At 41.8% G+C, this 114,091-nt stretch overlaps 9 protein-coding genes, 1 non-coding gene and 1 pseudogene across 30 annotated transcripts; 4 read left to right on the forward strand and 7 right to left on the reverse strand.

The window, feature by feature from the left end:
• Positions 1 to 19,104: 19,104 nt before the first annotated feature.
• On the reverse strand, positions 19,105 to 29,868 carry LOC103719325 (cell division cycle 5-like protein). 4 transcript variants are annotated; one of them, XR_015972986.2, is made up of 6 exons: positions 29,154 to 29,751; positions 28,932 to 29,068; positions 27,009 to 28,733; positions 21,687 to 21,968; positions 19,557 to 21,308; positions 19,105 to 19,453 (listed from the first exon to the last, which is right to left on the reverse strand). XR_015972986.2 is itself a non-coding variant. In XM_039132535.3 (5 exons), the coding sequence occupies exons 3-5, from the start codon at positions 28,680 to 28,682 to the stop codon at positions 20,085 to 20,087; spliced, it is 3,180 nt and encodes a 1,059-aa protein (XP_038988463.3). In that variant the 5' UTR covers positions 28,683 to 28,733; positions 28,932 to 29,068; positions 29,154 to 29,751; the 3' UTR covers positions 19,105 to 20,084. The 4 variants fall into 4 exon arrangements, 2 of the variants coding, with proteins under 2 accessions (XP_038988463.3, XP_038988462.3); XR_005514413.3 differs by lacking the exon at positions 28,932 to 29,068 and having other exon boundaries at positions 29,154 to 29,868; XM_039132535.3 differs by having other exon boundaries at positions 19,105 to 21,308.
• A 5,027-nt stretch (positions 29,869 to 34,895) lies between these two features.
• On the forward strand, positions 34,896 to 39,263 carry LOC103719306 (putative pre-mRNA-splicing factor ATP-dependent RNA helicase DEAH2). 4 transcript variants are annotated; one of them, XR_015972988.2, is made up of 7 exons: positions 34,896 to 35,213; positions 35,791 to 35,978; positions 36,083 to 37,170; positions 37,552 to 37,677; positions 37,753 to 37,991; positions 38,111 to 38,414; positions 38,916 to 39,263. XR_015972988.2 is itself a non-coding variant. In XM_008808489.6 (7 exons), the coding sequence occupies exons 1-7, from the start codon at positions 35,040 to 35,042 to the stop codon at positions 38,959 to 38,961; spliced, it is 1,980 nt and encodes a 659-aa protein (XP_008806711.4). In that variant the 5' UTR covers positions 34,899 to 35,039; the 3' UTR covers positions 38,962 to 39,263. The 4 variants fall into 4 exon arrangements, 2 of the variants coding, with proteins under 2 accessions (XP_008806711.4, XP_088566541.2); XM_008808489.6 differs by having other exon boundaries at positions 34,899 to 35,213; positions 38,111 to 38,229; XR_015972987.2 differs by having other exon boundaries at positions 34,937 to 35,213; positions 38,099 to 38,414.
• A 2,122-nt stretch (positions 39,264 to 41,385) lies between these two features.
• On the reverse strand, positions 41,386 to 41,457 carry TRNAG-UCC (transfer RNA glycine (anticodon UCC)). Its single transcript has one exon. It is a non-coding gene; the product is annotated as a tRNA-Gly (tRNA).
• Positions 41,458 to 47,277: 5,820 nt separating this feature from the next.
• Positions 47,278 to 54,221, reverse strand: LOC103719307 (protein REDUCED WALL ACETYLATION 1-like). Of its 7 annotated transcripts, none has more exons than XM_008808492.6 (16): positions 53,657 to 54,221; positions 53,269 to 53,360; positions 52,602 to 52,733; positions 52,444 to 52,500; positions 52,285 to 52,357; positions 50,859 to 51,017; positions 49,487 to 49,636; positions 49,140 to 49,395; positions 48,923 to 49,044; positions 48,632 to 48,718; positions 48,454 to 48,542; positions 48,299 to 48,361; positions 48,137 to 48,193; positions 47,962 to 48,058; positions 47,713 to 47,871; positions 47,278 to 47,494 (listed from the first exon to the last, which is right to left on the reverse strand). In XM_008808492.6, the coding sequence occupies exons 1-16, from the start codon at positions 53,687 to 53,689 to the stop codon at positions 47,486 to 47,488; spliced, it is 1,635 nt and encodes a 544-aa protein (XP_008806714.3). In that variant the 5' UTR covers positions 53,690 to 54,221; the 3' UTR covers positions 47,278 to 47,485. The 7 variants fall into 7 exon arrangements, 6 of the variants coding, with proteins under 6 accessions (XP_008806714.3, XP_008806715.3, XP_088566543.1 ...); XM_008808493.6 differs by having other exon boundaries at positions 47,278 to 47,584; positions 53,657 to 54,202; XR_003387936.4 differs by lacking the exon at positions 47,962 to 48,058 and having other exon boundaries at positions 53,657 to 54,202.
• A 3,351-nt stretch (positions 54,222 to 57,572) lies between these two features.
• LOC103719308 (importin subunit alpha) lies at positions 57,573 to 75,608 on the forward strand. Of its 2 annotated transcripts, XR_015972962.2 has the most exons (12): positions 57,697 to 58,152; positions 68,335 to 68,431; positions 68,523 to 68,614; positions 68,714 to 68,845; positions 68,970 to 69,155; positions 69,259 to 69,422; positions 69,510 to 69,588; positions 71,076 to 71,204; positions 71,372 to 71,499; positions 72,642 to 73,026; positions 73,633 to 73,751; positions 73,830 to 75,608. XR_015972962.2 is itself a non-coding variant. In XM_039132538.3 (10 exons), exons 1-10 carry the CDS (start codon positions 57,928 to 57,930, stop codon positions 73,015 to 73,017), a joined length of 1,608 nt encoding a protein of 535 aa, XP_038988466.3. In that variant the 5' UTR covers positions 57,573 to 57,927; the 3' UTR covers positions 73,018 to 73,293. The 2 variants fall into 2 exon arrangements, 1 of the variants encoding a protein (XP_038988466.3); XM_039132538.3 differs by lacking the exons at positions 73,633 to 73,751; positions 73,830 to 75,608 and having other exon boundaries at positions 57,573 to 58,152; positions 72,642 to 73,293.
• LOC149751394 (uncharacterized) lies at positions 63,059 to 64,367 on the reverse strand. Its single transcript, XM_089927100.1, has 3 exons — positions 63,531 to 64,367; positions 63,313 to 63,446; positions 63,059 to 63,224 (listed from the first exon to the last, which is right to left on the reverse strand). The coding sequence occupies exons 1-3, from the start codon at positions 64,336 to 64,338 to the stop codon at positions 63,141 to 63,143; spliced, it is 1,026 nt and encodes a 341-aa protein (XP_089783226.1). The 5' UTR covers positions 64,339 to 64,367; the 3' UTR covers positions 63,059 to 63,140.
• On the reverse strand, positions 73,560 to 75,383 carry LOC103719328 (pentatricopeptide repeat-containing protein At2g13600-like). The gene has a single exon (XM_039132541.3). The coding sequence runs from the start codon at positions 75,381 to 75,383 to the stop codon at positions 73,818 to 73,820; it is 1,566 nt and encodes a 521-aa protein (XP_038988469.3). The 3' UTR covers positions 73,560 to 73,817.
• A 4,468-nt stretch (positions 75,609 to 80,076) lies between the features above and the next one.
• LOC103719309 (F-box family protein) lies at positions 80,077 to 81,588 on the reverse strand. Its single transcript, XM_088710368.2, has one exon. It carries the CDS (start codon positions 81,393 to 81,395, stop codon positions 80,301 to 80,303), a length of 1,095 nt encoding a protein of 364 aa, XP_088566494.1. The 5' UTR covers positions 81,396 to 81,588; the 3' UTR covers positions 80,077 to 80,300.
• Positions 81,589 to 89,563: 7,975 nt separating this feature from the next.
• LOC103719312 (uncharacterized) lies at positions 89,564 to 90,268 on the forward strand. Its single transcript, XM_008808500.6, has one exon. The coding sequence runs from the start codon at positions 89,639 to 89,641 to the stop codon at positions 90,062 to 90,064; it is 426 nt and encodes a 141-aa protein (XP_008806722.1). The 5' UTR covers positions 89,564 to 89,638; the 3' UTR covers positions 90,065 to 90,268.
• A 2,169-nt stretch (positions 90,269 to 92,437) lies between these two features.
• On the reverse strand, positions 92,438 to 97,258 carry LOC103719313 (serine carboxypeptidase-like 26). 4 transcript variants are annotated; one of them, XM_039132544.3, is made up of 10 exons: positions 96,846 to 97,258; positions 96,577 to 96,684; positions 96,250 to 96,345; positions 96,046 to 96,138; positions 95,535 to 95,623; positions 94,525 to 94,785; positions 94,228 to 94,376; positions 94,043 to 94,138; positions 92,870 to 92,964; positions 92,438 to 92,738 (listed from the first exon to the last, which is right to left on the reverse strand). In XM_039132544.3, the coding sequence occupies exons 1-10, from the start codon at positions 97,120 to 97,122 to the stop codon at positions 92,524 to 92,526; spliced, it is 1,479 nt and encodes a 492-aa protein (XP_038988472.3). In that variant the 5' UTR covers positions 97,123 to 97,258; the 3' UTR covers positions 92,438 to 92,523. The 4 variants fall into 4 exon arrangements, with proteins under 4 accessions (XP_038988472.3, XP_038988473.3, XP_038988471.3 ...); XM_039132545.3 differs by having other exon boundaries at positions 92,870 to 92,975; positions 96,846 to 97,252; XM_039132543.3 differs by having other exon boundaries at positions 94,228 to 94,382; positions 96,846 to 97,252.
• A 4,295-nt stretch (positions 97,259 to 101,553) lies between these two features.
• LOC103717520 (pentatricopeptide repeat-containing protein At4g21065 pseudogene) lies at positions 101,554 to 106,546 on the forward strand (annotated as a pseudogene). Of its 4 annotated transcripts, none has more exons than XR_016398349.1 (4): positions 101,554 to 103,379; positions 105,035 to 105,153; positions 105,246 to 105,411; positions 105,511 to 106,546. The product of XR_016398349.1 is annotated as a pentatricopeptide repeat-containing protein At4g21065 pseudogene, transcript variant X2 (transcript). The 4 variants fall into 4 exon arrangements; XR_016398348.1 differs by having other exon boundaries at positions 105,252 to 105,411; XR_015973131.2 differs by lacking the exon at positions 105,246 to 105,411 and having other exon boundaries at positions 106,011 to 106,546.
• Positions 106,547 to 114,091: the final 7,545 nt, after the last annotated feature.

Raw genomic sequence — 114,091 nt, forward strand, 5'->3', positions numbered from 1 at the left:
ACTTGATCTGCACCTCCTCTTATTTGATATGGCCCTTAGATGATGTCTTTTCATGAAAGGATGTGTGGATGGGATGCATCCCTTGGAGATGCATCCCTACACCTATTATAAATAGGCTAGCACTCCATGGGTTTCATCATTCCAATTCCACCCCACTCCTCTCTTCTTTCTTTCTTACATTAGTTTCTTTCTTTCTAGCATTGCTTCTAGTGTGTCCTAAGCCAAGACAAGATGGTCTTCTTTAGGACAAAAGGATTAGAAGTGATTTTAGAAGGCTAAAGGAAAATAGAAAGGAAGGAAAGCAAGCCATTAGAGTTCTTTAGAAGAATTCTGCATTAAGGATCAAAAGTCTTTGGAGCTAAAGTCTTGATCAAGTTTTCGTGTGGATCACCATTGGAGGGCGGACACTTGGACGCCTCGTGGAGATTGTACACTTTGGATTAGCGTTTGAGGTATTCTACTAATTCTGCATTTATTTTATATCATTTGATTGTAATCATTAAGGTGATCTAGGCTTAAAAGGGTTTCATGCATAGGGACTTTATTAAGAAATTTTTAAACATCCCTAGCTTCCGCTGCGCATTATAACATGCTAAAACCCTACATATTTGCCGTGGAGAGCTGGGAGTCCGTAGATGACAGGAGTCACGTGCATTAATTGTTGAGTGAGCCGGAGATCCACATTTATTGTGGAGTAAGCCGGAGATCCGCATTTATTGTGGAGTAAGCCGGAGATCCGCATTCATTGTGGAGTAAGCCGGAGATCCATATTTATTGTGGAGTAAGCTGGAGATCCATATTTATTGTGGAGTGTGCCGGAGGATCACAGCGGTCATGCGCAATAAATGCCGGAGGGGCGTCATAGTACGGTCTCTGGCCGGACCTCGGAGACGTATAGCCGTAATAGGTGGCTGACAAAAGTAGGCCTCGGGCATTGGGGTTTCTCTTAGGTCGGAGGTTCCGAGTTCGGGTGCCGACTTCGGCCTTCCAGGGTCGACGATTGTGCGGCTTCTTTGGGGCATTCGTGTCATTTGGGGGAAAAACCTTATTCCCCCAACACTACCCCCCGACTTCCGAGTTCGAGCGGCTTGTGGGCTCGGACGTAGGAAGTAAAGTCCATCGTTAAAGTTGGGGGGCGAACTTCGTCCGCACCCTCATGTTTCTTGGAATTTTCGTGGTAGGACCTGCGCCCTTGGGCGTTTCGAGGTTACTTTGTTCGGCGAATTAATGATGGGGTCCATATCCCTACGTCTTTCGAGGCGACTATAGCGGGGGCGGTGTCTCTTGGATTACCGAGGTTGGTTTGTGAGGCGGACCCAGGATGAGGGTCCTCGGGTTCGACGGGGTGGCGCCTCGGCCCCACAATCGAGAATTCCCGCTCATCAATGAGCGTGCCATTTTGGGTTTCAAAACGGACACGCGGCATGACCAGGGGTCGGACGCTTCCGATTTCGTGTTACCGGGTCATAATTTCGGAGGAGTGGAGGCCACACCGGGGCTCCACGTGTCCCAGATTTTATTAAACGAGGGGAGCGGGGGTGCCGTCCGCTCATTCTTCGAGGCGATGGGGTTCTGTGGACCCATAATGAGGTCCCGAGATCCGATGGGACAACACTTTGATTTCGTATTCGATTTATTGATCCGGAGTGGATGCAGTGCCTCGGCCTCAGAGGTCGCCACGTGGCGCAGCCCGATCGGGGGATGGGAACCGACCCCATCGATCTGGGCCGTCAGGGGGGTCTATATAAACCCCACGAGTCTGCCCTAAAGGTCTTGTTTGGCTTCCCCTCATTTTCGTCGTCTTTTTTCCCTTGTTTTCTCCCTCAACCGAATTTTGCCGGCGGTGCTCGGAGCAATTTCTGGCAATGTCCAGTAGGTTTTCTTCCTGTTTTCTCTAGAGTTTCCTCTTTTCTTCTCCTTGCCAACTTCCATTTTCTGCTCTTAATTTTTACTCCATTCTTCTGTGAGAATGAGTCTCGGTCCCGAAGAAGTTGGGTCGAATATGTCAGAGGAGGAACTGGAGACAATCCGCTCCCGTTTCTTCTTCCAGCCCGGGTTTCGTCTTGAAACCGCAGGGCCGGGGGACAGGGTGACGCAGCCGCCCCCAGGTCGGATCGCGGTTTACCGCGAGACACTCTGGGCGGGCCTGCGTTTTCCCACCCATGAGTTCGTGAGCAGCTTGCTGGCCGAGTACCAGCTCGTCCCGGCGCAGTTGGCTCCGAACTCATGGAGGACCATAATCGGGTTTTTGTCCCTGTGCCTCGGGCACGGGATCCCGATCACGGTAGGCCTTTTCCGCCGGTGTTTTCTGTTAAAGAAGAACCCGGCGGACGCAGGGTGGCTATATTTCGCCTTTCGGGGCGGTATGTCACTCTTCCGGGGCGCCCCTTCCTCGATCCACGAGTGGAAGGTGAAGTTTTTCTTCCTGGCGTCCGCGGCGCCTTGGGGGTTTGAGCCGAGGTGGGGACACCCACGGCTGAAGGCCCTCAACAGACTCTCCGAGCCCACGGGGAGGGAGCTGAGGATCCTAGACTCTGTGCGAGCCCTCGGGAGGGGCAACGACCTGACCGAGCTCCTGCGGGAGGGCGCCCTGGCGAGCGTGGGTCTGAGCTCGGCGCGCCCCGAGGGTAAGGGCGGCTACGTTATTTTCATTCTTTGTCTTTCGCTTTTACTGCCACTGGCCTGACACTTAACAAAATTTTTGATTTCAGATATTCCCCGCATGCCGACCAGCAACACGTCGCTTTTTTCCCGCCTGAGGAGGCGGGAGGCCGAGGCCGGGGGGGCTAATCCCCAGCCTCGGAGGAGGGCGAGGACGGACGGCGCTTCCTCGTCGGCCGGGATGAGTGGCCCCGAGGCGGGGGCCCCTGCGGCCGACCCGAGGCGGGAGCGGGTGGTCAGTGGTGCGAGCCCATCGGCCCCTCCTTGCCCTGCCCCCCTTGCCCAGCGGGGGGAATCATTCGTGGCCCGGCCGCAGCAGCCAGGACCCGGGCCTGCCCGAGGCCCCGAGGCGAGCGGCTCCGGGACCTCGGGTCCGATCGTGCCGAGCTCTTCCCGAGCTTTCCGAGAAGAGTCGGTTGAGCCAGACTCTTCCGTTCCTGAGGGGAGCTCGGCCCTTCAGGACGCCGAGGTCGCACGCTCCATGTTGCGGCGTGCAGTGCTCCCAGCGGACCGGGCCGCGTTCCGGGGGATTTCGCTGGAGGAGGTCGCCGGCAGTGCTTACTGCAGCACCGCCCGGGTAAGTTCCCTTCTTAATTTTCCTGAGTTATTAGCGTGCATACGTGCCTTTCAACTCACAATACCCTCGCTTCTTCTTTTTTTTTTTTTTTTCAGCATATTCTCGAGCTCGACACCATGGCGTTCCTCGCCCACGGGTATCGAGAAGAAGTTCGGCAGCTCGGCCAGCAGCTGGAGCCGGCCAAGAAAAGAATCGCCGAGCTAGAAGCGGTGTCGGCCGCGGCCGAGGCTCGGTGGGCGGCCACCGAGGCCGAGCGCCTTGCCGTGGTGGGGGCGCTTGAGGAGGAGAAGGCGGCTCACGCCATGACCAAGGCAACCATGCGCGGCACGGAGGCGCGCTTGGGGGAGGTCCAGGCCAGGGTCGCGGCCCTCGAGTATGAGGAGAGGGCCCTTCGCCTCCGAATCGAGCAACTTGAGGCCCGGGAGAGGAGGGCTCTCGAACGAGCCGAGCACGCCGTGGAGCTCTTCAAAGAGTCGCAAGAGTTCCGCGACATGTTGGAGGAGGAGACGGTCGACGGTTTCCTTCGAGGCTTCGAGAACTTCCGAAAGCAGGTGCGCCTGTACTGCCCTCAGTATGACTTCTCGACGGTCCGTCCGAGGGAGGACCGGGGCTGGGGGTCCGAAGTGCGAGCCCTTCCCACCATCCTGACATCCGAGGCGGGAATATATGAGCAAGACCCCGCCGAGCCTTCGACGAGGGTAGCCGAGGCGGACGGTGTCATGGAGGTGGCTCTGGCGGCCGAGACGGACGCTGTCCCGGAGGTGGTGCCCGAAGCTCCTGCTCCCGACCCCGAGCCTGTTCCGGAGGAAGGTCTTGAGGTCATCAATGTGCCGGACGACCCCCCGGATGTGGCTCCCGCCGCTTAGGACTTAGCGTATTTTTCTTTCTTTTTCATTGTATCCGAGGTCGGCCCTTGAGCGGCCGACTTCCAATTTTGTAATTGGCCTTCCGGCCCTTTGTTAATGAAAAAGTATTTTTGCCATTCCGTGTTCATCTTTCCCTCTGTTGTCGTGACCGAGGCCAGGGCCTTAGCGAACAGCCTCGATGGCCTAGCTTTGCATTTTAATTTCCGGGCTGCTTAACGAAGTTGCCCTTCTTCCCGGGCTACGTCTTAGCCTTCTCGGGTTCCAGTCATCCCGACGAAGAGGAGCTCCGAGTCTTGAGTTTTTTAGAAAATTTCCCTAAGTCCTATAGCTCGGATTTGGGAGACGTGGAGGTCATCGTGTTTAGCCTTTAGGGAAGTCCCAAGGTGTCGAGGTCGGGCCTTAGCCCTTTAACTAAGACCGGACTAGGTCTGTATGTGCCGCTAATCGGGGAGTTTAGTCGGGTCTCCGAACTTAACTCCAAACTCCTCAGAGGGAGCGCGGGCCAATAGGCAGGTTATTACCGAAGGTTTTCGTAGTTATTGTTCTCGGACTCTGCCGAGGCTTCGGTGAGCAAGGCTGGGGTTTCCAGAGATTGCCTTGGTACCCGTGTTTGGCTGGCGCATTCGTGGCCGGGACCACTTTTTAGCCGGACGTAGGAGTTTACGTCGAAGAGCCAAGTCGGGCACTAATTTATGAAATCCTCTGTACCAGTTTCGGAGACTTGACGAACGGTGCATGCATAATGTAATTAGGAGGTCGATCCTAAGCCGACCCGTTAGAGAGGCCCGACTTTGGGGCGAGATAAGGCTTCAACATTAAGATTCCGTTCAGCAATATGTAAATAAAATTTGACAAGGAGGGCGTCCAGTTGAATGTACCTCTTTCATTCTCAGAGTTATGCTTCGCATGGTGGAGTAGGCTGCTTCCCTTCCTCGTCGACCTGCGGAGTCATTTTTGACTTTAAGGGGGCTCGGGCTTCTCACGGACCCGACAGCACCCGCCGAGGTTGAGAGGGCTTGGGGAGGCTTTATTGATTTGTAGCTCTTTGCGAGGTCGAGGGAGTTTGAGACCCTGTGGTCGGACCTCGGGGCACCTCAACTTTGGCCGAGGGGTCTTGTGTCAGGTCGGCGGGTCCGCGGACGCTTTGCTGACCTGTGGTACCTCCCGAAGTCGAGGGAGTCTGATTCTCTACGGTCGACCCTCGGGGCATCCCGACCTCAGTCGAGGGATCATACGTCAGGTCGGCGGGTCTGGGCACGCTCTACCGACCTGCGATGCTTCCCGAGGTCGAGGGAGTCTGGTTCTCTACGGTCGATCCTCGGGGTATCCCGACCTTAGTCGAGGGGGCGCTACGGGGGACCGCGAAGGTACTACCCCGTTGTTGGTGATGAGCGCCATGGGGGGCCGCGAAGGTACTACCCCGTCTTCCCGAAGTGTCGAGGGGTCTGGGCACGCACTGTCGACACTCGGGGCATCTCGACCTTAGTCGAGGGATCGCTCGCTTCGGGGATCGGGGATCGTCGACCGCTCCTGGGGGTCCACTTCGTGGCGCCCCAGGTGGAGCCACCCTTTCCACCCCTCACGGCGCCTTCCCGAGGTCAAGGGAGTCTGGTTCTCTACGGTCGACCCTCGGAGCATCCCGACCTTGGTCGAGGAATCGTTCGTCAGGTCGAGGGGTCTGGGTACGCACTGTCGACCTGCGACGCTTCCCGAGGTCGAGGGAGTCTGGTTCTCTACGGTCGACCTTCGGGGCATCCCGACCTTAGTCGAGGAGGCGCTACGGGGGGCCGCGAAGGTACTACCCCGTTGTTGGTGATGAGCGCCACGGGGGGCCGCGAAGGTACTTCCCCGTCTTCCCGAAGTGTCGAGGGGTCTGGGTACGCGCTGTCGACACTCGGGGCATCTCGACCTTAGTCGAGGGATCGCTCGCTTCGGGGATCGGGGATCGTCGACCGCTCCTGGGGGTCCACTTCGTGGCGCCCCAGGTGGAGCCACCCTTTACACCCCTCACGGCGCCTTCCCGAGGTCAAGGGAGTCTGGTTCTCAGCGGTCGACCCTCGGGGCATCCCGACCTTAGTTGAGGAGGCGCTACGGGGGGCCGCGAAGGTACTACCCCGTTGTTGGTGATGAGCGCCACGGGGGGCCGCGAAGGTACTACCCCGTCTTCCCGAAGTGTCGAGGGGTCTGGGCACGCACTGTCGACACTCGGGGCATCTCGGCCTTAGTCGAGGAATCCTGCTCCATTCCACGTTTCGTCGTCTTGCGATTCTTCCCGAGGTCGAGGGAGTTTGGGACTCTACGGTCGAGCCTCGAGGCATCCCGATTTTGGCCGGGGAATCTGAGGATCACAGACGACCCAATATTAAAAGAGGATTACAGTTATCAAGGTGAGAGAAATTTTTGCAGAAAAAGGAGCTGAGTCCATTGTCCTGATTGTTTTGAACCCCTTAGGGTTTCATTGGTAATACATCCGTAGATTCTCGGAGTTCCAGCTTCGTGGGATCAGAGTCCCCTCCAGGGACTTCAATTTGTACGCCCCTGGTCGTTGTACCCGGGCGATTTGATACGGCCCTTCCCAATTTGGGGCGAGCTTTCCTTGCTCGGTCGGTTGAGAAGCCTCGACTCTCCTGAGGACGAGGTCCCCTACTTTGAAGAGCTTGGGCTTGACTCTGGAGTTGTAGTATTGGGCCGTTCGCTGTTGGTATCTCGCCATGCGAACCCGGGCGACCTCTCTCGTTTCTTCGACAAGGTCCAAGTTGCTCCTTAGCTGGGAAGAATTGGTGTCGGGGTCGTAATGCTCCATTCTGGGAGAAGGCAGGCCGATCTCCAGCGGGATGACGGCCTCAGTGCCGTATGCTAGGTTGAAGGGGGTCTCTCCCGTGGGTAGTCGGAACGTGGTCCGGTACGCCCAAAGGACATTGTACAAGTCCTCGACCCACTGTCCTTTGGACCGATCAAGCCTAGCTTTAAGTCCCTGCAAAATAGTTCGGTTAGTTACCTCGGTTTCCCCGTTTGTCTGGGGATGGGCAACCGAGGTGAAGCGATGATCAATGCCGAGTCCAGAGCAAAACTCCCTGAAATGAATATTGTCAAATTGTCGACCATTATCAGATATAAGGATACGGGGTAGTCCGAATCGGCAGATTATAGACTTCCATACGAAATCCCGCATCCTTTGCTCGGTGATCCGGGCGACAGGTTCGGCCTCGACCCATTTGGTGAAATAGTCGATGGAGACGACCAGGAACTTTCTCTGTCCGGTGGCGAGGGGAAAGGGCCCCAGGATGTCGATCCCCCATTGGGCAAACGGCCAGGGGGCGATGATGGAGGTCAGCAGAGCTGAAGGTCGGCGCTGGATATTGGCGTTTCACTGGCACCGATCGCACTTGCGGACGAAATCTGTTGCGTCTTTTTGGAGTGTGGGCCAGTAATATCCCTGCCGCAGGATCTTATGGGCCAAGGCCCGGCCCCCCAGGTGATTTCCGCAGATCCCTTCATGGACCTCTCGGAGAGCATAGTCCGCCTCGGAGGGGCGGAGGCATCTGAGAAGGGGGGAAGTAAATGATCGTCGATAGAGCCTGTTCTCGTATAGGACATATCGGGGGGCCTGGCGCTTGATTCGGCGAGCCTCCATCTCGTCATGAGGTAGGGTTCCGTCCTGAAGGTAGCAGACGAGCCCGTCGATCCAGCTTGGCTCGGAGCCGATGCACATGGTAGGCTCGGGTTCCTCCGTGCTGGGGGTCTGAAGATACTCGAGCGCGGTTCCCTTAGGAAGCTCGCTCATGCGGGAGCTTGCCAGCTTGGATAGCTGGTCTGCCCTGAGGTTTTCCGTTCTGGGAATGTACTGAATGTTGAAAGAATTCAGGGCAGATATGAGTTCCCGCACCTTTTGGAGATACTTTTGCATGGATGGCTCTTTAGCTTCAAAATCTCCTTGGACCTGGTTCACCACCAGCTGGGAGTCGCTGAATGCCGTCAAGTCTCCCACGTTTAGTTCTTTCGCCAGTTTGAGCCCGGCGATCAGGGCCTCATACTCGGCCTCATTGTTCGAGGCCGGGAACTCGAGGCGCAGGGCTTGCTCAGCCACCACTCCGTCTGGACTAGTGAGGATAAGTCCGGCCCCGTTACCCCCCGAGGTCGAAGACCCGTCCGAGTGCAGGACCCATGGCTGCCTCGGGGCCTCCTCCGCGGGTCCAGATGGCAGGTCGGGGTCGTCCGGAAGGGTGCACTCCACGATGAAGTCGGCGAGTATCTGAGCTTTGATAGCCGGCCTGGGCCGATATTCGAGGTCGAATTCCCCGAGCTCGACCGCCCATTTGGCGATCCTCCCCGCACGATCCGACCTCTGCAATATTTGCTTCATGGGCTGGTCAGTCAATATAACTATCGTGTGGGCTTGGAAGTAAGGCCTGAGTCTCCGAGCCGAGATGATGAGAGCGAAGATGGTCTTCTCAAGTTTAGAATATCGGGTCTCGGCATCCCTGAGAACCCGGCTGGTGTAATAGACCGGCTTTTGGAGCTTGTCCTCTTCCCGGACGAGAACTGAGCTCACTGCGGCTGGGGAGACGGCCAGATATAGTAAAGGACCTCGCCTTTCCGGGGCTTGGTGAGCAGCGGGGGAGAAGCCAGAAGGCTCCGAAGATCTTCAAAGGCCTGCTGGCATTCTTCTGTCCACCGGAAGTCTTTCGGCCGTTTGAGGCTCTTGAAGAAGGGGAGGCAACGCTCGGCTGACCGAGAGACGAACCTTCCCAGGGCGGCTACCCGCCCCGCGAGCCGCTGCACCTCCTTAACTGTCTTTGGAGGCGACATCTCTTGCAGTGCCCGGATTTTCTCCGGGTTGGCCTCAATTCCGCGCTGGGTCACTATGAAACCCAGGAACTTGCCCGAGGTGACCCCGAACGCGCACTTCGCCGGATTGAGTTTCATTTGATATTTTCTGAGCTTGGCGAACGTCTCGTCGAGATCGGCTATGTGGTGTTCCGCCGCTCGGCTCTTCACCAACATGTCGTCCACGTAGACTTCCATGTTTCGGCCGATCTGGTCTTTAAAAATCTGGCTGACCAGCCTCTGATAGGTGGCCCCAGCGTTTTTCAGGCCAAAGGGCATCACCTTATAGCAGTAGGTGCCCTTGTCGGTGATGAAGGCCGTCTTCTCCTCGTCTTCTGGCGCCATTCGGATTTGATTGTATCCTGAAAAGGCGTCCATAAAAGTTAGCAGTTGGTGTCCCGAGGTGGAGTCGACGAGCTGGTCGATGCTCGGGAGGGGGAAACTGTCTTTTGGGCAGGCCTTGTTCAGGTCGGTGTAGTCCACACACATACGCCATTTTCCGTTGGCCTTCTTTACGAGGACTATGTTGGCGAGCCAGTCCGGGTAGGAGACCTCCCGGATGAAGCCGGCTCCGAGGAGTTTGTCCACCTCCTCGGCCGCAGCTCGTTGTCGCTCGGGGGCGGAGCCTCTTTTCTTCTGCTTTATAGGCCTGCTGGTTGGTTTCACCTGAAGTCGGTGGACCATGACCTCAGGGTCAATTCCTGGCACGTCCGCGGGCGACCAGGCGAAGACGTCGGCATTATCCCGCAGGAAGCTGACGAGGCGATCCCTCTCATGGGCGCCGAGGCCGGAGCCGACCTGCACGGTTAGCTTGGGAAAATTTTCTCATAGTGGGATTTGAATAAGGAGCTCACCGGGCTCTACTTGCTTCTTCCAGGGGGTGTCCCTTGCATCGAGGGTTTCTATGGGGAGTGAGGGGCGCGTCGGGCGGTCTGGCGCCTCAGCTGGTTGTTTCACTGTGTGGGCCGCCATGTAGCATTGCTTGGCGACCAGTTGGTCTCCGCGGACCTCGCCTACTCCTTGGCCGGTGGGGAACCGCATGAGTAAATGGCGGGTTGAAACCACGGCTCGAAGGGTGTTTAACCCTGGGCGCCCAAGGATGGCGTTGTAGACCGAGGGCAGACGGACCACCAAGAAGTCCATCCTCACAGTGCTCTCCCGGGGGGCGAGGCCAACTGTGACAAGGAAGCTAGCCTCACCTTCAACCGAGACCGCATCTCCGGTAAACCCGACTAGCGGGGCATTGATTCTCCGGAGATGTCTTCCTGTCAACCCCATTTTTTGGTAGGCATGGTAGTACAAAATGTTGGCTGAACTTCCATTGTCAACTAGGACACGCTTTACATCAAACCTATTTACAATCATGGAGATGACCACAGCGTCATCGTGAGGGGTCTCGACCCCTTCTAAGTCCTCGTCCGAGAACGAGATGACTTCATCAGTACGTGGGCGCTTCGGGGGTGTTCCCTGGGCGGCCGTTCCTGCCGAGGCCCGCCCGATCATGTTGATGGTGCCGGCGATGGGCCTGTTGTCGCCTGGATTTTCGGTTGGTGCGACATTCTCCGCCGGCCTTCTTTCCTCAGGTCGATTCCCCACGAACCGGTTGAGTACTCCCCGTCGGATGAGCGCTTCTATCTCGTCCCGGAGTTGGAAGCAGTCCTCCGTGTCGTGCCCACGGTCTCGGTGGAAGCGGCAATACTTCCTGGTATTTCGGGGAAATCCCGTGTCTCGCATAGGAGGCGGGGGTCGGAAGAAGTCCCGACCCTCAATTTCCATCAGGATCTCGGCCCGGGGAGCATTGACGGGTGTATAGTTCTCGTACCTCGCCTGGTACGTCCGGGGCCGTGGTTGAGACCTCGGACGAGGAGGTGTCCTCTGCTGAGGTCGCCCCTGCTGACGGGGCGGACTCCTCAGTCTGGGGAGATTTTTCTCTCTGCGGGGAGACCGGCTCCTTTGTCGGCCGCGCTCCTCGCGGCGCTTCTTCTGCTTCTTAGAGGCGGGCTCGATTGCTCCCCGCCTGGAGGCGACTGCCTCCTCGGCCTTGGCATACTTCCGGGCTCGGGCCAGCATTTCGGTGAAGTCGGCCGGGAAGCTCTTCTCGATGGAGAAGAGGAATCGGTAGGAGCGAACCCCAGTTTTCAGAGCCGACATGGCTATCGACTGGTCTAGCTCGCGGACCTCCCATGTGGCGGCGGTAAAGCGGTCCAGGTACTCTTTGAGGGACTCCCCCTCCTTCTGCTTGATGTCCAGGAGGGAGTCTGATGTCCGTCGCTGGCGCCGGCTGGCAGCAAAGTTGGTGGCGAACTGCCTGCCGAGCTGCTCAAAGGAGGACACCGTGTTCGGCTTCAGTCCAGAAAACCAAAGCCGAGCGGTCCCTCGGAGGGTCGCTGGAAAGGCTTTGCAGAGTATGGCCTCCGAGGACCCTTGTAGGGCCATGAGGGCCCGATAACTCTCCAAGTGGTCGAGGGGGTCGGTGATTCCGCTGTAGGGCTCCACCTGAGGCATTTTGAATCTCACGGGAACCGGCTCGTCCTCGATCTGGCGGGAGAAGGGGGACTTGGCAGTGAACTCAAAGTCCCCTTCCTGTCTTGCCTTCTTGCCGTGGAGTGCCGCAATCTGGCGCTCCAGATGCTCAACTTTTCGGTCGAGCTCCCCCACCCGTGGGATTGTCGTTGTGGTTTGCGCCGGCCCTTGGCGGTCCGGGGCTGACTCCGCCTCGGAAAGTTGGGGTCTCCGATCGAAACCTTCTCTCGGTAACTCCCTACGGGGAGTAGCCCGTTCTCCGTTGTTGGCTCTGGAGGAGCCATGCAGATTTTGACTGGGGAGAACCGGGCCGTTGGGGAGACACTCTGGCGGGGCCTGGGCCTGCGGGGGAAGCGCCGATGAAGCTTCCACGCGCCGTAGGCCCTGCACGGCGGCGGCCAGGGCCTGGACTTGCTGTACCAGGGCATTGAACTGTTCCAGCTGGACCTGAGGACCTGGGTCAGCTGGAGTTGGGAAATTCTGGACGGAGTGTCCAGGACTTTGCGGGGGACGCCGGGAGACGTTAGAGGCTCCCTTACTTCTCAACTTCATGACTGCTACTCAGTCCCTTCCTCTAGCGCCAACTGTTGCTGGAAATTGGACCCGGGGGCAATCTTCGGTCGAGGAGAGGGAGCGGGAGGTGGTTACTCACGGCGGGGCGGTGGTTCGTCGACGGGCGGCGTCCTCCGTCTGGGGCGATCGGCGAGAAGGAGCGGCTGATTCCCGCGGCTGGGCGACGATCCGACAGTGGGCGGCGTCCTCCGTCTGGGTGCCTGCACACGAGCCGGTGGCCGGGTCTCCCGGCGCCGGCCCTCCGACGCTCAAGTCAGGGAGGGGGCAAATCGTGTAGAGTAGAGGTAAACGGTGCGTCTCCTCAGTATCGATTTTCCAACCCCCTTTTATAGACCGGGGGTCGGTTTACCTGCGATGTAACGGGGCGAAGCCGTAGTACGGCTCGGCATGTCGTTCAGGTCGGCGCTTGGTCAGGCGAATAATTGCACTGATGTCGGCGATGAGGGCGTTGTACAACCCGAACTAGCACGCTACCAGGCGAATTTATTGCATCAGTGTCGGAGGTATGGCCGAGATCAGAGACTTATCACAGTTGACTAGACTCTGCTGGGCTTATTTGCCGTGGAGAGCTGGGAGTCCGTAGATGACAGGAGTCACGTGCATTAATTGTTGAGTGAGCCGGAGATCCACATTTATTGTGGAGTAAGCTGGAGATCCATATTTATTGTGGAGTGTGCCGGAGGATCACAGCGGTCATGCGCAATAAATGCCGGAGGGGCGTCATAGTACGGTCTCTGGCCGGACCTCGGAGACGTATAGCCGTAATAGGTGGCTGACAAAAGTAGGCCTCGGGCATTGGGGTTTCTCTTAGGTCGGAGGTTCCGAGTTCGGGTGCCGACTTCGGCCTTCCAGGGTCGACGATTGTGCGGCTTCTTTGGGGCATTCGTGTCATTTGGGGGAAAAACCTTATTCCCCCAACAGTTATAAAGGGGGAAATTGCAGGCAAAAATTGTAGTATAATAGAGAGACAATATGGCTTCATGTAAAATAAGTTAATGCAGGAGAAATCGATTATATATTTTATTTTACCAACTGATCAATTTAGGAAAAATCATCAAATGAATGCTGGAGGTCTAATTATTGTGGTGCAAGCATGTATTGACTCGTGATATTATAGAGCATTGTTCGTATTTAATAGTGGTCCAGCTAGGAATTAACATCCAACAGTGCAGATCCAGCTTTAGACTACCAGTGGCCCCAGCATTTCATATATATTGCAAGGAATTAGAGTGAGAAGTTCAGCAAAATAGTCTATTTAATGACTTTGTACTTGATGTCATACATAAGGCCAATTCTATGTATCTTATGGATGTAAAAATATCTTATTGTCTTGGAGGCCAAAACTTTTATGTTGAAAACTTATGATCAAAATGTACCTTTTGTTCTATTAGAAAAAAAAAAGAGAGAGAGATCAAAAGGCTTAACATAATTAGCTATCTATTTTCATATAAACTGATCTAGATCAAAAGGTGGTACAATATATGGCATCTGATTTGTTTGACTTTGGACAATCTTTGCAGCACGTAACGATATTATTGCATCAACAAACATCATAAGGCTTATGCATGGCAAGATTTGCTAGTCATGTTGTTGGAGTTTTAATTAAAAAAAGGTTTAAACTTTTTTTATTTCTTAAACTTTAGTTGTTTTAAATATCTTTTTGTGAGACGGCTCTTTTAGAAGAGTTGTGACTCTTCGAAAGAGAATGTTTGTTTTTTAAAGGATATGGTATTTCTGAAATGTTACGTATTTTCGAAATTATCGCATCTCTAGCTTGGGTATTCCGAATAGAGTCTATAAATAAACTTCTCTAGGATTAACTCAAAAACAATCCAATATCTCTCTTTCTCACTAGTACTCTATCGACCGAGGGGTTATTCTACAGGTAGAGTTTTTGCACCCTTCAACTCTGCTTTCTATCTTTTTTATTTTTTAGACATCTAAATGAGTCGGTTGGGTCAAGTCTCAACATTGATCATGCTTGCTAGAGAAGGATCGGGTTGAGTCGGGTTGTTGTACCTTGAGAACGAGATCGCTGCAAAGCTGCATGTAGGAGACGAATCACGTTCTTAGGGCAGTGTGTATCTTATGCCCTGATTCAGGCAAGCTCTTTTCAATGTTCTAATTTTATTCTAATAGATTATTTTTTATATACAATTATAAAATTACGATATAGTAATTTTTAAGCAATATATTTCCAACAGTGTAAGAACCTGATCTTGATTACACTAAAAATTGCTATTTGATCATCTATCGAATTTTATTCAATTGCATAAGGCTAAATTTGGTTTTAATTGTATAGAATTAGAAAGCTATAAAAGTTTTTTATTATCAAAAATCAGTCCTTTTAGAAAGTCATATTGCTTTGAAAATTGTGCAAATATATTTTTTGCAACTTTAAAACCATACAAAAATTTTCTGCAGATTTAAAATATTTGCAGAATTTTTCTACAACTTTAAAATCTGTGTAGAAATTTTTTGAGATTAAAAATATATGTAGAATATTACTGCAACTTTAAAATTCATGCAAATTTCTACAGCTTTAAATCTATGTAATCTATTTTCTGCAATCTTTGATTTTTGTGCAGAATTTTTTGTATCTTTAAAATTTGTGCAGAAAACTCCATATTTAAAAGCTATGCAGAAATTACTGTTGCTTTAAGAACTATGCATATTATTAGCTTTTCTCAAAATATATACTATTGCTTTGAAATGTGCTTAAATTACAAAATTACATTACTTGTTATATTTCTTAGTGTGGTTATTTAATTTTAATGATATTATTGCTCTTTATTGTATTTATTTTAAAACCTAGAATCTAACTTAAAATCTGACGAATCAAAAGAGTACTAACAAAAAGATGAACCGGCATATCTATATTTGTCATAAATTTGTTAAACAACTCAAAAAGAGTAATGTCACTTTTTTTGAAATTTGTCAAATTTGAGAAAAATTTGGCAGATTGTTTAACTAAGGGTTTGTCTAGAAATGAAGTTCTAGAATCATCGAGGGGATGGGGCTTAAGCCCACTATTCGGTCACCTACAGTGGATACCCAACTCTATGATTGGAGATGCCATAAAGAAGATTCAATATGGTAGAAATAAAATTGATTGAGTTATCATGTGAGAGCATTTTTTTTAGTATATTTTTCTTCCATCTCTATGATGAGTAGTCTTATCAGTGGCAAAAGTATATATTGGAAATATTGAGTTATACTCTTAATGAGTCGAAGATAGAAAATCTGCAGCATATTAGGTTACAAATATCCTTGGAGAACTTACCTATGTGAGAAGTATTGTATAGGCCGCGACCAGGGATTTGGGCTAACTCTAATAAAATTCTCATAAAAAATCAAGGAACTAAGCACAAGGCCTTTAAATGATATTGACCGCATAAAGACCTAATTGATCTATACTGTGTGTGTGATAAATAAAAGTCTGAATCAAATGGTCTAGTTCGAGATCTAATCCACTATAGTTCCTTTTTTTTTGGTAAAAGCGGCTGCTCATTTCATATAACTCTAACGTGAGTACAATCTGCTAAATCGCGGGAAAGTAAAAGATGCAAATAAGGATGAACGTCATAGTCAGACATCCAAGTAAAATCTCCGGAATGCCGGGCAACATAAGAAGCAATCCAGTCTGCAGCCCTGTTCGCCTCTCTAAATACATGTCCTATCTGAACATCACCCATCAACCGCACCATCGTACGGACCTTCCGAATGAGGGGATGACCATCCCCAAACCGATCCGCCCCTCGGAGCCAGTTGATAACCACAGATGAATCTCCCTCAAGGCAGACCTGCTCCACAACACTATAGTTCCTTCAAAAAATATTATCAACACTAAGTGAGGTTCATGTCTATGGGTTACCTCACCCATTGCACTGTATAAGTTGTCCAGATATTCTACCTTATAATTTTTAAAAAATTAAATCTTTTGTGGAGGATTGTTGGAGTTTTAATTAAAAAAAGATTTAAATTTTCTTATCTCTTAAATTTTAGTTATTTAAAATGCTTTAAAATATTTTTTGTGATTCATCTCTTTCAAAAGAGTTGGGACTCTTCAAACGAGAATATTAGTTTTCTAAAAAATGCAGTGTTTCTAAAACATTACGTATCTTTGAAACCATCGTATCTCTTCGGTATTCAAACTTAGGACCTCTGCTCTGATACAATGTTGAAATTACCACTTGTCTCAAAAGCTTAAGCTAAGAGGATAAGGTAGATTTATTTATATATTTTATATTTTCTTATAGAGTCTATAAATAGATTCCTTCATGATTAATTCAAAAACAATCTGATCACTCTCTTTCTCACTTGCACTCTATTTTTTGAGAGTTTCTTCTATAAACAGAGAGCTTTTCCACTTTCATTTTTTTTGCTTTCTATCTTTTTAATTTTTTGAGCATTTGAAGGAGTTGCTCGGGCCAAGCCCCACAGCAATGTACTCGTTAGAAGGAGATCGGGTTGAGCTGCGTTGTACTTTGGAGACGAAATCGCCGCAAACCTGCACGTAGAAGGTGAATTACGTTTTTAGGGTAGTGCATATCACACGTCTCAATTCAGATAAGCTCTTTTCAATTTTTTAATTTTATTTTAGTAGATTATTCTTTTATAATACTATTATAAAATAACAATATAGCAATTTATAGATAATACATTTCTAACACATGTATCCATGTTCTTTAGGTGAACTCCTTTGCCTCTCCAAAGGGATATATCAATCAAACCATTTGAAGAAACGGATCCATGGGTTAGCTGTTGGGACATCAACTTTTCGGTTTTCAATAGCTTATATATAGCACATACTAAGTTCACAATATTTTCAGAAAAATCATGATGCAAAATGGCAAAGAATATTTTTAAACTTTACCTCCAACATGAAGATGATGGTTCTAAAGAGGGACACACTTGAGGATAATGAAGAGGATGTCTCGTGGAGCAGAACATGCGCAACCTCATTTTCATTAGTTGAAGCATTTATGGAGAAGATGACACGTACTTGCTTTGGATGTAGATTTCTTTGTAGTTCGCTCTCAACGCGGTAATCCTATATTGCTCCATTTTTTTATTTGGGGTTTATCCTCGTGATGTTAACCTGTACTTGATGATGTTGACCTGTAGATGTTCGATGGGATCGACTATTTCGAAGAAATCTAACTAAATTAGATAGAAAGAAGTAAGATAGAATAAAATATAGAGTTTTTTTTTTTTATACAAAACCCTCCTAAACATTAAAATTTATATAAATATCCTTCTAAAATTAATATTTATATATATATATATATATCCTTATAAAATATTTGTTTTGCATGTGTACCTTTTATTTTTTTTTATATATGCGCCCATACCATCTAATACAGTCAAAAAATTAGTGGTTTAAAATTAAAATAACTGAAATATACTTAGTGAGTAGATATGCAAAAGGAAACATTTATAAAGGTATATATGTAAATAATACTTTATGAAGATATTCAGCCTATTTTAACATTCGGATTTGTCTAGGATAGCCTTCTGCCATATGGTCGTAGAGATTGTTAATAAATCTGAAGAGATCAAAATCCTTCAATAATTTTGTTTGAGGATGATTGATATTGTTCTTCCACCCATGAGCATAACAGTAGCAAGAAAACTTGATCATTACAACCTATGATGCGTCTTTAAGAGATTATAATCCTTTTCTATATTCTAACGTATGCCCTCGTATATACATATATAACAATAAATATTATAAGCTATGTTTTGACGAAATAAGACATACAAGTTGTTATAAATAAAGAGGAATAAGATAGAATAATCTAGAAAGAACTTCCATAACTCTTTTGTTATCTAATTGTCTAATCAATTTTTTAAAAAAAATATTTTTATAGAAAATATCAAGGAACAAGCACTAAACAAATCCGAGTGTTAAAACAAGCAGAAATAAAAAAAATTAAAATTTTTTGCATGTAAACCCTCTTAAATATATAAAATTACATAAATATCCTCGCAAAGTATTATTTGCATATATACCTTTATAATATTTTTTTTTTGCATATCTATCCATTAAGGATATTTCAGTCATTTTTAATTTTAAATCGCTAATTTTTTGACAACATTAGATGGCATGGGCACATATGCAAAAAATAAAAAATAAAAACTAAATACGCAAAATAAATATTTTATAAAAGTATAAATATAAATATCAATTTTAGGAGGATATTCATACAAATTTTAATATTTAAAAAGATATCCACGCAAAAAAATCCTAAAATATAAATATGCTACAATAAAATAGTTAATTATTAATAAAATAATTTACTACAATATATGATTGATCATAAATAAGCATCATAAAGCAACCAAGAAAAACAAGTTAACACAGGACATTGTTGGAGTAGTAATTTTGTCGGCAAAATACTATCTCATTGCTATTTGATGCTCTCGATTTCATCTTTTTTTTTTTATCACTATAGTACGATCTTTTGGTAATTTTATTAACAATTTAAGATATTTTTCAGTAAAATATTATTATCCATTAATTTTAATAAGCACATACTTATCATGGATTAGTTACTAAATATATATATATATATATATATATATATATATATATATATATACACAAGGAATTAAAAGAATATCAGCAATGTTTTACCAATGAATTAATTTCGTCATGAGTGATTTTTTAATGAAATGGTGGTGACACCATCAATGCAATAGTACACACATAAATGCTGAGCCTGTTAATGACAGGCATTATTCGATGCGTATGCAGCTTTCCTGGGGTAGAGCAACCTGACACGGACAGGAGATGACTGTCTGCTACAGTTGTGAAGATGGCCTGATGATGGATGGATGTTCCACTGTTCATTCAGCCCACCGGGCAATGCATCTAGGTCATCCAATTTTGAAAATAAGCAGCAATCTCTTTTTCTCGCTCATCACAGAGCATCACTAGTAATGTTCTTCACCAAAGAAGATCCGCACAGGAAGAAACTTACAATCTAAATATTGAGAACCTTAGCTACATAAATCTAAACGGACAAAACTCAGAATCCTCAATCCCTCACAAGAATGAGAATGAAACAAGTGTTGAAGAGAATAGCTCACAATATGTTCATAATACCTGAACACAGTCACAACAAAATAAACTGGAAAAAGTATAGTCAAGACCCATATGCTCCGACTGAAGCATTGGACCAGCATCAAATTAGATTGTTCATCCAGGATTCAAACAATACACGACTGCTGACAGTTGTTGCACAAACACCGAGGCAATAAGATTACTGGTCTAAACAACTGTAACAAAGATCACCATATTGGTCAATATTTGGATGGAGATGAAGCTTGAGTTTAAATCACGGCATCCGGTAAAAGACATGGTTGCATCGCTCAGCCCAGAGAAGGATCAATTGTAGCTTGCAGTGACAGTGGATTGACCCTCAATAGCATTATTCAAAAATGAGTGAAACAATATGCAATTGAGGATATGATCATAAGAGAATGCAAAGCAAAATAAGAACTGTCAAAAGTTTGAATCTCACCATTGTCCTTGCAGAATGTCAGATTACAAACATTAGCCTGACAAAAACACGTTAGGACCATGAGATCAAAGCCACGATCGCAGAAGACTTGACATGTGGCCGCCAGCCACCAAAAAATGGAGCTCATCAGCATTTGAGAGCATTGGCATTGTCGCCTCCAGGCTCCAGCATTGGTATGACCACATGTCTGCAACAAGCCAACAATAAATCCTCAATTTTCTGTAGAAACAAATAGCTGTTTTTTCCAACTCAAGCTCAGAATACCCAACCGGGACAGAATCTCCAAAACTAAAATATCCAACAATCCTCTTGACTGCTTTAAACAATTAAGTTGCCAGTTCCAACATTGCAAAGTTCACCATCAAGGTGAAAAAGTCAGAATGATCCCTATTTTTCACATCAAAAGCATTCAGGATTTAAACCTCATATCCGTCCTTACAGAATCTACAACTGGAATGCTTGCATATAAACTAAACAGTTTGACTGGAACTGTCACTTGTCATTCCCCTTTCTGCCTTATCGTCTGATTTAACCATTGAATTCTCTGCTATCTGGAACCGAGACATTGGTCTGGCTAATGATTCCACCATCTGTATTGGCAACCATGCAGTCTGCTGAACTAACTGTTGTCTGATTAGAAAAATCATGAAGTATCTTTTCTTCAGAGCACAGTGCACTAGAAGCAACCACTTGATTGCTTGAATCACCACCAAGCTGCTCAGCAGACCTAGGATCAGCATTTCCAGACTCAACAGGAAGAACAGCTTGTCTTGAAATATTGGAACATCCAACCAGGCCACAATCCATCACTTGATCAGCTGAATCCACCACCATATTATCCAAGCCATCTGAATATGAAACGGTCATCCCATTGCCAAAACCACCGGTTATCTGAACAGCCGAGTCAGAGGATGCAGATGGATCCACGGTTTGTTGAGATATATTAGATTGTATAACTGGTGCAGAAGCAACCTGACTATCTGAATAGACAACTGTTGTTTCCTGCATGCCACCTATTTGATCTTGAACTGGAGCAGGTGCATTAATCATATTGCCAACCATCTTTTTTTCTTCATTAAGAAGTCCAGCAACACCACCCGATAATTCCACATTCTTGTCAACAACAGAAATCTGCTCTTCACCAACATTGAGACCCTCTTCAATAACAATTGCACTTTGGGCAGCTTGACCTTCAAAAGCATCTTCTTTCTCAGATAAAACTTCTGCATATAACTGGCTACTTGGTATTGGAGGTATAGGTGCTTCACACGAAGAGCTGGTTTCAGTATGATCTGCATTTGGCACATCAATCTGATTCAATCCTGAAGCTGGCCTATAAACATCAACCAACTGAACTATATCCACATGATGGTTCTTTTCTGCCAAGTCTTCACCCAGGGTATTATTTTTTGCTGCAGCTTCTTCCTCAAGGGCACGATTCCTTGCTGCAATTTCTTCCTCAAGTGCACGATTCTTTGCAGCAATTTCTTCCTGCAACCGTAATTGTACTTTGTGCTCTTCCACTAGCCTTTGAATTCCATCCTGCTCAGCTAAGAGATCCCCATAACGTTGTTGGAGGCTCTGCTCAAATGCTTTCTGTTTGTTGACTTCTTCAAATATGCTACTAACTCTGTATGAAGCTGCTAAGTGTTCTTGCTTTTGTAAAACTTGGAAGCATTCAAGTTCTGTAGCAGCGGTCTCCATTTGCTTATATGTGGCCTCTATCTGTGACCATAATTTTCCAGCCCTTGTCTGATCATTCAGATAAGAACCAAGTTAAAGGTCCATAAGATAAAGATAACAAAAATGCGAAAGAAAAAGCTTAAGCATGAACATGGCGGAAAAGGGCAACTAATCGGCAACAGGGTAATTTGACGACCACGAATCTGGTTCAAGAGCTATCTGTTCTTCGAACTTCAATATTCATAAACTTTCATTATCTGAGTGATATTTGTTGTAAAATTCAGATGGATTTTAACTTGAAAATTAAAGATGGCCAATACAGAAAACCAGGCAAAAGATACCCACAACAACTTGTACCTCAGAGGGGGGGGGGGGGGGGGGGGGGGGGGGGGGGGACAGGGAGAAAATGAAATAAGACATGAAACAACAAGTACAATCTTAACATACCTGATATCCCTGTGTGAGAAGCTTAACCTTCTGTTCAAGTCGTGTTGCCTTTTTTGCTTCATCATCCATTCTCTTCTTCATGATCTCAAACTCATGTTGTAAAGAAGTAAGTTTTTCACTGTTGCCAGCAACGCTAGCAAGACCATAACTATTACGAGCAGGGAAGTACATAAGATCTTCCTCACATGCATCACGTGCTTTGACAAAGTTATCAAGAGACTCATTGTCATGCCCCATTGCCACGCGAAGAAACTCAACCTCTTCCTTGATCAAAGAATCAGCCTGAAAAAGGAAATTAAGCTACATTAACATTTTTCCATGACAACAAGACTACCAAAATATATAATGTATGCACTGTAGTCAAAAAGTACGGGTAAGTGGTAACAAGACTATGAGCTATAATTTATTTTCCATTTATGTTTTGATGTGAGTACTAAACAAAAGGCAAATGAAAAGAACATGTGGAGATAGCATACGATACAAGGAAGGCAGAACTGTCCCAAAACGCCAAGTTCAAGGCATACCAAACCATACTACTAGAGGACCGGGACAGTTTCAGCAACGAAATAGAGAAACAGGTAAGGGAGGGGGAGAAGGAAAGAGGGAAAGAGAGAGAGAGAGGGCAGCGATGATCAACGGCCGTTGAAACATGGGGGAGGGAGTGGGGAGAGAGGACTTACGAAGCCCTCTCTCGTCCGTGCACCGGGACAAGGGCAAAACCCCTATTTTGAAAGGAAACAAGGGCTTCAGCCGTTTGTCTTTTTTTCTTGATTTTTTTAAGTGAAGTCGGCAACCACTGTTGACTTCACTTAATATTTTCCTTTTTTGAAATTTTTTAAGTGAAATCGGCCAACTTCACCTAAAAAAAAAAGAAAATAGAAAAAAGGGCTGAAGCCTTTGTTTCGAAAGGAAAGAGGTGCTCTGCCCTGTTGCCCCTATTCCGACGGACAAAGGTCCTCTCTCACCCCTCCCCTGGCCCTGTTACGGCATCCGTCGATCACCGCCGCCCTCTCCCTCTCTCCCTTCTTCCCTCTCTCCCTCTCTCTCTTCCTCTCTTTCCTTCTCCCTCTCCCCCTCCCACCATCTCTCTCTCTCTCTCTCTCTCTCTCTCTCTCTCTCTCTCAGCCACGGTCTCCTGCTCTCTCTCTCTCTCTCTCTCTCTCTTTCCTCTCTCTCTCCTTCCTCTCCCCTTGTTTGTGCTGGTTTCCCTGTCAGTTGGTGCTGAAACAGTACGGCGTATGGGCGTACCATACCGCTTGCCTACCGACACAAGTGCCAAGTCCGATATTGCGCACCCTGGTACGATATATTCAAAATGGACTGATTAAGGTGACGCAACCAAAAATAACAGGAAAGAAAAAAGATATTGCCAAACTACAACCAATGATTCTCGTAAATTTTGCTGCAATTGAAATTCTCAAATGAAAATTACAAATTCTTGAGCACACTCTTCAATTTGTAACATGCAATACTAGCTACCGCTATTGTAATGCCGAACACGTCATTTCAACTAAACAAATAAGAAGTTTACAAAACCAAATGATAATTTTAGTTGTTACGAATCCCGTGCTTTCAAACAGAAAACCAAATGCAATTGAACAGAAAAAACAAACATAAACAGTGAACATAACCATTTATACAAAACAAAAAAAGGAACATCCATTAGATATAATTATTTATGAGCATAACAAACGAACATTCTGCATTAGGTCGAGTCTTCCAGGCCATTAACTTTTCAGTCTCCAATGGCAGCCCAAGTAAATATGTTCTATGCAAGCTTTAAAGTTTCAGGTGAAGTTCTGGCCAAAACCAATCTAGAAACTTATTTCGAAATTTGCAGTTTCAGCCAGTTTCGGTGGTTTTGGCCAGTTTCGGGTGGGGTTTCAGCCAGTTTTAATAATTTAGCCAAAATTGACCAAAACTCTATTTTTTTTTATCCTTTTTTTGGTTTAATGTTTTCCAAAATTCATCATATAATTGAATCATACATTTATTCAAGGTTCTAATAGTTTGATCAAGGTTTAATTTCATAAAAACTTTGTTACTGGCGAGTAAGATGCAATCTTAATATATGCCTTTAATTCTGAACTAGTAAGCAACATTGTAAGGTGTAGTAAAATTAGATACAGTAGTGAAGTATGAGCTATCTCATTACTATCCTCATCTGCATCCATACTCCCATCCATGCCGTAATGATAATGATTTGCATGGGGCACCTTGTGATAGTCTATTATACTAAATAGGTTTATGTACTCAATTCCATACTCTTATATACTTGTCTTGTTAATATATTCGATTAAGTGATATTTGGTATTTTACTCATCAGATAAGTATGCCTATTAGATATATTTAATGCATTAAGCTTCAACACAGTTTAACTTCAGCTCAAAACTACTGATATTACATAAGTTATGTTCCAAGATAACCTCAATCACAATAAAATGATATTAAGTGGCCTGATTTTTTTTTCGATTTTTCAGACTTTTTGGACCAAAACTCTGAAACTCAGAGCAAAATTGCCAAAGCTGCCCAAACCAAAATTCTACCCAGGGAGCAAAAAAATGAAACCAAGTTTTAAAACTTTGGCCCTATGTCACTCAAATCCAACAGAAATCCAAATTCCTTACTCAATCGTTAGAAGAAATCAAGCATAACAACTTGAGGGAGCACCATGATTATACAATTTCTAGGTTCTGTTGAGTGCCGGTAAAAGCACAAATTGGTGGGAATTCAAATCCACAAGAACATGGATCAATTGGAGGATTAAACCATCCCAAATTGGAGCATGACTTAAAATAATAATGAGCCAGTTGTCATCAACGCAAATGACTAGATATGCGTAGATATAAGAAGTAACTGTGCAGGGATCAGACCCATATAAAAATCTCATTGAGTGCACACATATTTACATCAACGAGGCTCAGAACATCTCTGTTGACATAGACCTATTAAAAATAGATGTGAAGATCAAAGCCACAAAAATGTTGAATGGACAATAAATTCAGTTCTTTGAATCAATCTGGAAAATTCTTCCATCAAAAAAATTCTTACAGATAAGTGATCATAATCCTGTTCTAAGACAGAAAAAAGATGTGAAAAATAGATGAGCAGTTAGAACATCGAGAATGTAGATAACAGATCAATATCATATATTAATAAGGTAATGCTTCAAAGATGACATATTTTCATCAACGAGTTTACTGAAGATACCATCTGTGCTTTGTTGTAGATAGTAACATTGCTAGCATATAGTTGTATAATATCATTGGTTAATAACTTAATATAGCTGTGTTTTATATGAACAAACAATCAATTCTCACATGTTATGTGTGACTGTACTGGTCTATACTAGTAAATATTTGCATTTAAGGAGTTCTGACACAAGTTTCAGTATATCACAGGAATTGTTAATTAACCCACTTTCTACCGCTAATTGCAAGGTCTGCAAGACTTGGTTCATATATAACTGACCGCAATGTTGTAATGAATCATCATGAACTCCTTTTCAAGCATGTTTTATTGGCCCCACTCATCTAAGCACAATAACGACAACCAACTTCAAAAGATTTGTGAGAAATAAATGATCTAAGACCTTTCATATGTTCAGATACCATACGGAGTTGATTCTTTAAATTAACAAAGAATGTCCTAAAAAGACTCTTCAGGTGGCTAACTCAATGTCAAATGCCCTAAAACTCTTCCATTTATAATGGTTGTACGTTAAGACACCAACATGGTTAAATCAACAAGAAATGATCAAGGATAGGATTTTGTTGTGCCATAGCTTCTGCAAGCTTCCAGGCAGGTCAGATAATTCATTTCTACCCCTCAAATTAAAGGGCTTCTAAATTTTCTCATTAATTTCATCCTAAAATTACTTTTATTTGTAGAACACATAAATGCAAAATAGCTCAATCTGTGGTTATCTAAATTTCCAAAATTCTCATCAGAACTGAATTCTACAACCAACAAAATAATGAGAATAACGAGAAAAGGAGGATTTCAAACTCCTGAAGCCTTGAACTAGAGCTCAATTCTAACCACGTTTGGTGCGCATGAGAAATGGAATCTCAACAATGCCTGCAACTCAGACATTGCAAAAGAAACTTAAGGATTGTTTGACATTATTCCATTAAAAATTGTAGCACAAAATCTGCAAGACAAATGGCTCCTTCATGCAATAACCAGGATAGGCTACAGATGCTAGCAAAGAAACACGACTAGGATTAGGAGTTCTTGACTTGTGATCAAAAGCAGAGGCTCCTTGGGCAATGCTGGATTCAACGATTGAATGCATGCCTCATCCCTTAATTCATATATATATATATATATATATATATATATATATATATATATATATATATATATATATATATATATATATATATATATAATATTAATTTGTCTTGAAAGGCTTCAAGCTAACCCGAAACCAAGGTCTAGTTCAATAGGAAGCAGCAGTCACGTTGAAGCCAAGAGACCAAGAGTAGTGATCTAAAAAGGAAAGAGCATTTTCTCTTCTTTTCTTTTCTTCTTGTTCGTTTAACTTCATATAATCGTTCTATTTTCTTTATTACTTCGATCTTCATTTTCTAACATCTTAGGATGACCCAGAAATACATCCAAGGACAGCCTTCAAGCTACGCATAACAAATTTCTTTGTATTTTTGTGTCTCATCAGTTAGACATAATAAGTTTCTTAATATACTCATTCACGTTTCTATTTTAACCATACCTATCGTGTCATATGCCTCAACATAACAATGGAAGGAGGAAAGATATCTAAGGATCTGAACACACTACCTTACTGTTATAATTTCAAACGCTTAATTCCTTGATAACTCAAATAACTTCTAAAATCTAAACAAAGTCAAATAATACAAAGATAGATAGATACTATCTTCTGAAAAGTTTTCATAACTCTCTCAAAGAACAAATGCTAGAATAACTTGTGTACTACCTCATGATTTAGATTAGCTTTTCATAGATAAGATTCAGAAACATCAATTCCCTCCAAGAAATACAGTAGACTGACTTATGTGCAGCATATTATCCATAATCCTCTGTTTCTTTCCAGAAAATAAATCAAAAAAAAGAAAAAAACTTCACACAATTTAAATTGAAAAACAGAATATCTAGCCAGAAAACTGAATTATGACTTGTTGATGAGGAAATGCAAAATCAGAGAATAAATATCAGTGGAAGATGCATGCAGAATGAAGATACCCAAAAACAAATTACACATAAAGACAACAGAGAGTAAATAGAATGAAGAAATCCAGAAAAGAAAATTATGCATCAAGATAATAGAACGAAGCAAACCTCTTTCAGTTCAGCCTCATCAGAATTTTCTATTTCAGGCACAGGCTTAGCTTTCCCATTTGCCGCTCGCTTGGCCCCCTTCTTTTTTTCCTTCTCCTGTTTTTCGTCAAGTGGATATTTAGCATTATCATGTTCTAGTAATGCAAGAAGCTCCTTATTTATCATTTCATCCGCCTGCTCAAACAAAGTAGGCGGAACAAAAGAGCTCTTATCTTCATCACTGCTCATCAAAGAATTCCTAATAAGTTCCATTGAAGCAGCAGGAGGCCTAGGGAGCTCCCTCTGAAGCACTTTAGATCTCTTCCTCAGTAAGGCTTCCTGCCTTGCTTGTTCCTGTGCCTTCTCTCTAGCTATTCTATCTGACATATCCTCTTCAATCTTTTCCTCAGTTTCCTCAGTTTCCTCTGAAATCGGTTGAATAACTATCTGATACTCATTCCTAGGCTGTGGAAGATTAGTTAAACCAGAACGCAAGGTTTTTCTCAACTCAGCCTGCCTGCGGAGTTCAAGCTTAGCACTATCCTGCATTTCCATGTCTTCGTTTATGTGAAGCTCATCACGGAAAGGAGTCCCTTTAGGTGTTGCACCAAGAGAATATGTATCTCTTGAAGGAGTCATGCCGATTATAGGGGTAAGACCTGCTGCACCAGGAGTTGCCAGAGGAGTTGCCATTGGATTTGGAGTCTGTATCTCCCTTTTCCTTGGAGTAACACCTGAAAAATCTGATGGGTGCAACTCAGGATTCTCCCCACCCAAAAGAGGTGTCTGCGACTCTCTTAATCGTGCCAGATTTTCAGCTTCCATCATAATAGCATCACCTTTCCCGGCTGGAGTTCTCTGTGGGGTTCGCAAGGGTGTCATTCCTTGTCTTGGAGTCTGAGAGTAATGTGCTAGAAGAGCACGCGTAGCACCACTTCCTTCAGCGAGTTCCTCGTTTGCTAAGACAAGGTCACTTGCATAACCCATCTTTGCTATCTCTTCCAATTCTTGATCCGAAATCTGAGGAGCTGGAAGCATCAGTTTTGACCTCTTCCTAACTGCTTCCGGGTCATTGAGTTTGTTTGCTTGCAGAATTGCAGCAGGAGCATCTTGCCTTTGTGCAATTTTGTTCCTTGCAATGTCCTGCTTTCTTAATTGGGCCTCCATATCAACCCTCCTCTTTCCTTCCAGTTCCTCAATGGTTGTCGGAAACTTAGGCTGTTCCACAGGCCTCTCCTCACCTAAAACATCAAAAAACCCTGGTGGAGGTCTTTTTTCAAAAGGTATTTCTGCATTATAATCGATCCCTTTCCTCTTCCTCTTCCTGTGCCTCGTATCAATGCCAGCTGCCTTCAATTCTCTCCTCTTCTGCAAGGATGCAAGCCTCCTTGCTTCCTCAAGCTGTTTCTCCCTCGCCTTCCTCTTTGCCTTCTTGCCCCTGGTGTTGGCCAATCGAGCCCGTGCTTCTGAAAGCATTTCCTTTTCATCTTCATCCATGTCAACAGGATCAGGACGCGCAGGTTTAGACTCAGGATTGGGATCGATCTCTCCCGGACGCAACTTTCGTGGGTCATCACTTGGTTCATAGTTCTCATCCTTGGCACAGGCTGCATCAAGAAGCTTCTCATAGCGCTCGAGGCATTGAGATGGCGTCCGGCCGACGATCGGTGCAATCGTTCTCCATTGAGTAGGCATAAGTTTAGCAAGATGGAGCAACTTCTCATCTTCTTCCCTGGTCCACTCAGTCTGCAACCAACCACATTCGAATCAAAATATCTAAATTCTGAACAGACAAGGCCAGCAGCACTGTAGATTACATACTTTTACAACATTTAAGATCCCGTTATAATATAATTAAAACAATGAGACTTAGATAAACTGGGGAAAAAAATAAATAAATCTGCAGCTCATCAGTGCATCAATGTAAAAAAACCAAGAAATCACCTCTCTTTCTCTAAAACAATTTCTAGAATTCCATTCAGAACGCCATGAAATATTTAGATAAACAACTCATTAGGGCATCAATGAAAAGTAACAAAGACATCGCCTTTCTTTCTCCAAATGATTTCTAGGGCGCCATCCTAGTCAAAGAAAAATGTTTTTTAAGGGAGAAAAAAAAAAGGAAAGGGACGCAAGAGATCGAATGACAGGAAGCCACTTTGGTACCTTCTTGATGGATGGATCGAGCCACTCGTACCACCGGGCCTTGCACTGCTTCGCTGACTTGCGAACGAGGAGCGAGGAGATTCGTGCCCACTGGTTCTTCCCATATTTCATCACCGCGGCCTTAAGGATCTCATCCTCCGTGTTCTTCCAGACGCCTCCCTTGATCATAATCCTCATCTTGCCCGCCTTTTTCCTTCTCCCCCTCCGCCTCCTCCAAGGTTTCAGGCAATCTCTAGGGATCTTCTTCAAGCCCTCTAGGGCTTCGAATCAGCAAGAAAGAGAGAGAGAGATAGATCTCAGCTTCTAGGATTCGAGGTCGCTCTCGCCGGTCTTCTTCGGAATTCTTCTAGGTTTTGGAAGGCGATACACTGAGGTGGAGATGTTTAAGTATAACGCGTATAGATCCAACGGCGGTTCCGTCGAGCAATCCGCCGGGATAAGGGGGGCGTCACAGAGAGTGAAGCCGCCGGAGAGTAGACCGGGAAAGAGGATGGATGTGGAATCGAAGGGGAAGTGGCCGGAGAATTAGGGTTCTCAAGGCCGATTCCCCTCCATCTATTTTTCTCAGGCTATTGCCCATTTATATATTATATATTGTGTAGGCTATATTATAATTAGTTACATATAATACCTGCAAATTGGATGTTTGCATGTCTTTATCTACCCTCACAAGATCACTTTTAAGTTATAAAATGAATATTTGCAGTTTTCTTCTACCACTTTACAAAGGAGCTACAAAAAATATAGCTGCAATTCTTTGACATCATAGTTGCCATCATGTTTGCTGGGGTCATAAATTTTTAAAAACACTCATTTGAACTTGCAATAATTCTTCGACGTTATCATTCTTTTACAACCTGAATAGTAAAATGATATTATATTTCATTATTAGTACGGTAAATTTACTATCCTCAGCTATCAACTTTGTATATCATTATAGGCTTCTTTATTTATTTATTTATTTATTTATTTATTTATATATATATATATATATATATATATTTACAACAGCAGCTCAAACAACACGTGTGTAAATACAGCCACTAGAATAAGGAAGAGAAAATGTTGTAGACGTGAAGGAGTAGTTACATCACTAGTCCACAGAACTATTCCAGAATGTCGAGCAACAAACGAGGCGACCCAGTCTGTCGCCCTATTCGCCTCCCCGAATACATGAACTGTCTAGAATGAGTCTAATCTCTCATTAGTCGGCGGATGTCATACAGCAACATGTGCCCACTTCCATATCGGTTTTCTTCTCATATCTAGTCAATCACTGTGGTTAAGTCCCCCTCAAGATACACGCTGCCAGCACCAAGCATATGCTTCACGAAAGTGATGCCCTCTCAAGCTGTCCGAAGCTCAACCCCAATGGCAGCCATGCTAGGAGAGCGCTGTCCTCCACTGCAATCAGCTTAGAGTCATGGTCTTTAATCATAAAGCCGACTCCACCGTTGACACCATCGGCGGACGCACTAATGTTGCAGTTTACTTTAAGATGACTAGAGAATGGGGGCATCTAAGTGAAAAGGACAAACATGGACGCAGCCACAGCAAAGCGGGTGAACTTGCTAGTTCATAGTTTAGAAACACGTAAACTCCATTATTCAATATATATTTCATATTTTCTGTACTCGAGTGTCATATCTTTGTCTTCTAATAAGTTCAACCAATTACTTGCTATAAGACCTAGCTCTCAAGAGAATGTCGGTAATCGGATGTTGAATGCCAAAACTAAACCAGCTTTATATCCCATTCATGAATGTGATTAAGCTGAAAAATCGATGGCTAAGTTCTTGGAGGCTTATTTCAAATGGAGCCACAAAGAAAGGGTTGTACATACCATTTAATGGAGAAAGAGGATTGGACCACTATACTTGGGACCACTAGATTTACTGAAGGCAGTGATTGCTTGAAATTTACGAAGTTAAAAATGAGCTATTGTCAATTTCTTTTTCCACATCAGCTACTATTCATCAAGGTCACTACTTATGATACTGACCAAGTCTACATTTTTCTTTAATCACTTGGATTGCTAATACCCAGACCTTAGTTATACCTCCATTGATTAAGCTATGCATAGGTGCACTCAAACTAAGAATTCTTTTGTTTTATTATATTTTTTGTTCTTTTAGTTAAAAGGATGGGGTTGCCACCATATATTTCATTCATCAATGAAATGAGTAATCAGGTCTAAGACATAACAAATGGAGAGGTTAGGGCAAAACCCTTTCCCTAACAATAGGAAAAAAGAGAAAAAAAACTCTATATATCAAACTTAAATCAATCCTATGGAACCCCCCAGTGATAAGAAACAATTATCTAGAAAGTATAATACTCAATTATAATCTTAAAAGTTTGTATAACAAACCCAGGACCTCACCCAAAATAGCTAGCCGGAAGGTATTATTTGGGTTCCTTGATCTTGTATAAGTACCCAAGATCTATCAAGCGAATAACCGATGTGAGACTAAACACACGCCCGCACGGATCCTCACATACTCCCCCCGTTCAAGCCCTGACGTCCTCGTCAGGCTAAGGGTTCAAATCCATTCAAATCTAATCACAAACACTATGATCGGTCCGTGGTCAATCCCAATGGATCCGTGCTGCAGTGTCCCCTAGTCCACATAAGTTATGGGCCGGGTCCGCTTTGATACCATTTGTAACAACCCAGGATCTCACCCAAAATAGCTAGCCGGAAGGTATTATTTGGGTTCCTTGATCCTGTATAAGTACCCTAGATCTACCCAGCGAATAACCGATGTGGGACTAAACACACGCCGCACGGGTCCTCACAGTTTGCAATCAGCCATTACAAAAGAAATTAACCAATATAACAATAGCAATCAAACCCTCAGGCCAGTGGCCTTCCTAACTTCCAATTGGTCTCTTCTGAAGCTGGATAACTGGTAAGAGGCATCAATGAGGATTGTGGAGATTGGGGCTCTGCTTGTGTGGTATTCTATGTCTATCACCTGTGAGGAGTCTCCTATCCAAGTAGAGATGTATTTTGGCTGCTGCACCTACAAAGTTGTGTTCGCTATGTGTTTGAAAATCCAAATATGTCACTTGAGCCACATTGCCCAACATAAACTTGAAATGGAATAATGTTATTAGAAAAAGACTGCTAATCAACAAAGTCATGTGAGAAGACATGCTTATTCTCTAGAGAGTCCCTGGGCTTAGAACAAAAGTGAAACTTTTCATTAATCACTTTTTTTGAAAGTAGTAACTGATGATTTCATTAAGTTATAACAATGATTACAATGTCTTCCAATAATTGATTCAAGATGGAAGAAGGGGCATCCTTCTACCAAATAGAATCATTGGTAACTAAATTAGCAAAAAGTTTTCCAGCAATATTTCGTTCTCATTTTATATGGGAAATGTCATACCTGCTAAAGATGGTTCTGATATCATCTATCGTTGCTCCCAATCGACGAAAGATCAATCTTCTGCAGTTGCATTCATAATTTTCCTGGCATTCCCTTCTTGTGCAACATCACAAAGTCCCAAATCATGTGGAAATAGAAGACCCTCTCTAGCAGCTAATGTTTGAACATGCTCCAATTCCTGGACATTCCTGCAATCAATGTTCCTTTTCAATCTTTGAACAGTTCCCACAACTACACATGACTTCTCCTCAAATATGGCTCCATCTACATTTGCTTTATTAATACTCCTGTAGGGAGTTTCCAACAAATAATCGAATTGTTTTGTTAGGTCAATTCATATTATTGAAGCCTTTGCAAGGTCATTCAAGGGATTGTCTGCCATAGTAGCCACCTCCCAAGGGTCCATCAACTTTGTCACTGGATATTGAGACAGTCCTACTTTTCCAAATTGCCTAAGATGTTATTCCAAAAGATTCAACCTTTTTTTCTTTATCTTATATATATGCTCTTCCAGCTCAGGAAACCATTCCTTGAAAGAAGAGGCTTTGCTTACAGAAGATCTAAAACCCAGAGGGCAAATAAACCAAACTTGGGATACTAAGTGGCACTCCTTTAAGCAACATGCAAAGCAATCTCTAGTTGATAGCCACATGGTCATGATGTTCTCCTATGTTCAGTTTTCTCTTCACCAAATTTGCTTTTGATGATAATATATCAGCACAAGCTTTAAGCTTTCAAAGGAAGAATCTTTTACTTTGTTTAGGATCTTTACCAAATTAATATTATGGATTCATTTGGTTTGTAGGAAGATGAGGAAGAAAGTATGGTCAATAAAAAGACAGAAAAAGGCCTCATATTTAGTTGTAGTTTTCAAAGGAGAGATGATGAGAAAGTAGCTTTTATAGAGATTGAGAATTGAAATTTTTTTTCTAAATATGTTCTTTTATTAAAAGCATAACAAGCATTTTACACAACTTTTTTAGTAAAGTAGATGCTCAACCAAACATAAGTCATTTTGGAATATGCCACCTTTCTATGATCAACCAAATATACAAAAATCACTTGTCCATGTATCATATACTCAAGCATTAACTTTTTAGAAAAAAAATATTCAGTGATAAAAAATTATTTCTATGAATCAAATGAGTCCTAAAGGGCTTTGACACCTTCATCGGCTTTGCAAGAGCCAAACTCTATATTCTAAGTTAAGTGATAAATTGTCATGTATGAGTGAAATGCCACAATAGCTGGATGCTCAAAGAAATTTAGTATAAAATATATTCTAGCATTTGGTGAAGATATAATGTTCTCCACAACTTCATTCTTATCTCCAAGCACAAAAACTTACCTATTTTTTGAGACCCACATAGACCGCCTTTTGATAGTCAAATTACATCTCGTGATGTTGATATATGCATGCATGCACATAAAAATGCCTTAATATTTTGAATTGGACTGCATGCTTTTAGCTTTTGTTTTATTTTTTTTTCAACATATGGCTTATATTTATCGAAAACACGAGCCTATCTTTTTTTTTTTTTGAAGACCCTAATCTTGCACATGACTTAATGAGAAATATTATCACTTTTTGCCTATTTAGCTACTAGCAATAAGCCCATATCAATGGTGTGTTTGGCTGCATGGATAATTAGGTCTGTATTCATAACGCAGAATTTCAAGGATGTTAAAGATGGTAAGGTAGATGCTTCTCCAAAATGCTAAAATAGGTTTTTTTTCCTCAAAAGTTTTTAATTTAGTTATCCAGTGAAATTATCTATTTATTTGTTTATCCACTTGAGCCAAAAACACTGCTATATTATATTATATTGCTTCAAAGATCAAATATTTTCCAACATTTGACATCGATTATCTATTCCTTGAGCAATAAAGTTACCAATTAATTGGCTACCCTGTTCATTCCTAATAAATGTTTCATTATTTTTTCTAAAATAGGTATATATAAAATCTAATTTACGTAAAATGTATTTTATGAAAAATAGAGAGGAATTTGTTTTTCATAAAACTTATTTTTCAGATTATATAACCAACCAATTTTAGCAAGACAGAGTTTGTGGGTAACAATTAAATAACCATTCTGTAAAACTTAATTGTTTTATATTTATAAAAATTTATTTTAATAAAATCAGTCAATCAAATAGTCTCTTGGATAAATTAGCAAGAGTTTGCAATCTTGGTAAGAAGCTTTCATAAAAAATTTCCAATATTTGACCTAGGGGAGGATAACTAACTGCAATTATTGAAGGATCAAGGAGCTTGAAGTTTTTGCATTAAGACCCTTCTATTATTTAATTTCAAGCGCCAGCACACTGCACACAGTACCACCCCACCAAACGAAGGGACGGGAGGGCTGAAAATATTGCCTTTTTTAATCCTTTTCTTGCTTTTCAAGTCTTCTCTCGTCCTCTCTTCTTCTCCTCCATGCTTCATCGCCTCCTCTTCTCCGCCGACCACCGGAGGAGGCTTTGCGATGGAGGCACCGGTGGAGGTGAATGGGTCGCCGCTGTCGCGGCGGTGCAAGAAGATGCTGGAGAGGAGGCGGAAGCTCCCCGTTTGGGCCCAGCGGGAGAAGTTCCTCGACACCCTCGCCAAGCACCAGATCGTCATCGTCGCCGCGCCGCCGGGCTCCGGCAAGTCCACGCAGGTCCTCTCGCCTCTCCTTCTCCCCCTCCTTTCCATCAAACCCGAGCTTGGCAACTCTTAACATCCGGAAATCGATTATGATGGTAATTTCCAGCTGTTTTAAGTAGCAACAAGTTATAACAATCGGAAATTGATTCTGATCTGGATTTTTAGTAGTTTTGAACCCATGCATGGCGTCAATTCAGTGATTTAAGTATAAACAAAGCAAAAAAATAATAGAGTTCATTGACAGATCGGAGTGGAATTCTTTTTTGTCCATCTTCTCTCTTCAACTCTAAGTTGATTAAAATTCTAATCTTTGGGAGAGACTGGAGATCTGTTGTTGTCTTACATCTCTTGTTTAGGATTCTTAAGCCTTGTAAAGATGCTATCTTAGATTTATTCATGAAAACTCAGTTTTGCTGTCAACAAAAGAATCAGTCTTTGATATCAAAGTAAGTTCTGTACTTTTGAAACCTAGTAGGTAATAGGAGCAAAGTAGAAAATAATGATAAAGTTGCTAGCTTGGTGTAGAGGTATGGTTCGAAGTGAACTTGACAATATAAGAAAGCTAAGATTTCAATTTGAAGTTTGGACAGATTCCTCAATTTGTCGTCGAGGCAGGTTATGTGAGTAACGGGAAGCAGATTGCTTGCACCCAACCTCGTAGGCTGGTTGCAATGGCCCTGTCTCGTCGAGTAGCTCAAGAGATGAATGCGAATTTAGGAGACAAAGTCGGTTATTCTGTGCAGTTTGAAGACTTCTGCAGTCCAAAAACTGTTCTAAGGTAAGTTTATGAGGGTGGCAACCAAACACCACAATCCAGTTCTGCTTGAGTCCATGTTGTTGCTGTCTGTTGCATTAATGGATTGAAATGTGGGCTGTTATTAGGTACCTGACGGATGGTGTGCTTCTAAGACAAGCACTGTCTGATCGGTTTTTAGAAATGTATGGGGTGATAATTCTTGATGAGGCACACCTTAGGACCTTGGCTACAGATATTCTTCTCGCTTACCTTAAGAAGCTGCTAGCAATAAATGCTCGACCTGACCTTAAACTTGTTATTATGAGCACACAGTTTGAGGCTAAGAAGTTCCGGGATTATTTTAAGGGTGCGCAGATCGTGCAACCATGTCCCTCACTTAATCCTGTAGAGATCAATTATACAAAGGATATAGTGAGGGATTATGTAGAGGCAGCAACCGATAGAGTTGTAGAGATACTTGCGTCTGAACCAGTTGGCGACATAATTGTTTTTCTCACTGGAGTGGAGGAGATAGAAACTTTCTGCTGGAGGCTAGGAAAAGCAATTACAGACTTAGGAGATAAAATTGGGCCTGTTAGAGTCCTTCCTCTCCATTCCACAGTGTCAGTTGATGTGCAGAAGAAGATTTTCAAGGCTGCTCCTCCTCCGACAAGAAAGGGTGGTCCTGTTGGATGGAAAGTTGTGGTGTCGACTGACATTGCGGAATCATCATTAGCAATTGATGGCATTGTTTATGTTGTTGATTGTGGGTATACTAAACAGAAGGTTTATAATGCACAATTGCGTGTTGAGTCCTTACTGGTTTTGCCGATATCAAGGGCAAGTGCACAACGGAGAGCAGGATGTGCAAGAAGGTCAGACTCTGGGAAATGCTTTAGACTGTATTCACAGATGTTTTTTGAAGCTGCTCAGATACAAGTGTCGCCAGAGATTCTCCGAGCGAATCTCGCAAGTACCATCCTTCAGTTAAAGAAACTAGGTGTTGATGATTTGCTCCATCTTGAGCTTATGGATCCTCCTCCTGCAGAAAAAATCACACGAGCTGTTGAAATTTTGAAATACTTGGGTGCTTTGGATGAGGAAGGGAGCCTGACTGAACTGGGGAAGCTTATGAGCGAGTTTCCTCTGGATCCTCAGATGTCAAGGATGATTGTTGGTAGCCCACAATTCTGTTGCTCCAATGAGATTCTCTCCATTGCTTCCATGCTATCAGGTATGCAAAAATGCACTTCTGTTCTTTCTCTAGACTTTGATCCCTCACGTTCTCTCTTTCTGGTTGCCGAGTTGCAGATGAAAGAGAGGTGCTGATAGTTTTTTAATGGATGTAGGAGTATGTTTTGACAAAGCATGCTTGTTTTTACCTTTAGTTCAGCATGCCTTTGATACCTGTAATCCTAATGGGTGTCAGTCGGTTCTTGTTGCATTATGATTTGTCGTCTATTCTGCATATCATTGGCAACAAGTTTTTGAGTCGGAGTTCTAATTCATATATTTGGAACTTCTCAGTAATGTCATGAAGCCATTGGTGTTGTTTCGCCTCTGTGCACCCACTGACCTATGCACCTGTTCTGTTATACGGCTTTCTCTTCTTCAGTACCAAATTGCTTCTTACGGCCTGTGGAAAACCAGCAAGCTGCTGCTGAAGCAAGAGCTAAGTTTAGCCACATCAATGGGGATCACCTTACTCTTTTGAATGTCTACCATGCATACAAGCTACATGGTAGGTGAAAAATTCTCTTTTTGCCAGAAAGTTATTTTACCTCTTCACTTCACTCATTGAGAAGAAAAATTGCAGATGGAGATTCTACCTGGTGTGAAAACAATTTTATCAATCAGACATTGATGAGATCCGCTGATGGTGTGAGGAACTGGCTTGCAGCTCTCATGCGGAAGCTGAACCTTCAGCTTTGCTCACCGGACTTTAACAGCAGCGGTTACTATGACAACATAAGAAAGGGCCTTCTGGCAGGTTATTTTATGCAGGTTGCTCAGCTGGAGCATTCAGGTTGCTATACCATTGTGAAAGATCATCATGTGCGGATCTTCTTGACTTTCACCTTTTTTTTCCCCTCAAAAAAACAGTAATTGTATAGACTTCCATGTTTAGCCTCTTTATGCAGGCAGAATTGTTTATTCTATAGGTCATCATGCAGGTTGTCGACCTTCATCCATCAAGCTGTCTTGCTTCAAGGCCAGCATGGGTCATATACAATGATTTTGTCTTGGGCAGTAGGAATTTCATTCGTATCATCACAGATGTGCGCAGTGAGTGGTAAGTTATTCCTGTTCAGAATTGCATTGTGTTAGTGCTCGAGTTAGATGCACATTCCTGTTCTCCTATCTGCTACTGAAGCCATACATATTGACGCTATGTTCTTGGCCCTGGAAGTAACTTGACCTGATAATTTGTTTTCTTACTCTTCCCATTGACGACGAAGTAATTCAAGTTCACATAAGGTCAGCAAATTCTTATAATATCCTACATGCTACTCCGTTAATACTCTACTGTACCATTTCTTCGTGGTTTGCTAAAAGCTGCAAATTATGCAAGTGCCTGATATTCAATTTGCTACCACTTACATGAATTTTCTCATAACCTGATCTTATGTAGTCCATTTTTTGCTCTCCCATTGATTTCTTTTCATTTTTTTCTATATCATATTTTCTTACAAACTACCCGTATAAAGCTAAAATAGTTGAAATAAAGATGAGAATTAGATGCATCTGCCTTCTTTGCTCTTTAATGCATCTGTACAGCCTATATTTAATTGTTGATGAGGGAGTTTTTGTGCATGCCTTCTGCTCTGAAATTAGCATCTATACATATTTGCGTGATTGCATGCAAGTAAATGCTTGTTATCTGTTTGTGTATGGAAAGAACAAGGAGAAACATCAATCTATTATGAATTAAACGTTGCTAAATTATCAGCTAATAATGTTGCTATTCTTGATCCACAGGTTGGTGGATGTTGCTCCGCATTATTACCGAATAGCAACCATCTGAGGGATGCCTTTTGAACCACATGTTCATCTGTCGAATATCAAGTGGCCTTCATGATTTGTGCTTCAGCCAACTTGATCACATGTTCTCAGGATACAAAAAAAAAAAACAGCTGCTTGGTTTCCTGCAAATTATTAGTGGGAATGCTTTTTGTCTTTCCGAGTTCATGGTCATATTCAAAAAAAAAAAGTCATATAGATATGGTAGGGATTGGAACCATTGAGTTCACCGCACGGTTGTTTTCTGTTTTTCCTTTTTATATTATAAACTATTGTTGTGAGTACATCCATACGGATTCACTACTAGCTTGGGCTGTATGTCTATGTTTGAAGCCAAGGTACTGAAAACTGAGGGGAGAACAAATTTTTCGCTCTTCGGCAAACCAGTTGGAGAGAGAGAGAGAGAGAGAGAGATATGGGGGTTTATGTTATTTTTTTTTTTCTACACATATATTATGGTTTTAAACAATGAGTAATGACCGTTGTAATCTCTATTATATGATTGAGATAAATAACATAAAAAAATAATGACTAGGCTATTATTTCTTGTGGTATAAGCCATCAGAGTATAACCTTCTTTGAATAAAATATTTTTTTTTCAAAATTGAAACTTCTTATTACAATTTTTTTTTTCAAAAGGGATTGTACAGTCCAAAAAATGATATTACTTCATCCAAGAAAAGTGAAGAAATATATAATAATATTATTATTTTGTTATTATCTGTTCTTTTGCATTGTAATATATTCATAACAGTCATAATTTTGGTGATTATTTTGATTTTAAAATTTTCAAAAGTTGTTTTTTGAGACAGGTAATGGTGGTATAGTCATTATGAGAGTTAATAATGATTTCAGTGGATTCATTGTAACATAATAGCATGTTTTTAATATCCTGGTTTCTATATGAGATGAGCATTAGTGCGAATTGTATTTGAGATCAATAAGATGATGAAGGAGAGGATGTAAAGAGGAGCAAAAAGAAATGGTAATTTTAACAGTACTTATCGATGGTGGTGACAGTGCTTGTGGTCATAGGGAAAGGAAATCCAGGAATCCAAATCACATACCAAGGGTTATCTGCCACGTTTCATGAGATAGAAATCCTTTATCTCCCCACCTCTAATACTAATCCCATCAATATCAGCATTTGCCTGCCTTGATACGCATTGAGCAGCTGAGCTTACATGCATAAGGAAACTTTTTACATAGCTATTCCTAAAATGTGGATACCTTTGCTCTAGGTCCACCTGGCAAGCAAACTAAATGCATGTTGTTGAATTGGTTTGGTTCAGTCAAGGATTAGTTAATCTATCAATTAGGTTCTTTGATTTTCTTTGTTTGGAGAAGATAGACGATCCAAACAAACAAAAAAAGAAACATCTTTGATTACGAGGAAAAGGAAAATATCAAATAGACTAAGATTTATTTTCAGGCCATTTCTTGGTGAGCATAAACTTCGTCAATCTGTTGTTGATCAATAGATGGAACTCTCTTTTTTATCTCGTGCCAGATGCACCAAAAGATTAGTCATTTTTCCTGCTCGCAAACTACGATAATGCCCACGTCCAAAAGAGCAAAGCTCATTCAAACAAAAGCCAGTATATCTGTTTCCGGACTAAGTCTATTAGGACAGCCTGATGATCTAAGGAGTCAAAAACATTGTTTATTACCCTGTTTCCTTATATCTTCTCTCTACCGAGTGAGAAGCAGGCAAGCAATATCGTGTATTTAAATAAGGAGTGCAAGTAGGTTAGATCAAAAAAAGAAGATATCATGAGAGAGTAAGAAGAAACAGAAAGAGAAAAGGAAGGCCAGCTTTAGATGGCTTTGATTGATTTCCACCCTTAAATCTTAGATTAAATGATTTGTCCTCCTTGATTGAGTTCTTCCGACTTTCTTGTTGAACTTGAAGATTGCACGCCTCCTATAGGGCACGTCGAGTGAATCATGTTGAAGGAACTCAGCAAAATGGGTAGTTGCTATTGGATATTACCTAAGGCAAGGAGATTAGTTCATAATGGCCAGGCGGATTTTATATGAATTTTTAGGCCACTCTCTTGGTCTCTAGATTTTCTACCTTTGCAGCTTTCGAATTCTCCTTATGCTGATTGATGATATTTAGGTTGAAGAATACTCTTTGTGATATCACCAAACTATTTCGAATCTTCTTTTACAGCTTCGAGCTCTGGAACCCGCCTAACAATTTTTGAGTTCATTCCGAATATTCTAGCTAAAGTGGAGAGTTGAAAAAATTTGATCTCTTTCTATTGCCCTCATTCCCTTTCCTTTGGATTGGAGTTTTCCCCATTCATAAAATTATATATATTATATATAATAAATATAGACTAAAAAAAAAAAGAAGTATAGACTAAAATTATATATATATAAATATGATATTATTAATTTAAATAAATGGCTAAAAACAATCTGCGTTTGCCGGGAGTCGAACCCGGGTCTATTGCTTGGAAGGCAATTATCCTAACCGTTGGACTACAAACGCCAGGGCGAATGAAACGACTGATAACATTACTAATTAGCTTCTCCCGGGTTCCGGAGCCCTACCCCTCGTGCTCTCGAGCACGTGTCCTCATCCCCCTCCCATTGGAGCGGCGATCGGCGTCGCTTCTCTCCATCTCGTAGCCCTCCTCAGGGCCCGTTCTTGGTTCTCTTGGACCGTGAAGACGTCGGGCATGTCGACGGGGAGGAAGCGGAAGGTGAGCCTCTTCGACGTGGTGGACGAGTCCGCCGTGTCGGTGAAGCTGGCCGAGGTCAATGGCTCCGCCCCGGACCGGCGGCGGCCACCCCCGTGGAGCCGCCGGGGATCAACCGGTGGAGCGGCGGCCCTGCTCGGAGAGATACTTCGAAATCCTTGAGAAGAGGAAGACCCTGCCAATCTGGCAGCAGAAAGACGAGTTCTTGCAAGCACTCAAGGCCAACGAGACCCTGATCCTCGTCGGAGAGACCGGCAGTGGCAAAACGACCCAGGTTCGTTCTTTGAGAAACAAAGGAAACGAAGTTAAAGTTTTGAATCTTTTATCTGGCCTTGTTTTCGTTAGCAGCAATGATCCTTTTTTCCCTACCCTTTCTTTTCCTTGCAACATTGTAGGTTGTTCTAATAAAATCTGTGGCTTTATAAATTAAATCCATGATTAGATGCTGATGTTTGGAATCGTGAAGAAAGAAGCTTACTTGTTCGTGATTGTCCGAGAGTTCTGAACTTGCATGAAATTTCTGAACCATTATATATGTTTGGCTTACCGGTAGCTTGAGAGGTTAATGGATATTATGTGATTCGTTATTGTTTTATTTCTTGGGCAAGTTTTGAATATTTATCTATATTTTTGAAAAAGGAACGCATGGTGGTTGCTAACTTGTAGTTTAAAATCTGGAACTGTTCATTCTAGAACAAGCTATCAATCTATCGATCAATCTTCTTTCATTTCTGTGCCTTGGGAACTTACGGTCTATTTGGATGCCCAAAAACCTTATCTCTGCTACAACAAACTGCTGGCTTGAATTTCCAGTGGCAACACTTGAATTCAATGTCACTATTTTTTTCGTACAAGGTAAATCATCTTGAAGGAGGAATTTGCAGTCTGTTAGTATTGCGATAGAGGGGAACGATCAAGCTGGCCAAATCTCTTGTTTTTCTTAATTCTTTCTCCTCCTGATCTCTCCTTATCTTCCTGACAGTGGGTTTCAATCTCCAAATAGGGTTTAATGTGGTCATTGATTTTTTGGGTGATTAGTTGCTGACATATGGAGCTATAGTTTTTGGAGCTTCTTGCCTGAAGTTGAGGGACCAGCTTAGGTCGCAAGGTATTGCAACTGCAAACTTTGCTGATTAATGCTATGCAGGTAGGGCTACAACTCAGGGAGGTTGGGTCAGTTAGAGGGTTAGTGCAAATTCAGTGCTAACCCATAGCAATCTTACTGGTAGGTATCTTAGTTACCAGCAGGAGCAAACTTGGGTGTGGGTGAGGAAACGCGTCTCTCAAAAAATTTTTAATAAGAAGGTGCATGAGAGTTTCCAGGGAGATTACAAGTAGGTTTGACATCCTAAGCATAAGATTTGAATTCTGGGATTCCTCCAATCCAATGCAAGCCCCAACCCCGTCTTAAGTAAATTCAGGTTGGAATGCGTTAATGTTGAGTTATGCTAGGATACATTAGATTAATTCTGTTAATTGGGTTGATTTAAGATTGAGTAAAGGTTTTGGCTTGTTTTTTAAGCAGTGCATGGTTTGGGATAGTATTTAGGTGCACTTATACAATTCTGTAACTTAGCGAAGCTAAAGAAATAGTTAAATTTAACATAAAAAATACTTTATGCAAAAAACATACACAAGCATATATGTTTATTTTGTTAGGCTCAGTTTTGGTTGGGTTTAAGGACATATTGAGGTTTATTCTCTATTCTAACTGGCCTCAACTTTGGGTTTAAGGACATATTGAGGTTTATTCTCCATTCTAACTAGCCTCAACTTGGGTAGGGATTTTTAGCGCAAACCCAACCCAAGTTTACAAAATCTCAGCCTGGCCAGCCGAACAAGCATGTTGGGCTGGTTGGGTTCAGGTTGATTCCAGCTCTGGTTGGACCCGTACGTGGCTGCATAAAAATCAGATGTTTAATTAAGTCTCATTCTATTTATCTCCAGGGAAGGATAATTGCAAACCAAAAAGAGTAAAAAAGTGATTCTTGGTGGCTTGAAATGTCATGCAGGTTGCTTCTTGATGTCATGCCTGTCTTTATGATGTTTTATTTGTGTTATTTTTACATTTTTTTAAAAAAATCAGCAATGTAAATTTGGTAATTCTCCGTATTATGTTCTGATTGGCCGGTTAAAAACGAGTTGTTGTCATGGGAAAATTTTCTGTATTCTTTCATGCATTATTTCTTACCTAAATTGCCACCTGTTCAATAATTTGGAATGCATTAACTGTTCTACATGCAGGTTAATCGGCATTGCTCCACACTATCATGATCTCAGCAATTTTCCTTCCTGTGAGGCAAAACGAGTTTAGAAAGGCTGTACAAAAAGCGTGAGAAAGAGAAGGGCGAGAGCAAAGCCAGAAACAGAGCCTTGTAGATTGATTTTGCTAGTGCGATGGTGTGTTTGGCAAGAATGGGTGCACAAACATCTTAGTTTATCACCGTGTGATTGGTGCCTTCAATGTCCTTTTAAGTAGTTGCATGCTGTTCCCAGTGAAAAATACAAGAGCAATTTATTTTTTTTTCTGATGGAGCTAATGTTGAGCCTAAAAATGGTTTTCAATCGGTGTTTTTAACATGCTAGTGATTGCTCTCCAGGTTTATCTTGAAGTGCCAAACTTTTCCTGAATGCTGCTTCCCTAAGTTGCACCGGAGGATATGGAGCTGCATGTCCTTGGGTTCAAGGCAGAGCCTATTATTTTGTGTTTTCTTGTGCTTAAACGGAAGATTTATTTCTTCTGCATAAATTATAATGCCACACGGGGGTTGCAGAAACTGACTGCTGAAAAGAGGTCAGAAAATCTCTCATTTGGGACCTTGTCTCTGTCCCTTGGTGTTTTGTATTAACTTTGGAACAGCCCTCTCCTAATTACCCTGCCTCTATTGTTTATTTCTGGTGTTTGAACTTTTATCTAAATTAAATTTGTCGAGGCAGTTAGCTTTATGATATGGATGAGTTGTGTTAAATATATATGGATTTTTTCTGGATCTGAATCTGAATCATTTTGTTTTGATATTGGTGCTTTTCATAATTTGTCATTCTCTACTTTGTTGTCTGTGTCCTGCTTACCCCAAGCTTTAGGTCAGCTTGCATTTTGACTGACTGTTGCATTATAACATTGCGAAATGACATCAAATATAGAACTTTTGGTTTAGATTCACAACCAGGGTGTGCTTGTCCATGATTTCTGCAAACATTAGTGTGATAATCTCTACTTAATGGTTGCAAACTTGCAATAATCTCTGCTTGGTTGCTTCAGTCTCGAGCAATATTGTCCAAGGATGCTCATTTTTCTGTTATCGTTGGTTGCCGGTCAGCTTTCTACCTTAGCACAGATGGTTTTCGATACCCTGAAAAATCACTGCACTACCATTTAGCATTTAACTTTGTTTGCACCTTCGCCAGTGCCGGCTCGAGCCTTAGGCGACCGAGGCGGTCGCCTAAGGCCCCCGGCTCATGGAAGGCCCCCCGCCCGACTCGTGAAGAGTCTTTTTTTTTTTTTTTTTGAGTCACATCCGAAAGCTGGCTGCAGGGTTGACGGGCGACGGCGGCCTGCTACAGTCCCCATCTTCCTGACGAGGCGACGGGCGCGGGCCGACGGCTATGCCTATGCTGCTGCCTCCTGAGAGCCTGAGACAGGCTACGAGCCTATGATCCGTTAGGGGCCTGAGACAGGTAGAGCGGGGCGGGGTGCTGGGGCGTACGGCGTACCTTTCGTTCTCCTCTCAAAGCAGTCGGCAGAAGCCAGAAGCCGCAGAACCCTTCAAAGCACAAAAAAAAAAAAAACAGAGCGTACCTTCCGACTTCCGTTCTCCTCTCCGGCTCTCCCGATCTCCCCTCAGGCCTCAGTGCTTCTTCACTTCAGTTCTTCGGCAATTCGGCCCTTCCCTAATCCCTAGTTTCCTTCTCTACCGGCAGCCGGGAGGCTCGACCGTCGACGGCTTGAGGCTCGACGCCTCGACCGCCCCTGCTTCGGACTTCGGAGTCCGGATCTCCTCTCCAGCTCTGCTCGCCGTCCTCGGCTCCTCCGGGCTCCGGGCTCCGGGCTCCGGCTCCTCGGCTCCGGGCCTCCGGCCTTCGGCTCCGGGCTCCGGCCTCCGACTCCGTCCTCGGCTCCGGCCTCCAGCTCCTCCGACCCTCCGGGCTCCGCCGCTCCGGCCTCGTCGGCTCCTCCCGACTCCCGTCCTCCACTCAGAGTGGAGCATCATTCGGCAGCTCGGCTATTCCCAAATCCCAAATCCCAAAAGGCAAAGGCAGCCAAAATCAAATCCCAGGCTTAGGCTAAGTGTGAGTTTTAATATTTTATATTGACTAATCACTATTAACTATTCACTATTTACTATTCACTAATTATTTCATGAAAGTATTTGTTGATTGTTGTTTTATTTTCTAATAGTACTGTGAATCTGTGATTACCGAACAATTATATATAAATAGAATTTCTTTCATATGCCATATTGTTGTTATTGGCTTATTATATTTAATGTTATACAATAATGAAAAAAATCAAGAGAATATATGGCTAACTAATTAATTTTTGGATCCAATTAATTTTGATTTATTCAAGTTAGAGACACTACAATTATTTTTTTTTATCTAATTATAGGTTGGTTGTGATTTCGGCGGTTCGGCCTCTTCTCAGTTCTCTCCGTCAAGTTCGGCACTATTCGGCCTCTTCTCCCCGTCAAATTCGGCACTACTTGTCGGGACCTGAGTTTGTTTTTTTTGACACAATCAAATTTTATCATTTTCAACTTTTTTATATCTTAATTTGTTTGTGGTGTTTTTTTAATTGTTTTATTTGATAATATTCTTTTTAGATGAAAATGTCTAATAAAAAATATGAATGTGGGTATGAAAAACTCAAAAAGAAAAGAAAAATTGATAAACTCATTCAATCTCAAAAAGGAGCTCTAGATAGATTTGTTGTCACAAACAAAGAAAAAACCACATCAAATTCAACTCAAGAATTAACAACAGAGCATACACCCGAAATAGAGTTAGAAAATGACATACAAAGAACGAAACAAAATAAAATTAACAACCAAATTCATAGTAGTATTCAAACATCTACTGAAACAATATCTAGTGAAGAGCACAATGAAGAATCGGATGGAGATAGGATAAATAAGGAAAAATATTGTGAAACTAGTTCTATTCTTACAAATTTATATGATCCTGCTCAATAGAAAAATATTGATACAAAATTGAGAGACTTAATAGTGAAAAAAGGTCCAATTTTAAAGTATTTTATACTTATTAAAAAAATTTCATTATTTAAAAAAAAAAAGGGTAAAGGACAGGGTATTTAATCATGTTTTCGTGATTGTCTTTTATCTCAATGGGCTGCACAACGGAGAGGGGAAAGGACAGTAAAGATACATCCTTCAGTTGGATCAGAGCTAAGCCAACATAAAAGACAAAAAGTCCTCTCAGCAACCATCTTTTGTAAGAATCTGTCATTCAACCATTACTCCAAGCTACCAACTTATGCTCTGAGATTCTTATGACCCCTGCAGCAGAGATTATGCATTCTTAGAGATCTGATGTTGGTACATGGACATCCACTTATTGCTTTCTAGGTCTCATGATGATGTGATACCCACTTTTACAGAATAGAACAATTCCTGCTGCTATGCTTTATACAATAAGGATATTTGAAGTACAAACACAGTATTTATACTGATTTTCACTTATTACATCACAACATATGAGATACAGAAGTACATCAGCACCTAGCCTTCCTATGGAGGAAGAAGCTTGGAGGCTGCTCCACAGACACCTCAGTTGGAGATCATATTCCGCACAAAACGATCATAGATCCTGTATGTAACAATAAGCATTATCAACATTTAATTGACCATTCAGGATTTGTTACTTCCAATGGGTAACCCAAACACAGACATCTTATGCCTGCATGCAAGTAGTCAGATAGCAAGATCATATAACTCATCATGAAATATTAATTTGGGAGCTTTGGGTTCTGCTGCAATCAAATGTTATGTAGTCTATTTGCACTTCAGTTTTTAGCGCATGCATACCAGCATCTTTGGAAGGTTGAGTAGCACCAAGGACAAAGCATACAAGGTTATTGATATGATAACTCCTGCAGCTAGGTTATATGTGAGGCGCTTGTTGTCCCTGCTCGGTAGAAACACGATCTTCAGGTTGTTCGTTAATTCAAATATTCTATGTGCAACCTGGATAATGCAATAGGAAAGAAATCAGTTTGATTCTCCCCATTTTTCCCTATGAAACTATATATCATAGCACATGCAATATCTACGGACTGTGATATATATGGCAGTGGTGAGCATGAAATTGAGCATTGGATAACTGGGAATAAGAGACAGCAGCATTCGAGGCTGTTCATCAGGCCCTTTTGATCTGCAAGTTGATACAGACAGGACTCAAATACCTTCTCAAGGGAAATAAGAAAGCTTTTCTAAATTTACAACAAAATACCTCAGCCAGATATGAAACTGAGATATATAAGTCTCCAATGTTATCTTTCCAAGCCATCTGATCATGTGGTAAAGAACTTAAATCAGAAAATTTAACCCAGAAAACTAAAGTGAAATAGTAAATGGAACTTCAATTCATTGGGGTAAACTAGAAGTCACTTACCCAAAGAGCGTAAGGGTATAGCCTCGGAATTGCTGAGTGATGTTCCGCAAGCAAATGTACACACTGATTTCCACGAATGAAGAGGGATAAAATGTATCAGCATCTAGCATGGAGTGAACGATTGGTAATTGGAAAGACATTGGAAAGAAGAATACGTTATTGGGATCCATGACGTGTAAGGGTGGTATGCATTATAGGTATACTTGTCCAGCTTGTAAACATACTCATACCAGAAGTAACCAATCTTGGAAAGAGGTAGAAAGGCATCCATGAGATGTGAAAGACAAAAAGGAGAGAGAGAGAGAGAAGCAATGAATTCAGTTTTGTAAGTACTATTAGGCAAATTGTTGCTATCGCTGCTTTGATTGTTATTCTCAGCTTTGCTTCAGTTTCTTCCAGTTTCTCCATCCACCTTTCGACCTATGTCAGAAAGAAATCTATAAATATTATTGAAGCTTTGCTGCAGATACTTGGATTCAGCTCTTTGCCAGCAAACATGCAGCAAGAACCATCAAGCATATAACTCTTTTGACAAAGTAACACCTTGAGTACTGATGCAAAATAATAGATGCGTATGTCTCTAAATCGCAACATGTAAATGACTCCAAAAGGACCAAAACTTACTGTTGGATGATAGTAGGCATATATCATTCCCACAATCCATATATAGCGATCGAGGCCTGAACGGAATTGCCATTCATGCATGGGTGGGTATTGTGTTCTTGAAGGATCTGGGTCTTGGTAAGCTGTATTCCATCAGAGGGTTCAGTTATACATGCATCTTTCGAAAGAATGAAAAGAAGCAACAGACAATAGGGAATAGCTTCAGAGAGATACTGACATAGAAGGAATGCAAATGGGCTCCACGCAATATCAAACACACCAGGAACCTCCCATACCAGAATAATAACAAGAAAGCTGGCTGTGATTTTGACTGCGATAACTGACCCATGCTCATTATATTTGTTTAAAAGTCCAAGTGTACCATAAACCATTAGAGTGAAAAAGGTATGCATGGGGCAAATGTAATAAAGCATGTAATGGTTATCAAGGATAATGCAGCAAAATGCCACGAAGAAATTAAGACGCCACATCATCTGTTACATATGACAAGAGTTGTCAGCTTATTTTCAAATGTGGTTGTTACTATTAAATAAAGAGAATTACTTACAAACGAACAGAAATCACCTGAGCAAACCGTGCAAGGCTGAAATCCTTCCGGACATAGTAATAAGAGAAGTTCCCGAAGCCAGTCATCCACACATAGGCAGCAATAAAAACACGAATTGCATTATAAATTTCTTTTGCTTCAAAGTAGTGATACATCAGAAACAGTACCTGGACATTGAGAAGGAAATCAAGATGCACTTCTACTGGCAATATATTGGACTTCAGCATATTATAAACCACCATAAGAAAAGCTTCAAAGAAGTGAAGCATTTTGATAAATCACAATAATACGTGTGGGAAAAAATAAACAATGGCTGAAGGAGAACACGTACAGTCCAGGATAAAGATCATCTAGTGTGAGATAAAAAAATCTCGACAGATTCCTTGAGAAGAAATATGCACATGAAGAGAAACTACTGGGGGTTTTCTTCACAAAAAGGAATTAATAGCTCAATCAACAGCAACTTCTTATTAAGCACATCTCTACATCTATAGATAGGCGATCATGGTTCCATGCCAAGACTTGTCATGCCAAGCAAAAATATCACATTAACAGCACTGGACTGCAACTACCACCAGAGGACCTCCATACTACAAGTTTGTCACTTTCAAGAAAACAGTTGACGACTAAATGCATCAGAAGGAATTCCCTCCTTCAACCAGTCTCCCAAACAAGTTAAGCATCTAGTCTGGATTGACCTAGACACATCTTACTCGCTAACTGGCACAGATAAGATAGATCCAATTTTAAAGTTACAAGGGTCAGGTTAGATCTGTATTAATAGGGTATTAACCAAATGACTTGTACCTTTCAGAATGATAGCAGCACCACCACCACCACCACCAGGCACCATAACAACAACAACAATTAATAATTATAATAATCGGAGCATTCAAATTCAATCTTGAGTCAAGATCAAGGTTTGGGTCCAGATGTCTAGCTCTGGCCAGGTTGATCTGATATTTCCACATCCCTAGAAACATTTGCTTTTGAAGACTAGTTCTTAAAACCCTATATGCAAATTCGAACACTTTGATTACAACTATCTGTTGTAAAGAATGCATGGAGCAGCTGGGTCTCCCACAATTCAAAACATGTTTGGGGTTTTGTGACCGAACACAAGTATCAGTTAAGAGAACAAGATGAGAAGAGAACCAGAAACTAGGTCTAATGACATTTCATGTGATTGACTTCAGTGGTATATATGACGAACTCGATGTACAAGAAAACAAGACAAAGAGGTATATTAATGACCATCTGGGTCAGATCTGGCAAAATAAACTAATTCATATTTGAGATATCAGACGTTAAACTGAAGGGAAAAAAGGACCCACATAGTATTAAATGAGATTGACCTTGAAGAGAAAAATCATAACTGTAATTACAAACCTGCATCCACCCCTTCCATTCCTCAGTCTGATGCCTATTGAGATACTGTATGGATTTTCCTGAGACTGGTGATTTATCATGGTGGACCTTAAGAGAAGTCATTGCTGCAACAATGATGAGAAGAAAGTAGAGAAACAGGAAAATATCCCTGTTGTAATTCTGCAAATAGAAAACAGTGGTCAGATTAGACACCCTTGTTGTCTAGAATGAAAATGAGTACAAAATATAGCTACAACTAGAAAAATGCCAACTTTACTAAGATTCGGGGATAATTCTGTTAGTTCCATAAAATATCCATGATCCATGCTCCTAAATGGAGTGACTATCTAAATATTAAAGATGCATAAAAATGAAATACAAAAGTAGAGAAATGACTAATCTTCAAGCATGCTACTACTAATTATCTTAATGCTCGTAATAAGGAAATTGATTAAGAGTGATTGCTATTTTGGTCTTACAATATGTCATTTTTGAGTTAGTATGTTGCCGGCAATTTTTTTAGGTAATTACCAATATAAGTTTTTTTTTAACAATGTTGGTTCTGACAGGACAAGGGCTATCCGGGTCATTTGATTAGTTCATTACAAAGATTTTTTTTGTTTAATTTGATTAGAATCTAATTTAATTGAGTGGAAAATCGATGTCTCTTTTAATTTTCATCTCTTTTAGCGAGACCTATGTGTTTCCTTTTTATCATTGAATAGAATTTCCTGAAAAAAAATACAAATAAATGGTATAAGTTCATTAGCTTTGTTGGTTGGCTTTGTCTAAGAATAAGTTTTGACTCTAAGCTAGTGCTTAAAAATAAAGTCATGGGACCTCTTGTATATTGTTGTGATCCATAATCACCTTAACTAAGCAAAGAAAGTAACTTGCTCATATCTTGACATTTGGTCTTTCATAATTTGAGATATCATTCTACTTCAATTTGGCCATGACCGTTGTCCACCCAAAAGAATTCTTCTTATCCATGCTAACCCTTCCTCAGGAAAAATGAAACCCTGCTAACCTTTTAAGACACTTAATACTATGTTAATATTCTAACAATTGCTTCGTGAGTTTAACATACCACAGTGAAGCCTAAGAGAGTTGCACATTCATTGGTGCATGCATGTTAGGATATATGCGACTTCTTTTCTTGACTACTACTGTTTTACTAGAGATTCTGAAAGATACAGTATACGAGCAACATTCTGATTTAAACATGTATAATGAATAAAAAATGTCAAGAGTTTAGGATGAGTTAGAAATTTCCAGCATTGGGTTCATGCTCAGATCCCTTTGATATTTCCTTTTATGAGAATTTAAATTTTGAATATGAAGAAAAGCAAGTTTATAATTCCTGCCAAAGTACACCTCATGTCAACTTTTTTTAAATTTAGTTGATTGAAGCATATAGCTTCCTTTGTGAGGGATAAGAAAGCACCTTTGTTGATTCTCCAAGGAGATTTGTACGATCGCATATGTAAAAGTAAGCCAAGAAAGCTCCAAATTCTGATCTGAAAGTTACCGGCTCAAATCCGTTAACACACTGTTCCTACTAAGAAGTTATTCTGAGTCCAAAAGTTACAGCAGTTTCACTTACATGGCTCGTAATGTCAAACGGTTCTCTAGCAAGAAATCTTTGTCCATCCAAAAAAATCTGAGCAGCTCGACAAATAAAAAAAAAGCTACTCAGTCAGGCCAAAATGAACACCAAAAAATTTACATGCTAAGATGTCAAGTACATTAAACTTATAAAACCTGACAAGGCCTGAAATTGCTTTGCGAGGTTTTGAAGAAGATGCTGAGAGACCTTCTAATAACTGAACTTCAGCTTCTTCACTGAGCGGGCTGACGTCCAATCCAACCAAATCGGCATCAGAAATCCTGCCACTACAAATCGAAGAAGGGATTTGGTTCATGTCTAGAATTTAAGGGAAACAGTTAGATATAAATATCTTAAACCATACATACGGTTATATTCCAAAATCCACTATAGCATTAAGCACAATGTTGCAAATCATCGCAAGCTCTGACAGACATGAGCCTCATGGGGCTGCATGAAGATAACCCCAAGAAAATGGGACCCCAAAATGCCACCCTTTTCCGATAGCCTGTGCTAGCATGCAAAAGCGCCAAGCTTTGATTGGACTAAACGTTGAAATTTTCATGCCAAAAGAACTCTCAGATCATGCTTTTGCTCTTGCTAAGCTAAATATTACCAACAGACCACCAATTCTGTTTTAACCATGAAAAATGATTCTCACTCACAAATTCCAGGCATAAATGATTCCACAATCAATTATATCAAGAAAAATACTTAACCGCAATGGAATTGAAAATTTCAAAACACAAAGAACTAGGTTATACAGCTAGCACATAGAGCTAGCATAAGGCGAATGCAACATCTAGATTATATATAACTCACAGTTTTGAAGAACTCGAATTCTTCCAGCACTCCAGCAGCTCTGAATACACCCATGCCACAAACATCGGGATGAATCCGAGAAGCAGCGACACCTGCCATGAATACACACCCAAATTATATTAGCCAATGCCTCAACCATCAATCATATGAACCTGAACGATCTTCAGCAAACTATCACTCTCACTGCTTCAAGAACAGGAAATATAACATATATATCTATCTATTTCTTAAGCAGCAAAAGATTAAGAACATAAATACCAACAGTTTTCCCTGTTTTGCCTCAGAAACATAAACAACAACAACAACAAAAAAAATTCAAAAGTTCAAATTTTTCGGGGAAAAGAAAGATTTCGAGCAAAAGGTACCAATTTTCTTCGGATTCACGCACCTGTCCGGCAGTGATGGGCCCTGAAATCTCCATAGAAGACCGCGGAAGAGCCACAAAGAAGAAACTCTACCAAGAAAAGAGATTCGAGTAATCGAGCATTTCTAGGTCCAGCATTCACCTCAGAAACCCCAAAAAAAAAAACAAATCAGAAAAAGTCCTCTTTCGCCGACCGAATCCTACTCCAAACCCTAGTGTCCTTATTGGACGATCAGAGCAGACAAAATTCGCGGTGAGTTCATCGGAAACGTGGAGAGAGAGATTGTGCGGCGGGAAAGAGGGAGAGATAGATTCACCGGTTGGAGCATTTTAGCTCAACGTGATCGTGAGGATGGACAAGGGTCAAGAAAGGTGGCTGGCAGAGCTCGCTAGTGGTCCGCCGTACACCCAGTAACTCTGCACCGCCTTCCAGGATCTGTGGAGCAGAAAGTCTCACTAAGATCTCTGGTCCTCCCCGAATCTGAGCTCAAGACAATGTCTTTTTTTTTGTATCCATGTGTTTCAATTATTTGCTTTGCTTTTGTCCCTGTTCATCCACCCTTTCGTAATGCACTGCTTGAATGATTTCTTATCCCTTTTGAGTGATTGTGCATTATTGTTAGGACAGCTGATTTTTATTTTTTTACTGCCGTGAATAATTCATATAATTTTAATAGGGATACATTCAAGAAAAAAATAAATAAATAAATTTCGGAATACTTTTGGCACCTTCCTCTTCTCAATCCATAGGGCTCCTCTGGAGGGGTCAGTCATATACGAGTCAATCCAATCCGCGGCTCTATTAATCTCTCTATAAATACACTTGACCTGAAAGACAACGTCACCACTTACCATGGCCAAAACAACAAGTCTCGGAGTGTTTTAGGAACCTTCGTTTCTCCAACCTATTGGGCTCCTCCGGAGTGGCCAGCCACATATGAGGTCATCCAATCTGCAGCTTCATTAGCTTCTCTATAAATATGCTTGGCCTGAAAGATAATGCCACCACTTGTCATGGTCCGAATGTTTCGGAATAAGAGGTGGCACCCACTCACGCTACCCGTGCTCTCTAGATCTAGCCGATCACTGTGGTTGAATTGTCTTCGAGCACATATGCTCTGGACAACTAATTTTTGGTGTAACAATTCTGGTGAAAACTAGTATAATTGGGTCATTGGCATGTCATGTTGGACAGAAAGCACAAGATGAACTAGAAAGAATAGAGTAAGAAATAAATATATTCATAGATTAGCTACTTCATCATAGACTAAGAAAACAGAGTAAACATAACGGACCACACCAAATGAAGAAGTTTGGGAGCAGTCCCAGCAATGAATTGATCGACGAGGTTGACAGATCAAGACAATTTTTCAGAAAAGAAAGAGAATAAAATTGTTCGAGGTGATTTTGATGTGAAATATCTACCGGAGAAGGTTTGCATGACAAGGAGATACGGCATTCATGCGCAAGGCTGAAGTCAAGGTATAGGAGATTGATTTATGTCGGTTTTGATGGTAGAAGGAGGAGCAATACGAGGACACTAAGACACTAGGCTTAGATCAAATTAATGGCGACATTGGATCCTAGTAAGTTGATATTTTTGAAAAATAATAAATTCTCATTTTTGTTTAAGTTTATCCATGGAGAAAGCATCCTAGATGAATGTGCACACATTTTTTGATATTATAATGTTTGAGAAACACTTAAAATGTCTGGTTTTGGTTTTTGAGCAAGGACTAGATTTTGATTAAAACTATTGGTGGCTTAATGTTCTTCTATTACGCAAGTATGGGTTTGACCATGTCTAAAATCCAACCTAATGAGCTTTCGGATTCAGCTTTAGGATCTAGATTTGACCCACTGACCAATCAAAACATTTTATGAAGATTTGATTCATATTTGACTCCTGAGGCAAAAAGTTTTGATTCATGTAAACTTAAAATCTTGACATCCAACCTCACAAAATCAGAGAAGCATGGGCCTACATTGTATTGTCCAAGCTTGCAACAAGAACCATGGCACAAGCCTCCCTTAACATGATATTTGGCCATATGAGTGTCAAGCTCAAGGGAATATGAGATTTTTGTACATCATCCACTTAAAAAAGATACTGCGTACAGCAAATATTAGTGTAAACTTAACTTGCAATCCCATCATACCTGGTTGTATTCTTGGTCAAAGTACTGGAAACTAGCCTTCTTGCTGTTTGGTATTAGAAGACTTTGCTTTCAAGATATTCAATATAAAAATTACATGATTTGGTTCACCTGAAGGCACTTGATACAATATTGCTTAGAATTTTAGGTATTTGATGTGGCTTGTGAATACTTGTCTCAATGTGATTACCATGGAAATTTTGATTTCTAAATTATTTTACCTTAGAGTAGGTTTTTGAAGAGAAACTGGGGTCCTGAGTGATGCTATCTAGTTACATCCTGATGGAAATGACTCATCTATCTCTTTTCAATTACATGAGCTAATGTCCTTGATCTCAATTATTGGCATGTTTTGCAGAAAGCAAAAGTCAGGATCATGTACTTTCAACTCATATTTCAGTATCTAAACCATCTAACACAGGATGCCAATGCAACTAATCTATTTATTAGCTTGCTTGAATCGAGTCTCAAAATAATAACCCAAAAAGTTAATTAGAAGAAACAACTAAGCTACTCGAGTTTAAATCCTCAAGTTCAAGATTAAATAGGAGAAGTTTGGTCCTATGTTCACTATCATCTAGACATGGCTTTGTAGCCTCATTAGTACCAATATGCCAATGAAAAATAGTGCTTGCCATACATCCAGTCCTTAGCAATCCCACAACACAATTCAAAGCCCATCCAGGTAGAAACTGTTCTTGGGTGTTAAGAGCATCATGATACCCTTTCTGGGTCCATATTATCTGCACCAACATAACCCTAGATCTTTAACAAATTATGCATTAAATAAAATCATGGATTTGTAGAAGATATTGGGATCATGTTTGATCCAATAAGAAAAGAGTTTTGATTCATGTAATCTTGCAGGCATGCAACTTCACATAATTTTAGGAAGCATGGACCTATCTTGATTCATCAGCCTAACCTAAGATGATTTCCTCATGAGATTTTTGACTTGGCTTGCGGTCCTATTACACACACTGGTAGTTCTTGGGCAGCTGAAATTTGAAACAAGCCTCTATTTGCTGTTTTTGACTGTCAAGGCAATCAAATGTGACAATATATGATTTGGTTAATCCATTCGCACTTAATAGATGACTGGCAAATTGATACAACTTAGCCCTAATGTAGGTCATGAGAAAGTTTACTTGACAGAGTCAACACTCTCCATTCATTTAACTTCATGGACCAATGTCATATTTTTTTATTATGTGCATCTGGTTGATTTGCATTCTAGCTCCGGCTTGTTGATGCAGCACAAGAGCCTCCTTTGCTTGGGCCAATAAAAGACAAAGAAGAGAGAAGATGACACCCTAAGGCTAACAAGTATATTAAGAACAAGGGGCAAGAATAGTTGAAGTAAGGCTGCATATATATATATTGGTAGAATGGTCACTCATGTTAATCTGGCGTGAGTGCAACCAACTGAGCGAAGATACAATACGTGGCAAAAAGATGGGTGATAATCTTAGACCATATCCATAAGATTTCTTCGGAGTGATGGGCAACAAAAGAAGCAACCCAATCAGCCGTCCTATTCGCCTCTCGGTACATATGAGCAACCTGAAAGGAGTCACAGTCTCTTTCCATTCGCCGTATATCGCTAAGAAAAAAAATGGTCGTCTACATGTCGCTCAGCGTCCTAAATTCAATCGATCACCATAGCGGAGTCTCCTTTCAAAATGATCTCGCGAGCCTCTAGGATGCTCTTTACACAAGTGACGCGCTTTCATGCCGTCCTGAGTTCTGCTTTTATGATTGTCGTGCCGCCGATATACCATCCTCCTGCATATATCAAAACTAGAATGGCGAACTAAAAAAAAAAAAAAAAAATACAATAACAGAAGTATTTATTCAATTTCATAAATTGCAATTTATATGGAAATTTATTAAATTCGTCTCCTCCTTAGGTTCCTGCTACTAATTACCACCCTCTGCTCTCGCGCTTTTTCGGCCATTTCCTCTCTCTGTCTCTCTCTCAAAAATCTCGACCCTAAAACACCCAAATTTGAGGTTAAGAAACCCTAATTCTCTCTGCCATTCTCCCACTCTATCTCGATTTCGATCGCAATATCGATCTTCATTAGGTTTTAATCGGTGAGGAGGGGAAGGAGGAGGAGGAGGAGGAGGGGAGTAGCGATGTCTCTCCAGCCGACGATGCGGACGGAGGTCCGGAAGAAGGCCTACAAGACGGGGGTCGACGCTGAGGAGGCGCGGCGGAGGCGGGAGGACAACCTCGTCGAGATCCGGAAGAGCAAGCGGGAGGACAACCTCCTCAAGAAGCGCCGCGAGGCCCTCCTCCAGCCTGCAGCCGCCGCCGCCGTCGCTGCCCAGATCGATCACCCTGCCGGGATCGAGAAGAAGGTCTGTCCATTCATCACCCAGTCTTTCCTTTTTTCATAAATTTTTTGCCCTTTGCATTTCCTGCTTGTTTCGTGATTGGCTTTGTTTGCTCTGAAATTGGAGTATCAATTTGATTCATCTAACGATCAATGCCTCTTATTTGAATTTAGTTTGGTTTTTTTATGTGCATTGGTTCGTACTGTGGGTTCCTCTGATTTCATCCTGCGTTGGCTTTGGTTGTACTCGGTAAATAATACTGGATATATCTGGATTCAATTGTATTGACCTGGTCTGCATGAAACTAGGATCATGAATGTGATATAGCAGTATCTCATGTAGTTTACAGAAGGAATTCGTATCTATTATGAGCAGCATTTGTTGTTTATGCTCTGGAGCCTGTTAAATTATTAGGCTTGGACATGTCTGACATGACTGTGATGAGATTGCATTATATTTATAATGAGATCATGAGGGACCATACTGTATTATGCTGGATCTCTGTCAGTTTGCCCTGCCAAAGCCTGTTTCTTTTCAGCAAAACCACGTATGTCCTGTGTATCAATTTTATTTCTCTGTGGTCAAATTAACATCTTTGGTCTACGATCATAAAATGTAAATCTATATTATGTGTTACGCAATCCCTTGGATCATAAGTTCTAACTTGATCATGTTATTTACATATTAAATCATGTAGAATTCCTTTATGGCTTTTTAAAATTATTTAGTTTTCTCTAATATGCCCAAACATGTAAATTAACAAACTTGGTAGAGCTTTTAACTTCTAAAACATTTTAATGAAAGAAGATTTGGGAGTAGAAAAGGATAATTGAATTGATAGGTTGTATATAAATATTTTTGAATAATCAAACATGATGCTTGTTTCGTTAGATGTGCTATATATGGGCTTATGATGGTGGGAACTAGACTGGTTATATAGATGGCCTTCTATTCTTCATTCATCTACTTTATAGTTGATGCAATCCAAGCAAAAAATCTAACTGGGTTTCCTAATTATTTTTTTTACAATTTTAAAACAATGTACAAGTCAAAGAAAAAAAATCTTATTATTTGCATTCAATCTATGATGTGATCCAATCTATCCCCCTCTACAGTTCATGGTCCGATCTCATTCTTAACAACATTGGTTCTCAAATGCTAGAGTTAAATGTTGGAGGATAAGATTCTAAATTTTTATAATGGAATAAAAGCAGACAAATAGAGTATATGGAATGCATTTTTGAGGGGAAGAAAAATGAAAATATGGCCCTAAACAATTATCAATGGCCAAGAATACCCTTCCTAATATTTAACTATCTTGCATCTATATGATTGAATGATGGTGAGGTAGGTCGGAGTACCATGGATAGTTGAGAAAATGATGTTGGTATTCTGTGTAATTCCTTATGCTTTTGAGACTTGAGGAAAATTTTGAAGGAGCAAAGGAGGGTAGTTAATTTTATATAGATCAGAATATTGGGCAGGCAAAGGGTCATTGCACAGAAATAGACATCACAAAGATGAGAGTGCCAAATGAATGCACGATCAATTTAGGAATGAAAGTATGATTTTCTGAAAGAAAGAGTAGGAGTAGGATAAGTGGCGAAGGACTGTAGATGTTTAGTGTATGCATGACGAAGATTTGAGGAGACCTCATTGACGGTGGGGCTTGGATTTTTGTCAATGGGTTTTATGAAAGATGAGAAGGCATAACATAGCATAAACAAGTTCTGTTGTAAGATCTAAATGTCCATCTGCATAGTCGGCATTACCTGAAGATGTAATCATTAGCAAGAATGTGCATTAAAGGATTTCTGAAGCAAACATTTAGAAATTGTGTTGATTATGGTCTATAAATAAATAGTCATTATTAAGGAGAAAAAAGAGAATAAACATGAGTCTTAATCCATTATCAAGTAGATAAGATGCAGCCTCCTAGACTATAGGAAGACTATAAGAGCTAGAAACAAATTTAGGCCCAAGCAAGATTTGGAGACCTTTCTGGACCAAATTATTAAATCTACAATAAAATACTATAATAATAGAATGCGGGTCCTCCTAGACCATCATTTGACGTTTATCTTCCAAAAAACTATATTGTCTTTTTTTGAATAAATCAACTCGATTTCTCATCCAACAACATGATATACTCATCATCGTCTCATCTCCTTTTCTTTTTATGCTTATCAACTTCCAATTAAAGATCAACGGTGAATTAATGTTGATTTCCTACTTGTGTTGTTGCTTTAGATAGAATCATAGAATTGGTAAAATATTTGAATTCCATGTGACATCAAATTTCAAGTATGTTCAACTCACCATTGAGAGCCTTCAGTACCTTTTAGCCCAAGGAATTCAAGCTTACGCCCAATGCAAGTCCCTTCCCACACCTCCTTTATCTGAGCCAGGAAGTGGTCACCTTGTTTTGTTTATGCAGGCCAAGACCTGGTTAACGTGCTATACAGGGATTATGCAATCCCTTGTAAGGGCTTGATTTGAAAACTGCTTCTGTAGAACCATTTGTGGCTCTCAATTTTAAACCTTTTCATTGGAAGCTCATCTTGCCTGCAAATGTCTTATAAGCTACTAGCGACTAGCCACGTGCAATGCACAATTGCTAATATGGATACCCATGATTCCATTGGACTCGTCCAATTAAAAAGAAGATGTTGATGGTTGTGATCACATTATTTATCACTTTTCTTTTAAAATTATATGAATAATGCTGCACAAGATTTTATTAATCATTGCAATCCGATCACATGCAATGCAGATGATATTTTAGCATATGATGAATGGTCAAGATTTGATTCACCAAATGATGGGCATGTATTGTGATTTATGTATCAGTTGAATTTTTGGCTGAAATTAGTCATTTTGACCGAATTGATTGGTTTCACTTAGAAGTAAGCTGAAACTGAACTTTGAAACTCATTCTTCGTTGTCTGCTTAAAGTGAGTGGTTTTAAATTATAATCCTTTTTCACACAACACTGACCACAAGTAGCCATGGATGCTTCTTTGAGGCCCTATGTTGGTGATGAGTGCAATACTTACCAGGTTGAGGCCACTACTAACACCCCATTATAATACCATTGGGAACAATTAAATAGGAAATAATTGTTCACAACAATATTTTTTTAATATGAAATATAATTTTCTACAACTACATGCATTTAGTTAATAACTTCCAATATGTGAGAAAGAATGCCCAAAACTCCATATATTTGCACGTTCTTCCAAAAATTGATGAAGGAAAAGACTTGAATATGCTGACTGCTGAAATGTTTCACAATTGCTAAGTATCATAAATTTTCCAAAAACAGAATTTTTTCCTTAAAGAAGTTATATATATAAATATATCTTTGGAATACAAAATATCAATATTCTTTATGAATTATATTTCACATATACTATTATGAACTATAGTTAACACAATACTAACTTCAGGCTACAATTGCAAAACTATATGAATAAAGAACCTATCTATAACAAATTACTCCAAAATTTTGTGAAATAACCTTATCTTTTTTTTAATTGAATTTTTCCTATATTTTTACCTGAACTTCTGAAGCTTGAAGTGAAAATGCTGAAACCTCCAAACCAAGGTCCGCCGTACCGGTCCGGACCGGTACCGTACCGGCCGTTACCGCGAGCCAGACTTTTTTTTTTTTAATGTTGTCTCTGTTGGATCTTAAATTAAGTGAAAATTGATGTTTTTTTATTACTTTTTTCATGATTTTTGATATTTTCATATTTAAATTTAGGGTTGAAATTTGAAACATATATGATGCATGATTGCATGTTATGTTTTCCTCCCGTTCCAAATGATAAAATCATACACATAAAATATCTTCAAATTAAGATACAATCATTTACATACATTTAAAGTACTCTAGGATATCTAAAATCGGGACGAGTGCCGATGGCTCTCGTAGATATCTGGATCATAAGTATAATCAGGAGGAGGCAAATCAACCCAATCAGAAGGAACGCGCGCCAGGTTATAAGAACTGTCGGATCTCTCGCTCACGCTCTGGCTCTGAGAGGTGTCCTCTGATTGTGTAGGGGCCCATCCAAATATGGCGGAAGCAAAATCCAATGCACCATATCCGTATTCGTCAGACTGAGGCTGTGGATAATAGAATCCGTATCCGTATGTTGTCGGATCTGCAGTCGTATCCTGTCTTCCTGAACGACCTCGAGGAGCCCGTCTTCTATATCCAATAATATCCGCACGATATCTATCAGGTGGTCGACCGTGGTCCGTATCCTGTGTAGCACCCATAAATTGGGACTCACCGGTGAAATAAAGACCACCCTCCGGCTGTGTCTCATGAGTACCATACTGTCCTCCGCTCCCTCCATGGCTAGAAGATCCATCACCACCAGAACCTTCATCGCTGCTAGTCCAAGTCTCTTCCTCGACACTCTCCATTGGGATTCTTTGTTTTCCTTTCCTGGCCCTCTCTGTCTGGCTCCCCTGTGCCTGCGACTGATCAGCTCTGGGAGTGCGTGGAATATTGCGCTCAGCCCATTGCTCTGGATCGACCCCAGCTTCGGTGGCTATGAAGGTAGCTAGTCGTGGAGGCGATCCTGGCTCGTCAAGCTCGGGCTCCTGCTGCTGGCCTACAAGCCAGCCGAGTAGTGAATCATCGTCATCAGCGGTGAAGGACCCGTAAATCGGATCTGTATACTTGAGCTCCACTTCCTCTTGGATGCACTTTAGCCTCAACCGCAAATTGTAATGCACATAAACAAGGTCGTTGAGGCGCTTTTGCGTCAAACGGTTTCTTTGTTTGCTGTGGATAAGGGCGAAGGTGGACCAATTGCGCTCACATCCACTAGAGGAGACTGTTTGGGAGAGGATCCGGATAGCTATCCGCTTTAGATTTCTCGCGGATCCGCCAAAATGCACCCACCATTCAGTTGCAAAAATATTTATGAAAATTACATATATGATAGTTCCATAATAGTAACTAAGTAACACCAGGTGAATGTTTTCCTGATGTGTCACATACCTGGATTCATATTGTGTTTGCTGACGACAGCCGCTCGTTGGCCAAAACTGTAGCTGCCCTCTCTAAATAATTTGCTCTGTGAAAAATAAGCATAAGAAAACCATGTTAATAATTGAAGATGCTGATATACTTACACATGCTGGTAATTACTAAATCATAATTACCTCTTCAAGACATAGGGCCGCTTTTTCTGGATCTGCCTCCATCTTGTAAATCACATTACGCAAAGCATCCAGAAGTGTTTCATCCATACCAATTCCATCTATGCTGTACTGAAATCGGGGGTTTAGATAGTATGCTGCACATATACGAGACTATCTTAGCATAATTATATAATTATATCCATCACTATAATTGTCACTATAATTATATCTTAGTTTACCTGCTAGATGTAATTCCGTACCCATTTGCGCTCCCCACCGTTGCTCAATGATGTTGATGTATGACCGGCCATGTGCTGGATCTGCCTCTATAATCTGATCCTTTGCCTTGACCATCATGTGATACAAAAACCCCATCTGGGGGTAGATCTCGCTATCTACGGCCCGCAGCACTTCATATAATGGTTTGATAGGCTTGACTATTGTAGTAGCCCGCTGCCAGAATGGCTGTCTCGTCACCAAGTCTTCTATCTTGCTCCCTTCAGTGCCGGCATAAGAATATCTACTATCATACCACTCGGGACTGGCAAACATCTGACGTAGGGCTCCTCTCTTCTCGAGTATGCTATCAAGTGCGATGAAGTTGGTAGCAAACCGTGTGACTCCTGGTCTCAGAATCTCTCCCCCTGCATACTTTCTCATCAATGAAAGAACCCAGTTATGGTTATAAATATACCTCGTAATGCGTTGGGCTGTCTCCACCGTTTGTTGCACCCTACGGATCTTTCCAATGTCCATCAACATAAGATCGATACAATGTGCAGCACATGGGGTCCAGAAAATATGTGGCCGCCGCTCCATCAAGACCTGCCCGGCAGCCTTATATTGCGGCCCATTATCAGTGACGACCTGCACGACATTCTCCTCTCCTACCAGATCAATCACATCCTCCATAAGTTTCAGCATGTACGAGGTGTTGTGCACATAAGCCGAAGCATCAATCGACTTGTGGAAGAAGGTCTTAGCATCACAGTATGTCAGGAAGTTGATGATGCTCCGCCTGGTCGGACCGGTCCAACCATCGCACATAATGGTTAGTCCATATATGGGCCACTTGCTCTTGTAAAAGTCAATCCAATTCTCCAGCTCCTCCTTATTGTTGTCAAAAAGCTCACCGTATATATCCTTCGGGCCTGGAGGAGCTACACCGGGACCGGCAGCTTGTATGGCGGCAATGGCAGACCTGTAGTATGTATTGTCTGCCACATTCGCTGGGATGTGGCTGAAGTGAAACCAGGATCCAATAGCTCGCCACATAGTTTTCTTCTTATCCTTCATCCACATTGTGTCTACCCTCTGCTGCCTTGAATCTCTACTGGGGAGAGCATGCGGATCTACATCATGAATTGTCGCTCCTTCTGGAATTCCTCTAGATGACTTCTTTCGGCTACCAAAACTACCCAGCATAGATGCAATCCGGCCACGTTCTTTGCCGACGCCCTCCCTTACTGAAGTTGTCCTCAAGAACTCTGGATCTTGTCTAGTGCTTCGAGAACCGCCGCCCGACTCGTATGCAGGGGGCTCAAATCGAGCCCTATGCCTGGCCACCTCCTCCTGCTGCCACTGATCATCCAGGCTTGCATGCATGGCCGCCTGAATATCTGCCTCCTCCCCATCTAGATCCTCGACCTCCTCTGGCTCCCTAGAGTGATAGGAAGGTGGCTCTGCCGCTTGGCGATCGACCTCCGCCCTCTTCTTGGAAGCCATCTCCTTCGCTTCTTTGGCCTCAGCGAGATTCTGCCTCATCAGCACACGAATCTCGTTAGGACAATTTCGGCACGTAGCAACCTCACCGGAATTTCCGGCTAAGTGTTGCTTCAACCTGGTTACCCCTCCTCCCTTGAAAACTTTGTCGCAAAACTTGCATTGAAACTGGTGTCGTTGCCCCTCACTTCCAAGTCTTCGCCCATAAGACCAGCCAATATCACGCTTTGCAGGGTTCGTTTTTCTTGATGGCTCCATTTCTATCATAAAAGGACAACTTATCAAAAAATTAAGCTAATAAAGTAAATTTTTGCATTATCTTATTATTTAAATAATTTATAAACTATTTTTTTTAAGTAAATTATTAACAAAATTAATGAAATAATATAGGATAAAAAAACCGCACCTTAAATAGTCTCCGCTGGATTTTTTGGGCAGGACCTCCTCCTCAATTTGTGGGCTATCTCTCAAATCTTTCCGTCTCTGATTACTCTTTAGAGACTCACTCCTGGATTTTAGAACCTCAATTTGTTTGGAGTCTGGACAGAGCCTCGTTCGGTTTTTATAACCGAACGAGAGGCTTAAGAAGTGGCCGAGACTCTCGGCCACTTCGTGCTGTTAATCCAAGATTAGCAGAAAAGAAGTGGCCTTTCGGCCACTTCTTTCGTTGATTTGATGGGAAAGAAGTGGCCGGAGGCCACTTCCTTTGTTTTTTTATGGGAAGGAGTGGCCGGAGCCCACTTCCTTTCCCATTAAAAAAAAAAAAAGCTGTGGCCTGTCGGCCACAGCATTTTTTTTTTTTTTTGAAAGAAGTGGCCCGTTGGCCACTTCCTTCTTAAAACCACGCGCGGCGCGTGGTTTTAGGAACCACAGCGAGGCGCTGTGGTTCCCAAAAAAAAAAAAGTTTTTTTTTTGGAAAGTGGCCCGTGGGCCACTTCTCCCTTAAAACCACGCGCGACGCGTGGTTTTTGAAACCACGCGCCGCGCGGTGGTTTTAAAAGCCACAGCGCGAAGCGCTGTGGTTTCTTAAAAAAAAAAAAAAAACCGTACCGACCGGAAACAGATGAAAACCGGTTCGCGCTGTGGTTTCTTAAAAAAAAAAAAAAAACCGTACCGGCCGGTTCGCAGATGAAAACCGGATAATACCGGTTTTCATCTGTTTCCGGTACCGGTCAAGGACCGGACCGGTTTGTACCGGCCGGTACGGGCCGGTACGGGCCGGTACAGCATTCCTTGCTCCAAACTAACTGAAATAGAAACTCCACATTATCCAACTGAAATCAGGTTATTAGACCTTGCTCATAATAGAGAGATTTAGAAAGAATGTTAAGTTCATTTATTAGCTTCAACCTTTTCAAAAGGGTAAAATTTAATAATAAAGAAAATCAGAGGGTAAAATTAGAAGAGTAGGAGGGTAGGCTCCCTAGATTGGAGTTTGAGCCATGAAGATGCATGGGGATTTACTTTTATGTGGTAGAATAAATATGATATAATAGTTGGCAGTAAGGTTCGCCATACCGATATCAGAAGGCATACCAGCCAATGAACGGTTTGGCATAGCATGAGTCTGTATTGTGCTATTCTAGGGCGTACCGAAATAAGGAGAGCTGGAGAGGGAGAAAGGAGAGAGTGGAAGAGAGAGGGGAGGAAGGTTGAGGACCAAGGAAAACACTAACCCTAAATTGAGCGAGCGAGCGAGAGGAAAGGAGGGAGGGAGTGACGGAGGAAGGGGGAGGGTTGAGGAAACCTTAACCCGAGCGAGAGAGAGAGAGAGGGAGGGAGCTCTCGGACCGTCGAATATCGGTTGGGGGGGAGTGGAATCAAATCGTGAGCTAGCAGAGCCAGGGGGGAGTTTAAGTGAACTGGCCTAGGTCTCAATTAAATTGCCTGAACCATGCCGGTCCTCGACTAATCCAATTTGATACGCCCTGAACCTACCGCTTCACCATAGTTTAGCCATCCTTAGTTGGCAACCTACTTAATACTAGGCATGTTTCGTAGTTTTGTGGCACTTTTTTGATTTTGATGGCAGAACTATTTTTCACCACTTTTATTTTAATTCCCTTGACTTATAGTCAATTGTTGTTGCGTGGATTGCGTATAACCCTACTAGCTTTGTGGTTTATTGAGTCTTGCAACAAATTCACATGCAAATTAAATTGAAGATTTTTGACGGTGTTAAAATTCTGTCAATAGCTGAACTGCTTGTGCAGTTTTTGGAGATGACAGCCATGCTTATTTCTTTCTTTCTTTCTTTTTTTGCTAAGGTGGATAGATCATACATGCCTAGTATGAATACATCCAATAAAGTCATAAAACAAAATGTGGCTCAATGCAATAGGAATAGCTAGGGTATTGGTCCAGAGAACGCCTTCGAGTGCTCCGCTACAAATAAGACCACCTAGTCCACCGCGCTGTTTGCTTTACAATAGACATGCTTGGCGCCCAAGATGTGCATCCGCTCACACTCCACCGGATATCAAGCAGGAGCGGGTGGGCAGCACCACCCTCCGTCTGACTGCAAATCCAGCCGATCACTATTGCTGGGTCACCCTCGATCATCAGGTGGTCAGCCCTCAAAATCTGCCTCGCATAGGTGGCAGCAGAGGCGGCACGGGTTTTTCTTCATTTTTAATGATATAAATATCTATGTGCCTCTCAGTTGTAAAGTACTACAGTTGACATTGCTTGCTGTACTGGGTGATTTACCCACCTATCCTTGTGGATTCTATGCATCATGCCTGATTATGACATATTTTTGGAAGCCTTTTTAATAATACAAGTATCTATGGTGTGCCTCCCAGTTGTAAAGTTTTACAATTAACATTTTTTTTTTTTGCTGTACTTAGTGAGTTACACACCAATCATGGTGGCTTAGATGCGTCATGGCTGATTATGTCATATTTTTGGAAGGAAAAAGTGCTATCACAGAGACTATTAACCTTGAAATCGTACTGTAGTAAGGACAGTGAGAGTGAATACTGAATACCATGATTTATCTTTCAGTAATAATGAGTATTTTGATTCTGTAATAATGTAGGGGCATCTACAATTCAAAAAGTAACTTCATCATAATTCTTTGGCTTATCTTTTTAGTTTAAACCTTTTATACCCATAAGATTGGTTCAAAAACTTATTTTATTTTGTTTTTACAAATGTAATCAATTTGAAAACAGTTTGAATTTTGAAATATGTTGGTTGGGAAAGGAGGAAAATTGTTTTGGGCAATTATTGAAGAGGTGATCAAGTAGCACCTAACTCTCAAATATTTGATCATTCTTATCTCTCTCAGTTAAAATTTCTGCTTTATGTACTCTGCAGTTGGAAAGCCTTCCTGAAATGGTGCAAGGAGTATGGTCCAATGATCCTGCTATGCAGTTGGAAGCAACTACCCAGTTCAGGAAACTTCTTTCAATTGGTATGTCTACATATGCTGAAGAGAATATGCTTGTTATCTATTGGGGCCTGGACAGGTTCTGTTGTTGATAAACAATTAAATATGTTTCTAGAAAGGAGTCCACCTATTGAAGAGGTCATCAAGACAGGGGTTGTTCCCAGGTTTGTGGAATTTCTCTCAAGACATGATATGCCACAATTACAGGTATGGTGTATCTTTACTAGTTTATACCAATGATAAGCTATATTTCACTTGGTAGTTGTATTTGGTAATTTCATAACTGATGTATTTAAATTTTTGCAGTTTGAGGCAGCATGGGCATTGACTAATGTGGCTTCTGGGACTTCAGAGCATACCCATGTTGTCATTGATCATGGTGCTGTTCCAAAGTTTGTGCAACTTTTGAGCTCTCCTAATGATGATGTTCGAGAGCAGGTTAATTGCTTTGTTATTTATGTTTCTTCTCTGTATGATCATCTATAGACTAACTATAATTCAAAACCCTCATTTTCTTCTAGAATATCTGGTAATATTATATTATCTTCCAACCTTTAAACAGGCTGTATGGGCCCTGGGTAATGTTGCCGGTGACTCACCAAGTTGTAGGGACTTTGTTCTTGGTCATGGTGCTCTCCTACCATTACTGGCTCAGTTAAATGAAAATGCAAAAATATCGATGCTGAGGAATGCTACATGGTCGCTATCCAACTTTTGCCGTGGGAAGCCTCCAGCACCATTTGATCAGGTGTGGGGCTTTTTTAAGTGTCATTGATACCCATGAGAAAAAATCTTAATGTTTTCTTTTAAGTGCAATTCTGCTAAACGACCTTTCTGATTGGTCATACCAGACAAAGGTTGCACTCCCTGTTCTTCGGCACCTTATTCACTCAACAGATGAAGAAGTCCTAACAGATGCTTGTTGGGCACTATCTTATCTTTCTGATGGAACTAATGACAAAATTCAAGCTGTGATAGAGACTGGTGTCTGCCCAAGGCTCATTCAGCTTCTGCTGTAAGAGCTATCCATTCACTTCTTTGTTTTGTTTGTTCCTTTGTGTATTGTTTTTACCATTACTGACAATTAATGGTTCTCCTTCAGTCATCCATCTCCTACAGTTCTTATACCTGCTCTTAGGACAGTGGGAAATATTGTCACTGGAGATGATGCTCAGACTCAGGTTTGCATATTATTAGGATGCAAACTAGATGGCAATTGTTTACTCTCCTGCAGAATTGGTATAGCTATACTTCATGCTGTAGCTCACTGCCACAATTTTTGGGCCTATATATATAGATAGAGAGATAGATAGATCGATGAATATATATATCTATATCTATATATATATATATATATATATATATATATATATATATATATATATATATATATATATAGAGAGAGAGAGAGAGAGAGAGAGAGAGAGAGAGAGAGAGAGAGAGAGAGAGGACTAGAATCTGTTTAACCAGATTTGAAGTCGGATTTATCAGTCTTGGACAGAGGATGTCGGTCCGACATTGATGACTGAGCTAATGTGATCTACTACCACTAAATTGCTTACACACCAAAAATCATGTAATTCTGAAACTCAGTCTATGCATCGTGTGGCAAAATATAAACATTGTTTCATGTTATTTGAACTATTCTTTTTTGACCAGTTCAAATAACATGAGATAATGCATTTTTTTAACCACTTGGTGCATAAACAGTGCATTTTTTTATGATTTGATGCATATGCTGGGATCTCCAAATCATATAATTTTTGGTGTGCAAGTATTTTGGATGTAGTAGATCACATCTAATGGCCTGGATCATCAGTGTTGGACCCTCATCATCTGTCAGGACTGACTTGATCCAACTTAAAATCCGGTGGACTGGATTCTAGTGCACCTCTATACGCACACGCACACACATACATATACATATATACGTATATATACACACATATAATATGTATGTATGCATAATATATATGATCTGTTTGAACCTACTGACTCTGAGTAAATGATTTGAATCTGTTTGTTACCCCTGATGTTTAGGAGATACTCAAAATATCGGATTTTTCTGCATGATCACGTGTTTGAGTTTTCCTCAATGCAATCAATACAAATCTTTAAACCACTGTCTGTTTATATGCTGCTGCAAGTTGGTGCTTTTTCTGTGACAGTGGGGGAGTATGGGTGCTCCGAGTCCTGATATTTATCATGTACCTGTAAAGAGTACTGGTAGGCAGCATGGTTGTGGAAAAGAGGATAAGGGTAAGCTGGAACACTGAATTAATATATTAGGATTTATGACCGGGGAACTTGTCTAATATCCTGATAAACAAACAGCTGTAATAACTCACCATCAAAGTGGAATCTTATATAGCATCTTCACTTCAGGAATTTCAACGCCTCAGATGACTATATCAGTACAAAGGATAGTTATTTTTTAGTGTCAGGTTCAGTACTCCAGTATGCTGTCCTTGGAAGGCATATTGGAGTGTATGAACAATGAACATCTCCTCGTTGCCTTTATTGTTAAAATGGGTTCCCAACTACAAAGCTTAGTATGTACACCCATAACATTGAGTTCTTCTATTCTTATTTGCTGGGTGTTAAACTATTTCTTTAGCTGTAATTTGCCTATTAAAGATTCAGACTTACTAGTGGTGCACGTTCTTAGGTTGTAATTGACAACCAAGCACTTCGTTGTCTTTTTCAACTTCTCACACAAAATCATAAAAAAAGCATCAAGAAAGAGGCATGCTGGACCATTTCAAACATCACTGCTGGGAATAGAGCTCAGATCCAGGTAAAGTATGTGCGAGCTGGAGTCAGACCATTTCAACCAAGCAGTTCCTTGTCTTTTGTTTTATTTTTTTCCCCCTCAGAAAAAGAAACCTCAAAGTGGTATAGTGAATTATTCGTTGGAGGAAACCCTGATTTTAAGTACCTTTTTTGATCCATGCCATGCCACAGGCTGTTATTGATGCAAACATCATTAATCCTCTAGTACAGCTGCTGCAACATGCAGAATTTGACATTAAGAAAGAGGCAGCATGGGCTATATCAAACACTACATCAGGGGGTTCCAATGAGCAGATCCAGTATGTTATGCTTCTCATGTGAACTTATTAGTGCTTTTACCTATTTTGAGCTATTAAGCTGGCCTGACATAATATCTTGACCAGTTACGCATGCTAATAAATTGCTGATCTGCAATGTGTTGTCCGTGCGTCCTTTTCAGAGTGAATCTAATGCATGAGCTCAATTATCAGTAGTTTGGTATTCCTTTTCGCGCTGTTTGGTTGCTGTTGACATGAAAACTAAACAATGGAATATCCATCCTTAATACCTGGTATATATTTGTAAGGAAAATTATCTGTAGGTTGACAAGATTCTTAAGTGGATTTAAATTATTATTTAGGTTTGATTGACCTTTTAAACTTATTTTTAAGTCAACCCTATTTCCTTAAAATATCTTTTTGAATGATCAAAATGAGTGCATGTGAAGTAGAGTATATGTTACATATTTCTATGTTGCCAATTGTGTATATGTCGCTGTAAAATATGTTGATATATTTTTCACCATGATTAAGGAAACATAATTTGTTGTTTGTGATTATACACCAAGGAAGACAACTTCCTCTCTTGCATGAGGGGAAGGCACACCCAATTCATTAAGGTAAAGAAAAATAAGATGAAGCCCGTCACAAAATAACTTTTAATATAAAATTCAAGCCAAGGACTCAAGTCCTGGATGTCCCATGGGACATCGGGACAGGGTACCATCCCCAGTGTCGGGATAGTACCGTCCTACCAATATTCCAACATCTCGATTGGTATGTCTTTGAACATCCCGTCCCCAGTGTTAGGATGGGGTGGGATGGCGGTGCGTCTCGTTCCACGGAAAAGCCAGGACAACCTCATCCAATAGAATTTAATACCTTGGTTCAAGCAAATGAATACTCATCCTTGGGAACATTGTTAGACAGATGAATTATGTTGCTTGTGATAATAGCATATCACTAATTAAGGTAACTTTTAATGTGATATTGAAAGCTGTTAAGATATGAAAGCAGATGAATATTTTTCATTGTCTTCAATGTTGTTAGGCATTGTTCTTGACTGTGTACTTGTCAATTAGTAAATATCTTGCAATTATGGAACGTTGAAGGTATAACTTCAGATTCTTCTGCGTTTCAGAATTGATAAAAACCTTTTTTCCGTTTTGCCTTTCATTTTGCAGCTTTTTGGTGAGCCAAGGGTGCATTAAGCCACTATGTGATCTTCTGGTATGCCCTGACCCAAGAATTGTGACTGTGTGCCTTGAGGGCCTTGAGAACATTCTGAAGGTGGGTGAGGCTGAGAAAGACTTGGGTAGAACTGGAGGAATAAACCCTTACGCACAGATGATCGATGGATGCGAGGGGCTAGATAAGATCGAGAATCTGCAGGGCCATGACAACAATGAGATCTATGAGAGGACCATAAAGATCTTAGAGAGGTTCTGGGTTGAGGAAGATGATGAAGGACAGGTCGTGCAGGGATCTGCCGAGGGCACAGCATTTGAATTCAGAGCTAACCAGTCCTCTGTTCCTTCTGGTGGCTTCAAATTTGGTTGAAATATGCTGGTACAATTCTAGGCTTTCTTTTTGTTTTTCCTTGTTTTCTTGTCTTTATTTTTTTGTATGAAATCTGGGGTGTATAAAATCACCCAATAGAAGGGTCAGGGTTTTTGGTCTGACCCATCAACAGCTTTAGTAGCAGAGTTCATGAATGCTGTTTGCTATTGTAAACATCAGACTGATGTTTCTGTTTAGTTTTCTTGGAGAAGTGCAAATTAGTATAATTGGATCATTATTTTGCTGTTATAAAAGCTTACTAAGTGTTATCAGTTATTCTTGTTCATATATGGTCGAGAGTTCCTTTTATGGCCATGCTGATGGGTCACCTTAGTCTTGACTTCCAATTGGTTTTAGCAGTGCTGGTGATTGTGTTGTAACATTGCTCTGTAGTGTGTTCTAACAGTCACACAGATTATGGTTAGTTGGAGACGTTAATATGTATAACTGGTGTTGTCTCTGCATGCAGTTCAGTTCTTTAACAAGGATTTTGTACTTTAAATGAATGATGGTAGTATCTCCTTCTCTCCTTTTCTTCTCTCTTTTTCTTCCTTTCCCCCCTAATTACTGAATGATGCTAGATTGTTCTTTAATTATCTTCCATAATTTGCACAGGTCATGCCATTAACATGCCGGGTGGTGGTCTCTCTATTACCGAAGGGACTTCCAAAAGGAGCCTGGATAGTTTTGGTTGTGATTACATAGTGTGCTCTCTCTCTCACCGGAAACCCTAGGTGATTTATTTTTTCCTCTGCTCCACCAATTGAATTTAATGGATGTTTATAGCCTTCTTTCTAATTTCACCTCTGCAGGATGAGAGGAGACTCAACCCAGCTGGTTCCCTGCTGCTTTCTTCGAACACCCACCCTTTCCATAATCTCTTTCAACTCATCCACTCTCTTCCAATCCCCCCTATCCCCATAAAACCCCAACATCATTGCGTAGATTGCTGGGTGATCCTTCTCCAATCTCTGGATTGATTCAACAGCAGACAACCCATACTCCAAACTGGAGTGCAGTCTGCATCCTCCGATCAGTGCTCCCCAGACAACCATGTCCGGCTCGAATGGCATCTCTTTGATCAGCCTCTCTGCCTCATCAAGCTGTCCAGCCCTACCCAACAGGTCCGCCATGCACCCATAATGCTCCATCCTTGGCTCGATCTTGAACTCCCTCTGCATCGACCGGAAGTACCTTTCCCCTTCCTTGACCAGTCCACCATGAACGCAGGCTGTCAAGACGCAAATGAATGTCACATGATCAGGTCGAACACCTTCCTCCTTCATCCTCTCGAAAACTTCCGGTGCTCTTCTGGAGAGACCATGCCTTGCGTAGCATCCGATCATGGAGTTCCATGAGACAAGATTATGGACTTTCATAGACTCGAACACTTGGACCGCAGAATCGATGTCCCCACATTTGCCATACATCTCCACAAGGGAGCTTGATAAGATCATATCAAATGGCAGCCCAGACTTCAAAAGCTGTGCATGGACCGACTGGCCTGCAACAAGGGAACAACACCGAGCGCAGACACTGAGCGTTGCGGAGTACGTGAATTGGTTTGGCTTGATGCTGCAGCATCTATGTATCTCAATGAACAAATTTAGAGCGTCATCAAACTGCCCGCTGCGCTCATATCCTTTGATCATCGACGTCCATGCAACCACATTCTTCTCAGGCATCTGATCGAAGCACCGCTTTGCATCATCGAGGCTGTCATTATCGATGTAGCCATTGATCATTGCAGTCCATGCTACAACATTCCTCTCTGGCATCATCGTGAAGGCCTGCCGGGCCTCAACAACACTCCCAAGCTCCATGTATCCGATAATTACAGCAGTCCACGATACCAAATTCTTAACACGAATTTCATCGAACACCCGGCGGAGAGAATTCGGATCTTTCAACTTAGCGTAACCGCTGATGAGAGCAGTTCCAACGAACGTATTGGAATCCAATGCCATGCGGATAGCAACAGCGTGAAGATGTGGGACAATCGCGGAGCTGGCTACTGAAGCAGTGATAACAGTGGCCAGCGTCGATCCGGTGGGCCTCAATCCTGACCGGACCATCTCTAAGAAGTGACCGAACACACTGAGCGAGTCGCCGGCGCGTTTGAAGCCGGCCATCATTGTGTTCCATGATACGACGTCCTTATGAGGCATTTCGTCGAACAGCTTCTGGGCGTACTCGATGCATCCGTTCCGGGCGTACCCAGAGAGCATCAGATTCCATGATTTGATGTCTAGATGATGGGGATTGTCTCGGAACAATCCGGCCGCATCGATCAGGCGGCCGTGACGGAGATGGGCGGCGATGATGGAGTTGAGGCGGACCGTGGAGAGGACCCGGGCGCCTGACATGGGAGCGCATGAAGATCGGGGTGTTATACGGTCTTTTAAAATATTGTTGGGAACGACTGCTACGTAGCGTTTAATGGTTTAGATTCTCAAAACTGTAGAGATAACGATATTGGTGGTTTAAATTAGAGTGCACAACGAAAGTACGGTGATTTAAATTATTTTTCCGCTGGTTAGAAATAGTATCTTTTTGAATTAGAAAAAAATTGGATGGTTTTTCTTGTTAAAGCATTTGTCGCCAAAGAAAAAAATGTTTTTGATTCTTGACTGATTTGGGATTTTGAATCTTGACTGATTTGGATGTAATTGTGTCATTTTAATTAGTAGGTTCTCCTATCTTCTGTGCTAAAAAAAATTCTAGCACCTGGAGTCTTGGGCCGGTGGAATATTGGTGTATCTCAGAAATGTAGAATATTTCGGTGTTGATTACTTTTCTCCTAGATTCGAAGCTTATACTCATATCATACCTCCATCTGATTGAAAGAAATTGAGATTACTTATCGATCTTGAGGAATGTTCTATGCTCAAATCTTCTACTACTGAGAGTATATTAGAGTTTGTTTATGATTCTGTAATAGATCGATTAATCAAGAATAGAAACTAAGATGTTGATTTTTAGGTATCTAATTTCAATCATCGACAAAAAGCTTAAGTTTTGGGGTACTGATTTAATAAAAGCACACCGACAAGTTGGATATTGAGAAACTTGAAGGTGAGATTAGGACTATGACTCCATACAACATGTAGTGCCCCAAATTGGATTACTTTGCCAATTTTAATCCGTTCTCAGTTTTTTTGGGTTTCAAAGTTGTTGATGTTGGATTTTAATAGTTTTGAATAGGTGAATCCAGCCTATCTAACTGAAGTGAAATTTTAAAGCAAAAGAAAAGGTAACCTAACACTTTAAAATGTATTTTCTAACCTTTGAAAAAAATAGAATTAGTTTATTAAATTTGATTATGATCTCCATTATAATTTGATTAAATGGGCCAAGCATGTTATTTTTAAGGTCATAATTGTTTTAAAATATGTTACGTACTATAATATAATTGTAAGATAAAATTTAGAAAATATGATTGGGTAAATTATTAAATCTGTTTATGTATATTCTCAGCACGGCTATAATCTGGCCCCGCCAATGGAGATGATGCATTAGCCTTGTTGACTTGTAATTTGAGAAACTGATTTCAATACCAAACAACCAATGATTAGAATAGTGATATCTGCTATCTAGCACTTATGCATTCTGTATCTGCTATCTACCCATGCCATTAGGTTACATAACTATTGCTTGATGTTGAGTCTGATATTAGTTTATAAAGAATAACTTTTTGAAAAAAATAGATATATTATTCGAGATTTAATTTATTCCTAGTCACTATCATGTAATTTAATTATTTATTTGTTCGACATGCTTAGACACCATTTTGATGTATTATATTGCTTACTCGGTTGGTGTAGTTCATATTCTTTTTTTTTTTCTATTTTTCAGATCCTCAATCATGATTACTTGAAATTTGGAAAAGTATGCTAGATCATCTAAAGATATTCGTAATTGTTTGGACTTCTAGCATAGCTTAGTTAGACTAGTTTAGTTTAGTTTGAATATTTTATTCAATTTAAATAATAATAATTGATTAAAATAATTTGAGTTATGTTACTTTGGGATAATTGATTATGAGAAAGATTTGATTAGATCTTATTTAAATTAATTTCGAGGATCGAAGAATTATTATGATTGCTTTGAAATTATTATGATTTGGTCAGTACCCTTGCATGCTTGTATAGTCCACCCGACAAGCATGCGGCACCTATTACGCTCTAGCATTTGGCAAAGTCTGAAAAGGAGTCATCCTCCTCTGCTGTGTTCAACCAAGGCCCTGCTCTGTTTTTGTGCCGGGCCATTTTCACCTGTCCTTTTTTCAGCTAATGGTACATGTTCTCACCCCTTCAGATTGCTGCTTAACGAAGGAAGCAACCTCCAATAAACCTGCATTGGTTCATGTATCATGAATCATCTCTTCGCAGCTAGATCCAATGCGAGGGATACCTGCACTCCAACAACAACTAGAACTTTGAGCTATCACAACTGCCTTCGTCTGATAACCAGTTTGGTTGGTAGAGCCATTAAAAGTTGGATGCCAGTGATCAGGATTCAATTCCTGTACTCCCCCTGATTTCAGCTGTGTGTGAGAGAGAGACAGAGAGAGAGAGCCTTAGGAATCAAGATGAGTGAATTCAAGCCCATTCCTCAGGTGATTGTGCTTTTTCCTTGCTACCTCAGTAGTTACGGCTCGTCCACACCTGCTCTGCTCAGCTCTTGTTCGCACAACAAGAGCAAAGAAAAAGATCACACACACACACACACACACACACACACACACATCGAATTTAAAAAACACCAACAAAGGTAGGTCCCGTATGAACTTTGGATTGCAAATGTCATTTTCTGAAGAAGAAACAGAGCCAAACCGACCTCCATGATGCTCGAGCCGTTGCAAAGTGTTTCGCTTCATGTCAAAAGTGACAGACCATTCTTGTTGTTCAGTATTCTAGCTAACAAGATTTGGTCTCAAAAAAGTGCAACACAACATGAACCCCAAACATGTAAAAGATACTACCCAATGAAACTTCATATTAAGCTGCATCAAGATAACCAAGACTAATATATTTTGGCACTCTAAAAAGGTAGAACCATCAGCTATGAAGACAATGATTCACCTTGGCCGAGATTAACTGCATGAAAATTTAAATTTAGAGTGAAGGATAGCTGGCATAAATATTTAAATCTAGGATATGTTCCAGCCAACCTTTTGTGAGCCCTCTAATAAATCCAATTTGGATTGACTGCATGTTTGGTTAGTTTTGTGCGTGCATGTGTCAGTACCGAATGCACTCATCAGTAAACTTAAAAGAATGCCAAACTGGACCATGTGATGGCTTAATCTCTAGAACAACCTGAATCACAGTCCAATTCTACCACTGACTCCTCAGTCTTAACCTCCTTTCTTTTCTCATTTTTTTGGTGACTGCTTCTTTTTTTCATTTAGAAGGAAAAGGAAAACCCCACCTCTCCATTCTTGCTCTATCTCAAACAAATAAAATGGCCCCAGGACACAGTTGAACTTATTGCTATTGATGTTCCATCGCAGGTTGATGCATTAAAAATCTGAAACATTTTGTCCATATTGAGTATTGTGATTGTGTAAAATATTTTTGGGAACCATATTACCACCTAACTCCTTTTCAGTTCTTCTATAGTTGACATGTTCCTTAAGTCATTGCCACCATCACTCCTCTTCTCCTTGGAGATATTTCTTATCTACGTAAAAATTCCCACAGATTTGAGTGAGTACATTATATACACCTTTACTTTTCTTTCATGCAATGTATGAGTAGCCTTTTCCCCTTTGATCCAAAATGGTTAGGGGTCTTTTTTCCCTGGTATACATTTTATCAAAATTTTCTACTCCTAAATCTTCAGCTTGCTTCTTCATACTTGTTTTATGCTCTACCTACTCTATGCCACAGGAACCATCCTGCATTATTTGATATTAGATCCTACACTCATATGGAAAATCATAGATCACATGTCTCTTGTTTAATACCCTTGATCTTCTGTAACCATTTTTCTTCTCCTCGACCTCGCACATTCCTCTTCATCCCTGTTTTTACATATTTTCCCATCTTGAACCACAAGAACTATCTTAAATATTTGATATTGAAGCCTACACCCACTCAAGCGGAAGATCAGAGTGCCAACTAACAGTTACAAGATAACCCAACAAAGCATCCTAAGCAAAAGAGTGATTGAATACAATCATCAAGAGAAAACAGGTGAAAACTAGAAGCTAAAGGATTTGACCTCATATTTCAACAAGTTTATGATCCTACAAAATTGCAGATTTTATATAGCCCAGCATGGGATTGGATAAGGAAACAAAATCACATCTTTTGACCTGCTTTGTTCATTTTGAGTGTGGCATTATGATCTCGAGTGTAACTGAAATTGAAATGTCTTGATTGGCTTGAACTAGTCACTAGACCCCCAAAAGAAAATATTAAATTTGGTCTTGCACTAACAAAACATCATCCAAAACCAAAAATTTTAGACATTCCAGAAGAGGACTAGCATACAAACTCTTCATAACATCTCCATGTTTGTTGATCTGGTGATGAGCCTGATCTTTTTCAAAAATCATCATACACCTCGATGAAACCTGTTGGACTTCAATTTTTAACATCCTCCTTCTCCATAGATAACAATGATGAGGATTTCCCACATACTATATAAGGGAGATATTAGAAGGATTATGGCAATAATATCATTTATGCTATGTTGTTTGGGCATGGCAATGTGCTGAGACAATATATGTAGTCCACTATGAAAGCAACAAAGATTTAGCAATCTTTTGTTTTCCTAGGAAGCATTTTATCATTCAACCTGACTAATTATTTTAATTTTAAGTAATAAAATTCATATTTCAATAAAGTTTGTTAAACTAGTACCATCACCATTTTAACAAGAATATACACGAATATAAAAGAAACGAACAAGCAAGTATAAACAAATCTATCAAGCTTGCAATAGCCATCTTATCAACATACTAATTCATAATTTCAATTCTATTTTAGAGAGAGATATCTAATAAAATTAGCATAAAGCATGGTATCTTAATAACCAGTAAGCCACAAGTTCACCAGCAGTCAAGCACTATCCAACAAAACTTGACTGAGGAATTTCATAATTTCATCTGAACCAGAATCATACACATCAGAGTAAAGTAGAAGTGATAAAATAAAAAACTACTTAGACATGTCAATCCATTTACAGCACCTATCCATAGATATATACAATAATACTTATGAAGCAGTCAAAATAAGTATCCAACAGTAATTCCTCTGTTTAAACTCCGCACCTCAATGGCGGCAAGGAAAAAGTGAGGACTTGAAAGCATATGAAAAGAACCACAATGGGTATGTCGAAGCACCTCTCACAGCATATACCTCCTTCCACACCTTGCCACTCCGATCGTACACCAACACCTTCTTCTGCGTCGCCATGAAGATCGCATCTCTGCTCTGGCATATTGGGAACACACTAGCTGTGTATCCATTGATGCATCGGAGATGCACTTTATCCACTAAACTCCATTGGTCAGTCCCATGATCCCTCAAAACCCACACACTCATCCAGACCCCTGATATCTGAACCACCGACACCAACCCTTCCAGCTCCAGAAGATAAATTCTCGAGCCATATCTAGTTAGCAACACCTCATCCGGCAGCCAAATCTTCCCCCAAGCTCCTCCTGTTAAATCAAAAGCAAGAACATAAGTGCAGTTATGTGTCAGCCAATGAAGCGACTTGCTCGAGAACACGACCTGGCTGCGATTCATATGGGTGAATTCTTCGTATAAACACGAAATGGTTCGACTCCAAGCATTGGTTCTGGAATCGAACACCTGGCAGACCAACTGGTCCTGGGGCCGGTAGCCGAAGTGGCGGTGGAAGCCGGCGAGAACCACATGAAATGTCCAAGAAAACGGATCAAATGCAAAGCCGACGAGGGTAGCCTCGTACTCAGGCTGGCACCTGGTGAAGGGCCTCTCCCTCGTCCTCGGCAGCGCTCGGACCTCTCTGGTCATCGGATTACAAACGTAGTAGACCCCTCGATTCCTCATGCTAGCGCAGCAGAATAATCCGTTGCAAGAGGCTCTGATCTTAACCCTATCGTTCAAGAAATCCATTGAAAGCGCTGTCACCTCCCGGAATCGATCGATGAGGACGAGACGGGATGATTGATGGATGGAATCGGGGATTTCGATCAGCAAGGTAGGATCTTTGGCAGATGTTTGGAAGTAGAGGTCGATGAAGTGCTTCTCGGAGGGCAATCGCCGCCATAATTTGCACACGGACTTGAATCTGAAGACGGATTTGATGGGCAATCTCGCGAGAATTTGAACCACGACGTCGTCAGGGAGGAATCCATTGGGAAAATTGGAGGAATTCATCGGCTTTCCTTTGGATTGGGGGAGAGATTTGGGGTTAAAGAAGGGATTTTTGAGAGAAGATCGAGGCTGAGGTTTGGATGCGGCGGAATGGAGAATCCGCCATTAACGGCCGCTATAAGTGCTCCCATATTGAGAATAATTGGCCCTAATTGCCCATTTCATTTTTCATCAAAAAAAAAAAAATTTCTGAAAAGAAATCTCTCTGTTAGCTGAAAAAAAGTATATTTCTAATTCAACGAATATGTCCTTATTTTTTAATTATTGTTTATCTTTTCTCTTAGTAGCAAATAATAATTGATATGGCAATTATTATTGTATTCCCAAAAAAATTCAGTCAAAGAGTTAAATCAGTAAATAATTGTTGCTATTTTAATTGTGGTGATAACATCACCTAGACCGGCTAAATGACTTAATATTCTGACTTAATATTCTCAGTAGATTGTTGCTATAAATCAAAAAATCATTTGAAAACTGAGGCGCCAAAATGCTCCTCAACTTTTTTAGTTTTGTTGGTACTTAATAAAGAGTGAACATTATTTTGAGGATATGGCCATTTCATAGAAACATTGGTGTTTCGTGGCTAGGATGAAATCAATGATTGTTATTTGTTAAGAGTTAGGACCAACTTTTATCCAAATATTTTTTGAAACAAAATAATAGTTATTTATTAACAATGTTAAAATAAATCAATACTCTCTCAAGAAACTGTGTTAATTACATATTCAACTAGACGCTATTGTTGTTGTTGTTATAATAGTATTGTCAAAATTAGTACTTATTGGCTTAATAAGAAACTAAATTGGCACCTAGAGAATTGCTGTTATTATAATAGTATTGTTAACATTAGTACTTATTGGCTTAATATGAATCTAAATTGGCACCTAGAGAGTGAACCTCCACCTGATAAACTTTAACTTGACAACCAATTCAGATTTAAATGGGCAAGACCTAGCCACTTCTTTTAGCTAAGAACATTCTTATAGTTTCATTCTTATACAATTCCGTGCTGTTTGGGTCTCTTCCCCCCACTAACCCCTTGCCCTTTCCTCTCCCTCTTTCCCCCTCCTCCTCCTCTCCGATCTGATACTTAGATAGCACTTTTTCCTAAAATCCCTGGAAGTTAGAGCTTAGGCCCAACGGTTTCATGACGGGCCTGGCCCAAGTCGGGATCTCATCAAGACCGGAATAAATCGGGCCAACTTGGACTTCCAGGCTAAAAATCGGAGTCTGAGCTTAGTCTTTCTTGGGCTGGGTGATCGGCCCTCTCGGGCAAGCCTGGCCCATTTCCAGCTCCGCTATTACCCTTCTCAATTCCACTGGATAAACCCCGATTCTTTCTGGAACAAGGTTAATGGTTCTTAATGATAACCATTAGATGCCACAAAGTTTGCACTCACCTTCATTGCTTCATACAAGCATCAAAGTTTTAAATTATATTTCCATGTTTAAGATACTTTAGATTTATCTACATTATTATTATTATTATTATTTTGAGAACAAAGAGGGATGGAATTCATCTAGAATTGGGTGACTTCACCAACTAACCTACTTGGCACCTCTCTTTATGGTCGCAATAAGCAAAATCTTCGGGGTTTTTTTTTTAATAGTGAAAAAAATTGGGGTTTGTGTGAACATGCAACATTCCATCACCCATGCAATGATCATAAGCTCTGTGTAGGTTTTGGTGGACAACCTTGAAGTAGACCTAAAAAATGTGAAACAAGTATATGTAATTCTTTATTCCATGTGCATATAATTTTAATGAAGAGTTGGATACAGAGTTCATTGGTAACAGAATACCAAAAATTAAATTGTAGCTGAAGTTGGACCAATGTGATATGTTTGAATTGGTAAGTTGTCGCCAAAGCCTCAAAGAACTCTCAAAATTTTCGGGTACACATGGTCTAGATATGGTGACTATGCTGGATAGCAAGAATATGATATCTTGGCTTGCTGGCTAGGAAGGCTTGACATGAGACTATTAATTGGTTGCAGGATCTGCTGTTCAGAAATAATTTCTTCAAAAAATGATATCCTCTTATTGTTATACTTTCTAATAGGGATGACAATCAGGTCGGATTGAGTCAAATATAGGTCGGATTAGATGAGGGTTGGATCAAAAATTTCCAAATCCAACCTATTTATTAAACAAATAAAAATTTTAAATTTGTTTCCGACTTTTTTATTAAATAGGTAATCCGATCCAACCGACATAACACATTTATTAAATACGTTATATGAGTTATATAAGTTAGATGGATTTTTAATGGATTAAATGAATTTAAACAAGTTAAACGAGTTAAGCGGGTCAGGCTAAACAAATTAGAAACATATTAAGCTAATTTTGAAAAGGTTAAATAGATTTTAAACAGGTTAAACGGATCAGGACATAACCGAATCTAATTATTAAATAGATCAAAATGGGTTAAATATCTCAAAGGTTTAAACTTAAATTCAACTTATTTAATAAATAGATTTAGATAGTTTGACTTATTTACGATCCAAACCTATTTATGTCAAACTCAAATATGCTTAAAATGGAGCATTCTCGAGTGGGTCGGATCATAAATTGCTACCTTACTTTCCAGTGGATCCCATATTTGATGAAAGAAAAAAAATGCTGGAATATTTTTTTTTTCCTGTCATCCGGCCCATAACCTGAAGGTTGGTTTTGGTATCTATAACTCGAGACAGAGACATGCTTCTCTGACGACGAGGGCAACTGGAAGTTTACTCCTGAATTCGCACCCACTGTGGGCTAATGTGGTAACATCAAAGTACAAATGGTTCCAAGAGCCACTACTCTCTAGGCCGAAGTAAGTCCCCTGTCTGGAGAGCTCTTTGTAGGTGCTCACCTCGTTCAAACTGGCTTCCCATGGTACCTGTTGGGGTTCAAATTTGGCCTGAGGGTGACCATGCCGGAGGAAGCCAAGAAGACGCCGAACAGGACGGAAAAAGGGTGCCACCTCCTGCGCTCCAGGTTCCTTGCACAAAGCTTTGGCCGATGATTCTAGCGAAGTCCCTCCGATGGCTAAGTTAACAGTGTTTTTGGAGAAGTTAGGAGGAGTTTCAGAGTGCCTTTCAATGGCCTCTTCTTTCTTATCGAGGGCCTTTCTCTACCTCCTTTTTATAGGATGAGAGTCTCGACCGTTACCTGAAGTCTCAGGCCAATTTATGATCAGCTGGCCATTAGCTAGAGGCGGCATGAATCACAAAGATCAATCCCGCGGGCAGAGAATTCGAAAGATATATTTTCAGATTTGTTCTGAAAATCCGTCACATCATTCCAAGCAGAAGTGGTTGAGAGAGCTTTAGAATGCGTGGGTGCATGCTCCCTCTTGAGGCGTTACCTGATGGTATGCGAGTAGCCAATCACGAATGCCCCGCCCCTCCGAGGCGGCCATCATGATGATCGATTTTTAATATCGTGATTTAGGAAGATCTGCTAAGAAAGCTTCTGGATCTGCCGCATGGCATGATCTGGCCGCTTGGCCATTCGGGCAGGCCGATCAGAGCCGTTGAAGTAGGCTATATAAAGCTTTGAGGAGGAACCATTCCTTTTGTGCTGAAGATCCACGGGATCTTCGACAGGATCAAGGTTGACAGGGCCGAGATCGGCTCGACTCTTAGCGGGGTCGAGGCCTGGCCTGCTCGGTAGGAATTGGGTGGTTCCACGCTGGAGTAAGACGATCCATTTTACCTCCCATCAGTACCTATTGGCAATGGCCACCCCATTAAGAAGTTGAGTTGCCCGTGAATTAGAGCTGATCATGGGCCTTCTGGCCCGCCCAGCCCGGCCCGAAATTTTTCGGGCTTGGGCATTAAAAAAAGGCCCATGGGTCGGGCCTGGGCAAGAAAAGCGGCCAGACCAAAAAAATCGGACCGCCCTGGTCGGGCCATTCTGGCCCATTTTCAGATTCCAAACAAAGAAAAAATTGGGCCTGTCGGGTCGGGCCGGGCTAGACGGGCTTAGAACTAGATTTATAAAGTCGGATCGGGCCTGGACAAAAATTTAAGCCCGACAGTCGGGCCGGGCCTGGGCATAGCCATCGGGCCTAATTTCTACTGTAGAGCCCGGCCCGGCCCGGGTTTTGATCAGCTCTACCGTGAATCAATGATGCCTCCCAAGATATTGAGCTGCCCCAGAGTCAATGATGCCTCCCGAGATGTTAAGCTGTCCTTAAATCAATGATGCCTCCCATGAGCTGCCCCTCAATCAATGATGCCTACCAAGATATTAGGCTGCCCTTAAATCAATGATGCATCCATGGGTAAGCTGCCCACAAACTTCAACAATGTTATTTGCAACAACACCAAAGTTACAACTTCAAGCAAGTAGGACAAAGCCTTTGCTTGACACTGTGTTCTCCTAGGATTTGGTGGAAACAATTTCATTGATTCTTATTCCTATGGACCACCAATAGTTCAAAAATTACATTGAAAAACATTTATTACAGGGACCCATGTAGGAATGCATTCGAAAGATTTTGGATACTTATACATCACCAATAGAGTTAAATAATACCTTTCAGCTAGTTTTTTTGGATGAGAAGAAGTTAAAACAACCTGACCTAAGTCATATCTAATCCAAACATACAAAATCGGATCATATATAACAGCACCCCCCTCCATATTAAAAACAATGCCTTTTCCAACTTGTTGGATGAACCATGGCTTAAACTAATCCCATTCCTTTCATCAGCAACCTCCTCTCCTCCCCGCTCCTTTGGCTCAGTTGTGCTTAAATATTCATGGTTTATCTAAGTGAATGCTTATTTACAATTATAGTATGCAAACTTATTGGCCTCCTTTTGATCACTTATATTTTTAACTATTAAAACAATTGCTATTACGGATCTGACCCGGTCCGATCCCAATCCAAGCCCGAATATCTTGGAGTTTAAACCTGTCTACAATTTTCTTTCAGTCCATCGATCAATTGAATGGGTCCAAAATCATGACCTGAAGGTAACTAGGCGAGGTATGGATCAAGCATTCCCCCAAAGTCCCAACCATTTGCCGCCCTAATAAATATGATAGCTTTCCAGATCAAAGAAAAAAGGAACAAAAAGTGGGTGGATGTGGTGGTGGTAAGTGGCGCCATTAACGCATTATTTTCTTCCTTCCATCATTGCATGAGCAATATTGTTGAGACAGCGGCAGATGCAACGCCAACTTTAAAAAGCCTAGAGTCATTAAATGAAATACTTGTCCAGAACACGTTTCACACCTTACTTTTTTTTATTTTTTTTTTCTTTTTCAAGTATATCAGCCGCTTATACTAATCTCGCACGAGCATTGCCATCAAAGTCAAGAAAAAAAATACTCTACAGAGATAGAGAAATAGATACAAAGCATGTCTTAAGATGGTTAGGAGCAGAAAATTTACAATGTATCTTTTTGGGCAATGTTTGGATTTATCAAAAGAAAAGGCGAGAGAAAATTATAGACTGAGACATTAAGTTTTTTTCTTTTTCTAAAGTGCTGTGACACTTTAACATATGTTTGGCAAACAAACTGAGAAAGTACTTTTGTGTGACAAAATGACTATAAAGGACATTACCAGTATTATACAATAGAGCATAATAGAATATAATATGTATTAATACATAAATATATGATATAGTATAATATTAATGTAATGTAATATAATATTATTATAATATAGTACTATAACATTATGTATTATAAAATAATAATTTAATATAATATTAAATTATTTAACATAACATATCAATGTATTATGATATAATGTAATATACTATTATATTTATAGTATAATATAATAATAAATATATAAAATATTATAATTATTAGTGTAAATTAATTTTTCATCCTTCTAATAACTATTTATCTCTCTAACAAATTTTCTAACTAGGTGATAAAATTGGTTAACTTATTACTAATATTTTTATTTATTTATTTATTTAGATCAGATTATTTGTCACTCACTCATTATTTTTCTTTTTATTTATTTATTTATTTATTTATTATTTTATTGAAATATAGAGGAGTCACCGGCCATGGGTAGTGGTCGGCATGGTGGCTGCCACCATGAGCAGCCACGAGCTCCCAAAATAAAACAAAAAAGGAAAAAAAAAGAAAAAGAAGAAGGAACAGAGGCGGCGGCATTGAGAGGAAGAAGAAGATAGAGAGGGGGAGGGGGAGGATGGGTGAGAGAGGAAGAGGCGGGATGAAAATTTTGGGGAAAAAAGTGTGATTTAAATAAGGGTATTTTGGTCCAAAAAACAACTTCCCGACAAAGCTGAAAACAACGTTTTCGAAAAGCTCCAAATTGGAGCTTCTCCCCAAAAGCTGCTTTCAGCTTCCCGCAAAAGCTGAAACAGTTTTTCAAAAATTTTACCAAACACTATTTTTTATCTAAAAGTATTTTTGAAAGGCCAGAAAGTACTTTTTGGCCCTCCAAAAGCTCTTCCAAATATGACCTTAGCATGTTTTGGTTCTATTTGGATTCTCCTTAAAAAGCTTTTAGCATGTTTTGTATGACATAGAAACAGATTCTGAATGATTCTTTTTCTAATAGCTTTAGGTGATTTGAAATGATTGATGGGTAAGGACAAATGTCGATTCTTAGAACAATCCTACGTACAGGGGGATCAAAAGGTCGCATGCAGAAAGAGAAAAACACATGTTGACATCGTCCGTTGGGTTAACATTCTTGTTACATTAGAAAAAACAAAATTTTTCACTTAAATATTTATTTTAAAAAATTAATTTTTAAAAATATAATATATTAAAAAATATTTTAGTATGTTTGATTGATTACGAGAAAATAGTACATCTGAAAGTGGTATACAACACATATTATACTCTTAATAAAAGAAAAAAAGTGTATCCATTGATTTTCATGGCTTATGAGTACTTTTAAAAAAAATACTAATTTCTAACTGATAGAAAAATAGCTTTTTCATGTCTTTAATGATTTTTTTTTAATGAAACAAAGATAACTTATTTTCATAAAAATGCTATTTTCTAATCTTTTTTCTTTAAAAACTCCAACCAAATAATATTTTTTTGTTTTCCTACTCACCATACTTTTTCTCCTCCTTCTCTTACGAACCAAATGAGAACATTTCTTTTAAGTTGAAGGGTGTACAAATACATTGATTCAAAAAAAATAATTAATATCAAGAAAATACTTTGAAAAAGCAAAATGACGGTAATAAATATTCAATGGTATTATATTTATATGATCTACTCTCATAATACTCTCAGCATACACAAATACACACATTCATGCATGTAAAAGAGCGGTGCATGCATAGGTAATTTATGATAAGCAATAGAGAGAGGATGACATTTATATACCTTATTTTATTATTTTGAGCATATTTATGTTCATTGGAAGTTAGCTACAACTTAGAAATTAGTTATTATCACAAGAAAAACATGATTACAAGACATTCAAAGCGAAACGGCATCGGCGTGGACAAGTCCACGTTTCAATTTATTCTCCCAACTACACTAGTTTATTGTGATAAGACAAAATCATCAAAGTGCCCCTCCTTGTGCATAAAATCACCATGACGCCATCTGCAGCATATTTGTGGTTATGAAATTATAGATGATTAAGCTAAAAGCAAGCCAGTTCAGGTTGAATTAAAATGAGAAAAAATTGCTCTAAAGCATTTTGGCTATCTGCATGCCACTCTAATCAACATAACAATCTGATAATTATAAGTATAACACCACCAAAGTACTGTTCTGATGTATATGTCCCTATTAGTGTAAGGTCTCGAAGAAAGTTGGATTGGGGCAAAATTACATTAATTACAAAGGCAAAATGTATGGCATAAGTTTCTGAAGAATTATGAAAAAAATATATTAGAGCTATATTTTTTAAAGAAATTAGAGTTACATTTAAACATCTATGGAATTACATAACGAGAAGGCATCCAATTAGTACTTCTTTCTGAGATTTCTAAGAATAATAGCGACATCTCATGCCAGCTGACTCACAATTTAAAGATTACATTCCGGATTTCTTAGCTTTGGTATGGTTGGGACAATGTGTCCAAGTCAAGCATTACCTTGCCTCCCAACCACCTATGTCATCATCACATACATAAGAATGGTAGAGGTAGAAGTGAAATTATTTGGAAATTTCTGGGCAGTTGGATCACCAATTTCTTATATTAACACACTCGCACTCCCTCTTGCAGCCCCACCCCAAGTCCCACACAAAGGAAGACCACCTGCAAGGTGACAAAAGAGCCCAAAAGATGACTCTCATCACAGAGGAGCTCAAGGCCAAGGCTGAGGTCTACTATGGCGATGAGATCTGCCAAGAGAAGTCCAAGTTCCTCCTCCAAGAAGTAAGCCTCCCCAGGGGCCTCCTCCCCTTGAAGGACATCATAGAGTGCGGCTATGTGGAGGAGACTGGCTTTGTTTGGCTCAAACAAAGGAAGAAGATTGAGCATTGCTTTGGCAAGATAGGGAGGCTGGTCTCCTATGGCCCTGAGATAACTGCCTATGTGGAGAAGTGCAAGATCAAGAATCTGACTGGTGTGAAGGCCAAAGAGCTCTTGATTTGGGTCAGTCTAAACGAAATCTCCGTCAACGACCCGCCGACCGGGAAGCTGACCTGCAAGGGCCCTGCAGGGTTTTTCCGGACCTACCCGACGTCGGCTTTCGAGCTCGAGGAGTAGAAGAAGATGGAGGCAATGGTGCCTCCCTTGGACCAAGCTTCGCCAGTGCTTTCTTAAGAAGATATCATCCTTCTAGGTTAAAGTGGTGCACTTGGCTCCACATTTACTGTTGCTTCCCTTTCCTAAGCAGTATGGCTATCTAAGTTATTTGTTACATGTGATGCTTTATAACTGGTCTTTGGCTCTATGCCATATGCGTTCTTATCTTGTTAGTGGATGTTTGTGCATGTCTCTTTACCTCTTACCTTTTTTTCCTTCCTTCTCTTTTGCTTTTCACTTTTAGCCTTGATGGCAACATATATATATACTTCTTTCCATATGATAAGAGTTTTATTTTTCTGAACAATTCCATATGATAAGTGATTAAATTTCAGCTACAACAGATCATGTAACCAATCTGTTTATACCTTCTTGGTATAACAACCCATCTTGACCTCTTGTAACAACTCCAGATTATACCAAGCTATATTATCTCTTACCAACATATATATCCATAACTTGGACGTATAAGCTATATCATATCTTTCATGTTGATAATTAAAAGAAAAAAAGCTGGAGAACCAATAAAGAAACCACTCCCTAAGAAATGCAGAAGAATCTTGTGCTAAGATGAAGAAATGCAGAAGGTTCTGCGTGAATGAGGCAGCTGAATTCCAATCATTAAAGGGATAGTTTCATCACCCAGCAAAACTTGGATGAAGGTAAGACGATCGCTTTCAATTTACAGATTGCTACTCCCTAGCCATGTAGCCTTACCAAATGCTTCAGAAAGACCATGGTGAAGTGCCCTTGGTATGAGTTTCAGAAAAGAATAATCCTTTTGTTGCGATAAAGCATTTAAATGTGCAGTTCAAGACATCCTAGCGGCACAGAAGAACCTCTAAATCTACGCATGCTTCCATATTCCTGTACAAATTGTTTCATGACACAGCCCATCACAATCCATGCCTTAGATCCATAATATTCAATTTGCTTCAATACAGTCCATATGAATACTATGTAATTCGTATTCGTGTTTGGTTTTTGGTTGCTGAATAAGGCCCTGTTTAGCATTGCTTTTTGTTGGTGTAGTCCCTCCTCATGTGGGACTCACCTTATTTGAAAATTTAAAAAAAATATAAGATAATATGGCAGTGTTTTTGTTTTCCAAAATAGCTTAGCCTGGTAGTATAGTAACCATGAGAAACCGAGTAACATGGACTATAGGAAACAGAAAAGAAAATAAGAAAGAAACGGAGAAGAAAAAGAGAAATAAAAGGGTGCTACATTATCGGATGATCAGATAGTTGATTTTATCTAGATTTGACTGAATTTCAGTATATTGTTTCCAACATTGAGAGCTACAGTTTGAAAGCTAACCAAAGATATTATTTAGATTTCTTAATTTTGTATAACTACTCAAGATCATAATTTTGTCTACCCTCCGAATTAAGATTTGTTATCCTTGCTAGGTGAAGAGTTCAAATCCAATCTAATCTAATCATTGATACAATGAACGGGCCATGATCAGCTATAAAACGACTTTTATAGCAAGGTCCACTAATTTACATAAGCTGCGGGCCTACTTTGTTCTAATATTATTTATGATGACTAAAAAAGACCAGTCAAAAAATATTATTTTAGCTCATTGGCCCGTACAAAGACTAAACATATACGTGCAATGGTCCTTTCACAACAATCCTTTTCAACTCTGAATATATTTTCTCCTATTGGGGAGATGGAGAATTTTAATACCGAAGGACTCGTTATATATATATATATATATATCCTCCATCCTTATGTGTAAGCCAACTGAACTCCCACCAGGATCTTGATCCATTACTCTTCAACCAATTCTGTTGCCCAACTACTCTTCTGGGTGTGCCGTTCTTCTTAGCATGTCATCGCTCCAAATACTACATCATTAGAAGAGTCCACTCTTCCAAAAATCATTAAAGGGATAGTCTCATCGCCCATCGTTATAAGAATCCACTCAACTGTAATTAGGTACCATACATACTGCATGATGATAATATAATTGTTATGCGCCGGTACCGCAGTATCTGATTAATCTTGGTTCAAATATATTAGAGAAAGGATTAGAAGTATGCCTATGCCTACTAAGATAAATTTGACCTCAGCAATCTTGGTTTTCAGAGACATGGCCAGGTCTTGGCAGTTCCCATGCACAACTTTAAGTGGGCCTATTGGCATCCCTAATGGAATTACTGATAGCTGAGATATATTTCAGCCAGGTTTAGGCCTAGATATTGGCAAGCTTCCAAGGACATGGTTCTCCTTACTGTTGAGGTCCAGCTTGGACACAGCCTTGCAATAGCCCCACTTGCTGTAGGTTGCACAAATAAGAATTTCATGGCACAAACAACAAGAAACTGAGCTTTACAAGCAATTTTACTTTTTCTCCGCTGACCAACAAGCAGTTCTTTCTCATGGCCTCATTCCAAATTCCCCATGCCCTTTCAACACATATACAAATGCATTCTGTCAAGGAAGAAAGAGAAGGCATACAATTGTGAGCATGGAGATATCACTTGTGTTTGGGGAGCTGTTGGCCCATCAAAAAGGTGTTGATGAGCACAAGGGCCTCTGCAGGCATGCTGAGAGGCACCAAATGGCCTGCTCCTCTGACTGTTGCCATGGTCAGCCCTTGGTACTCCACAAACCTCCCACCAACCTGCAGTTGCAGAACTCCAGCATCAGTCATCAGAAAAGCTGAATCTTTTCATGTGAATGCTATGCTCAGAGTGGCTCCCAGTCTCTCTGGCTCAGAGATGCTGTTCTATTTTAGTGTTTGATTTAACTGACCTGGTTGTTGTGATACCAAGGCTGCCACTGAGACTTGAGGGGGAGGCCCAGAGATTCCACACAGTATCTTGTCCCAATTACTGGAACCCTGCCATCTGTGTCTCCACTTCACGAGACCAAAAGAAACAGGTGAATGGAAAGATAGATGCATGAAGAAAACAACAAGCACTAGTAACCAACTATGCCAGCTCTGTGGGAATCTGCTCAAAATTTATGTGATGCAGCAAACCTTTCTCTCACTCTCTCTCTCTCTCGCTCACCACCATCACAACAAACAATAACAAATTATCCACTTGCTGTTGTCTTCCTTTTTTAAATATTTCTTTTTAACTATTTCATCTCTAGAAAAAAAATCTTTTAAAACAGAGTCACTACCGAAGTATGTGAACCCATGGGTCCAAGCGAGTGAGAGAGACAAGCTCTAGAATCAAAACAACCCAAGCTAAATCATATGTGATCTCTTCTTGGAAAGGTTACAAAGGAGCAGCCCAGATATCCTGTGATCTGTATATTTATTCAAATTCTGCGGTTCACCGCATTAGTGATCAAAATTCAGTTTTAACTCTAGACCAATTATATGCCGAAAGTTCGAAATAAAGTTTAATTTAGATGAGGCTTGTAGCGAATTATGAATCATGTACTCATATTCAATATGACAGGTAAACAATGCCATGCAAGCAAAATCATATGGTTAGCTTCAAGTATTTTGTAAGTCAAATAAGGATGGTGCAGGGACAAGAAATTTTACTGATACAAACTTCTTTTGATTGTTCTCATTCATTAGGTGCAATGTTGTGCGTGTCATGATTTAGTGTAAAGTTGGATAACATGTTTGAATTAGCTTCAAAAAAGGTCTGAAATCATTATGTCCAGGCAGGAATGATCTGATATAGGAGTTTTTTCCAAAACCTATTTTATTCTAGATTCTTAGTGTCTTCTCAGATCATACTTTGTAGGTTCAAAAAGTCCCCTTTCTTCTTAAAAGATTTATTTTCACACAAAGCAGACAATGATCATCTTGCTTTTCCACTAATTTAAAATGAAAAGAATGAAAGCGAGAAAGAAAGAATCATACGAATTCTTGCTTTTCCTTTACGTGAATGAGTGTGTTTTGGGCTAAAGTTGACGGAGACAAAAAGGAAGAATGAGAGTTAAAAAGGATACAGACCAGACCTGTAAACCCATATCCTTAGGCCAGCTTTGATGAGCTTCGAGTAGATTGGAAGGACAGAGGATACAGTGAAGTTGTACGCGTTCAATATGGAATCACTGATAAAAATATTGAAATCAATAAATTGCTACCCATGCAAATGATATATATATAACATGACAAAGGGTTCTTTAGTAGGTAAACTCACTTGCAAACTTTCCACGTTCCATTAATCTTTCCACCAACATGTGCATGAAGTGATTTCTGCACATCAGGCTTATTGAAGTATTCCTCAGCATAGTTTGAGAAACATGGATCATAACCCGAGTACATTCGAAGTTTCCTTAAGAAACTTCTCTGCATCTTCAAAAACATTTTTCACTGATGTCAGCCCAATCTCAAAAATAATCAACTTGGCCTACATATAAATAGAGAAACAATTGTGCAATATCTCATATCAAGGTTCTAATTACTTTGTTTGATCATGATATGTTTCACAAGTCACCTTAGCATTAGTTTCATAGGTCGACGATGATGCTTGAGCAAGGTTACACTTAGGTGCATAAATATTGTAGATGTCGATGTCTTTGTACTGATCAAAGACCATGTTCATGGCATTGCTGCATTCATGTGTCCAGTTGAAGAGCCTGAAATCACAAACCTTGTTTACAAGCCTGTATGCTCGATCAGACACGACCGTATGGCTCCATGCGTACTCCACCAGTCCCTTCGAGTCATAGTAATCATCGGTTTCAGGATTACCAACCTGCAATCCATCCATTGGAATGTGGAATACAGGTGAAAGCAAACAGATGATCAGTCAACTGAGGCAGGTTGACTTTGAGGTATGAATAACTATTTTCGCAGCAGGAGAAGGAGACTTATAGCTGCTAGCTATCTGTAAGCTTGTGAGGACAATGCCAGAGTTGCTAAATGTCTTAGAGGAATAATATCAAGAGCAAAACCATTGTAAAATGGGAGGATGTGAGTAGATGGAACTGAGTTTGGACTGGACCACACTTGGCATGATTTGGATCTAATCTGTACCCAAAGTTGAGACCTCTAGAATGAGATGGGTCTCAAATTACAAGCCAAAATCCAACCATACAATGGACCTCGCAAAATAAAGCTTGTCTCAACTAGCCTCGTCAAAGTCAAGAAAAGTTAGCGCAAAAACAACTGAGTCTTAACTCCTTCAACTTTAGAACCTGTCAAACTTAACTAAAGAAGCAAACTAAGCTACCCAATCTACCTAGCAAATTGGTTCCATTCTTCAAGTTGGATCAAAGAAGGCAAGATGCAGACCAACCCAATCCACTCGCAAGCATAATTTGATTGTCATGTTACACATGGTTGTGCATCTTTTATATGCTAGTGTATTCACATTTTCTTTGTTATTATTTGTCTTTTGGATTATATGGATGCTGAAGGGTGCAAGGAAACATATGAATGACTGCACGGACAAAAAATGTAAGTTTTCTAGGTAGAAACAGATGATAGATCTTTAAAACTTACAATGAAGCCTTTCAAGTTGATATATGGGTAGTTTTTTCTGTCCTTGTTGCGGTCATAGACAAGCTCAGCTAGCTGGGGCACATAGTGACCTGCAAGACAGAGTAATATTTTCTTCTGACTTGAAAAAAGAGAACTATATAGATGGTTACCAATGCCTTGTTTTACTAATAGAAAAAAAAAGAAGCTTTTATGGGCATTGAAACAAGAGGGCCCATCCACTACCCTGAGGATTGATTTGACTTTTGGATGGTATCCAAAGAAAAGTTTAGCTAAAAGACAATGGGACACACTGGCTTCTGGCTCCTTCAAAGAAAAAGAAACTAAGAGTCACTTTGTCTTTTCGGCTTTTTTTTTTTACCAGGGTCCTTAAAGTGGCCCTGCCCCACTTTTTTACCCAGTAATCTTCTATGATCCATCAATTAATTTCACAAGCTGACATGTAACAATTAATTCAGCAGTGAAGCAAAATTAGAGTGTTGGTTGCTTTGGTGAGACTAGATTTTAGCCTTACCTGCATAGCTCTCTCCTGATATATAGAAGTCTTGGGCTTGGTACTGGGGAAACATTCTGAACCAATTTAGTAGAAAGCTATAAGCATCCTCCGCTGCAATGGTCACAACCAAGGGAAAAAAGTAAGTTTGATTTATACACCATCAACTTTTACATGCATACGAACATATATGGCATCTTTCAAACAGATTGGAAAATTGATTACCCACAAATCCATCTTCTAGTTTGTTCAGGTCAGAGGGAGTATTGGTGTAGGAGAACCCTACTCCAATTGGGGACTCTAAGAATAGCAAATTTGCTTCTGCAAGAAGGGGAACACCAAAACATTTGAGTTGCTGACAGTTATAAATACCATAACATAGTCTTAAAAATATATACTTAAATTTGAGAGAGATATCTTAATGTGTTTGCTTTGAGACTTTAAAAAGTCCAAAAAAAACAGATTGATGGATCCATTAACTTACTGTAGGAGAGCACAAAAGTAACATGAATTATAAAAGGAATTGCAAATGCTGTAGGATTGTCATAAGACCTTTATTCCAAGCATATTTATTGAACTCAAGCCCTGTTCCATGTCTCTTAACCCTGAGAGGACCCAGCTCCACAGCTGCCCCATAGCCTATTGATGAACAACCAGGGCCTAGAAAACAAGAGGAAAGAAGAAAAAAAAAAGAAGAAAGGAAACTTCCTTTTTGAGGTCCAAACACCAACTCCGGTTCAAACTATAAAAGATGATTAAATGCATATGGTATGGCTATTTATTGCTCATGATTGTTGAGGATGAAAAAAAAAAATGATTACCTCCATTGAGCCAAAGAAGAAGAGGTCTCTTGGAGGGCTCAGTTTGAGCCTCAAAGAACCAATAGAAGAGGGCCCTCCCATTCTCTCTGTTGACTGTTATGTAGCCTGAGAAATGTGAGAGGGATGGGCTCTTGGGTTGGCCAGGGAGATTATATACTCTATCAGACTCTTGTTCATCTTGGTATAGTTCCTCTTCTTGCAGAGATTTAATGCTTTTGATCAAGGAAAGAAAGAAGAGTATGGTAATGAGGGTGGCAAAGATAAAGAAGGGTCTCATGGGAGATGTCAAAATTTCTGAACTTATGAATTATAAGTGTAGAAAAAGGAGGGATAAGCCGGGGATGGTTGGGGTGGTGAGAATCATACTTATATGGTGTTTCTGTACGTGGATATCATATCATATCATATCATAATCAGTATAGGGAACCACAAGGTTTGTCCCTGTTGTGACAGGGCCACTTAGGGAACAAAAATAGTCACATGATATAGTTGAGCATTCCGAAGAGCTATAAGATGGGACCACAATTTGATCTTGCCAACTCCAATCTGGATAGCAATAGTAGGACTCTTCTCTTATCAACTTTAGAATATAATGGTAGTTAAATTTTTTAGTGTGCTTGACTAATTGTAGTGCATCAGTTTCAAAAATTCAAGGAAACTGCATGCATAGACTTGGATAGATGTTTTATTGATGCTTGCAAAGATGGCACTCATAAGTCAAGCGTTCAAAAGAGTTGTACTTGTGCATGGAAGAGTGAAAAATGCATCACAAGTTTGAAAAAAGTTCAGAATTTTAAGCATAAGAAATGACTGAATTGTGAATTGTGAAATTGGTGAAGTCATTATCTGGAAATATTGGAGGGAGCAAAAACAAGACAAAAACAGCAACACTAGATAACAGTCATGAACTATTGGCGAACACTTTACCCTGCATGAGTGGCGGAGCTTACAGAGAATTAGCAGATAGGTGCAGTCAACTTGTATAGATCGATTTCATAAGCAAATCCTGATCGGAGCATTCTTACACTTTCGATGCTTCATTTATCTGGAAGAATCTAAGACCTTTCCCACCATTTAATTGCTCAAGTTCAAATGCCAGTTGAAAACATACGGCAATCAGATAATGTGTGGGAAAAAATCTTCAACATCAATAGAGATATTGAAGTAGTCAAAATGCATTTGTAAATATCCGTATGGGCATGTATTTAGTCCCACATCAGCTATGCACTGGGTAGATCTTGGGTATTTATATAGGATCGAGAAATCCAAATAGTATTTTCTAACTAGTTTTTTTGGGTGAGATCTGACAAATAGTATTGGAGCGAATCCGGTTCATAACCGATGTAGACTAGGGAGCACCATAGCACAAGCCCGTTTAGGTTAATCGTAAATTGATTGTAATTTTTGTGACTGAAATTAAATAAACTTAGATCCTTAGCTCGGCAAGGAATGCCATGATTTAAACAAGAAAAATATATGAGGACTCTTGCAGGCGTATGTTCAATTCCATATTAGCTATGCACTAAATACATATTAAATACTTATACAGAGCCAAGGAACCAGGTAATATTTTTCAGTTAATTTTTTTGGATAAGGTCCTGAATCATGACAACATTAACTGGGGATCACGAATCAAGAATCTTGTGAAATCTCTGTAGTGCTGGAGACTGGAGAGTAACTTTTGTTGGATATATCCTTCAGTCCTAATTATTCTTTCTTTGCAGACCATTGAAGAGCATATGCAAAAGCCTATTTGAGTCACTCAATTTCTTAGTAATCACTCTTAAAATACAAATGCAAGCATTAAGGATTGTGAACCGGATCCAAAGTTCCCAAGGTTACCTTTCTCTACCTGCAAATATTAAGTCGGATGCTTAATTCAAAAGTTTCGATTTAGCTCTGGACTCCATCAAGCGATCTCCATGTGTCGGTTGCTGAATGAGAGATTTTGGCTACAATTAATCTTAGGTCAGGTGCATCTAGCTTTATTCATCTAATCAAGAGTAGATCCGGACCACTAGTAGGATTAGGTTACTTGATCTGGACCAAGATACACTCTCAAACTGTATATACTTTTCCTGACAAAGATGCCATTCAACTGTTATATATTCTTCTGAGGACAAAATGGAGGACTGTCCCTTCTTCCTCATTTCAAGGCTAATGCTGAGAAGCCTCTTTTCCAGAGGTGGCTACGTTAAGGCTTCCATTACAATCTCCTAAAGACCCATCATACAAGGAGGCTACCCAGACCCTGTGCATCAATGTCTGGACAAGAGAACCCCCTATCTTGATGGATATCCCCACTAGAATCTCAGGACTTTTCTGAACTTTTCATAGGTTGCAAGACTTTTCGAGAAGTATGAAGACTGAAAGCTGAACACTAGCTACCGTCAGAGCAAAAAATAAGAGAAAGAAGCAAGATTAGGATTTAGGAGTACAAATTTGTGGGATAGCCTGACATCCGAAAAGCAAACAGAGAGCTCATATTTGTAAACTAATCCAATTTTGAAAAAAAGTTATAGTAAACTTGACTCAATTGGGGAAAAGAAAAATTTTTTTCAAGCCGCTCAATGCGAATTCTTCAAAAAAAATAAAAAAAATAGAAAACTCGTTGATCTAAAACTGATGTATACAACTCTATTTATAATAATGAGGTCCATCTCACAGATGAGTCCTAAAGCTTAGCTCAAGGATGAAATTACTTTTAAATCCACTGCACCATCATACATATAACATCTATTGTGTACAACCAAATTAATCTCATTGACTGATAGTGCAACCCAATTTGAAATTTGCGCAGACTTTTTCAGCATGAATCCCTGAAGTGTGGTTACACTGACTTAAAGCCAATCAAATCTCTCTCTCTCTCTCTCTCTATCTATCTATCTCTCTTATCACTCACACACACAGCTAATTGGTGGCTTACCAACAGTGGCTAGAAAGCATATTTGGGGCGGCTCAAGAAACGTCAACCATGAGGGCATCTCCATAGTGAGTCCCAGGAAGGAGATGTTGGCCTTTGAATGGTGACTGATTTCTGAGTTAAAATCTATATCTTTGTGTTGGTTTGTTCTGGATTCTCAGTCGTCTCGAAGACCGTGAGAAAGCTACTAAGAGAAAAAATTAACACTAAAAGACATCTTTTTTTGCATGGGTCTGAAAATTCAAAATACTTTGGGCATCAAGAAGAAGCTTTGTTTTGTTTGGTTGCTTGGCAGTACATAGATAAGAGCATTGAATAGTTAAAAAGCCAAAATTTTCTGGCTCATGATACAACATTTTGATAATAAGCACACTCACAATAGACAAATCAATAAAGGTGGTGTCACTTGAATTGGTTCCTAACCTTCAAGACATGTAACAAGAAAAAACTTGGAGAAGCATTCATTTTCATAGCCATTGCTCTAAAAAGGAAGTGTATCCCGTAATAACAAAATATAAATTGGATCGAATACCAGCGGTTGATACAAAACGTCTGCCAGGGGTGCATTTTAAGACTCGCCAAGAAGCTTCAAAGAGTTCCTATAAGCCCCCGCTTCAGTGTATTGACTCAAAAAAAAAATACTTCCCATTGAAGAATCCTTATGTTCTAAGAAAGAGACATTTTGGTTCTTTGCTGTTTATGTAGCAAGGTTCAAAGGTCAAGAGGCTGAAGATGTTAGAATAACTTCAAAATATGGGCTTACACTGATTGCGTATTTTTGTTTTATAAAACGGGTTAGACGTATGGATCAGAATGGTACTATGGTTAAGCCCAATAGAATCCTTCATGCAAAATTATTTAGAAATCTTCAAGATTTCATTTTTTTCATCCTAAAGCCCGAAACTTCTAAATCTAATTCAGTAATTAAGCATAAACCATTTTTCTTGCCTAACTCATGAAGATCTACTAAGTAAATATTTCTTTGCCTTTGTCCTACAAGTACAATGCTATTATCTTTAGGATTTGTGATTATGCATACAGATGCTTCAAATGTAACTTTAAATCCTTTATCACAAAATTGACTTATGCTAAGAAGGTTATGTTTCAAACCCTTAACTAATAAAACATTTTCTATAAAAATAGATGGAGCAATGAAAATTTTACCTTGCCATTTATGTTGAACTTCTCTTTAACATTATCCGACCAAACCTCTTCTAGAACTAAACATTTCGCTCGAACTCTTGCGGTCGGACTTCTTGTAAGCTCATGCTATCCTCCTTTGGTAACACCATGGATGCAAATAACTTTTTTCTTATATAGTAAGTTGAACTTTGTCCATCAATTCTCCAACCAATAAAGGAATTTAAATCTCTCTATATAACATAACTTCCGCTACATACACTAGTGAATAAGGTGTTACCCAAATAAGAAAGTTCTAGCTATTGTGCATGCAAAGACTTATGATGGTGTGTATTTGATACTACTTCTATTATATAATACGGAGATCTTGAGTATTGATAAAAAGTCAAGAAATAAAAGCAATATCTTTTAACCAGTCTTTTTAGATAAAATCTTTAGTCATCACAAATAATATCGGAGTAAATCTGGTTCATAGTTTATACGGACTAAATGATAATATTACATCAATCATATAATAGGAAGATTTTGAGCACTTATAAATGACCGAATTCAGAATTTTGGTTCAGAGAGAAGAACAAGCGGATCGTCTCATGGTAGTAGCACTAAGAAAGGATATCCGAGCCTTTGGTTTCATCGTAGCCGTCCATGTAAGTTGATTGCCTGCTTATTTGCATTTCACGCGCCAACCAAAACCGAACCATGCTGCGCGGCTCTATAACGCCCAAGAATCTCGTCATTGTCCTCCGCGCCACCACCTCCATCTCCCGAGCCCGCCTCTCCTCCGCGGCCGGCGACCAAACCCCTCCCTGGATCTCCTCCAACCAAATAATTCAACGCCACCCCCGCCTTCTTTCCCTCGAGACATGCGACTCCCCGCGCCAGCTCCAACCCATCCTCGCCTACGCCATCGTCTCCGGCCTCTTCCGCAACCCCTTCGTCGCCAGCCGCGTCCTCCACTCCGCCGTCTCCTCCTCCCCGCCCCCTGACCTTGCCTTCGCCTCTCTTATCTTCTCCCAGATGGAAAAGCCCAACCTCTTCTCTTGGAACGCCATCATCAGAGCCCTCGCCGCTTCTGAAGACCGCTCCCCTTCGGCCGCCTTCTCCGTGTATGCCGAAATGCTCCAGAGAGGAACTCTCCCAGATAAGTACACCTTCCCTTTCTTGCTCAAGGCTTGCCGCTCTTCTCGTGATCTCTATTTGGGTAGATTGGGTCATGCTCATGCCTTAGTTCTGGATTTTGTTGCTGATCCGTTTGTGCAGACAGCGATTGTGCGGATGTATTTGTCATGTGGGTGTCTAGGACATGCACGCAAGGCGTTCGATGGAATGCCCCATAGAGATGTTGTCGCATGGACTGCGATGATCTCAGGTCTAATCGACCAAGGTTGCCATTGGGAGGCATTGGAGGTGCTTAATGAGATGAGGTTTAGCGGTTTGGATGCAAGTCCTAATGTTGCTACGATGGTCTCCGCCATGTCGGCATGTGCGAATGTGGGGTCTCTGGTTCATGCCAAGGGCTTGCATTCATATGTGGAGAAAGTTGGCTTAGAAGGGGATGTTTTCATTAGGAATTCATTGATTGACATGTATGCAAAGTGCGGGAGCATTGCTCGTGCTGTTCAAGTGTTTCATAGCATGAGTGAGAGGGACTTGCATTCCTGGACAACCTTAATTACTGGCTTGGCTTCACATGGGTTTGGTAAGGAAGCTCTTGATGTATTCTCACAGATGCAAAGTATGGGTGTTATGCCAGATGCGACCACCTTTGTCGTGGTTCTTTCTGCTTGCAGCCATGCAGGTTTGGCAGTCGAGGGGCTTGAGATTTTTTACTCCATGGAGAGGGTACATGGAGTTGTGCCAGAGCTCAAGCATTATGGGTGCATGGTGGATCTTTTAAGTAGGGCAGGACTCTTAGATCGTGCCTACAAGCTTGTCTCAAGCATGCCCATAGAACCCAACTTGGCGATTCTGGGGGCTTTGTTGAGTGCATGTAGAATTCATGATAATTTAGAGATAGCAGAACTTGTTTCAAAGAAAATTAAGTCAATCTGCAGGTACAAAGGAGGTGTCCATGTGCTTCTATCAAATATGTATGCAAATAAACAACAATGGAATGAAGTAGCTTCAATCAGGGAGATGACAGGAAGGGATGCAAGTAAGCCTCCAGGGTGGAGTTGGATTGAAGTGAGAGGTGTCATTCATGAGTTCTTGGTTGAGGACAGATCACATCCACATTATGAGGAGATGCATTTGGTGTTGCATGGATTGGGGAAATTGATGGAAGAATTTATTTAATATGAGCTCCATTCAGAAGACAATATCTCTGATCAGAGTTTGTCTTGAAACAGTTTGGATTAAAGTTTGATGGTAATAGATTGAATTCTGCTCCGTTGATCGTGCTCTCCAGCAATGAGCTATATCCTGGCTAATCAATCAGGGCACAAATGAAAATGGAGGAATATTGTTCTAAGGTACTAAATGAGTAGCCTTACTTTTTTCAGATGATGCAGTTAACCAAGGACTTGAAACAATGATTACACGTTTTGGTAGAACTGGATGGGGGCTGCATTTGGAAGGAATTATATTCACTAATTATTTTTTAGTCCTTGAAGAAGAGAAGGCAAATTAGTAATTGGAACCAATCCAAATTTTTCTAACAAAAAGAAGTCCTTGGAGGTTGTAATTTAGCATTATCTTGATCAAAGAATTGAAATTTAGAATTGGATCTAGTATCTTCATGCTAATTAATTCATTCAATGATTGTCTAATACAAGAGACAAATACTCTGGAGCTCTCAAGTGGAAAAAGGAGAGATGTTGATCAATTGCATCTTTCTAGAATTTCAATGGTCCATTTGTCAGAAAAGTGAGGAACGGCCCATGTGTATTGTTTCTTCTTTTTTATTTGTATATTCTGAATTTATAAGACCTAAGTTCCTCCTAACATTGTGACACTGACGCTTTGTAAATACACTTCTGTGTGCATTTTATGTTAATAAGATTCCTCCAAATGGAACTTCAGTTGGTATGCGTAGTATTTAGCAATGCCATATGATATACTTTGTACTGATTGGTAGATTCACCATGTTTTAATTTGAAAGTCAGTAAGAAAGAAGTTGAATAAGGGGAAAAGTTTTAAAGTCCAAAAAAGGAAATACAAGAATACATTTAGTTGATGAAAATATTAAACAAATAAAAAGAACTAGTGTAAATTAGGATATTAATGTATGAATGCATGCAAAATGACTATGGAGAATCTACTAACAAAAACAAAGGGGGTTGACTATAACCAAATGGTGATTGATTGTCAAAGAGCGGGCAAATAATTTATAAATTGTTGAGTAGTTAATAATTTATTTAGTTATATATTGTAAAGAATTCTGTAAAATTTTAGATATAATTTATTTGGAGTCTTGAATGGTGTTTCTAAAATTTTAGATGTTTAGACGTTTGTTTGTCAAGAAAAAAACAGTATACTAAAGTAAAGCTCATGAAGATACTCAATTTTTTTTTGGATGCCGAAGACTAAACTGAGGCTATCATTTTGTATGCCATGGTATTATGAGGATAAAAAAAATAGGCATTGCGCATACAAATCACTAAAAAGATGACTTGCTTTATGTTTATCTTTCAAAAATCACTTTTTGCACATATGCCTCTCTTTTTACCTTGTATTCGAGTGTTGTTCCTTCCATTAAATTTTGACTATCAATAATAATATGTAGCCATTTAATTGTAAACTGTCAACATTATCCATTTTTTGTTTAATCTATCACTTTGATTGATAGAATTAATTCTATCTAAAACACTTTTCAGCTTATCAGCAAGTACTTTATAAATTATGTTGTAAATGACATTGCATGAGCTAATAGGGCGATACTGAGTCATATTTCTGAATTTCTGATTTTTTGGGAAGTCCTTTGTAAGGATTCTATTCATGTGATCTGTCGGTGGGTTCACTGATCTCAAAAACAGTGTCAAACTTTTAGTCTAGAAAAAGTAGATATTTTTTAGAATAGCTAAATACATGAAAAATATTTTATGGAGCACTTGTACAATCGCCCCCTAAACCTTTTTTATGCCCATTTTTATCATCTCATACTGATGGCAATCATTCTTATTTTTAGAGAGAGTGGGCATTCTCTTGGACCATGTTGTCTCTTACAGAGACAAAAGCTTCCTGCTCCTGAGAGATCCAGGCCATGTACAGACCGTCATCAGGGGTTCCACAACTTGGTATGAAACTGTAAGTGCTCGCACTGCCAAACATGTGTTTTGGCAATTTATGTTGATAAAGACAATAATATCAATTCTATTACTAATACGAATAATACTTAGTAACAGTGGTCAAGCAGAAGAGGTGGCTTTGATAAGACAATCGGATTTTCGTAAGGATATGATAAAAAGATCCATGCGTACTCAAAGACATAAAACAGTTACTAAATTCTTTGGATATCTCTGTCTGATGAGACTGGATCTTCTATGCATAAAGAGTGGTTAGATGGTAAAAACGGCTATTTTTATCCCAATTCACCACCCATCAAACTCTAGATTTCTGATTCTGGAGAAGATTGTACCTAAATTTTGAACTCTTTTCATCCAGGTGGCTTCCATAGAGGTGAGAGGACGTGGACTTGGGCAGTGTTCTTATCAACTAAAGCCTTCCTATTTTCCAGTTTCCCCACATGCTTGTTCCAATTTCCTATTAATAATGTATACATAGGGTGGGAAATAGGCCCAGGCCGACCCAAGCCCAAATCCTGGAGCCCAGAACGAGGCCCACATATCGAGCCCAGAACGAGGCCCAAATCCTCGAGCCCGGAACCAGGCGTGAGCCTAGCCCGAGGCCCAACCCACCAACCACTCTCTCTCTCTCTCTCTCTCTCTCTCTCATTGTTTTCAACTCAATTAGAATTACCAAGCTGCTCAATTAAGCTTGTATTGGAATCAGTTCAAAATTAAGTTCGAGTTGAGCTCAAAATAATGATAGATAAATCAAGCGTGATCTCAAATTCAGGTTCAAAATTAATTTTTAATTGAACTTGATTAGACTCAAGGTCAACGAACCTCATCTCAATTAATTACGTGGATGCTCTTGTTTAGTTTAAGCACTGGCGGTGGACTTATGTGCGTGGTGCCGTGCCAAATTGTTTTCATGGGGAGCAATCGAGGATCATAGCTGGATCGACGTGCGAGGATAAGACGATGTGACATGCAAACAAGTCAGGATGCTACCTCCCAGATTTTATGAAAGATAACAAATAAAACCCAGATATACTCTTACTAAATGTTAAAGTTGGAGAACGTATACCACTTCCAGCCGAACAACAGGGAATCTCTACAGGTCTGTACACTGACAGAGAAAACAGTCCCATACTAAAGTGGCAAAATCATATCATCTTGGGAGGATCCGGCACCATTAATATCTTGCATGGGATTCAAGAAATTTATAATCTCGAGGATTCAGCAACAGTCATCACTTCAAAGATTCATAATCAGAGATCTAATCATCCATTGTTGATGGATATTTGGAGGATTAAATCCAGCATTGTTTCATTTGCTGCAAAATATGTTTTCAGGGAGACTCACAGAATAATAGACTGGATGGCGACCACTTATATTGAATCAGTATTGAGAAACCTTGTCTTTATTACTGGACTATCTTCAGCTTTATTACTGACTATTGCAAGTGGTTGTATTTATTCAAGAGCATGGTAAAGCTATCAGGAAGAAAGAAAAAAAAAAAGGGCAGCAAAATCAATGTCAGCATGGGAATCGAAAGCATATCTTCTTCCCTGTCCAAACAAATAATAAAAAAAGAAATCTAGCATTCAGTGCTCAAAGGCATGATCTAAAACGGGTTGTACTACTTACATATCATCTGCCCACATCTTACCAAACTCTATGTACGTCCAATTTAATAGCCCTTGCGAAGCTGGTTATAATACGCTGTATTCTTTACCACAGCTAATGCCAAGGCCCCAACCTCACTGAGATTTTGCTTGTCAAGTCCATCTTGCTCAAAAATTTTTGAAAACTCGGTTCATTTGACCTTAAGACTAATTAAATAATACATAATTATTTCAGTTGAAATTTTGAAATTTCAGTTGAATCAAATCACCGATCCATCCGAAAATATGATTGTCAGATTACTGAGTTGGATCATTAAGTTTTGAATGGGGTTGTTTCACTTAGAATTGTTAGATTCAGTAGCTAATTCAATTAGCAAATCTACCAATTCAATCCAGATTTGATCATTGAGTCAGATCATCAAGTCCAGCGACTCTATATTTTAAAGTAAATATCTACATCGACAATATAGAACTACATAAACCAAAACAAGTAGGACGTATATCAAATTTTAGTGATCTTGACTAGGATCACAAGTATACATCAAATGTTTCTACCTCTTGAATAGATTATATTCTTCGGGCGTGACATGTGCCAAATAGAAGACTATATAACAAAATATTTTTTTGACTTTTTTGATTGAAAATAAAAATGCCTTTGATGACTTGCACATGGAAACATACATAGAACTTTTTTTCAAACCAAACTAGCTCTTTTCTGCTGCCTATAAAACATATTTTATTCCCCTACTAACAATAGTACATCAGGGAATTATTTGAGTCTGATGTCACACACCAGGAAATGTATGTGATAAATAGAGCTAATTAAATGGTGTTTAAATTACTTTAAGATGCCCATAAACCATAGTCCATAGATGCATCCATCGCTTGGAACGAATGGAAAAAATGCACGGAGTTTTCTTGATTAGGATTTCAACAATTACTATATAAACTACATATTTAATATTTTAATTTATCGAGCTGAGATAACACCAAGTTTACCCATTTTTTGGGCCAGGTACAGCAGTTGCAATTATTCATTTATTTCAAAGTGAAGATGGAAATCATCATAATTAGTCATCTTAGGTATCCAATAGTTCCATCATTAGCCTTGCATAGAAAAAATAAATATTTAAGATGCATAAAGTATCTCTTATTATGTTGTTTGATTAAGAAAAATCTTTATGGCAGCAGCTCAACATTGAGGACAAGGTTGTTTTGAATGGGTGGGCAAAGGATATGGTTCCTGTTGCTGGGGGTCCAAACCGAGAACGATTGGCACAGCGGTGTGAATGGGGTTCCCTTGGAATTACTTCGGTTGCGCTCCGCCTTCCGCCGGGAGACCTGCAAGCAAGCCTCGCACCACCACCGGGGTAGTGGGGGCCCTCCGACGATCAAGTTAGGGGAGATCGAAGGAGAAGAAGAGGTAGCAGGTAAGATAATACTCTGGAAAATCTTGCTTACCCTTCCCTTCCCCCCCAGCCGCATATATATCAGGCTGGGGGGTTTTTCTGGGGATTGGTCATCGTGTGGCACGATGGGGTTGCCACTGACATGGTCGTTACAGGGCGTCGTGGGGCAGCGCTGGGTACGGCCATGGCAGGGCGTAGTGGAGCTCCGCTTTGTACGGCTGTTACAGGGGATCGTGGGGTAGCGACGGATACGGCCGTTGCAGGGAGTAGTGGAGCAGGGGGCCGCGGCGTGCCTCAGGGAAACAGTCTGTTGTTGTCAAGAGATTGCCGACTTGGGATCGGATTGCTGGATCAAGGGGCACCCGACTCGGGGTCGGGCTGCGGAGCCGAAGATATCCGACCCGAGGTCGGATTGCTGGATCAAGAGGCAGCCGACCCGGGGTCGGGCTGCGGAGCCGAAGACATCCGACCCGGGGTCGGATTGCTGGACCAAAGGGGCAGCCGACTCGGGGTCGGGCTGCGGAGCCGAAGATATCCGACCCGAGGTCGGATTGCTGGATCAAGGGGCAGCCGTAGTCTTCCTGGGCGCGCGTGCCGGTCACGTGGGGCATGGTGGCTAAGTTCCCCCGTAACAGTAGCCCCCCACTTCCGAGCCTGGAACCAGGAGGGGAACGGGTGAAGGGAGTGATGCTTCGAGATTGCCGCCATCCCTCGGAAAGGCGCGCGCGCTCCGAGCTCCCCGCCTTCTTTATGGCGTATGGCGGTTGTCGCTGATCTGGCGGTCTGCGGATTTCGGCGGACATCCTTCCTTAAAGGCGTCGATTCGCCTTTGGGGCGCGAACGATCCTTCGGTAGCCAGGCGTCCTCTGGCGTCATCGAGGCGTCACCCGCCTTTCTGCCTATTTAACCGGGGGCCCTCCCCCGTCCGCCTTTCTCTTCACAGGCATCCTCGAGTTTCTCCCTTGTGCTGCTGCCGTTGCCGTCGGACTGTTCGTTCGCTCCTCCTTTGACGCTCTCGGAGCCGTTCTTCCTTCCCTTCCGGTGAGTTGCCCCACTCTTCAATTTAGGGCTCTCCGTACTTTCTCCTTTCGTATTAGTGTACCCCAGTCGTTCCGGTCCCTTCTCCCCTCTTGACCCCGTCCTGACCGTAGATTCACTGGCCGTTAGGGATGGACGAAGTAAGAGCGGACCGCATTCAGTCGGAGCTGGTCCCCGAAGACCTAGATAGGTTCGTGGCCCGGTACCACCTTCCCGAAGCCTGCAACGTTACGCTTCCGGGGCCTGAGGAGAGGATGTCCCATCCTCCTCCAGGGAAGGTCGCCATCAATGAGGACATCCTTCGGGCTGGGTTCCGCTTTCCCCTCTCGGACTTAGTCGTGCAGGTGCTTCGAGGTTTAAGAGTGGCGCCGACGCAACTGGTGCCGAACTCATGGCGTACCCTGACGGCCTTCCAGGTTCTCTGCCGCATGCACGAGGTTCCCGCCACCCTGAACGTCTTTTGGGAATGCTACGGCCTGAACGGCCACCCCCGGGACAGAGGGTGGTGGTGCTTTGCGGCGCGGCGAGGGTGCGGCCTCGTCAAGGAGGCTCCTTCCTCCATTCATGGCTGGAAGGAGCGTTTCTTTTTCATCGACGTAGATCCCTCTTGGGGAATCGGGACAACCTGGGAGACGCCGATGAAGTCCCCGATCGGCCTATCGAGGTTGTCGAGGGAGGAGTCCGATGGCGTCGCCGTCTTGAGGGGGTTGGTTGCCGAGGGCCGGCTCCCCCCGGTGGCTCGCCTTATTTCCGAGGATGCCTTGGTGAACGTCGGTCTGAACTCGGTCCCCGCCGACCGTGAGCCCGCCACTACTTCTTCTTTTTAGCTCTTTTCTCCTCTTTCATTTCTTCTTTCCATCAGTTTCTCGGTTTCTAACCATCTCGTCCTTTTTGCAGAAATCGACGACGTCATGCAGTCGGACAAGGCAATGGCTGTTAGTAGGGCGTCCCTACTGGAAGCGGTCCGGAGGAAGAAACGGACTCCTCCGAGCGGGGTCCCACCGGCGAAGAAGCCCCGCCAGCAGGCGACTCCGACGCCGACAGACGGGTCCGGGCCCACCGATCAGGGGGACGCCGCGGGCTCGGACCGACAGTTAATGCCGCATCAGCCCTCCGGTGATGAGACTACCGTTTTTCTGGAGGTGTCATCCGGGCGCGCCCGAGACGGCCGGGTCGGACGCGGTCGGTCCCCAACCCGGCCTTCGACTCGGTCGGCTTCGGATGATACGGGAAGGAGGGGCGCGCCGAGGCCCCGGCCGAGCGGAACCCTGTCGATTTCTGGCGCGGCCCCCGCCCCGAGCACGGTCGGCATGACTCTCCCCTAAGCGATGGGTAAGGGTAAGGTTGCAGAACCACCATCCGGCTCCGGGGCGAAGTCGGGGTCGGCCTTCACTTTCGCCGGCGCCCGAAACCTCGTCGAGACGGTGCTGCTGGAGGGGGACCGTAGGCAGGTCCGGCAGATGGGTATCCCTGAAGTTGGAGCTGCCAGCTGCGTCTGTCTCATGTCGGTGAGTGTTCTTTTGGTCGCTTTCGTCATTTATAGGCTCTATTGATCCCCGTCTGACGCTCTCATTTTTCCTACCTCTTAGCTCGCCCAATACATGATCCGCCTGGAGGAGAGCCACGAGGAACAGGCGAGGGCCGAGAGCCGATTGAAAGCTGTAGAGGAGGGAGGCCGGGCTGCGGCGGGGAAGACGACCAGGGACCTCGAGACGAGGCTCCAGGTGGCCGAAGAGCGGGCACTCGGCTTCGCCGCCCTCGAGAGGCAACTGTTGGAGGCTCAGGAGCAACTCAAGGTTGCCTCGGGTCTCGAAAGCGAGATCAGGAAGGCGGAGGAGCGGGCCGAAAAGCAGTCCCGGAAGGCTGCCGACTTCCGGGAGAGGTGGGAGAAGGCCCAGCAGTCGGCCGACAACGCCCGCAACCGAACCCGATCTCTTGAAGCCAAGCTGGCCGAATTGGAGTCGGCCTTTGAGGGGACTCGTGCGAGCAACCAGGAGCTTCATTCGCGCCTGGAGGAGGCTGAGGCTGCTCGCGTCGCTGCCGAGGTGAAGCACATGGAGGCTCGGGCCGATCTGCTGAGGGTCTCCTCCGAGGCGGACGACCGGATTGTGGCGAAGGTCATGGAAGCGAAAGCTCAGATTACGGAGCGAGCGGAGGCGGCGCTGGCCGAGAAGAGCGCGGAAATCGGGCGTCAGGCGGTACAGGCCTATCGTCAGTCCGCCGAGTTCATCCGTGACATGTCGGACGCGGGGTCCGACTCCTTTGCCTTAGGCTTCGATGAAGGCCTGGCAAGGGTGTCCGCTAAATACCCCGGAATTGACCTGAGTGGGGTCTCCCTCCTCGACTCCCCTCCGATGCCATTGCCTGCCGATTCTCCAACCGTCTCCCTACCCTTCGCGGACGCGCTCGCCGTTCCCGACCCAGGGGTTCCTCCAAGCTGACTCTCTGTACTTTTCTTTGTTCTTTTCTTTGTATGTTGGCGTTTTGCCACGTTGTATGGGTCTCGACCCTGATGCAACGAAAGTTAATGCAAACAAAGTGTTTCCTCATTTCACTTTCGTCCTTCCTCTTTTTAACTCCTGGTAGCGCCTCGCCGACTCCTGACTCTTGAAGTTCTTCCGGCGCTAGGCCAGGCATTCGAGGGTTAGGCCTCAGGAAATTCTTCCGGCGCTAGGCCAGGCATCCGAGGGTTAGGCCTCAGGAAATTCTTCCGGCGCTAGGCCAGGCATCCGAGGGTTAGGCCTCAGAAAATTCTTCCGGCGCTAGGCCAGGCATCCGAGGGTTAGGCCTCAGGAAATTCTTCCGGCGCTAGGCCGGGCATCCGAGGGTTAGGCCTCAGGAAATTCTTCCGGCGCTAGGCCAGGCATCCGAGAGTTAGGCCTCAGGAAATTCTTCCGGCGCTAGGCCAGGCATCCGAGGGTTCGGCCTCAGAAAATTCTTCCGGCGCTAGGCCAGGCATCCGAGGGTTAGGCCTCAGGAAATTCTTCCGGCACTAGGCCAGGCGTCCGAGGGTTAGGCCTCAGAAAATTCCGCTCGTTGGTCGGCCAAGGCTGGCGCAAGCCGAGGCGACCGGTCGGGGCTTCAGGCTAGTCTGCTCCCGGGATGATCATTGGGTTAGCCTGGCATCCGAGGACCGAGCCTCGGGAAATTCTGCTCGTTGGTCGGCCAAGGCTGGCGCAAGCCGAGGCGACCGGTCGGGGCTTCAGGCTAGTCTGCTCCCGGGATGATCATCGGGTTAGCCTGGCATCCGAGGGCCGAGCCTCGGAGAATTCCGCTCGTTGGTCGGCCAAGGCTGGCGCAAGCCGAGGCGACCGGTCGGGGCTTCAGGCTAGTCTGCTCCCGGGATGATCATCGGGTTAGCCTGGCATCCGAGGGCCGAGCCTCGGAGAATTCCGCTCGTTGGTCGGCCAAGGCTGGCGCAAGCCGAGGCGACCGGTCGGGGCTTCAGGCTAGTCTGCTCCCGGGATGGTCATCGGGTTAGCCTGGCATCCGAGGGCCGAGCCTCGGAGAATTCTGCTCGTTGGTCGGTCAAGGCTGGCGCAAGCCGAGGCGACCGGTCGGGGCTTCAGGCTAGTCTGCTCCCGGGATGATCATCGGGTTAGCCTGGCATCCGAGGGCCGAGCCTCGGGGAATTTCGCTCGTTGGTCGGCCAAGGCTGGCGCAAGCCGAGACGACCGGTCGGGGCTTCAGGCTAGTCTGCTCCCGGGATGGTCATCGGGTTAGCCTGGCATCCGAGGACCGAGCCTCGGGGAATTCCGCTCGTTGGTCGGCCAAGGCTGGCGCAAGCCGAGGCGACCGGTCGGGGCTTCAGGCTAGTCTGCTCCCGGGATGATCATCGGGTTAGCCTGGCATCCGAGGGCCGAGCCTCGAGAAATTTCGCTCGTTGGTCGGCCAAGGCTGGCGCAAGCCGAGGCGACCGGTCGGGGATTTAGGCTAGTCTGCTCCCGGGATGATCATCGGGTTAGCCTGGCATCCGAGGGCCGAGCCTCGGGGAATTCCGCTCGTTGGTCGGCCAAGGCTGGCGCAAGCCGAGGCGACCGGTCGGGGCTTCAGGCTAGTCTGCTCCCGAGATGATCATCGGGTTAGCCTGGCATCCGAGGGCCGAGCCTCGGAGAATTCCGCTCGTTGGTCGGCCAAGGCTGGCGCAAGCCGAGGCGACCGGTCGGGGCTTCAGGCTAGTCTGCTCCCGGGATGATCATCGGGTTAGCCTGGCATCCGAGGGCCAAGCCTCGGGAAATTCCGCTCGTTAGTCACGCCCCTATCACTTGCCGCTCGACGGGGTTTCTCCGTGGCCAGCTGCGATCGTGTTTCTCCTCCTCTCGAAGCGTCGCCTGGGGAACACCAGAAGGCCATTAAATGCTAATTGAGACGTTACCTGGGAAATCGGACCGGCCAGTTGCTGCTTGCGAGGAGTGCCAGTTAAGCGGCCGCGATACGCGCGTTCTTCGAAGCGGATGCGGCCTGGACGCGTGCGGAGATATGTGGGCCGCGGGATACACGCCGCCCGGAGTGTCCTGCACGAAGAATGCAATTAAGGAGAACGACGCTTAGGAGATCGTGGGGGGATAAACCTCAAGAGCCGGAACGGCTCCTGATTCGATGTGCCCGCATTTATTGGAGCCACCCGCATCGGAACGACCAGGGGGCCACAGTTTGGCTATAAATATAAGCGCAGGTGCGGTGGAGCCTGCCAAGCCGGAGCTGTTCAGGTTGCCATGGATCGTGGACCTCCTCTCCGGCGCGTGGCTGGGAAACCCCCGCCGGAGGAACGGGAGGCGCGCCCCTCGCAACTTCCGCCAACTAGTCGTTTCATCTGGGATCAACAGGGAGATTCTCTCCGGTGGAACTCCGCTCTAGACGTTTCATCCGGGATCACATCCCCCCT

Source organism: Phoenix dactylifera, chromosome 14, assembly GCF_051530095.1.
Source record: "Phoenix dactylifera cultivar Ajwa chromosome 14, Ajwa_hap1_PhDact_Kaust_v1.1, whole genome shotgun sequence".
Lineage (NCBI taxonomy): Eukaryota > Viridiplantae > Streptophyta > Magnoliopsida > Arecales > Arecaceae > Phoenix > Phoenix dactylifera.

What these genes read in the sequence shown, in the direction of transcription:
- LOC149751394 (XM_089927100.1), bottom strand. Translation starts at nt 64,338, where the DNA reads ATGTGCGATGGTTGGACCGGTCCGACCAGGCGGAGCATCATCAACTTC. An exon ending in TACGGAATTACATCTAGCAG is followed by an intron (nt 63,447 to 63,530) that starts GTAAACTAAGAT and finishes GTATATGTGCAG; the next exon opens with CATACTATCTAAACCCCCGA. An exon ending in CGGCCCTATGTCTTGAAGAG is followed by an intron (nt 63,225 to 63,312) that starts GTAATTATGATT and finishes TATTTTTCACAG; the next exon opens with AGCAAATTATTTAGAGAGGG.
- LOC103719325 (XM_039132534.3), bottom strand. Translation starts at nt 29,330, where the DNA reads ATGAGGATTATGATCAAGGGAGGCGTCTGGAAGAACACGGAGGATGAG. An exon ending in TCGATCCATCCATCAAGAAG is followed by an intron (nt 28,734 to 29,153) that starts GTACCAAAGTGG and finishes GGTTGGTTGCAG; the next exon opens with ACTGAGTGGACCAGGGAAGA. An exon ending in ATGAGGCTGAACTGAAAGAG is followed by an intron (nt 21,969 to 27,008) that starts GTTTGCTTCGTT and finishes TTCCTTTTTCAG; the next exon opens with GCTGATTCTTTGATCAAGGA.
- LOC103719328 (XM_039132541.3), bottom strand. Translation starts at nt 75,383, where the DNA reads ATGTCAGGCGCCCGGGTCCTCTCCACGGTCCGCCTCAACTCCATCATC.
- LOC103719307 (XM_008808491.6), bottom strand. Translation starts at nt 53,689, where the DNA reads ATGGAGATTTCAGGGCCCATCACTGCCGGACAG. An exon ending in TCCTTGGAGAATCAACAAAG is followed by an intron (nt 51,018 to 52,284) that starts GTGCTTTCTTAT and finishes TTCTATTTGCAG; the next exon opens with AATTACAACAGGGATATTTT. An exon ending in AATGGAAGGGGTGGATGCAG is followed by an intron (nt 49,637 to 50,858) that starts GTTTGTAATTAC and finishes CTCAATGTCCAG; the next exon opens with GTACTGTTTCTGATGTATCA.
- LOC103719306 (XM_088710415.2), top strand. Translation starts at nt 35,040, where the DNA reads ATGGAGGCACCGGTGGAGGTGAATGGGTCGCCGCTGTCGCGGCGGTGC. An exon ending in CATTGCTTCCATGCTATCAG is followed by an intron (nt 37,171 to 37,551) that starts GTATGCAAAAAT and finishes TCTCTTCTTCAG; the next exon opens with TACCAAATTGCTTCTTACGG. An exon ending in CCATTGTGAAAGATCATCAT is followed by an intron (nt 37,992 to 38,098) that starts GTGCGGATCTTC and finishes TTTATTCTATAG; the next exon opens with GTCATCATGCAGGTTGTCGA.
- LOC103719313 (XM_039132543.3), bottom strand. Translation starts at nt 97,122, where the DNA reads ATGAGACCCTTCTTTATCTTTGCCACCCTCATTACCATACTCTTCTTT. An exon ending in CCTATGAAACTAATGCTAAG is followed by an intron (nt 94,383 to 94,524) that starts GTGACTTGTGAA and finishes ATGTTTTTGAAG; the next exon opens with ATGCAGAGAAGTTTCTTAAG. An exon ending in CTTGGTATCACAACAACCAG is followed by an intron (nt 92,739 to 92,869) that starts GTCAGTTAAATC and finishes CTGCAACTGCAG; the next exon opens with GTTGGTGGGAGGTTTGTGGA.
- LOC103719312 (XM_008808500.6), top strand. Translation starts at nt 89,639, where the DNA reads ATGACTCTCATCACAGAGGAGCTCAAGGCCAAGGCTGAGGTCTACTAT.
- LOC103719309 (XM_088710368.2), bottom strand. Translation starts at nt 81,395, where the DNA reads ATGAATTCCTCCAATTTTCCCAATGGATTCCTCCCTGACGACGTCGTG.
- LOC103719308 (XM_039132538.3), top strand. Translation starts at nt 57,928, where the DNA reads ATGTCTCTCCAGCCGACGATGCGGACGGAGGTCCGGAAGAAGGCCTAC. An exon ending in GAGATGATGCTCAGACTCAG is followed by an intron (nt 69,589 to 71,075) that starts GTTTGCATATTA and finishes GCACGTTCTTAG; the next exon opens with GTTGTAATTGACAACCAAGC. An exon ending in GGTTCCAATGAGCAGATCCA is followed by an intron (nt 71,500 to 72,641) that starts GTATGTTATGCT and finishes TTCATTTTGCAG; the next exon opens with CTTTTTGGTGAGCCAAGGGT.